Genomic DNA, 121896 nt, shown 5'->3' with positions numbered 1-121896 from the left:
CTCAGCCCTGATCTCCTCGGACATGCCTATCATTGTTCAGACAGTTTCCCGATAGTACAGGTTTACCAGAATTGTCCTTTAGGAAATATAAGAACTTATGCACAACTACTCCCTTGTGCAGAAGCCACTATCAGTCCCCACCACCTTCTAGGTTATATGGCTCATTGTTCCTCTACCACTGTTGTGCAGGCCAAATAATTCAATGCCATCAAAATTGCAAACAAGTCTGAAGACCCCTTTTATACAGTCACATATTTTACATTCCATATACAGATATGACTATAAACATACACAAGTGCATTCACTTCACCTAGAGGAGCCTGTGTTTGCCCCAGTGGGCTTAAAACAACTTGGACAGGACCTCCACGTGCTGCCAGGTTTAAGGCTTCAATCCACCCCTGGCTCACAGAAACCAAAGCAAAGTAAGTCTCAACTCCGAAGTCCATTTTTTTCTTGGCTTGGCTTAGCCATGTGGCGACACCTGTGCCTCACCTTCCCCTGGGTGCTTGGAGGGGGAAATCTCAAGCTGAACATCATGCAGATGGACAGTCAACGTACTAGGGTCCTTGCCCACCCCTTTGCTGAGGTCCCCCTGTGTTCCCCCCTGCTCGGGGTGGTGCCTCTGCAAATGCTTGACCACTTGGAACTTCTGCTTGGCCTTGTAGCTGCAGTAGCGGCAGAAGAAGGGGTGCTCGTTGGTGTGCGTGAGATAATGATGTCGCAAGCCAGCCGCCCACCGGAAGCCCCGGAAGCACACATTGCAGACGTAGGGCTTCTCCTCGCTGTGCTTCTTCAGATGGGTCTTGAGGAGGAAGCGAGTCTTAAAGGCTTTCCCACACTGCTCGCAGATGAAAGAGCGAGCCTCACGATGGCGGGTCTCCTTGTGGATGCGCAGGGCGTCGGCACGGTTGGTGCAGTAGTTGCACTCGTCACACTGGTGCGGCTTGACCCCTGTGTGGAGAGCAATATGCTAGAAATGGAGCTGAGGTGGATATCACCGCATCAGCAAACCCAGCCTCCCCTTCCCCCGCTAAGCTATTCTCCACTCCCAGAGGCCTCAGTGTTGCTGCTGCATGTTCTGCGGGATGTTTTAAGGTGGCACGTGCCCTGGGAAAAAGAATGTGCCTGTTCTACCGATCTCTGCCCTGTCCTGCAACCTCATACATTAGCCTTGGGCCACAGGCAGCTAATGAAACGCATCCAGCAGCCCAAACCCACCTGCAAGAACCATCTCCAACAAAGGAAGTAAACGGTCAGTCCCACGGGCACTATTACCCAGAAACGTGGGAAGTGCAACACCTTTCCCCTCACCGTAATAAAAGCGCTGTTCAGATGACACTGGCCCAACTATCACTCCCCGGCATAGGCAAGTAGCTGGTGCAGGCTAAAACTGTTAGTCCCCTTAGAATGTCAGGTGTCCGACATGCACTTCAAAATTGCTTTCTACAAACACTGCTAAAAGTTCCACTCAGCTTTTCACTCTTTCCACTTCTTTGCCTCTGTGCAGAGCCTTTGAAAGGTCATGAAGGACCTTGTGTGAGCAGCAGACATAGCCCAGCAAGGGTTTATCCCACAAGAGGGGCAGAGGCTGCATTTTTTGACCCCAGGTGCCCAGGCCTCCACATGCTGGTGAAGCACCGACTACCTGTATGCTTTGTCATGTGGTACTTCAGCTGATTCACCCATTTGCACTTGTAGCCACAGTCTGGGCAAAGGTACTTCCTCTCCTCCTTGTGGATACGCATGTGATACTGAGCAGAGAGAAGAGGAAAGAACAGCCAGGATCACACATGAGACACTAACCTCACAAGTGGTTTTATCTATTTTCATTTATCATAAATCTGATAGAAACCTTAGGGACTGAGCACGCTAGACAGTTAAACATGAGCCCATTCATCCCATTGACCAGCAATCACAGTCTAGCACCCGACAGGGATGACAATCCTCTTGCATGAGGACTGAGAAAGCAACTACACACAGATGCAGCATTTGGAAGTCACGGTAGCAAGCCCAGACTTACATACAGCACCTGGGGTACCCCTTAGGTCTGCTGGGTCAGGGCTTGTGTATCTTATCCATAATGTTTGTTCATGGGCACAGAGTGACACAGCAATTGCTCCAGAGCCCACCTTTTAAAATGCATTCAGGAGAGGGTGAGATTTGCTGGTGTGAAAAGTTGAGCTCTACGATTTCAAGAGAGCAAGAAATCAGAATCGCAGGATGGGATTGGTCAGGCCGAGAAAGAGATAGTAACAGGATTTTCAAAATGGTCTGTCACTGCAGGGGATTGTACGACATTATGTTCTGAAACTCTCTGCCTCCTCGAGAATCAATCTGACCCTAAAGGTAGCCAGAACCAGAGCAAATGATTTGGAGGTTTAAGCTAGAGCAAAACGGAAAGCAAATCTTTTAACCAAGTATTAAACCACAGCGGCTATCCAAGTATGTACTTAGCAATTGCATGCCGGGTTGGGGACGGGGGGGATGACAACAGGCCATATTAACCTTCACCCAGAGCTTTCAAATCGCAGAAACATGATCTGACAGTAGACAAAGTGGCATGGATGCAATAATGGAGGAATCGATTTCAGATCATAGGAGAACGGTCAGGTCAAAGGAGCAGGGGGTGGATGCTGCATCATAAACAATGTTCAAATTAAGACAGGACACCATATGGCAAAAAGGCAAATTAACCAGGCAGTTGGACATAATGGGAAATGATTCCTTAAACTGGGTTAAGACACCAGTTCTCCAGGTGTCTTATAGTTCTCCAGGCTATAGAAACTCAGTGTTCTCTTCTGGCCTAAAAGGCATTTGCTCCTTTGGACACTGCAACTGACAGCCCAACCTGATGCCCTCCAGATGTTTTGGACTTCAACTTCCGTCAGTTCCAGCAACCATGGCCCTTGGTCAGGAATGCTCGGAGTTGTAGTCCAAACCACCTAGAGGGCGCCAGGCCCTTTGTGGGGCCAATGCAACTTCCATTTCCAGGGATAACTTCTGGTATCTCCCCTAGCAGTGTTCTACCACCAACCCACCAACAAGCTGCAGAAAATTCTCACCTTGAGGCGGGAAGGATCAGCACAGGCATACTGGCACTGGTGGCACTTGTAAGGCTTCTCCCCAGTATGGATGCGGATGTGCCACGTGATCTTCTGCTTATTCTTGGTGGTGTACTTGCAGTCGGAGCACTTGTAGATGCGAGTGCCACCGTGGCCCTTCATGTGGTGGTCGAAGACCAGCTGGTGATGGCAGCCGAAGTCACAGAAAGAGCATCTGAGGGGCTGTTCCTCCGCCACGGAGGGCTCGTGGACCTCTATGTAGTGGCTCACCAGCTGCTGCCGCTCCTTAGCCGCAAAGCTGCAGATGTGGCAGCGATGGCTGAAGTGCAGCTTCTTATGCTCCTCCAGTTCCTCACGGGTCGCCAGAGTTTCCTTGCAGGTTGTGCACTCCAGCTGGGGATGCTGCTTCTGGGCATGGCACTTGAGGGTGGCCTCACTGTGGCAGACGAAGGCACAGCGAGGGCAACCGTAGGAGACCTTCTCTTCATGCTGCCGCAGTGCATGCTGCTTGAGGGCCGTTTCCGAACTGAAGCGGGCTTTGCAGTGCGAGCAAGCAAAATTCAGCTCTCCTTGGTGGCAGCTGTTGACGTGGCGGGTGATGTCATTCTGAATGTAGCCGCTGTAGTCGCAGAGCGGGCAGAAGTGGGTGGGTTTCTTCTCGTGGACCCGCAAGCGGTGAATGCGCAGCTTGGAGTTGGTGCCAAAGGTCTGGCCACAGGTTGGGCAGGCAATGCGCCCCACGCCTGTGTGCAAGGACTGGTGGGCATCCAGCCGGTAGCGCCGGGTGGTGCTGAACTCGCAGTAAGGGCACTTGTGCGGCTTCACGCCTTCGTGCTTGATGCGGACGTGCTGGCGCAGGCAGCGCACCTGCTTGCAGGTGAAGTCGCACTGGCGGCACGCCAGCTGGGGCCGGGCGCTGTAGTACTTCCGGTGGAGCTTGCGGTGGAGGCGGAGGGCTGCAGCAGCTTTGGAGGTGAAGGAGCAGAGCGTGCAGCGGAATTCGCCCAGCTTCAGGCAGCCCCGCTTCTTGTGGGTCTTCAGGGCGCGCTCCTGGTGGCACGTGAAAGGGCAGGCAGGGCAGGAGAAGGGCCGCCTCTTGCGCAGGGGTACGGGACAGGGAGACGTCGCCCTCGCCAGCTCATCAGGCTGGCCCATCTCCTCGTGGCTGGTTCGTCCATCCCCTTGCTCCTCTCCTTCCCCTGGGGCCACGGTGTTGCTGGACCCCTGAGGCAGCCCAGTGGGAGGAGCTTCTACGTGCCCCTCCGACTGGTGGATCTTGAGGGCCCTCTTCGAGCGGAAGGGCTTCGAGCACACAGGACACCAGAACTGCTCCAAGCCACGGCAGCCGTCCTCCACATGGGAGCGGATAGTGGACATGCGTGAGCAGGCAAAGGAGCAGGATTTACAGCGGAACTTGCCCTGCTCCAGATAGTATCGCTCTGAGTGGCAGCTGGCAGGACCTACCACTGCTTCTGGCAACTGTTCTTCTGCTAGAGTTTCAGGGACATCTTGAGATGGCTTATCATGTAGATGGACTGCCAAGGACTGTGTCAGTTCTACTCCCCAAGAAGAATCTTGCAGCATGCTCACCTCTGCCTCGTCTAAGGCTCCATTTTTCTCTGCCTCTGCCATTTCCAAGCTCATGCCACTGGGCTGCACAGCAGCAGCCTGGTCTACGCAGGCTGCTTTTCCACCGTTCCTCTTCATGAGGACCGGGCATTTCTTCAGGAGATGGGTATTTAGCCCTCTCTGCTGCTTGAAGATGGCCCCACACTCCTTGCACACCAAGGGGCATTTCTTGCTCTGGCAGCCAGCTTTGCAGTGCACCAACATGGACTTCTCCTTCCTAGTGATGTAGGAGCATTTCTCACACTTGAAGATCCGGCTCTGGGACTGAACCACCAACATCTGCACCCTCCCTTCCAGGACCAGAGTTTCCGCTTGCTCCTTGTCCTGCCTCCTTAGAGCTTTAAGCACCGATTCTGACTGGGAACCCTCTTCAGAGGGGAGAAGTGCATCTTCTGGGGCAAGGCAAGCCTCATGGCTTGTATCAGGTTGGAAGGAGCCTGACTTTAACACATCTGACCAAGCGTCCTGTACACTCGGCTCTCTGCACCCCTCTCCTTGCTCTGGGCTGGGTGGTGCCTGCAAAAGCTCCAACTCCTGCCCATCAGCCTTCCTATCCCCCACATCCTGCACAACATCTTTTTTACTATTCTCACCAGAACCAGAATCAATGTCTTTCTCCAGCTCCAATGCTCCATCCCCAGAGACCTCTGCCTCCTCCTCCTCAAAGTCGGGGATATCTTCGAGGGCAGGCTCACTGTCTTCCAGGACGATGGAATCCCTGGAGCCTAATGCTTCATAGGCCAGTTCCACTCCCCTGCAGTTCAGAGCTTCCCCATTCTCTGGCAGAGCGGCAGGCATCTCCTCAGCCAGCTGCTCCAGAGCTGGGTCCGAGTCACACAGGGGCTCCAAGAGCAGGGTGCAACTCTGAACCGGCTTGCTGGCACTGCCTGGCTCCACCAAGATCTCTGAAGATGCTTTCATAGAGAGATCCTCTGAAGGGGCCGCATCTGCCTTGCAGTGGCCCTGTCCTCCCACATCTTCTTCCCCCACCCTCTCAGTGTGGCCTTCATGCCCAAAGAGAGGCATGATGAGTGACTCCTGGTGGCAACTCTCCCCTTGGGCCTCTGAAAGAAGGGGCTTGGCTCTGTCATGCCATGGCTCTCTCCCTGGCAAGGGGGGGCCAGACTCAGCATGCAGGGCCATGGCAAGGTTATAGCTGAGCAGCACCTCAGTGGAGCTGACCTCCAGCTCCCTGGTGGCGTAGTTCTCCTGCCAGCCCTTGTCCCCGGGCACATAGCCATGGACCTTGCGCTTGTGGAAGAAGAGGCTGGTGTTGCTGAAGGTGCGGTAAGGGCACAGGGCACAACGGAACTCCCTCTGCTTGGTGTGCTTGCAGTTCTCATGGTTCAGCAGGGCTTGTTTGTATTTGGTCTGGTAGCTGCAATACTGGCACTGGAAGATGGGCGTCTGGTAGTCCTGGGAATGCTTGGCCTGCATGTGCTTCTGCAGTTCGTACTTGCGTTTGCAAGCAAAGCCACACACCTCACAGATCAAGGACTTGCCCTGGTGGCGCAGCTTGTGGCTGCTCAGTTGGTCGGCCCGGTGGCAGCGGTAGGGGCACTGGCTGCAATGGTACCTGGTACAAGAACAAAAGTGGGTCAGAACACAGGTTGGGAAAGAACATCAGCACAGGACTGCTTTGCACAGCTCTTTTGGCAAACGGAGCACCTCTTTGTAATTGCCACCACCCAATGGCCCTGTGAAGCCAATTATCAAATCCCATTTTGCAAACTGGAGAAAGGAGGCAGAGAGGAAATGCTTACTCAGGACCACCCAAAAAGGTTACCTCTCAGTTGGGATCTGAATCAGGGACTCCCCAGGTCCAAACCCCGTGGCTCTCACAGCAGCTTGTGGGCTCTAGCAGAGCTCGGTTCGCTGTCCAGGGATGGGCACCCATGCCCTGAGCTTGGAAGTAAAGGTTTAGAGAAATCATCCTTTTATCCGCTAAGCAATGGAAGTGGTTTCTCCATTAGCTCTACTCTTGAAACGTTGCAATGCAGGAGTGTGATGTGATTGGTGTGTGTGATGGGGGGGGCATATGGGAAGACTGTTCACCCCCCCCCTTAAAAAAAACCCAAAACCACGTGATGTGCACTCTGATACAGGAGATGGGAAGTGCAAAATATTCAAAGAAAACTGATTTTAAAGAAAAAGGAGGAATTTTGAGATGATGGGGAATTTATATGAGAACATATAGCTTGGCACTCTTATTTCTGAAGTGCTACATTTGGGGGTGGGGAGAGGGAATGGACAACCACTTAGACTATTTCCATGTCCCTGGAAATTTAACATCACATAAGCCCTAAGCAGGTCAACCACATCTAAAAGTCATATTGCCCTGACTATCCTTTTTTGGGATCATTTTTACTCTTGCCTCCTAGTGGACTCTAATGCCACCAACTGGAAAATGCCTGATGCATCTTCCTAAATTGGGTCCACCGTCAGTCCCAGATATTTTGGGTATAATCCATGTTGCCACAGCATGTAGAATTTGCTTCAGATTGTCCCTAATCCTGCTTGTATTTAACCTGGGCAGATGCCTTAGCTACTGGCCCCTAATGCTAATTAACACTTTCAGATTGCCAGCTTCAGTTAGCACATGGCAAAACAAAGCAGATCACTGCCTCATATCATTCACCAGATTAGGATCCCATCTTGCAGTATTATTTATGAGTTAATGGACTGCGATGACTTGTGGTAGATTTGGTCACACAATTCATGTGGAAATCAGTGCCTTGGTAACTTTTGAAACCTGGGTTGAGCCAGTCTCACCATGTATCTGTTGAGTGCTAGGGAAGTGTCTAGCACGCGTTATCCACCCCTGACATAATGAGTCAACTCAACTAGTTCTCTCGCCCAAACCTTGAATCTGCCATTATATGGGTAGACCTGGTTTCAATTGATAGCCATGCCCATGGACCACACAGCTTAACCTGTGCATAGGGATTGCTTGGTGAAACAGCCAGGCTGTCCTAGTCTGTTCTGGCTGGATTTGACTGAGGAAATCAGCCTAGGAAAGGGGGGGGGGATGTGTCTCTGTACCTGAGATCTCCCGTGTGCTTCCGCATGTGAACGTTCAGGTAGTGCTTCCACTTTGTCACATAGCCACAATCCGTGCACATGTAGTTCTTGTCGTCAGAGTGGGTCAACATATGTTTGGAAAGATAGCTCACGTCTCGACAAGTGAAGTCGCACATCTGGCATTTGTGAGGCTTCTCTCCTAAAGTCACAGAGCAAACTGGAAGCTGTGGATCGATGGCCCCGACCGTCATGCCCCTTGAGGTAGGTGGACTACATTTAAAGTGCAGCCCTAGTTTGCCCCACCCCCAAACAAAATGAGTGGCAGTGTTTCTCCACATGACATTCTACTGCACTGTACAATACTCTGCCACTGTGTATGAATGATGGCCAGGCTTGAACAATTATATCCACCATCTACCAAGTGGGACACTGCCCTCTCACAAGTGTGATGGGTGGGTAGCCAGCCTTCCTTCCAACTCTGAAGCTGCAGAGATGGGTAAGGATTGTCCTGACAGTTGTGCAGAGATCCCCTCACCTTCCTTTCTCCAAAGCTGGAAGAAAGGCTGGGCACTGTTTGGCAGCAGCATGGCCAAGGCATCAGGTATGCCTTCAGCATGCAGGACCAAACTGGAATACCCCACCCCACCCGCTGCCAGCCTTTCATGCTTTGGCCCAAGCCGGCGTGCTCCCTCCTCCCTGAAGGAAAGGCCAGTTTTCAAAATCTGACACCTTTGCCTAAATTTTACTGAAGCTCCTCCATTCCTTCCCAGTGCAAATTCTAGGTCTTTTGTCAAAGGCTGAGATGGTACAGTAAAAATGTCATGATACCTTGTTGGGCGGGGGCACAACATGCATACAGAGACTAAGAGGCTTCAGAAGGCCAGGACTTAGCATTAGGAGAACAAATCCTGACTTCTGAACTCTCAAACTACTTCTAGCTTTTAAGCCTCACTCTCTCACAAAGCCCTGATTAGCCAGGAAGGTGGAAGAAGTCCTATACCCCATTTCTCTCCTCTAAACGTATAGAAAGACGAATGTATAGAGAAGAGCAGTATACAAAGTGACTGACTGACCAACCCTGTAATGGGAAAGGGCACACCTAGGCCGAAGGAACTCTTCAAGTTCCAACCTGGTCACATGTATGACAAACCAAAGGTTGTGGGCTGGCAAGTGCAATTCTCTGCTCAGGACTACAGATCTGCCTTTCAGAGCACTATGGGAGAGCATGAAACAAAGGCACAAAGCACACCAGAGTACACTTGCAAGAGCTTCTCTAGAAATCACCAGGTTGGGAAGAACACTTGCCTGTGTGGAGCAGCATGTGGCGGATGAGGACCCTCTTATGCGCAGTGGCAAAGTTGCACTCTGTGCACTTGTGTATCTTCTCGCTGGCATGCATCTTGCCGACGTGGTCATGGAATTCCACTGAGTTAAACGTGGCGAAGGGGCAGAAGCTGCATTGGAGCTGTTCGCTTCCCGGGTGGCCCTGCTTCTTATGCTTACGGAAGATATGCTTGTTGGAACAGATGAAGTCACACTGCTGGCAGTGGAAGGCATAGTGCGTTTTGCGATGTGCCTCCATGTCCTCGGTGGTGGGGAAGAGCAGGGAGCAGGCATAGTACTTGCACTCCACAGCTTTAATGCCATGCACCTCCCTGACATGCCGCAGGAACTCCTTGCGGTCCTCAGTGCAGTAGCTGCAGCCCGCCTGGAAGCAGCTCAGTTGTTTGGGCTCCTCCTTGTGGCTCTTCAGATGCTCCTTGAGGGCATGGCTGAGCTTAAATGTCTCCTTGCACACCGGGCAGGAGTAGACGTCTGAATAGAAGTTGGAGATGTTCTCGTGCATGCTGGCCATGTGCCTGTTGAGGGCATTCTTCTCAACAGAGCTGTAGTGGCAGAGCGGACAGCGATGGGCCTTCTCCCCAGTCTCGCGCATCATGTGGATCTTCAGCTTGCTCTTGCTGGTGAAGAATTTCTGACAGTTTGGGCACTGCAGCCTGGGGTCTGGGAAGTGTAGGTGAAGGTGTTCCACCAGGTGAGTCCGCTTCTTGAAGCAACGCTTGCACTCTGGACACATGTGGGTCTTGAACAGGTATCTGGAGTCCTCAGTCACATTTCCTGCAACGAGAAAAACAAACCCGTGGTTCAGTGTAGAGGAATGAACACAGGAGACCCTTAGAAATGCTCCACAAGTCTAGTTTGCCTGTGTCCCATCTCCAGGAACAATTAGTGCTCTTTCCATGGTTTCTCCATAGTGATCCACCCCATGTTAAAGAGTTCTAGGAGCCCAGGAGCAATCTGAGAACCTGTCAGCACTGAAAGGAGAATAGCCATCGTATACAGCATTCTATCCCACTCCAGAGAAAGGAAAGCAAGGGAGGGCATCACTAGATGGTTTCCAAGCAGTGGTGGGACCTATTGTGTGAAATCAAGACAACAGTCAGACTGGTTCAGACATCTCTTCTTCAACTTCAGGGCACAATGCAAAATCCCTGTGTACACCTGGCTGCTTGGCAGAGCACTTTTCAAAGAAAAGTCAGAATCTGTATGCTCCCAAGTGAATTCAAGTCTCTACCTTTGAGCAGCTGGGTCTTCGTTGTTTTGGAAGATGCTTCCTTGCCAAAGCAGTCCTCTTCCTCCTCCACCTCGTCCAAAAATTGGTCCCCTCCATTGGCAGGGCTGTCATCTTTGGCCAACGTTCCTAGGTCTTCAGCGGGCACAGCATTGCCACCAACATGCGCTCTCAGGTCAGGCTCCATTTCAGTCACCTCCCAACCACTCTGACTTTTGAGAGAATTCTCTGCCTTGCTCAGCACTTCTGCCCCACCTTGGAACAAAAATGAAACATAAACCAGTAGCTTAGTTTGTTTAGAGAACAGACTTAAGATGGGCCAGTGCAAACATGCAAATAATTGCATATTGAGACTAAGGGTGCTTCCAGACAAGGCTTTTATTGTGCAGTCGCCCAGACTTATTAACAGTAATTTACAGGGAATCCAGATGACAGTGTCTTCTATTTGTAATGCTCGCATGTTTTCCCACCACTTCTTCCATCTTTTTTTCTTACCACAGAAACTCTGTTAAGAAGGAAAAGATGGAATAGTTCCACAGTGTCTGTTGATTGGGAGCACTAGGAGCTGTCCATCTGGAAGCACTCTAAGAGTGACTCGTTAATAAGACAAAGAGAATTAGAATAGGAACCAAAGCAGAGGGTTAAAGCTGGACCAAGTGAAAATCGGACCCTTGTGTTTCACAGGGAGAGGGATTCAATATTATGACAAGTGTGCAGAGCCATTTCTCGGCGGGGGGGGGGGATCAGCCCCCACCGGCCCCTCTGCAGGCCGGATGATGTCAGCGGGCACAGCCACACCCACTGACATCATTGCCCACCCCCTGGCCCATTTCGCCTCTATCCATGCTGGGAGAAGCTTGGAGTTCCGTGCCTCTCTCAGTGTGGAGAAAGAGACGCCTTCCAGCCATTGCACCTCCCAGCATCGTCAGAGTCCCTAGCTTTGCACAGTGCGTGCCATCCCCATGGACATGCGTTGTGCCCATGGGGATGACATGTGCTTCACAAAGGGACTTGGCTGGCACTGGGAAGAATTGCTACTCCTCCCAGCACTGCCCGCACCCCTGCTATTATCTCCGATAATAGGGATTTCTCCAGGGGTGGGGCTTCAAGGCCAAGCCCCACTCCCTGGAGTAATCCAAGGAGGCTCTGCAGGCTGGATGTGGAGCCTCCACAGCCTGGGTTAGGCCTGTGGGCGAGAGATTCCACATTCCTGCATTAGGAGGAGTGGCTCAAAGAAGGGGAGGGTGCTCTTACACACAGCATTGCCCTGGCATGGCTCATGATCTGTTTCACATCTCATTCCCCAGCACTGTTTTCCATTCACAGTGTTCTGCCACTTTTCTGGGTTATAATTTGTCTCATTCACAAGAGCTTATATTCCACCCATCCTGCTGGCCATATACAGTGTCACTCACACAGTTATGACTTTCTCTTCTGTAGCTACTATCTTCAGTGAAGATGTAGCTGCCTGAAAATATTTATTTTAAAATACTTTTTGGCTCTTTTTAAGGATACAACCCTTTGAAAGTGGGTTAAAACCTTCACATATTAAAAACCCAAAACATAATTAAGGCCACCGGGATCCCAAATTTGGGGGCAATAGGTGACTGGCATCACTCCGCTATATTCCTTTCCGCCCTTCCCAGTCTCTCCCGCAGTCACAAGGCATCTTCCCTCTAGTACCTGTGTTCAGAAGGAGATGATCAGTCAGTCCCTTTCCCATTATGGCAGCGAAGCTGTGCTCGGTGCTTTCAGCAACTGCTCCTGCCTGCAGCACCGCCTCCCGCTGCTGCGTGGCCTCCTGCAGGTGGCTGCGCCTGTGCTGCCCAAACTGCTTGGTGTTGGCGCTGATGAAGTCACAATGGCTACAGTGGAACGGGAAGTGGCTTCTGTGGTGAAGCTCCATGTCCTCCTGGCTTTGGAACAAGATTGGGCAGCCACGGTAGGTACAGGCCACCGAAGCCACCTGGTGGACACGCCGCAAGTGGCCCCGGAGCTGCTTGCGATCCCCTGTACTGAAGTGACAACCCTCCTCAGGGCAGATTTGAGGACCCTGGGGTTTGTGGTGATCCTTAAAATGCTCCTTCAGTTCAGTGGGCAGCGCAAACTTCACCTGGCAAATGGGGCACAGGAGGGGCTCGGTGCAGAATTCAGGCACCTGCTTGCTTCCATCCAGCATGTTCTGTGCTGATGCCTGGTGGACATTTGGTTGCTCTTCAGGGACAGCCAGGTCTTGGCTAGTAAGGCCTAGTGATAATTCTTGGAGCTGAGGGAGGCTTGTGAATTGTCCTCTGGAAATCTCCATGCACTGGTGCTCAGAAAGCAGGCTGGGATCAGAGAAGCTCTGCCCACATCGTTCACAGATATATAGTTCCACAACTTTGACCAAGACCTCTGCAAGAGCAAGGATGACAGAGTTTTTTTTTTCTTTTAAAGCTACTACAAAATCCATAACCCCATCCCCCACAGAGGACCTCATTTCTCCAGATCGCTGGTTCAAACCGAGTCCAGGTAATTTAGAAATTACTAAAAAGCTTGTCAGCTTGTAGACAAGGATTCCCCAAAGTTCTCACACCATCCATATGTAACAGTAACCATAGACAGGCCCCTATGAGAATTGTACCAGTAAACTATACTTGAGTCCCTATCATCTTCCTAACACAAGGGTATCTAACTCAAATGGGTTGGAGAGACAAACTCCCCACGCAGCAGATGCCCAGAACCACACCCAAAAATGGTCACAGAAAAATTTGAAGGTGGGCAGTGGTAGGACCAGCGGTTAATTTCTAAAAATGCCCCTTGCTATCCAGTCCCAGTGTGATTATCATTCTACATCTTGCCTCCCAAATTCCTTCACCAACCCATTGCTATCAGTCACCACCTTGTAGCCTCCAGCTCTGAAATATCTATGTCCCTTCCCAAATGCTACCACCTAAACAGCCCTTCTAAAGGCCACCCCACTCTCAGCCTACCCGTCTTGGCTGCAACCTGCAAATCCTACACTCTGGCTCTGCTCCAGTCCACTACACCACAGTATCACCTCTGATACTGGCACTCCAGTATAAGAGGAAGTATGCCTATGTACACCAGTTCCTGGTGAACATGGGCGGGAGGGTGCTGTTGCACTCATGTCCTGCTTGTGGGTTTCTTGTGGGCAGCTGGTTGGCCACTGTGTGAACAGAATGCTGGACAAGATGGGCCCTTGGTCTGATCCAGCAGGGCTCTTATGTTCTTAAATGATCAAATGTTCAAACAACCTCTGGCTCATATCTATCTATCTATCTATCATCAATCATTGTGGCACAACTAATAGATCCACGTTGAGCCTCATGTCTATATGAAGCCCTACTATCTCCCGTTAGGTACGATGAAAAGAAAACCCATCAGATGTGTCCATCTTGCCACTTTCCTGTCTCAATTGCCTACACTGCTTCAAGCAGCTCTTGCCACAGTCATAGCTATCTTGGCCACTTGCTGGACAACTGATAATCATGGGGCCCCAACACCTGCCCCTGCAAGTTCAGCATGCAGTCTCCATGCCCTCCACTCAAAAAGCAGAAGCAGAGGTTGCCCAACATCCATGTTCCCAGCTAACTGATGAACAAGCCACAGGAGCAGAAAGTCCAGGCTGCTCTTCAGGAAATGTTTCTGCCTTCTGTGCCCCACCCAAAGACCTTAAGGCTGCCCTTGGCTGTTCCTGATTTAGAATACAAATGTTACAGGGCACAACACACTCACAGTTTTTAAGAGACAATAACCACAATGTGGGTAGTTCTTATATGAATACAATTACATGTCAGAGCACAACATACCTGTAGTGTTGCCAGGATTGCTGAGGGACATGGTGCTAGCCATGGCTTCTACAAATATTTCAACACCAGCTGTTTCTGTTCCTACCACAGAAGCCTCTGTTAAGAGCAAGCTCTGTCCCACTGCTAAGTTCTCAGTGGGGATGCCGTGGTTGTCCTCAATGCCTGCAACCGCTGGGCCAGGGAGCAACAGCTCCTGGCAAAGAGCGTTCATCTTGTCTTCTCCAGCAGGCTCTGTTACAACTGCTCCTCTGCTCATTGCCTTTCACTCCTCAGTGTGGCCTTGCTCCATGACATGAAGTGGGTACAGCTCCTGTTAAAAACACACCCAGAAATTAGTACCATTGCCTTCTGAAGGTAAGCAAGCAAGGATTAAACCACTTCTTCTTCTGAAGAAATGAGTAAGGGGTGGTTTGGAAATAGCTAATATTCACTGTTTAATAACAACAACAATTAGAGTTGGTAGCCATGCCTGCTCAGCAGAAAGCTCAACAGGATGTTTGGCACAGGATGGGAAACTTCAAAGCCTTCCATATTTTGTCCTCTGAAGAAGATAAACACAGAGGAAATATGAATGTTTTGCAACCATAACTGTGGTTTTTATACTTAGAACATAAGAAGAGCCATGCTGGATCAGACCATTCAGTCCAGCATTCTGTTCACACAACGGCCAACCAGCTGTTGACAGGGAACCCACAAGCAGGGCACGAGCACCACAGCACCCTCCCACCCATGTTCCCCAGCAACTGGTGTACATAGGCTCACTGCCTCCGGTACTGGAGGTAGCACATGGCCATCAGGACTAGTAGCCATTGATGGGTCTTTCTTCCAGGAATTTGTCCAACCTCCTTTTAAAGCCATACAAATTGGTGGCCATCACTACATCCTGTGGTAGCGAACTCCATAGTTTAACTATGCACTGTGTGAAGAAGTACTTCCTTTGATCTGTCCTGAATCTCCCACCAATCAGCTTCATAGTATGACCCCGGCTTCTAGTATTTTGAGAGGGGGAGAAAAATGTCTCCCTATCCACATTCTCCACACCATGCATAATTTTGTACACCTCTATCATGTCTCCCCTTACCCTCCTTTTTTCCAAGTTAAACAATCCCAGCTGTTGTAACTTCTCATAGGGGAGATGCTCCAGCCCCTTGATCATTTTCGTTGCCCCTTTCTGGACTTTTTCCAGTTCTACAATATCCTTTTGTAGGTGTTGTGATGAGAACTGTACACACTATTCCAAGTGTGGCTGCACCATAGATTTGTATGATATTGGGTTGACATCTTCATTTTATTCTGGGTTGTAATCTTCATTGAGCTGTCCACTACAACCCCAAGATCTCTTTCCTGGTTGGTCACATAAACTCTGGACTAGGCTAAAGCTGAACTTAAGCCTACAAATCTTTCCACTGGAATATGTTAAGACTGAATAAATAGGACCTTTGAAAGGGTTAGAGTAGAAGAAACATGGATTAGCAAGGATGGAAGATTTTAGAGAAGATTAGGTTATGATCACATTCACCAAGTTGGTGAGAAAACGGAAGGGTTAAAACCTCCCTTTTAAAAATACTTTCACATTAGGGATGGGATATACTAGCATGTTAGTAGAGACTCTGGGTGGATACAGACAACCATATAACACACATGATAAAATGTGTGATAAAATCCGCTCTATCACACTGCAGGACGATTGAGGAAATCAAGCTAATTTGACCAAAGAAAGCTCCCCCTGGAGTAATCTGGTCATTTGTATGGGCTAAATGTTAAGCAAGAATCTAAGTGTGATGAGATGTTATCCAGTAAAGTAGGAGGCCCAATGTGTCACATGTGGGCACCTCCAACGGCACCTGCAAAGGGGTCCCCAACATGGTGCCCACAGGCACCAGAATTTTTAAAAACATTTTTTCTGCGGTTTTTTAATATACATACATGGATTTGAATGAAATCCATACAGCTTTCTAGCAATTATTCATAGGCTTCAACAAAAGTGGACCAAATATCCAAATAAGTAACCATTTGAAGGTGGTGTCTATATACCACCCATTCAAATATTGAAAATGTTGTAAGGACCTCAAGCCATTGCATTACAGGAGGTGAGTATTCATCCTTCCAATGTTGTAATATCAGTCTTTTAGCTGTCAAAGGGGAACAGGGAATTCATTTACACTGACCATTTGCTAATTTCCATGAAGGAGGTAAATAATTTAAAAGACTGTGTACATCAGTGAATATTAAAGACTGTTCCAGTATAAAATTTATCTGTGTAATAACCTCCCCCATAAAAGAAGCAATTACTGGACGCTGCCAAAACATATGTCTAAAAGAAGCATTAGTTGTATTGCACCACGAGCAATTAGCTGAATTAGACAAGCCCTTATTAAAGAGATGTTGCAGTGTATAACACATACAAAACAAATGTTTTAACTGGACCCATAGATGCGACAGGTAGATGCCAAAGTGGTGATCCAATGATTAGGCATTTTGTGGTGGTGCCCTCAGCAATTTCTCAAATTCCCAAATGTGCCCATGGGTCCAAAAAGGTTGGGGACCCATGCAGTAAAGATAAAGGCTTGCTGTGTAGAATGTGCTCAATAATACCAGAATAGCCAAGAGACAATTAGATACACTAAAAGTTAGATTAGAAATAGGAATAACGAATTCCTGATAAGAGCTAGCAAGTACATCTGGAAAAAAAGTGTGAAGTTATCCGCTTGCAGAAAATAAAGATGATTGTGAATTGGTACTTAAGCTTTGGGGGCTTAAAGCAAATACATGGGTTAAAACATGTGAATTCCTGCAAAATAAGAACTGAAGACACTTCGTTAGATCCAGTTTATTAGATTATAGATTATGTTATTATTACTATTACTAGTTTGTTAGTTTATTAAAACATTGTGGGAATTGCCCCACCATTACATTCTTTGGTGATTTATTGGGATACTTATATAACACTCCTATGAACATTTACACAGATGTTCGACTGTATTCAATGAGCCTTATTCACAGGTTAAGTGTGCACAGGATCACAGCCTTAGAGAATTTCCCAGCCATTGGACTATTTCTACTGACCACAGTGCACAGCCTACTGGTCTCCTATCAGCTCAACTAGAAGAATCTCCATTGCTGCAAACAGGTTCTGCATCTCAAAGCCAATAGGCAGAGAGTTCAGATCTAGTTACATAACAGATGTTGACATTATATATCATGTAGACTTTTCTCTGTGCTAGAGATTATATACAGAATCCTAAGCTGCTCTTTTTTCACTTTGGCAGACAGTATACCAATACCTTCTTCTAACTGTATATATACACATCACAATCCTATTGAAACCTAGTAATTTAATCAGCTGAGATAACACTTTCCAGAATTATTTCTTTCTCTAAAGCTTGGCATCAAAAGGCCTTGGTAATGGTGTCATATACAGTTGAACTGTCACTGTCCAATATCCATCCCAGATAAGCCTGGCTCATAGGTTGTCAGTTGTACTGTGGATGAAAAACTAATTTCCAGTACCAGAATCACAGAGGGATGCGTACATTTCATAGATCTGAATTAGCTGCCTATAAGAACACCTGCACAACTGCCTATGGGCACACAGTAAAACCTAACAGATGTTATGTAATAATGTTGGTGTACATCCAGGCCACATTAACATGAGTAACTGCAGGCTAGGTATGCAAGTTCCATGTACCTTTGGTGATGCATCATCACATCTACTATCAATATATTTCCAAGAAAAAGGAAGGGAACTGCCCATTTACAATTGGGGGGGGGGGGTTCCAGCAAAGGCATTGCTCTGCCTGTTTATGGGGTTCAGAAGTCTTCCATCCAGAACTCTCCTGTGTTTTCCTACTGCTTCTTCTGTCTTTTTTCTTACAGCAGAAAATCCATTAAGGAGAAAAAGATGGAATAGCTGCACAATACTTTCTAATTGGTAGCGTTTGGAGCCCTCCGTCTGGAACCACCCTTACAGTTTCTGCCAAGAGAATATTTTGTTGCATCTCCCACCACCACCCCAATAAAATTCCACCTCCTGGACACAGGATTCCTTCATAGAGCCTCTCTTGCGTGCTTTTGAAAAGCAGCCACCAAGCGATCCTAAATAGCTGGGGCTAGTTCTCTGCAGAATCTAGCTACCTGAGTAGGTGACAACGTGGTTTAAAAGGCCTAGGTTGAACTTACACACCCTCCTTTCTCTCCTCCTCCTGGTGGGTTTCTTTTGCAACCTTCCAGGCTCCGAGTGCCAGGCGTGAGCCATCGTCACTGGCTGCTGAAAGGCAACAGAAGGGAAACGAGAACCACCAAATTAAAAAAGGAAGACCGAACACAACCTTCTGAGCCAGAATGCCCAGGAACCAACTCCCATGCTGCTGGCGGGGCTCAGCTTGGTCCAGGGGCCCTTGCTGTTGGGGCCAAGGCCCCAGGCCCTCACCTCAAAGCTCCCCTTAAGGCACAAGACCCTTAAGACCGGAAGAGGCCCCTGAGAGCAACGTAGCCCCTCTCCTTCCCCCTGCCCCTGCAAAAGCCCCCCTGTCACCTTCCTCCTGGAAGCTCCACCCAGGTCCCTCCCCACCGGCGGGCACCTCTCGCCCTTTCCTCTCCGGCCCCCACCACCCCCTCCGTCCAGGGAGGAGCCCCGCGGCCCCTCCCCAGAGAAAGCGCTCTTGTTTTCTCCTCTTCCCCTCCCCCACTTACATCCGCTCACTCCCCGCTCTGTCTGCACATCCTCTCTGCGCAGCTCTCCTCCTCCCCGCGCCGGCAGGGAAGAACGCTAGGCTGCCCCCCGCTCCCGCTTTCCCTCTCGGCCCTTCTCTCCCTTCCTCTTTGTGCCGCCCAGCCCGCTCTCTCCCCGAGCAGCTCTATGGTAGACGCAGACTGACGGCGTTTGCGGTCCGGGACCATAGAGGGAAGTAGCTAGAGCGTCTTCCCGTCACTCGCCGCCAGGGGTCTTACGGCCCAGTCGGGGAGGATGAAGCGCTGGTCTTCTCCTCACGAGTAGGAAGAACCCAAAGGTTCAAACTCTGGGGGCCGATGGTTGGGTTGGTGTTATAGCAGAGCCGGGATGTAGATGCACGTCAGGCTCCCTCAGGGACCATAGAGCGCAGGAGGAAGACGCAAGTCGTCATGGCACGTAACAGGCGTGGGAGAGCCCAACCTCCGTCTCTGGCGCTAAGAGCGATAATAGAGGTAGAAAACTTGGAGCCGCACGTCATCACAGCCCTTGTCGTCATTTCCGGGCTAACATTGAGCCTGCTTTCTCCTAGATTCCATCTACTTGGTATATAGGCCCTATATTACAGTATTGTGTTGTGTTGTATTGTATTATTATAGGTTCTCCAAGGCACAGAGCGGCGCCGCTCTGCGCCGGTAGAGGATGACGGCCAATGGCGCCTTTCAACCTTTACCTCAGGTTTAGCCTTATGGGTCGCTGTACACTTTTCCTATCTCTATGAGAAGGATAGAGCAGTTGAGAAATTTGTTCCGGTCAGGTGACTAACCACTGAGAGAAATAAGGGTAGAGAGACGCTGCCTGGAGGTGAGGGCGATCGACGTACGGCTTGGAAAGCGTGGCGCTTAGAGCATTTGTCTGCATGTGTTCCCTTAAAAGGGGAAGGCGGGACAGGGCGGTTATATTATGGTGGCGCTCGTATGCTCCAGGACGGCCTTTCCCAACTTGGTGCCCTCCAGATGTGTTGGACTACAATCCCCGTCACCCCCAGCCAGTGTGGTAGTCAGGCGTGTTGGCCGAGGATGATGGGAAGTGTAGTCCAACACATCTGGAGGGCATCAGGTTGGGAGAGGCTGCTCTGGGGCAGGGGGCAACATGTGGTCCTCCGTAATCATTGGCACCATTGGCTGTGCTTACTTGTATCCAGCAACACCTGGAGGACCACAAGTTGCCCGTGCTTGCTGAAGGAGGATAGGCAGGTCCTGGTGGACTTCCTTTCAAACTGGGAAACTAAGGAGGTTTCCTCCTTCCCCCATCCCTTTTAAGGGGTGGAGAAAAGTTTTAGAAATCTGTAGGAGCCTGGTCTTCATAGGCAAATATTTCCTGACTAGTGATCCATATTTGGCCTGTGCATGATTCTCCATCATACTCCCCCCCCCCCCCAAAATGCACTGAAGCTGTTCAGGGATCATCCTTTCAGAAATTGCGCTCCGATTCACAAATATGATTGAAAATGAACATCAGGAGCGATAGCAATTACAGGGAGAAGGAACCATATGGACAGATGTAAACAGCCTGGGACAGCAGCCAGTCACTTTAGGTTTGGACTTTGTGAAGTCCAAACCTAAAATTGAAGTCCAAACTTTCAAAATCTGCCTCAGATTAAAGTGCTGGTCAACCCCGCCCAAGGTGTGGCAATACAAATCTGTGTTGCTGCTGTAGCAAAGCTGTTTAAAGAACAAAACTTTTAGCAGAGAGGTCAGTTAGCCTTTGGAGCTTGCTTCCACTCCCGGCAGCGCCCTTCTGGAAGGTAACATAAACATTAGAAATTCAAAGTGAATGTATCCTGCAAAACATAGTTGTACTACTATTTGACATTTCTGTCATGCCAACGTATTTGGTGGATGTCAAATCTTAGAACTGCCATAGTCTTAGGGATGGTGTATATGTATATTTGGAAACATGACAATATAATAATTTTAGAATAGGAAAAAACTTCCTGCTCTCTCTCAAAAAAGTAGTAGATGAATAGAATGTGAGAGTGAGAGAGAGGGCTTATGCATGTTCACTCAGATGAAAATTCCAATTTGTTTAATGGAGCTTGCACCTAAATAAATTTGCATACATTTGCAACATCAGGATTTTTGTTGTTGTTTCTTTAAATATATAAATGGGATTTAGGGAAAACTGGAGAGAGGCAATTTGCCAGTATTTCATATTTAGATACAGTGAGGCTTATCTTACTTAGCTCACTGTTGGAAGAAGGCTTTCAGATGGTGATAAGCATTTACTGGATACTACAGGGTAGTGGAATAGTCCTGCACAGTAGCCATTATAAGTAGATTTTGTATGCTGTGTTCAAAGCAAGTTGGAAAATCTCCCATTTTCTTTACACAAACAAGGTAAGAGAGTCTCACTTTGTAATCCTCCACATTACTACAGAAATGGAAAGTCAAGCAAAGGGTAGGAATATATCCTGCATACATATCCATAGTTACTTGTACTTTAGCTTTCCAGTGGGAAGGGCTATATATTTATTCTATTTTGCTTAAATTGGTGAGTGTAGGAGGGGCTAATGGGAAGTTGATTAATATACCACCTCCTCTTGATTAAGCAATCATGCAACCAAGACATTTGCAAAGTTTATTAGAGACAGTTTGTAGTTCATTTGTCTGCTTCCTCTGTTGCTGCTCAGGTTTTGCTATGGTATTCAGGAGAAATGCCACTGGGAGCAATTATTTAACACTGGAGTTCTTGCCTCACGCCACCCACAACTATGCCCTTCTCTGACTTTGTCTTGGCCCTCAAAGACAATCCATATTTTGGGGCAGGCTTTGGCCTGGTAGGTATAGGCACGGCTCTGGCCCTGGCCCGTAAGGGGGCCCAGTTTGGCATGGTGGCTTTCAGGCGGCACTGCATGATCACTCTGGAGGTGCCAAGTAAGGACAAAAGCTACCACTGGCTGCTGAGCTGGATCTCCCATCATGCAAAGCACACCCAGCACCTAAGCGTGGAGACGTCTTACCTGCAACATGAGAGTGGCCGCGTCAGTACCAAGTTTGATTTTATCCCCAGCCCTGGGAACCACTTCATTTGGTAAGAGAGGCCATGAAATGTCTTTGGGAAGGGTATTGAGGTGGGAGAAGGAATACAATGCACAGGGACTTTTGTACCAGCTCAGAAATGCTTCTACCGGCCAAAGAAGCAAGACCAACAGAATAGAGACAATGGCTATTTAAAGGCCTATATGAAATGTTTTGTTTTGTACATTGTGTTAGGAGCTCTGTTAAGCTGAAAGGGCGATGTATACTCCTTTTGGGGTACAATCCTATGCATGTTTAGACAGAGAAAAGGCCTACAACTCTTAGCATGCCCCAGCCAGCATGGCTGGCTGGGGCATGCTGGGAGTTGTAGGCCTTTTCTCTGTCTAAACATGCATAGGATTGTGCCCTTAATTAATAAATGATTATGTAAATGTTTTTAAAAAACTTTTCATTATCATGTTAAAATATAACGGGCTGTAGAAAGGTAATTTACAATAGCTACAGTTACAACATATGCAAAGACTGAGTATGGTTACAACAGTAAAACATATGCAGGAGAAATGGCAAATCTGCTTATGAACGTGCATCCAGAATGAATTGCATATTATACAAAAGAACATGTATTGGCCAAGAATATGTATTGGCCATGCTGGCTGGGTGTGATGGGAGTTGCATTCGAATACATCTGGAGGGCACTGGGTTGGGGGAAGGCTGTTATAACTAAATAAATAGAAATTCAGTGCAGGATTTGGTTTAGGTGGCCAGTATTGTGGATTGTATCCAGTGACTGCATGAGCGGGAGGCAGTTTGTACAACCACTTTTTCTTTTCCTCTCCTCCCCCTGCAGCCTCCTTTGCCCCCTGGCAAGTCTCTCCAGAGGATTGGGTAGACCTCTTGAAAAGCGTGGGCTGTGTCATATAAGGATCTGGTGGGGGTGGAGGGTGGAATCACCCAAAATCAGCCAGGGGAACCTTGCACAAGCAGAGTTTCTTAAGCTTGTATACTAGGGGGTGGAGTGGGGGGTAGAGATGAAAGAGCCCTGCTTGAGTTACTATCTGTGACTTGATTGTGTCTAGCCACTATGGAGTGTGAATAAATCCTAGGGCCAGCCTTTGCTTGTCTGCAGATTCCTGTCCATGCACTGGCATGGAGGAGGTTTCTACAAGAGATGTAAGCCTTGAGAAGCTAGCCCAGGTGGCTTAGTAAAGTTCAGGTGGTTGGCCTGTTGCTGAAAGGGGTTTTAGTAGGTTTGGCACTATTTATTTCTTTTATTGTTGTGCTTTTCATTGAGCTTTTAATCTATTTGTTTTTAGGATGGTTTTAATTGTGTTTTTCTTTTAATCTTGGTTTTATTGTTGTTAGCCACCTTGAGTGCCATTTTTTGCTGGAAAGGTGAGATAGAAATCACATAAATAAATTGCATCTGAGCTTGTCCAGTTGCCTCCCCCCCTTCCTGCTCAGTTCCTCCCTGTTCTGCTTCCCAGGTATCAAAGGAAGTGGATCCGCATAGAACGGAACCGGGAGAAACAAATGATTGACCTGCACACAGGCACTCCCTGGGAATCCGTCACCTTCACAGCCATCGGCAGCAAGCGAGATATTTTCTTCAACATCCTGCAGGAAGGTACAATAGCACCTACTGGTTGTAGTATCGCTCAGGGTGAAATCAAAAACCCAGAAGCCTTGGGCACTTGTGTCCAAATGGTCAGACCCTCTTCAGTACCATTCTTCTGCTTTTTGTAGTTTCTTAATGGACAGATTTTCCCTCTTTCGCTGATTCTCCTTTCCATCTGTGTCCCAATATGCAGAGTAACTTGTTTTTCACCACCTTGCTCCTTTCTCTCCAGCCAGGGAATTGGCTCTGAGGCAGCAAGAAGGAAAGACAGTCATGTACACAGCCATGGGTGCTGAATGGCGGCCGTTTGGTTTCCCACGACGCCGGCGCCCACTCACATCCGTGGTGCTTGAGAAAGGAGTGTCGGAGAGGATTGTGCAGGATGTGAAAGAGTTCATCGGTAACCCCAAGTGGTACATTGACCGAGGTGAGTGCATTTTTCAGGAGGTGATGGTCAGATGCCCTTCCGCCTCAAGCCTTCCTTTCTGGACCAAGGGCATATGTAGTACCAAGTCTGGAGCCAGCATATCGCAGTCATCAGCACAGAAACACTGCTCTTGCTTTTCAGTCCCAATGCCCAGTCCCATCTAAGGGCATCCCTGCATCTTTGTCAGTGACTTATTCCTGATTTGGCTCCCAATAACCCCCATGATGCTCTTTAGTTCTTACCTGTGCTTTGTGGCAGTGCCGACCCTGGTCAAATCTCATTGCTGGCTCTGTGTAGCCCCTCCAGTCCCAATCACTGGGAATTATCCCATATCTGACCTCTTTTAGTTTCCCACCATAGAGGGTGCCCTGGCTTGCCTCTTCACAACCAATTACTGGTAGATGTCAGCATTCACTAAATGTCTTGTGTTTATTTACCGCAACATTCTATAGCATCTCTTTGCCGAGCTATTTAAAATTGTATTCTTATCCATTAAAGATGTCCCTAAGCCTTAAAACCTTTAGAAGAGGATGGCAGGGAAGGGGATGCTATTCCATTAAGATTCTGTGCCCTTGTCCATTTCTTCCATGACATCTGGAACTGGCCATTATGAGAGACTGGGCTCTGGCCTACAACTCCCATCAGTCCCAGACAGCATGGTCAATGAGCAGTGCAGATGGGAGTTGTAGTCCAAGACACCTGGAGGGCACCAGATTGGGGAAAGCGGTACTAAAGGAATTCATATCTGGTTCTAGGATGCAATGATGGTAGCTCAGATACTATAGGAAGCTGGGGCAGGCTGAATGCGCTGCTTCTAATTAGTCCCTTTGTCCATAGGCATCCCCTATCGGAGAGGATACCTCCTCTATGGGCCCCCAGGCTGTGGCAAGAGCAGTTTCATGTGAGTAACTTCAACTTCTCCCAAGAAATCTCTTCCCAAAACACCCTCCCATACCCGAGTTTGCATTTACAGGTGCTTGGGATGTGTAGGGATGGGGCATGGGATATCATTCAGTTTGCATTTCGATAAGAACTTCCCAAATTCACACTTCCTGAATCAATATGTGAGCCAGAACACAGTTATCTTTCGGTATTCGCAGTGTTCAAAAACTGAAATTGACAGATTCCTCCTTTGGTACTAGTGTGTAACTGGGAGAATAGCAGCCTTTTGCTGAGGTGTATGCATTTTGATAGGCTTAAAAGCAGTGCATTTTTCGCTTCCATCAGGGAGCAAAATACTGAGGGCTAGCTGATCCAGAATCCCCGCTCCCCATCCATGCTCATTATGGCTGAATTGTTCATGCGTCTCAGACAGCTGAATGCATTCTCACCCAAGGTGCCTTTCCTTTGATACAGAGTCATGTAGAAATGTAGAGCTGGAAACAGAATGAAAGAGCATTTGGTTTAATCTATTGCACTGAGGTAGAAGTTGCAACATTTAAATACTCCTAATGGAGTACCCTGTATAATCAAGACTGCCTTGTCCCTGACGTTGGTGATAGAAGCTAGCAATCGATAGCATGTCAGAGAGAATGTAATGCAGAGTTCAGTCATATCAAGAAAGCACAAACTGCAAATAATGGCCTTTTAGAACAATGGGATGGATTTCTTTAATACTGGGGACAAAAGAATAATTATAGGAATATAAGTAAAGACGTTTTTGAGGTAGTATAAAATTGAACAATGGCTGAATAAAAATACAGTGACATTGTACAATGTATGCTTCAGAATGAACAGAGGATTATACTTAATTTGAATTCGTTGGTATTTCATTTTGCCCTTCTGGAAAAATGAATGATTTTTGTTATGTTTGGGTTTTTTGATAAATTTTTTTGTAAATAAAGAAATAAATGAAAAGAAGGCACACATAATGGAGGTTACAGGGAAAGAGTTGGGGGGTGTTAACCCTCTTGGAACCACTAGGCCATATGACCCTAAATAAAGTGAATAGTTAGCTCTGAAAACTCTTGCAACAATAAAGTCTTTAAAGTATAACAGGACTTTGCTTTTTAGGCTCTGAGTGACACTAACTTGCTATCCCAAACCACCTTGCCCAGTAATGGTTGAGGGCTAAGCTCGATGTGATGGTGGCAGTTCCACGCATTTAAACACAGAACTGCCCCGTTCACATGGATCCAGGGTGCGGGTCTTGTCTTAACATTAAAAGGGGAATGCAGGTGATGGGTGCTGAACTGTCCTCGCAGTCCCTCTACCCAAGTTCTTTTCATCCAGCTGAGATCACTTCTTGTATCTGAATCCAGCTGAGGAGGAAAGGACGAGAAGCTGCATGCAGAGGTGAGCTTCAGGTGGGGGGAGGGTTCTGTACTCTTCCCCTCACATTGGTTTCGCTATTAAAATCAGATGCACGTCCCCCTTTTCCTACCCAGCTGGGATAGTTGCATGGAACTTCCACCATCACATCTAATTTGGAACTCTTTCTCCTGTGGCTGCCACCCTCCCCACAGCCCTCTCTCTTTCCCCTTCCCTAACTTGTCAACTCTCATTCTTTCTGCCATTGCCTTCTGTCCCTTTCGTGTGCTTCTTGCTTGATCCTTTGTCTTTCCCGGCTTGGCATCAAAACTGAAGTGACAGCACACTGTGTTCCTCTCAGCAGTGTCCATGAGGGTGCTGAGGGACTAGAAGCTGAATGTGGATGTGTTTCGTGGGCCTCCCTCCCTGGGCAGCCTGGGTAGTTCCATGTTATCCAGAACCGGAAGAACACCCCCTCCTGCTCAGCCTGGCTCTCTTCACACAAGGGATTTCCCTCCTGGTGGAAACATGGTTCTCTTGTCTATCACAGCACAGCTCTGGCTGGGGAATTGCAATACAGCATCTGTCTCCTGAGCCTGAGTGACCGCAGCCTCTCAGACGATCGCCTCAACCACCTGCTGAGCGTAGCACCTCAACAGAGCATCATCCTACTGGAAGATGTGGATGCCGCCTTTGTCAGTCGGGACCTTGCTGCTGAAAGTGAGTGAGAGGCGAATGGCGCCTTCCTGCTCTGCAGTTCCAGGCTGCCCTTTTCTGCCACCTCAATGTGAGCCTGGCCTTAAGTCTTCATCAAACCCAGCACTCTGTGGAGAGATGCAGACAAGGATGCAGACAAGCTGGAGAGGGTTCAGAGGAGGGCAACGAAGATGATCAGGGGACTGGAAACAAAGCCCTATGAGGAGAGACTGAAAGAACTGAGCATGTTTGGCCTTGAGAAGAGAAGACCAAGGGGAGATATGATAGAGCTCTTCAAGTACTTGAAAGGTTGTCACAGAGAGGAAGGCCAGGATCTCTTCTTGATCATCCCAGAGTGCAGGACACGGAATCATGGGCTCAAGTGACATGAAGCCAGATTCCGGCTGAATATCAGGAAAAACTTCCTGACTGTTAGAGCAATATGACCATGGAACCAATTACCTAGGGAGGTAGTGGGCTCTCCCACACTGGAGGCATTCAAGATGAGGCTGGACAGCCATCTGTCGGGGATGCTCTGACTTGGATTCCTGCATTGAGCAGGGGGTTGGACTCGACAGTCTTGTAGGCCCCTTCCAACCATACTATCCTATGATTCTATGATTCTGTATCCATAGGAGATGCTGCTCCAGAGCAACATTTTTCCTAGCTCAGAGGTGGGCCTGAAGCTTAATTTCATGTGGCCTAATTTCCAAAGCCCTCTGTGAGTGTTCAGATCTCTGGCAAGAGTGAACTATCCCAGGGAGGGAGAGAAGGGGGTGGCAGAAAGAAAGGGGGGTAGAAAAGGGGGTGACATGTGGCCCCCCAAGAGAATACCCCCAAGAGAATGTAGTCCTTGGAAGAAGAAAAACCTACCCAACCCTCCTCTAGCTAGACACTCCCTCTCAGTGTAAGGGGATGGTAACACTGGAACTTGAATAGGAGTTTCCAAACAGAGAAAGTACCTCTGCTCGGGCCATGATGATTGGCCAATCACAGGTTAAAATACTGGGCTGTGGCACCTGTTCCAAACCCATACATTAGTAGAAATGTGAATGAAACCAGGAGGAGCTTTTGGATCAGCTTCTTCCTTTTGCATAATGGAAGAGATGTCCCAGCTGAAATCCTGGAGCACTTTTTTCTTCTAGTGTGTGTTTGAGGAGCATAGGTGATATCTTTCTGCTTTACACTGATTTTCCTGCTTCTGCCACCAGGGGGCATAATCTTCTGTGACCATTCATGATCCACATTCTGTCTTTTACCCATTTTGACAGCATTGTGTCTGGGCAGTTTCCTGCAGGACATTGTACATCAGGCAGAGAGCATAAAGCGGATGCTAATACTAGGACTTGAGCTAGCTGCAGTTGGATCCTACCCCTCTTCCCCGGAAGGCTCTAAACCTAGCTAGGGTTTGGGCAGTCAGCACGTCTGTACTTAACACTGTTAGTTCTCTACTTGCCTACTCCTGAGCTGTCTCTGCCTTGCTGTGTTTCCCTTCAGACCCCAATGCATACCAAGGCATGGGACGCTTGACCTTCAGTGGCCTTCTCAACGCACTAGATGGCGTTGCTTCCGCTGAAGCCAGGATAGTATTTATGACCACCAACCATGTGGACAGGTAAGAACGGTAGCACAGAAAATGAGGCAGGCAGTGTTTGTTGTCTTTTCAAAGCAAAACATTGCTTACAGCTAATTGTATGGCCCAACTAAGATGGTTGCTGTTATGCTGGAATGGGGTAGCTGGTTGGGATTCTGTGCTCCTCCAGCAGCTAAATCAAAATAACAGAAGAAGAGAAGAAGAGGAGGAGGAGGAGACAAAGAGGAAGAGGAGGAGAAGGAGAAGAAAAAGGAGAAAAGGGGCAACAGAGCAACAACTGTCAATTCCATAGGATTCCTTCAGCACCTTCCCAACACACTGTCACTCCCAATGAAGCTTCACATTAGCTGTGCATTGAAGGCATTCGTAAATGAGCAGTGACAACAATAGTGCCAAGAGGACATTGCTCAACCCATTCCCACACACTCTCCCACAAACAGTGCACAAAGTTCATAGTGCCTCCTCTAGCAAAACGTAACACCGTAACGCAGTGGTTAGGAGAAGCCGTGAGCTCCAGGGCTCTCTGGAGACAAGTGTCTGATGCCCTTGACAGCCCAAAGGCAGTTGGCAGCAGGACAGTCGTTTTGCCAGGGAAACAGGCAGGGCCATGCAGAGAATGAAAGGGTACTATTCCAGTTGCAAGTCAGCCTGCTCCATAGCCCAATGGCTGGGAAGAAGCCTGTATGGAGAACCCATAGGTGACAGGGCCCCTCAATATAAAGGATACAGTTACCTCTGTGGGACCAAGGATTTCACACATGGAATGCTAAGAAAGCTGCATTCAGCATGTCTGTATTGGTGTTCGTCTGGGGGGGAACAAGCTTTTTGAGAGAAGGAAGGGAGCCACTCAGACAAAGATGAGTGGAAGCTACAAAAGCAAGTTCACAGAAGGCAACCCTATGAGCTTCCTGATCGCTCAGTGCAAAAGGACGCTGCAATGAGAAGCCAAAGAGAGCATTTGAGTCCCCCATGGCAAGTAAATGTGCAGTCCTTACAAGGCAAAGCCTATCTTTTGGGGTCCAGCTGGTACCAATATGAAATATAAAAGGCAGCAGGAATAGAACCCACACCTCCTGCTCCATAAGGCTCTAACTATCACATAGCCACAGGAGCAGACTGAAGAGAAGGTAATGATGGGGCTAATGAAGAGAAGGTAATAATGTGTCAGGGGGTGGTTAACTTGTCAAGGAAGCAGCACAGGTGTGTGGAGAAGGAGGAGCAACATGGGTGAGTGGAGCATGGTATGCGTGCAGTTATTTCCAAGCCTACTTTAGGTCCTACATTCCTTAGAGCAGGGGTGGGCAAATTGTGGTCTTCCAGATGTTTTAGACGACAACTCCCATAATCCCTCACCATTGACTTTGCTGGCTAGGGCTATTAGAAGCTGCAGGACAAAATATCTGGAGGGTTCAAGTTGCTCTCCCTAGCCTTAGAAATATTTCTGCCTCACTGTGTGTTTACCTTTTGATTTGGGTTGGTGTTGTATGGCTGCAGTTAAACAAATAGCGGTTCCATTTTAATTCACTCTGGTTCATTCTACTTAGTTTGTAATATTACATTGTTACCCACTTTGAACCTCCAAGTTAAGGGGAAAGATGTAAGCTCAAATATACGAAAGGGGAGAGAAGATTTCCTAGCCCTGTTCCTCCTTGGGGTTTTTGGGAGAGCAGTATGGTGTGATAGGTGCCCTGTGCACAGAGGGGAACTACATTTGCCAGCTGAGCATTTACCCGGTGACCTCATTTGTCTTCCTCTCATTCCCTGCAGGCTGGATCCAGCCCTGGTTCGCCCTGGTCGGGTAGATCTGAAGCAGTATGTGGGACACTGCTCACAGTGGCAGCTTGGACGCATGTTCCAGAGGTTCTATCCAGACCAGCCAGCAGCGGTGGCTGAGCAGTTTGCTAAACAAGCCCTGTCTGTCTCTGATCAGATCAGTGCTGCACAAGTGCAAGGCCATTTCATGCTGTTCAAGGCAGATCCAGACGGGGCCATTAAGAATGTGCAGACCCTAGGATCCTGACACTGAAACAAGCACTGGGAAAACTTTACCTGTGGAGTTCTTGGGAGAGGGGTGTGGGGGAATTGTGGCGTGGGCTATTCACAGGGGTCATGCTAACTGTGAGGATGCTGCTATCTATATATCTACCTCAGTGAGGTTGGTTTTTTGTAAAATAAAAACAAGTAAACCAAAGTGACTCCTCCCACACACCTCTTAAAGAGAAGGAAGGACATGAAGTTCAGACTGAGGGGCTTCTCCCCGACTGGCTATTCAGAGCAGCCGATTTTGTGGGTGTGTGCAGCTCCACAGGTGGACCTGTGTCACAGTAGCCCCTATTGCAGGGAACCTCAGGCCCAGGGGCCAAATCTGGCCCTCCCGGGGTCCCAATCCAGCCTTCTGCCATGCCCCCTCCCCTTTCCCCTATCCACCAATTGTTTGGTGGTTTCTTGGCTGTTGTGCACTTTCCTCCCCATTCTAAAAGGTTGAAATGCCTCTCCTAGGGCTGAGTTACTGGCAGTAAGTGCTTTAAACTACAGTATGCTGGTATTTTTGGCTGCGCTCCTTTTGCCTTTGGTGCCACCCACCCGCAAGACCTTCTCTGAAATTGAATTTGGTCCTCGGGCTGAAAAAGGTTTCCCACCCCTGAGCTATTGTAACACAGACACATCTGGAAAGGTGCACAGTCCCCCCAAATGGGCTGCCCTGGGTCATATCATCCCATTTCAAAGCAAGCCAATGCATGCAAGGCAGCTTTGTGAGGTCTGTCTCTTGTTATAAACTCCTAGATACCCTTGGGCATGACCAATGGCAGATTTCACACCAAAGGAAAATCCTTGTTCTGTTGCTGCTACAACCAGCCAATGTCAGAGAATGGGGGTGCGGTTACAGTGGTATGAATAGCTAAACGTGTAACAGAGAAGTAGATGCTTGATGGTTACTGCAAGGAGATGGACTGATTTAATGATGCCCCCTATCAGATGGAGTCTACCTGCCAGTCTTAGAAGGTGAGGTTTTTATATCCGGGAAGCCTGTCCCTGTTGAATGTCTTTCTCTCACTCAGTTGTTGGGAACCCTGCCAGAGAGAAATGTATGGACACACTCAGAAAACAGTGGATTGCTTTGCTCTGGCTTATTCACACAATGCTGGAGCTGGTGATTAGTTTTGAGTTCCTTATTTGTATAAAAGTTCAAAATAGAACCCAGTTAATAAATGTGATAAGGATCTAAAATGTATATGGTGCTGCACCCCAAAATAAGCTTTAGTCTATCCCATATCCTATATCTCCATGACTGGGGGACTGTCCTCTTCAAGGTAAACGATTTTCTTGGATCAATCCTGTTTTTGTGCAATGTTCATTAATGCGTGATTGCTCCAATGACAATTACAAATAAGGAACTGGAAGTATGAACCCAACAAGAAGCTTTGCACCACCGCAGCACCCACACATTCAGGAATGTCCTCTACAAGATGGCATTGAACTATGTACAGTCCAGTGCTTCGTTTGGTTGCAAGACACTGTCAAGCATGATGAAACAATGACAACAATACCCAAAGGATGGAGAAAAGAATACAGAACGGAAGATGTGCACCCCACAATAAGCTTGGGCCACTCCAGATCACACACCCAGACATCTAGCAGGATGTCCTCTACCAGAAGGCATTGAATCGCATCTTGCCCAGAGTTTTGTTTGGGTGCAAAACGCTGTCATGGGTGCATGCTCAAGCCAATAATAATAGCCAAAATATGTAGAAAAGAATAAGGGACTGGGTGTGTGCAGTCCACAATAAGCTTTGGGCTGCCCCATGTCATACACTCATACATCCCGGAAAGTGTTCCCAATGACATGGCATTGAATTGTGTCTCACCCAAAGCTTTCTTGGGACAAAAGATATTGTCAAGCATGTGCAATTATGCACACATGGACCTTCCCATGTTCACCAGCGCTTTGAGATCATGGGATGGTTAACTGTTCAGGAATAATTTAGGAAGGCAATTAAACCAAAGGATTTGCTAGCTCTTTAGGCTCTTGGATGTTAGAACCAGGAATGCACCTCCTTTTGTGCCTTGCACTGGACAGTGTTAGTTGGTAATTGTCTTTTCCTTAGAAGACAATTGCTTTAGTATGTTTTCATAACTTCATTCTCCTGATCTGGGCTAGGCATGGGGAACTTGACAGTAAAGCCCAACCAAAGGGGAGAAGCTAAACTCCTATGTTGGTGAATTGTTGCCCATGAGCAATGATTTTCATGAAGTTGAACAACCTGTTGTGATGGGTGAAGAAGGGTGATTCTATTGCTAGGAAGTCATAAGTCTTAGAAGGCCTAGGTGACTTCCATGTGACCTGAGACAGGTCGTTGAACCTCTTTAGACTCCATTTCCCCCCTAACCTTGTATGTGAAAATGCCTTGGCCTGATATGTGTGCCAAGATTCAACTTAATGTAGGTTGTACAAATAAAGCATCACAATTGCAGGGTATAGAACTGCCCCCACTTTTGCATCCAGATGTACAAGTGACCCCTTTCCAGACCTTTCTGGTAATGAAGGTGTCTTGGGACGATATATGCTCCAAAGAGTGGTTTGATAAGTGATGTGGGAATACCTTAAACATTTGGGGGTATAGGTCATGCCCTCATATTTTTGTGAAAAATTCAGAAATACTTCTATATCCAGATATTAATCATGATGTAATCATGATTTATTGAGCTGGGTTTCCATGACACATTTTCTGCAAGAGGGTAAAGAGGGACTTTGATTTCTGAAGGATATGTTTTGTTAACATACATTCTAAGGCACAGACTCTGACTTCATAGAATCATAGAATGGTAGGGTTGGAAGGGTCCTATAAGACCATCGAGTCCAACCCCCTGCTCAGTGCAGGAATCCAGGTCAGAGCATCCCTGACAGATGGCTGTCCAGCCTCATCTTGAATGCCTCCAGTGTGGGAGAGCCCACCACCTCCTGAGGGAATTGGTTCCATTGTCATATTGCTCTAACAGGAAGTTTTCCCTGATGTTCAGCCGGAAACTGGCTTTCTGCAACTTGAGCCCATCATTCCATGTCCTGCACTCTGGGATGATCGAGAAGAGATCCTGGCCTTCCTCTCTGTGACAACCTTCCAAGTACTTGAAGTGCGTTATCTTCAAATGTTCATCTTCATGAGAGCATGCAGGGTGATATTCCTGTTCAGTCTGTAGTGTTTGATCTAGGATAGCTCACTCACATGTCACCACTTGATGCTGAAGACATCAAGCAATGAGCAAGGGAGTAAGAGTGTGTGTGTGAGAGTGAGTGAGAGAGAAAGAATGCTCAAGAGCAAACTAGCACAGCTAGCTAACTCTGGCAGCTGAATCAACAGAGCATTCTCTGTGAAGGAGACCATTAACCACCTTAAATAGCACTGCTGGTTAACATTGTGTAGATGCAATAGTGGCAGCGAAGTAAGATTCCTTTGCTGCCATTGCTGCCGTAAATTCGTAAATGGTCTCTCATCTCCCTTCACAATGAGTTTTCTGCCATCTGCATTCTAGGCATCAACCCCACCTTTTCATTGTATTTCCAGCATCTCAGAATACCAGGGAGCCAACGTGGCTCTATATTTTGGCCAAGGATATTTGGCAGCAATTGTTACGTCCTAGGGCTGAGCCCTGCTTCAAATTATGTCTCAAAATATAGGCCTATAGAGCTTCATAGCTGAGTGGGGATTTGAATCTGGGTCTTCCTGGTCCTAGTCTGACAGTCTGCACTGTGAGGCTACACTGCACTGGCTGTGAGTTCACTTTGACCTCCATGTTGGAAGCAGAGTACAAGAGTGATGAATACGCTGGTACTCATCTTTCTTCCCAGGAATAGGAAAACGTCTCTATTATATGTGAACAACCTCCCACAACCTGGTGCCCTCCAGATTTGTTGGACTTGAAACTCCCATAAACCCCAGCTAAGCAGGACCATGCTTGACTGGGGATGGTGAGAATTGTTCTACAAGAAACAAATAGCACCTCCGGTTAAGTGCATCACTCCTAATCCATTGCCATTAGGAGTGATGTGCTGGTGATTCCACCCAAGGTATGGCACAGCTGTGCCAATGAAGGACAGTTATGCTGTTAGATACTCCGTTCTCCATTTGCAGCATCCAAGGGGCCTTTCTAACCCAGAGGAACCATCAAAAGACTGGTAGAAATCTGGGCTCAGCAGCTATTTCCTAGCAAGGTTCTGCTTATGACAAGGTTTTCCTTGTCATAAACAGCGCCTGCAGCTACAGCCTATATATTTGCTGCCGCAATGGATGGGGTTTTATGCTACATATCTACATCCCCACATACATTCACATGAGTACTGTGTTTATCTGCCATAAATGCTCTTGGTTTTTTATTTAGGCAGTTTTAAAAACATTTGCCACTACATGAGCAAGACACAAGCCTAGCCTTAGCTCTCTGTCATGCCATTGCAAATTGCTGCCAGCCTTCACTAATTGGTATAAGAGCACTCTGCTTGTTCGCACTGGCCACACTCCGTCTTTCTCTCAGAGGCAGGCGCTTGAACATCACATCGTAAGTGACCAGGTAGCCATCGTTATACATGTAAATCTTGTGATCGTTGGGGTTGTAGCTCACGCTTTGTGGTGTATCTGCAAGTTTATCCATGAAGATGTCCGTAGTGCCTTCTCTGCCCGTATTGGTGTCATATGTGTAGAATATCTTCTCTTTGTGTGCACTCACGCGCTTGAGGGCGTATAACACCCCACAGATCATGAAGGTGTTGGTTGCATTAGGCTTGTGGAGTGAGGTCTGCCATTTCTGGGTTATGTTCAGGTTATTAGGATCTAGCTTCCCAATGATTATTTTCCCCTTGCTACTTTCTGTGGAATAAATGACCCACAGACCCTTCTCATCCCCAGCGAAATCAAAGTCCTGCCAATTCACGCCACTATAGGAGAACCAGTTGTTGAAAGCAGCGCCATCCACTGTTACGCGCTGGAGCTTATGGGTTGCAACTTCCAGCTTGCACAGGTTCCTGGTGTTGTAGCAGTTGTAATAGAAGCTGCCATTGTATAAGATTGGCCCACTTCCCTGGCCACTGTTGATGTAGTTCCAGGTGAGCCCAATATATTGGGAAAGGCTTTTCTCTACTTGGTTTTTGTACAATAGTAGGTCAGAATGTGTGTTGTAGAGGCGGTAGGTCTCCATTAAACGTTCATCGGTGTTGAGTGGAGCAACCCAGTACATGTCTGGATTCTGGTTCCCAACAGCAAAGTCCTTCCCCCAAGCTCCATATCTGTAGCTGAAACCTCGCCAGTTGAGCTTCACTATAAATGGCTTGCTAATATTAACGAATACTTTGTTTTTGCATTTACCTGTCATGGAATAAAAAAAGGGAAATTACTCTTCTGCTGCCATTGATGGCTTCTCTTGATGAGATTTTGTTTTGTGTATTTGTTTGTTTCATGTAGCTATGCTAGGCATTCTGCTACTTTTAGAAGCCCTGCCAGATAAGTAAAGATTGACCCCATTTCTTTTAGGAAAGGGTTCAGATCCGCAAACGTATGGATGGACCAACCTGGACTCCAATATCCCTGCCATGTTTTTTCCTGTATAATGTTTCAAATTACTCCTCTGTCTGTACTATCATTGACCTGCTATTCATCAGATGTTTCCCTTCCAAAGGTCTACCATTATTCAGGGCCAATGTCAAGGGTAGGCATGGTCGGGCACCTGCCAAGGGCCCACATTCCAGCAGGGACCCACTGACAAGAGCCCCCTGGACTTGCTCCTCCTCTTCACCACTGCAACCTGCTTGTCCACCCACCTCTCTGTCTGACTCAGATAGTGGTGGTGGTGGTGGTGGTGGTGAGGAGGAGGAGCAGTAGATGCCACTGCCTACTTGCTCCCTGGATCGCTGCCTGTCAAGCAAGGAAGTGGTAGCAATGATGAGAAAGAAGATAAGGAGCAAGAGCAGCTGGTTACAATGATGGTGAGAAGGTCGCTGAGGGTGACTTGTTGAAGGGCGCTCAAAAACCTGCAGCCAGTACTGCTGTGATTACAAAATTCTTTCAGGACATATCGAAAAGCCAAAAGGGGAACAGATTCTCAGAGGTGCCAAAGTGTAATTTGTTTAATTTCATCTCAGCTTGTTTCAGTGATTAATTACCCTGCTGTATTGCAGGTGGAAGGGGCGAGTGTCAAATGGTGGGGGCAGAGAGCTTTTCAAGTCTGCTGAGCTGTGTTGGGTCAACAGCTCAGAGGATGAGGTGTAAGAGAACCACTCCTCCTCCTTTTATACCAGCACTAGAACCTGTTTAACTGTATAATTGCTATCGTCTCCAGATTGCCCCTGAAGAAGGAGCCACAGTCTCCAAAATGCATTGGGCTTAAAAGAAACAAATTAAACTCTGGCACCCCTGAGAATTTGTTCTCTTTTTGCTTTTCATTCATCCCGGGTGTCTCCCTTCTGGTTTTTGTACTGATCACCATCGGTACAGACTGGGAACTGGTCCAGCGAGAAAGAGGTCAAGACTTAGGTGATCATAAAAACTCAATTGGGTCAGATGCCCTTATATTTATACACTGAGGATTACAGTAATATCTGCCACTGATGAGAAGAAACTGGGTTACGTTTGTGAGGTGCCTGGACATCAGTGGAATGGAACTTGCAGACAAATCTGGAGAGCCTCAGTTCCAGCCCACACGAGCAAGACCCCCGGGCTACTCACCATATTCAGGAGCCATGAGGCCAGCTGATGGCAGTCCAAAGTTGGGGTTGCCAGCAGCTTCTTCACAATCAGCCAGTTGTTTCCGGAGTATGGCTATTTCCCTATTTGTAGCCAACACACTGTTCGTGTCAAAGATTTCTAGCTGCCACACCGTACTGGAGATGTTGTTGACCTGAATGAAACATATGGGCAGGTGTCTGATAAAACAACCCCCGCCCCCAGCAGCTCTCTCTATAGAGTCTATAGATATTGTTGTAAGATTGAGCTTGGGCAAAAGAGGCTGATTAACGGAGCCAGGGTTACTCCTTCAGGTTCCCTGGCAAAGCTGCCAAGTCTCTTTCCTTAGGGAGATTGGCTGATTGCTCTCCGTAGCTGGATCTTCCTCAAGTCTTCTGAATAGCTAGGAAATACCTGGAGGAGGGCATGCCTCACTCACCCCACCCCCGCACTGAAGGATGCTTTAGGGTGCTTCCAGGTGGGGGGCTCCTAGTGCTATTAATTAGAAGGCATTGTGCAGCTATTTTGACTTTTTCTCCTCAATTGATTTTCTGTGATAAGGAAAAGGATGGAAGAAGTGGTGAGAAAATACAGGAGGTTACAAACAGAAAATGTTGTCATCTAGACCCCGGGGAAAATCCTATAAATGAGGCAGGATGATGGTGCAATAAAAGCCTTGTCTGGAAGCACCCTTGATTTAGAGGGCTGTATGTCAAAGCAGACAATAGAGATGGCAGTTTTCAAGTGGGACATAGAGGAAGGAACACAGAGAGCCAAGCTTGGGGCTCTGTAAGTATCTGAATTGATATTTGTAAATAAAGTCAAATATCACAAAATGCTCCTGCGATCTCCTTCCAAAGAAAATCAGACATGGGGTAAATGCTACACCACTGAGAAACAGGGCGAGCATAACAATATACTAGTAAATTCTGTTTGGATTCCTTAGACTTAGACAGACATTCCTGGCTACTCCTAGAAACCATACCAGGCCTTATTCAAGCAAGTGACGGGGCAACACATTTGCTTGCTCTGTGCTAGAGTGCTTGCCTTCTACTATGGGATGAACAGTATGTCTTGAATTTTGTTAAGAGTACAAATCTGCCATTTTCACTTTGCTAATGACAGGTGCTTCCAGACAAGGCTTTTATCATGCCATCACCCTGCCTGATTCATGGAATTTTTCAGGGGGTCCAGATAACATAGTCTTCCACTCATAACCCTCCTGTTTTCTCACCAGTACTTTCATCTTTTTTCTTACCACAGAAAATGCGTTAAGGAGAAAAAATGGCATAGCTGCATGATGCTATCTAATTGGTAACAGTTAAGAGTCCTCCATCTAGTAGCATTGCCATACTGTAGCAGCGGAATGGTACAGCACTATGCGGTGGGTCCCAGGTTCTAGGCCCGGTGTAAGCTCTTTTGCTGCCTGAAGAAGAACCCACACTGCGCAACTCTCCCTGTCACTCCCCAGCCTGGGGAGCCCACCATCTTCCCTTTGCTGCCACACGGGGCTCTCGGGAGATCTTGGTGGCTCCCGGCTCTTGCAAGATCTCAGCACATTGCGGAGACATCTCAAGGTGTCAGCCATGTGCCAAGATCTCACGAGAGCCCCAGAGCCCTGCAACAACAGAGGGTTGGCGGCTGCTCCAAACGGCCCCGCTGGCTACTTTCTTGCTGTGGCAAATGCTACAGCAGGAAACTGGCTGGTGGGGCTCTCTAGAGCACCCAAGGGAGGTGGCGGTGGGGTCTCTGGGGTGGGAGTGGGGGAGCAGTGCAATTTGTTGCTCTTCTAGCTCCACAGCCTCATGTGGTCACCTCACCCTGCTTCACGGGTGGGCTGGCCCTGCCAGGTTCAATCCCCAGGATCTCTCCTTAAAGGAACTCTTATCACATGGCTTGAAAATGCCTCCACCTGTGATCCTGGAAAAGTGCTGCCGATCAGCACTAATAATACCCTAAGAATGTTGATATCCCTGTCAGCAAGTCAGTCAGCGAGTCCCAAGTTAAACTACAGGATTCGCTACCGCAGGACATAGTGATGGCCACCAATTTGGATGGTTTTAAAAGGGGGTTAATCAACTTCCTGGAGTAGAAGGCTATCAAGGGCTACCAGTCCTGATGGCTATATGCTACCTCCAGTATCAGAGGCAGAATGCCCATGTATACCAGTTACTGGGGAACATGGGTGGCGGGGTGCTGTTGTACTGATGTCCTGCTTGTGGGTTTCCCACAGGCAGCTGGTTGGCCACTGTGTGAACAGAATACTGGACTAGATGGGCTCTTGGTCTGATCCAGCAGGGCTCTTCTTACGCTCTAAAATCAACAATAACCTATGGAAATTATTCCTAAAGCCTCACATAGTTGAAATACATTTCATCCAGCATTGCAACTAACCCTAGCTGGCTTATAACATGTGCAGACAAGGATGTAAATCAGGGCAGTGGTCTCGGTACTTCAAGCAGGGGAGGGCAACTTCGGGGGGTCCAGGGGGTCTTTCTGCCCTCTGGACCCCCATGGGCTGCACTCCTGCCACTGCCAAAATTAAGTGGCCAATCACTGTGGAGCTTTAGAAAGGCCACATTTAGCTTGAAAAGTTGGCCGCGGAAGTTTGGTGGCAAGCCAGCAATCTCTTATGCTGCCATGCCCCTGAATCTGGTGGCTCAGTGGGGGCCATACAAGAGGATGGGGCCTGCATACGAGCTGTGTGTTGCCCACCCCTGAGGTAAAGGAATTCAGCTGGTGGGGCTGGGGAAGCCCTGTGTTCCTGGAGAACTGCTGCCAGTCGGACAAGAAGACAACGGTACCTGGCTAGATGGGCTAATGTTGTAACTGCCCTGTTTGAGCCCTTAACAGCTTATATCCTAAAGGTAAGCATTAAGTTTGGAGGGTATATGTTAAAATTTATCCTCTCCATGCTATATCTCCCCAATTCCACACAGGTATATAGCATTAAAGTGCTCAGATTTGGGTGGGATGGGGCAGCTAAGTTTAATCCTGAGCCCTTTCACACTATATATTACAGTGAGGGGCGGGGGATTTCCCTGTGAACCCCAAACAACACTACATGTTTCCTGTCCAAGGCTGGTTGGAATCTTAGACAGCATCCCTCCTCTTAGGAGATGTGGATTCAGGCAGTGGGGTGGTGAATCTCCTCTGGGTTTCAGTCAGAACTCCAAAAGAATTATTCAAGGTGTGGAGTTCTGACTGATTCTGACTGAAGCCCGGAGCGGATTTTCTGGCCCACTGACATTGGAGCCACCAGCCTCCACTTCATTCCAGGTTTCAGTCAGGACTCTAAAGAAACTATCCAAGGTGCAGGAGTTCTGACTGATTTTGAGTGAAACCCAGAGAGGTTTCACTGCCCCACTGACATTGGAGCCACCAGCCTCCACTGGATTCAGGGCAAGATTTTGTTGCTGATCCCACGTGTGGACCAAAATGCTGCCAATATTCATACTGCCATCCTGAACATTTTGCACCTACCTTGATGAGTAAATTTTCAATCTCCATATCAGTTCCATTTAGGAGACTCCTCAGATCGTCTGCCATTTTCTTCATATCTTCAATTGTTTGTGAAACTGTTATTAAGTCTTTTTCATCTTTGATGCCATCTATCTCCATCTGAATTACAGTCTGAGTCAGATTTTCCAAAGTTTTATTATATATTTCCACACGACGATGGATTTGTATGAGCTAGAAAAATGTAAGACACACTTCCAGTATAGACACTTAAGCAGGATAGTGAAAACACTTTTCCACATCCCGTAACCATATTGTTTCAATGATTTCTTTCCATAACCAACATTGCTCCCACATGTGCTAGCTTCCTATGTACAGGAGATGCACATACACACACGTGCATGCACACATATATAGAGGAGCATTGAATTATATGAGCCCCTGTCTGCAACCCGAAGTGGTACAGTTTAGGCACAAGTTTACCATTTCAGTGAAAACTAGGCTACTGCATCTGGTCACATAATTTAAAAGCAAAAAGGGAATGTTATTTGATTAAAGAAATAAGCAGGGGGAGCCCACAATTTTCTGATAATGTTACCATACGTTACCAGTTCAAAAGGAACATCACCGACTGTATTATGTGAAACGGCATACTGCGTATTACGGGGTGTGATGCTTTAGGGTCCATTTGCAAGAGTGTGCACTGCAGTTACACACTCCCCTCCCCAATGCAGAGAATTAGCTTCAGTAATAAAGGGAGAGACTGTTACCCCAAGAACAGCAACTCTAATATAGGTGTGTATGCACATACTAATAACATTTTAAGAAGGCATCCCCACATTCTCCACTAATAGCCAAAAAAAGAGTATTCCATTTTAGGAACCACAGGGAAGGATACTTTTCTGTCCCTACACTTCCCACCCACCCCAGCAGTGAAACTATATGTTATCCCAACATCTCCTTTAGTAACTACGTGAGTGTGTATCACACACACACACACACACACTTAAATAAACAATGAGCAATTTTGGTAACAGAAAACTACATATACAATTAAAACAAAACAAAAAAGTCCAACATTTTGAGAAAGAACCCAGGACTTGCCATTTAATCTCTTAGAGCACAATCCTATCGATTGTGCCCTCAATGATCGGAAGCCCCCGAACTCAGAGGCATCCAATCATCCAATGCAGGGCGGGAGAAGCGGAAGAAGCGATCTTCTCCTCCATGTCCTCCCACCCTGCATTTTTTGCTAAATGGGCTTTTTTGTCCATCTAGCTGGGGTGCTTTAGAGGGGGAGAGGCCTCAGGACAGCTCGTATCCTGGCTTCTCCGGTCTCCTCCCCTCCCTGCCCACCAGAACACCCCCTTTTCCCTCTCCAAAGTCGCTTTTCTGACCTCGGAGAGCAGCCAGCACAGTTCTTTCTGTGCCAGCTGTGAGGGGTCAAGGGAGGGTGGTCGGATCTCCAACTCCCCCTCCCAAAGTCAGAGTACTGTCTCTGACCTCAGAGGGGGGATCCTCAGTATCCTATGGCCACTCAGACAATATCTAGGGGCCATAGGATTGCTCCCTTAAATGATTGTGTAAGGCATTATACCCAGCATCATTGATGTGAAGCAGGGAAAAAAGCCAGTATGCTATAAACTATGAATCCCGAGAAGTAATTATTTGGAAGTCTTAACATGCCTTGAGTATTGTGGCCACTTACAAATAGCCCCCAAAGAGGCATTTATGTGTATAGATGCAAATTTAGAAAATAACTGCTACAATTTAAATAGAAATATAGTCCACATCTAGGGATGGCAGAGAATTCCGCCACAGACTCCAATGAGGTCAGATTCTAAAGAATCCCCCCTCCCCCCGAGTCCGTGGCAGAATGGAACACTTACCTCCGCCTCCCCGCAGAATCCTCTTTGTCCGGACTCTGGCTCCAGATTCCCAGCGATACGGCTGCCATGCCATATTGCTGGCTGAAGGGGACTGACTGTGGACGCAAATGGCGTCCAGGTCGCCATTTGCGGCCGTAAAGGCCTTAGTTTAGGGTAAATGCAGCCATTTACGGCTACATTTACCTTAATCTACAGCCTTTATGGCCGCAAATGGCATCCTGGGCGCCATTTGGGTCCGCAGTCAGTCAAGTCCCCTTCAGCCAGCAATATGGCATGGCAGCTGTATCGCTGGCGCTTCGGAGCTGGCTGGCGGCTCTGCGGAATCGCCGTGGAACGGAGCTGGCCGAAGAGGATTCTGGGGGGAGGAACGGATCGCCTACCCCCTGTGGGCAGGTTCCCCGCAGGATGGAATCCGCCCATCCGTATCCATGTCATCATAATGTGGAAGACTTGGGGTGCTTTCAGATGGAGGACTCCTAGTGCTACCAATCAAAGGGCATTGTGCACCTATTCTGTCTTTGTCTCCTTATCAGATTTTGTGCAATAAGACAAAAGATGGAAGAAGTGGTCGGAAAGCCCTGAACAGCTTGGAGCCTGGTTACCTGATGAATTGTTCCTCCCATATATACCTGCCTGGACCCTAAGATCATCTTCAAGGGCCCTCCTCCGAGTGCCTCCCACCAAGTGAGTTGAGGCAGGGAGCTATTAAAGAGAGGGCCATTTCAACTGAGGCACCCCGGTTGTAGAAAGTCTTCTCCAGAGACGCTCACCAGCCTGCGTTGTTGTGTTTTTGGTGCCCCTGTTCTTTCTTATGGTTCTTTATCTTTAAACAAGACTTGGACTGGGCAGCCCTTCAATTATAAGGCTGTCTTCTTTGAAATAGGAGATAGGGTCACCCTAGCTTGACAGAACTGTGATAATAAGTTGCCCACCACCACCCTATATAGTGTTGCTGAAATAGGCAGAACTAGGCAGTATTTAGAATATCAAGGCAATAAGAAAGACTTTAGCCTGGTTTCTATAAGCTTCTCTACAGTACCCTAAAATCTCACATTTAAAACAGGGCTTTCTGCTTCTGTTTTAAATGCAGGATCGTGACAGACTCCCTTTACATGCGCTTCCTCCCCCGGTTCCCTCATCTGACCCTTTGATATGTTTCATTATACAGCCACTACATGGCACTGTGGTCTAGCTCTTCTTATTGCAGGTTTTCTTCTTTTCATAAGGCAACTCAAGCAGAACTCAAATGCTGTAATTGGATAGCTCGCTATCTCCAATCTTTTAAAAAATGGAATAAAGGTCATTTAGCGTGGGAGACGCCCTGGAGGTTGATGATGTCATCTAAAGCAGGGGTCCCCAACCCCCAGGCCGCGGACCGGTACCGATCCGTGGCCTGTTAGGAACTGGGCTGCGGTAGGGGTGTGGGAACCCCCCCTTACCTTGGGTCTGCGGGGGGGGGGGTGATCCGTCCCTCCCCCCCCCCCGCTCTGGAATCCTCGCCGGCCCTGGCCAGCTCCGCTCCGCAGTGAGTCCGCGGAGCTGCCGGATGGCTCTGGTCCTGTTCTTTGCAGTAATAGCCAAATAACAGAGATGTAAATGGCGTTCGCTATGTGGACGCCATTTGTGTCCCAGCGGCCGGAAGTCCTCCCCCGGCCAGAGCCGGCCAGCAGCTCTGCAGCGAGTCCAGGGCCGGCGAGGATTGGCAGGGGAGGGACAGATCACCCCCCCCCACGGCCCCAAGGTAAGGGGGGTTCCCACACCCCTACTGCGGCCCGGTCCCATCCCCCCTCTGGTCCGTGGAAAAATTGTCTTCCACAGACTAATCCCTGGTCCCAAAAAGGTTGGGGACTGCTGATCTAAAGGATCTGCAAATTTCCATGAGTAGCCAATCTCAACAGCAGGATAAAGCTCCATGTAAAGAAGCCCTGTATGTCTAGGAGCGGGCCCCTTACCGTCTCTATTTCTTCATCAACAAGCGTGGACAGGTTATTGTAGATGTTTTCCAGGAAATCAATTATATGCCCTGGGAAAGTAGTGTCAGGAAGCTCTATACTGCAGATACACTCGTTACTCTCCCCTCCTTGCCTTGGTACTGGCACATCATGGAAGATGATCCGATCTGCTGCAACCTGGGAGGATGGATACAGAAATGCAAATGAAAATCAGAACTGGGACATTTCAGTTGAGCGTCCTTTCTCACATGCTCAGAACTGACATATAAACTTTAAGGTCAGGATGGTTTCCTGAGAATGGTGGCCAGCCACCCTGACCTCCTTTAAGACAGGTCCCCCCCCCCCATTTAGCACAGGATTAAGTCCTCTACTTCAACTGATCCAAGTTGCTTCTGATAAGGTACCTATTTTAGATCTGGATGCTGTGAATGATAAGAGACCACTGTGTGTGAGAGCAGTCTTCTCTAGCAGCTACTCACTTTTACTTCTGGAATATGTAATTCATGAGGACCTATGTTTACCAGACTTAAAACTCCTATATTGGTCATTCCAGAGAAATCTGAGGACTCTCATTCTGTGAGGGGAGTTAGAGATCTCTAACAGGTGGGTTGTCTGTCTTCTTATTAAAAAATACCATATTAACTTCTATACTGATTTATCCTCTCCCTCTCCCCTTAAAAAAAAAAAAGCCAGTTTTTGAAGCTCAAAATCTGCTGGGGCTGCAGGGCGGGGGGGGGGGGGGAGGAAATGACTAAGTGATCTCATCACTTCCCAACCATCAGTGCTGTGCAGAGCAGATTTGGCTGCAAACAGGAAGTACAGGTTTTCCTGAACTCACCTGAGGAAGAAGATTGCATGTCATTGTCAAGTAGTGCATCTAGTGCTGGTCTTTGGGGCCAAAGTCCAGGGCCCAGTAGCCCTCAAATGACCACCCAGAGAGTGGCAGATGATGAGGGCAATAGAAGCAAACTCTATTTTTTACCTGGAGTCATGATGGTGATACGATTTAAGTGAGTTTGAAATTCAAAACTGCACATGTTCAGAATACAACAACAATAATATCAGGGTTGGCAAACAGTTGTGTTGTTGCTGTTGTTCAGGAATGTAGAAGCAGCATGGAACAGCGGTGGGCAGGGGGAGAGAAGAGAAATGTGCGCTTCACAACGGAAGTAATACACATGCCCACCCAAGCCCCCGACCCATAAGATCATTAAGTCCACAGTCTAATGTGACCTAGCGGCGCCACTGTGTGCATCTGATCGAAGAAAACAGAAGGAGGCAAGCATCCAAATTCTTTGTGATGGCCTCTGTGATGGTCTGATCAAAGTGTGCTTCCACAGCAGGCTCACTGCTACAGTTATATACACCTGGACAAAGAGGCCGGTTTGAGGGGAGGTATAGTTTGTTTGTTTGTTTATTTCTATATTGCCCAAAGCCGAAGCTGTCTGGGCGGTTCACAAAAATTAAAGCCAAAAAGTGCGGGATAAAACAATATAAAATATAAAAGCATTAAAACCACAATATAACGATACAACTAGAATAAAACCTGAATAAAATCTAGCAGCAATGCAGAGATTTAAAATACAGATTTAAAATGCCAAAGCTATAAGACTAAGAAACCAAAAGGCTAAAATGCCTGGGAGAATGAAAAGGCCTTCACCTGGCGTCAGAAGGGGTAGTAGTTAGGAAGAAACAAAATGAAATGCTGCTAGAGGTCCAAGGCACAAAAAAGCAAAGGCGGGCAGGCAACAAAAACAAAGGAAGGAGGATCCAGGTTGGATATTTAGCAGGGCAAAGTGAAAGGCATGATTGGAGCAAAGGCGAACACAGAGCAAGGTTCATAAAAGTAAAACACTGCATTACTCTTTGTACTGACTATGGCCCTGATCCAGCTATGAGTGTGGAAAGCAGGGCATACCTCAGCCACACGTGCCTATTCACCAGTCAAAAATCTCAAAATGGTCAGTTCTGACAGCACCAATCACCTTTGGGGTGGTAGAAGACAGAGGAGGCTGGAATCAGTGCCCTCTGTTCTCAGGTGAATGACTGGCAGTGTCAAAGCCGGCAGCACTGTCCTTCTTGATGGGATCTGGAATCCCACCCAGCTTCTATGAGGGGGACTACATGTGCAACCCCAGTAGCTGGATGTGGCTGGAAATCACACATGTAACACCAGATGGTGCAAGCAGTTCCCAATCCAAGTGGAAGCCTGTCTCTTCACACACGTTGCCCTAGCTAGATCAGGAAATGAATTCCCTGTGCACATCCACATTTACACGAAAGACCAGTGGTGAGACCCCTACTTGCTTCCCAGTTAGCATAGCCATATTCTTTTGAATAGAAAAAAAAATGCTATGCCTTTCATGCCTACATAGGAGACAGAAACAGACAGGTGAAACTTTTCCTAGATTGGAGTAGTGCAAAGTACAAAAGGGGAAAGCTTCCCTGATTGCTTTCTGTCTATAAAGCAGCTGTTATGGCATGACGGCTCTGAGTGCTTCCAGACAGGCAGCTCTGAGTGCTACCAATAAATGCAGCTATTCCATCTTTCTCTCCTTAATGGGGCTGTGGGTGAGGGTTACTAATGGAACTTGAGTCAACATCATCTGGACATGCCATCACATTCCGTGAAGGAGGCAGCTTCATCTGGAAACACCATCTGTCTATTAAAAAGGTGGTGACCCCATAGTTCAGGTGCAGTCCTATGCATGTTTAGACAGGGAAAAAAAGTCCTACAATTCCCAACCTTCCCCAGCCAGCTGGTTGGGGAATGCTGGGAGTTGTAGGTCTTTTTCCTGTCTAAACATGCATAAGATTGTGGCCTAATCACTAAAAGGCATTTCTTGAGCTGGAGAGTGGGATGTCTAGGGATGCAGGTCCTTCTTGTGTGAAGGTGACTCTTTAGGTACTGAACTGATCAGCTACTGAACTAATGTCCAACAAATCTCTTCTGAGGAGCAAAAGTTCCTTTTGACTTTCTAGCTTTTGGTCCTCCTACATCTACGCCCTGGAGCTCTTTAATTCTCTGTATACTTGTGCTAACTAAACCAAGTTCCCTCATCACTTTACTCCCCTGCCCTCCCCACTTGACTCTCTTTACTGCAAAGTTCCTGAGCACATCCCCTTAAATCACTCCTGTTTTTTAAATTTGCATTTTCCTATTTAGAAACATGAACACTGGACATTGTATGCTGGAATATTTCCCTGTTGTCGCCCAGAGCAGGGCGGGTGACAAGTGGCCTGTAGCGGTGGCAAAAATGGCAGGGAAATAAGGCATGCGGGGATGCCCTGCAGACTTGCCATGACTTACTTAGTCCTACAAGTCTTTCTGTGACCATGCACTCTTTATACCACGGCATGGGGAGATGTTTCTCAAGCAGGAATTCTTGCATCTTGTTTGCTGTGTCAAGGTCAAAAGGGGAATCATTCAACTTTCCATACATCTTCGGTTCCAGTCAAGGCTCATTTCACTTCTGCCAGCAGGTCAACATTCCCTCTCTGAGCAAAATACTCACCAAAGAAGTCACAGTGAGGTACAGGTGCAGCCAAGACATGGTAATTGTTTCTGGGAGTTTGGTAGGGAGATTCTGAACCCTCTTTATAACAGGGAAGGGACTGGGGGAAGGAGCAGAATGACCCAGAGTGGAATTTCCCAAGGGATAGGATTGGACTGGATGTTACGAACTTTCCAAAATTAGTTTTGTCTGCACGCTTATATGCCCACCTGAGGAGGCATTTATGTTGGATCAGATAACATACAATGGCGTGTGAGTGGGCTATAAGAAGTCTTCTTGTGCTTTGTGCCTCCTCTGCCTCTGGTTAAGACCATATTTTGAATTGATTACCCAAGGGGAGGTGGAGAACAAACAGGATTATTTTTAAGTATCAAGTTTTGCATTCAAGTTTGCCCTGATCCTGTCCTTGCTTTCCGGCTTTGAAGTGCATACTATGGACCAGAGAAGAAAAATATATGTACATCACATCAGAAATATCCCCCAAATACTCCATAAAGTGATGCTTGGGGGGATATTGCTTGGCTCCATGTATTCTCCAGCATAGAATTCCACTGGGGCTGGTTTGGGACACCATGCTGTTTCATATATACATTAAACTGCTGAGTGGGGTTGGGAGGGCATTACCATCAGTATACTGATGACAAGCTGCTCTGTTTCTCCTTTTCATCTTCATCAGGTGAGAATGTGGATATGAGGCTGTGACAGCAGATTGGATGAGGGCTAATAAAGTGAAGCTCAGTTCAGACAAGACTGAGATGCTGTTAGTGGGTGCCTCTTCTGGCCAGTTGGAGGGTGTACACCCTGTTCTGGTTGGGGTTGCACTCCCCCTGAAGGAGCAGGTTCATACCTTGAGGGTTCTTCTCGAGTCCATATAGTCACTTGAGGCTCAAGTGACTATGGAGTTCCTTCAACTAGCTTCAGCTGGTGCCCCAGCTATGCTCCTATCTGGACAGGGATAATCTGACTTTAGTTGTCTATGCTCTGGTAACCTCCAGGTTAGATTACTGGAATACACTCTGTGTGAGGCTGTCCTTGAAGTTGATTTGGAAGCTGCAGCTTGGGCAAAATACGGCAGTCAGAATTTTAGAAGAGACCAGAAGATCTGAGCATATAACACCGATTCTGGCCTGTTTGCATTGGCTGCCTGTATGTTTCCAAGCCCAATTCAATGTGCTCATTTTGAGCTATAAAGCAATATCTGATGGAGTGCCTCCCCTAGTGTGAACCTATCCATACACTATGATCAACATCTGAGGCCCTCCTCCAAGTCCTCCTCTGAGGGATGTTCAGAGGATGGCAAAAAGGGAGAGGGCCTTCTCAGTGGCAGCTCCTCAGTTGTGGAACGCTTTCTTCACTGAGGTCCGCCTGATGCCAGCATTACTATCTTTGAGGGGCTAGGTTAAGATTTTCCTCCACTCCCAGGAATTTGATGGTATATGATTGGGCTTTTAATATCAGTTGTTTTATCGGGTCCTGGTTGTTGTTGTTCAGTTGTTAAGTCGTGTCCGACTCTTCGTGACCCCATGGACCATAGCACGCCAGGCCTTCTTGTCCTCCGCTCTCTCCCGGAGTGTGCTCAAGTTCATATTCATTGCATCGGTGATGCTATCTACCCATCTCATCCTCTGCCGTCCCCTTCTCCTTTTGCCTTCAATCTTTCCCAGCATCAGAGTCTTTTCCAGGGAGTTTTCTCTTCGCATTAGGTGGCCAAAATATTGGAGCTTCAGCTTCAATATCTGTCCTTCCAATGAGCACTCAGGGTTGATTTCCTTTAGGATTGACTGATTTGACCTCCTTGCAGTCCAGGGGACTCGTAAGAGTCTTCTCCAGCACCACAGTTCGAACACATCAATTCTTTGGCGCTCAGCCTTCCTTATAGTCCAGCTCTCACAGCCATACGTTGCTACTGGGAAAAACATAGCTTCGATTAGACGGACTTTTGTCGGCAAGGTGATGTCTCTGCTTCTTACTATGCTGTATAGGTTTGCCATAGCTTTCCTCCCAAGGAGCAAGCGTCTTTTAATTTCATGGCTACAGTCACCGTCTGCGGTGATCTTGGAGCCCAAGAAAGTAAAATCTGTCACTGTTTCCATTTCTACCCCTTCTATATGCCAGGAAGTGATGGGGCCAGATGCCATGATCTTCGTTTTTGTAATGTTGAGTTTCAAACCAGCTTTTGCACTCTCCACTTTCACGCTCAACAAGAGGCTCTTGAGATCCTCTTCGCTTTCTGCCATTAGGGTGGTATCGTCTGCGTATCTGAGGTCGTTGATAATTCTCCCAGCAATCTTAATTCCAACCTGTGATTCATCCAACCTGGCGTTTCTCATGATGTACTCTGCATATAAGTTAAATAAGCAGGGCGACAATATACAGCCTTGTCGTACTCCTTTCCCAATTTGGAACCAATCGGTTGTTCCATGTCTGGTTCTCACTGTTGCTTCTTGACCCTTGTACAAGTTTCTTAGGAGACAGGTAAGGTGGTCTGGTACTCCCATCTCTTTAAGAATTTGCCACAGTTTGTTGTGACCCATACAATCAAAGGCTTTACATAGTCAATGAAGCAGAAATAGACTTTTTCTGGAATTCTCTTGCTTTCTCCATGATCCAGCGAATGTTGACGATTTGATCTCTAGTTCCTCTGCCTCTTCGAAACCCAGCTTGTACTTCCAGTAGTTATCGGTTCACATACTGTGAAGCCTAGCTTGTAGGATTTTGAGCATCACCTTGCTGGCATGTGAAATGAGCACAATTGTACAGTAGTTTGAACACTCTTTGGCGTTGCCCTTCTTTGGAATTGGAATGTAAACTGACCTTTTCCAGTCTTGTGGCACTGTTGAGTGTTCCAGATTGGTATTTTATTGTTAATTGTTTTTAGCTGTTTTAAATTATTTTTAAATGTGTTGACGTTAAAGATTTTATATTATGTTTTTATGATGTATTTTGGGTTTAATTTTTGTGATCCTCCCACAGAACGTTGGCTGCAGTATAGAAATGAAATAAATGAAATGAAATGTGGTCCACATACTCATGTCTAGAACCACTATTTGGTACAATGGGCACTATCCAACTGTGTCATTCAGCTTGCACAAATGATGTTGCACCAGCAGAAACTAGATTCCAAACTATGCACAAGAGGAGAATCCAAGTAAAGTTACATTTGCACAATCACAGTTGCGCAAGCGGTGTCATGCAAGTGCATTGCACAACTGCTTGTGCAATGGAAAGATGTAGTAGAGCTAGCGCCCTTTGAGATTGTGAAATAATGCCGACACTGCCTTATTACACAATATATAGTTCAGTTTTAAGTATCCAATATTATATCTGCTGGAATACTGTCATTGGTGAAGAAATATAAACACGTAATCCCCATCCAACCTTTGGCAGCCTCATCCTGGGTACTTTGCCCTGCCATCACCCCTTCCTGCAACAATTAGCCTTAAAAAAAACCTTACATCAGTGCCAATGGAAGCTTCATTTTCAAAACTTTACTGTCATGGGGTGGGGAGAATGGGTGTGGAGAGGGAAAGGGAGAGAGAGAGAGAGAGAGAGAGAGATTGGCCCGATTCACACATAATGAGAAGCCATCATAGCAGAATTTTCTCACAGGGCTTCTCATCATGGTGATGGCTGCCATTTTTAATATTCAGTGGCGGTGATAGGGGTGTGCTGTAGCTTCTCATTATGTGTGAACCCAGCAAGGGTGGGTTGTTGGATGGTTGACAAGCCACCTGCAACCCTAAAACAGCCCATGGGTTCTGGGAGGCTTGTCAACCTCGCTGGGTTCACTCGTAATGGCAAGCTATGGTGCTCCCCTGCCAAAGCTCAAATATTAAAAATGGCGGCCACTGCCACAACAAAAAAACCCACAGGGAAATTCACCCATGGTGGCTTCTCATTACACATGAACTAGGTCAGACAGTGGAATGGATGGATATGTGTTTGTTTGAATGAGAGAGTGGGTGTGTGTGTGGGCTGGTGGGCTGGCTCTGGCACTGCCCACTTTTGGCTCCAGCCCTGCTTACCTGTGGCATGAGGGTGCTGACAGATTTCCTCAGAGGAAATACAGCCCTGGGGGGTGGGGGAGTTCCTCACCCCTATATCAGGGAGAATATACTACATTTGTTAACCTTTAAGCCTAGAGTCCTAATCTAAGTGGGAAAGTTACCTCAATGGCGAGTTTTTAAAATCTTATGATTCTAAGTGCCACAGTAACTCAGTTCATACTTTTTAAAAATTGCTTTCTTTAAATCCCTTAAATGAAACACAGACTGCTTTCGGCTCCCACAAACATTTTTGTGTCATATTTCATCACCCACTTTGTTGTCTGTGTTTCATGAAAGAACTCCCCTTGTTGTGCTCCCTGTGCCAAGAGGTACCCATTGCAGAAAACACTGCTCCCCATGGAAGCACTGACAGTATGTACTAACCCAGCATGGCTACTCTTACCGGAACTGTTAACTAACTTCAAAAGGACTGAGAAGCTTTTCATCACGGCTTGGAGGCTACCTTGTGCTCTTATCTATTTGATGAAAGATTTTCATCAGGATTTTCTGTAAAACTTCACCAGGATGTTTTTTTTCTCTTTTCACCTGATTTTTGACTCAGAGCAAGTCCATTTAACTACCAATCATATTTTCCCTGGCTGTATTATTAAAAAAGAGAAGTAAGGGGAGAAAACTCCCACATTTGAAATGTTTGTGAAGTACACTCAAAACATGCTATAAAAATACATATTCATAGTAATAATTGCTGGTAATTAGGACTCGGTCTATGTGCTTACTAGTCTTGCTACTTGCCTAAAGGGAGCTGACCTGTTGTTGATGGTTCCTTCCCAGCCACAGAACCAGCAGAGGGAGCATATTTCTCTAATGGTGATGAGAAGACTCTTACGAGTCCCCTGGACTGCAAGGAGGTCAAATCAGTCCATCCTAAAGGAAATCAACCCTGAGTGCTCATTGGAAGGACAGATAATGAAGCTGAAGCTCCAATATTTTGGCCACCTAATGCGAAGAGAAAACTCCCTGGAAAAGACCCTGATGCTGGGAAAGACTGAAGGCAAAAGGAGAAGGGGACGGCAGAGGATGAGATGGCTAGATAGCATCACGGATGCAATGAATATGAACTTGAGCACGCTCCGTGAGAGAGCGCAGGACAGGAAGGCCTGGCGTGCTATGGTCCATGGGGTCACGAAGAGTCGGACACGACTGAACGACTGAACAACAACACCCAGTTGGGCAAGCATATTATGCCCATTTTAGAACAATTGTGCTAGTTACTGATACTTTTCCAGATTCAAAACAAAGTGCAGGTGATTATTTATAAAGCTCTAAAATATGGCTTGGGTTCTGGGTACCTAAAGGATCAGCTTTTCCTATGCCATCCCTAAAAAAGGTAAAGGTGTCCCCAGCCAGTCTTGTTGGACTCTTGGGTGTGGTGCTCATCTCCATTTCTAAGCCGAAGAGCCAGCGCTGTCCGAAGACGCTTCCGTGGTCATGTGGCCGGCATGACTGAACACCGAGGTGCACGGAACGCTGTTACCTTTCCCGCCAAAGCGGTACCTGTTTATCTACTAGCAATTTCTTGCTTTCGAACTGCTAGGTTGGCAGGAGCTGGGACTGAAGGCGGGAGCTCACTCCGTCACGCGGCACTGGGGTCTCGAACTGCTGTCCTGCCGACCTTCCTGTCTGCAGTTCAGCATCTTAACCACTAAGCCACCGCGGTCCTTATGCCATCCCTAAGAAGTGATTATAAAAACTATTTCAAGTATTAAGGCTTAGGCTTGTCCTCTTTCCCCTGTCTAGTGCGGGAAGGGGGCAGGGGCGGGGAGGAACAAGGAAGAATTCTTCCCACCCATCACCTATACCTTCTTGATCATCTGAGCTCCCATTTAGGGAATATTATAGGCCATCAAAAGTCTTCTGTCAGTTCTTAAGAGGCATTGCCTCAGGGCAATGCACACTGATAGCTCTAGCCACAGAACTCTTAGGGTGCTTCCAGAGGGAGGTCTCCTAGAGGGAACCATCAGAAGGCACTGTACATTTGTTCTGTCTTTTCTTCCTTAGCAGATTTTCTGTGGCAAGAAAAAAAAAATGGAAGAAGCTGTGAGAAAACACAGGATGGCCACATATTGAAGGCATGTCTGGATTCCCTATAGAATTCCATCAAGTGAGGCAGGGCGATTGCACACTAAAAGTCAAGGATCACAGAGTTAGAAGAGATACAGAGCAGTCATCTAGACCAACCCCAATCCCATGACATTATGCTGTTGTTGGAAAACCATAATCTACCGAATCCACAAGGTAAGGCAACAGACGGTAGAAAAGATCCTCCTAGCCATGTGGTGACTGTTTGAAACATTAGCTATGACTAATTTAAACCCCATTGACTACAATAAGACTAAAGCATGACCAACTTTGTCTGCAGCCAACCCTATATTAAATACTTTGTGGAATCACCATTTTAATTCTACTTACACCTGACTGAGAAAAAGCAATGTCTCAGCTTTACTAAAGGGCCCAAAGGCCGATCTACATTGTACCCGCCATTGCAATGAATTCGGTGTCCCGTCGGGTTAAACGCTCTCGCATTAAAACGTGATTATTCACACTCACCCATTTTCCCCATTGCAGTGCTTCATCAAATGCGCAAGCTCGGTTCACACTCGAGCGCTGTGCTGATTTCCTGCTGTTTTCCTGCGCGCACTTGTCTGATCTCGGATGCTAAGCGGGGTCGGCCCCAGTCAGTAGTTGGATGGGTGACCGCCTGGGAATCAGGCTTCCTGCACTGAGCAGGGGGTTGTTCTATCCCCTCAAATGAGACTAAGTTTTACCCCCTCCTATCCCCCGCTCCGGATGGTTGTTTTTTTTAAAATTAAGGTGTTATCCTCACAGAATCGGGGCTTCTCCGCTGTAGTAAAAATGTAACCTAAAAGCCATTGTATGTGTCTTAAGCAGCACGTAGTATTGTAAGAGCTGCGCATGCCTGGAATGAGCAGACAGTAACCCTAAGATAAGGTTGCCAAGCAAACTGCTAGCAACCAATCAAAGTGACATGCTGGCTAAGGAATGCAAGCTGAGGTGATAAAACTGTAGCGCGGGGGTTGCCCAGGGTTGACTCTGCTTTTGAGCGTGAGCTCCATTGTCGAACTGTTTGCAAACAATAAAATCGAGTTGGACCCAGCCTGCAGTTGACTCTCCTCTTTGGGGCAAATTGGACTACCCTCCAGGGGGCGAAACTAGCATTTTGTGCAACATCCGCAATGTTTTTTTTTAATTGAGGTATGATCTTCGAAGATTCGCAGTTGCATAGCTGGAAGAAGACATGGGGCCGTCAAGAGCTGTGATTGGACAGGAGGGAAATACAAATGCTGCATATGGACAGGCGGGGGAGGGGACTACGACTGGATACAGTAGCGAAGGCGGAAAATCAGAGCACATTAAGGGGAAATACCGGGATATTAGGGTATTGAAAGCGGGAGCACGGAAGTGGGAAATTCCGGTTCCAATTCAAGGTGGCTACTGAGTAGTGTGAAAGGCGGGCGGTGAAACCTCATTGGAAGTGAAAAAAAGGCGGTAAGTGTAGATCCAGCAGAAGTGTGGAAGCGATTTATGGTTTTTTTGCCCAGAAAACTGTGGAAGGATTCCACATCATGTAAAAGTAGTCTGTTCTTGTGTTATTTTACTTCATGTGTATATAGTTTGTAAGCCTTACCAATTTCATATTTTATATTGTTTTATGCTGCACTCTGTGGTTTTAATTTTTGTGAACTGCCCAGAGAGCTTCAGCTATTGGGTGGTATAGAAATTAAACAAACAAACAAACATATATATATATATAAACAAACAAATAAACATTTAGCTGTATTGTTCCCATCAGCATCCCATAAACATAAATATCACTGAAAAGGCCTGTTCCCAAACTGCTCCCCTTGAGCTTCTCTCCATCCTGTTTATGAAGAAATTCATGAATTTGGCTAAATTCTTGCCAAAAAAATGAACCAAACAAAATTCTCACCCATCTCTGCCTAGGAACACAAAGGACTGCAAACTGTGCACAGGCATGTAGGTTTGCCATCTTTTTCCTGTCCCTCTGTTACAAAAATTGTGTTCTTTTCCCTGGTAGACTTTCCAATTAGTTTACCAAGAATGAGAGGAGGCAGAGATCTGGTCTAACACGTTAACACATTTAAAGGCACAAACCAGCATCAATAGTATCATAACAAACAACACTGCATTGATTACAAGTTGTTTTAACTATGCAAAATCAGGGAGCCAGGAAGTCAACTATAACTAAGGATCACTTGTTCCTGAATAATTCTGTCCAATTATATTTTGTAGTTTGGCAATTTTATTTTTTATGGTTTTGTTTAAATTATGGAACTTTATTCTACACCCCTGCTTCACTAGGGTGCAGAAGCTACCTTGGCGTGCTAAAAGATAATTTAAAACAAACTGATACTGGGCCACTAACTGGCTGAGATCTTTAATTTCAGATTGCATGGCCTTTACCATTATGGTTGTGGCACTGATGGTCTCTTTTAAACGGCGAGTGAGGCCTAGGATGCTTTTTCTGCAATAATTTCTGGGTATAAACCCAGGGTAACCAATTCTGTAACTAGTTCACCCTCTACTTTGTTTGGTTTTGAATCTGTTTGTTTGGTTTAATTATTACAGTGGCATCACAGTTTTTACTTATTTGTTTTATAAGTTGCCCTATTTTTTTAGTGGTTTGTTACTTTAACGGTGGCCTTCAGGTGGGTCAGCTTCCGGTGTGATCCTCTCTGGTGCAGGTGATGCTTTTATGTGGGTGTGATGGATCTACTTTTTTTTTTTAGCGACTTTTATAGCCGTGTGAGTGGTGAGTAGAACCTGGAATGGACCCTTTTATTTTTCAGTAAGTGGTTCATCTTTTTAGGACTGGATCAGCACCTAATTACTAGGACTGAAATTATCTTGCATCTAAAGGCAAGGATTGGTATGGTGCTGCGAACCTGTGAAGACAAGACAAAACAGACTGCAAGGCAGTAACATATTTATGGATCTTTAAAGACCTTACTTTTAAGTTTATATTTACGCTATTAGCCATAGGTAACAACTGAGGTGGGCGCCCATATAAGATTTTAAACGGTGTCAATTTAATACTTTTCCTGGGGGTGCACTGTATTTGAGTTAAGGCGATTGGCAAGGCCTGTGGCCATTTTAATTTAGTCTCTGAGCAAATTTTAGTTTGCTTTGCCTTGTGTTTAAGAGTTCTCTCATTTTTAGCTGGAGAGTAGATTGGAACTAAGTCTGTACTCAAATATGGGATTAGAGGTCTTTTATAATGCATCTCCTCACTTTTTATTTGTGCGGCTTTTTTTGCAGCCTTATCTGCCAAAGCATTGCTTCTTATTTTTTTCGGGATTGGCACTCTTTTTATGCGCTTTTTCGAGAGTAACTACTGCACATCTTGTGTATCTACAAACACCTCAAGGTTTGGCTTTGGTAACAAGGAATCAGTGAGGTCAGGCCTGATCAGAGTCACCTGACTCAAAATTTTTAATCAGTCATGACAATTTAGATCTGGCTTAGGGAGCAAGGTGGCAGGATGAGGCCTGGGCTTGAAAGCAGGAAAATCTCATAGCGTGACTGGCGTGACGGATAAAAGCGCAGTTGCTGCCACAGCCCTTAAGCAAGCAGGCCATCTCTTTGCGGTTGGATCTAGAGTCTTCGAGTAGTATCCTACAGGTTTCTAGGAAGGACCTGTCCTTTGGGTCAAAACCCCTGATGCCACTCTTTTATTTTCAAGTACATAGAGCTGGTACGGTTTGTCGGGATCTGGTAAGGTCAGAGTGGGTGGTGACACCAAGGCTTGCTTCTGCTTAAGAAAAGCCTTTTCTATTTTATTTGTCCATTTTTAGTGGATGATATTTTTTTTGCCAAAGCTTTATACAGGGGCTTTGCTTTTTCCCTATAATCAGGTATCCACATTTTATAAAACCCAATGAGCCCAAGGAAGGCTTGCAACTCTCGAGGGTCTTTAGGCCTCTGTGTCTTCTGTATGACGTTTAACCGAGCAGTGCTCAGGTCTCTGGTTTCTTTTTGAATCAGGTAGCCCAAGAAGGTGACATGGGTCTGGCAAATCTGAGCCTTTTTTCTTGACACTTTATAGCCTTTTAAGTTTAATTCTTGCAAGAGGGAGATAGTAGCTTTAGCACATGAGTCCTCTGTCTGGGTGGCCAGAAGAAGGTCATTTGAATATTGAAGCAAGGACACCTACGGCTGGTCCTCTTTTTTTTTTTATGGCTACCATCGCCTCTCTCTTTTTTCCCTTTTGCTTTGGGCAGTTTTTTTGCCAATGTCTTTTTTCTTTCTTTTTTTTGTCTTTTCTGCTTTATAGCATTGAAATTTAACAGCATGACTGAAAAACATTTTTTTTATTGCAGGGCATGGTGGAGCAGATCTGGCAATCATACTGTTCTTCTGGCTAAACAGCCAGGGCCCATTAAGATCAAGGGAAGGGCATTTTTATATATGCAAAAAGTTTTAAGCCACCATTTTTGCATCGGCAACTTTATACTTTATGAATTTTGACAGAGTGACAAGCTTGCTTCTGAGCTTATAGAGTGTCTAGACAGTTTAGATTTTGAAAAAGAGCTGGAACACGTGGGGCAGGAACTTTTTCAGGCTTTAGAAGCACAGCTGGGCTTAGAGATGCCACAGGAGAAGGGGAGGGGGAATTTTTTTTTTTTTCACTTTTTAATACAATTTATTGGCCCCCTTTTTTTTTAAACGGAAACTAACTTTTGTAGTTTCTCTTTGAACTTTTTGAAGGCTGTTTCCTTTGTAGTCTGTGAATCTCTCAAAGCCTTGGAAATACAGCTTTTTATCTGAGTGTTGAAGTTACAAATCAAACTGTGCACTGAGCTGATCACAAACAAACACACAATCTACAACAACCGGAGCTTATGGCTATGACAAGCCTCACAGTACTGTTCATGGCAAATCTTTAATAGTCTAAAGTTCTAATCCATGTGCAGAGTGCCTCTCAAAAATCTAAACAATAATGGATCCAAACAAAAAAGCTTTGGGCAATAAAAATGGGATGTTAGCAAAGGCTGTCTGTCTTTTCCTTAGTTTAAGAGTGGAAGGTGTAACCTTACACCTCTTTTAGATTTTTCGACAGATAAGAGCAAGGTCTGCTCAGCTTTCCAGCTGTGATGCTTTAATTTGGGCAATTCTTTTGCAAATCTTACTGTTTCTATTAGGTCTTTATAGTCATCTTCTGGTGGGTCCGGGCAAACCTCCCTTAGCTTTGCTCTTAATAGACTGGCAGAGATAAGCTTACACAGACCTAGACATTGCTCTGTCTTTGTTTCTTTAATTTTGCCACAGTCTTTAAGACTTTGAACAAATCTCTTTCTTCAGAGTTTACAACTTTTTTGTTGTTGTTGTTGTAGCTGTTCTTGCTTCCTCTAACAAACTTGAATACACTGGAAGATGTTTCAACTTAGAAGGAGCTAGACCGAGCGAGACTTGGGGATGTAACAGATGGGTTTTCCGTGGGGAGGGGGCTTTTTTTTCTCTTCCCCCCAGCAACTTCTTCTTTTAACTTAACAGGCCGAATAGGGCAGGGGAAACCCAGGGAGCCTTGGGCAGGATCTCTTAATTTCTAAGCTTTTTTTGTGGGGCTTGAGTCAGGGAGAACAGGGGCTTTGGGCTTCATCACGGAGCATACTATCATGACTTTATAATATTGACTTTTATGTTTTCTTATTTAGTCAGGATTTTTTAATATTTACATTTGCCAAGCATTAATATAAGGCAGCTGATTCCCATGGTTATTAACAATCACTTTATTATATACCTTGGACCCAACATTTTTTTTAGCTTCTCCTAGTTGGCCAGCCAACACTAAATGTTACTCATTCTTTATTACAAAACTTTATGAGCTCATTTTTTGTCATTAAACAACTTAAAATTTTCAAGCATGCATCCTAGTGGGTCTTGGCTATTTTCTGTTACGAAAGTTTTGATCCTATCCTGTCGGCCAATTTTTTTTATTTTTTTCTTTCCCAACTGCTGCTTAAGCAAGGCTCAGTTAGACAAGATTGGGAGATTTGCACTCCCCAGACGGCCCAGACAGTACGATCCAACTTATCTCATAGCTCAGCCTCCAAACGACCCCAGAGTCAGACAGCGTTTCGTCCTGTCCTCCAAAGACCGCCACTCGCCTCGTCTCTTCAAGAGTCCTTTGCTAGCTGGGTTGCCAGGCAACAGCTGCCTCAAACCTCACTGTGAACCAAACAAGGTCCAGGGCGCCCTCCGCTTGGGTTGATCCAGCGTTTGCCTAGCTCTCAGGTCACACAGGGCGTCCTGCCGCGGTGGCCAAATTTGTTACAAAAATTGTGTTCTTTTCCCTGGTAGACTTTCCAATTAGTTTACCAAGAATGAGAGGAGGCAGAGATCTGGTCCAACACAATTTTATTCTGCAGAATAAGGCAACCCTTGGGGCTAATGCTCCAACAAAGGTTACAATCAAGTGATGTGATTCAAAAGTTTATATAGGCAAGACCTTTGGGGCTGTCTTACGCTTGCGCTGTACTAATCTCTTTGTCTAGCTGAGAGGGAAACAGAAGACAGGCAGCATCTTTGACATATCTAGGCATGCGCAGAGAGGTAGCCTTGTACTCTAGTAAACACATTCTTGGCATTCTTGAGTCTCTGATAAGGCGCTGTGTCTTTGTTTAGCATGGCAGTCTCACACTGAGGTAAAACAGACATAGCCTAGCTTATAAAATCATGGGATAACAGACATACTACAACTGAAATTTCTATAACACCTCCTTCTTTGCCTTTAACAGCAGCCTCTAATAAAGTTGGAGAAGCATTTTCTAGAAGGGAGCTAAAGAGATGAGGAAAGCTTCACCTGCATATTTTCTTTATTAAAGCCACCTTTAAAGGCAAAGAAACATGGTTACAACCAAAGTGTCCTGCAAACAAGGGAGCTTTGGAAGACAGAGGACAATGGGCCAAATTGCCATGGGGGCATAAGATTGCATGATCCAAACCTGAGGAAGCAGCTCCTGTGCCTTTAAGAGGGCCAAAGAAAGGAAAACTCTGACAAGTGTACTGTTTCCTATCTTTGATGGGATTATTTAGTAATGATGCCTCCAGTTAGAAAGGCAATTAGCAGAGAAAAAACTGAAAAGGCAAAACAGAAAGACAGGTTGCCACCTGTAACTGTAGTTCTTTGAGTGGTCATTCACACATATGGTCTCTGCGCCTGCGTGGAGCCTCTATTCAGGAAACTTCTATAGCTGAGGAGTTTGGGCAGGATCCTTCCCCCCACCATCTCAGTGCTCATGTCCCTAGCAGGTTCTCACCTATTCCCTCACTTCCTTGAGACCGACGTTGTGGCCTTGGAACCGAGAGAGAAACTATACCTTCAGTACCCAACACTGAACTCGAGTATGACACGGAAGAGGGGATGGTGTGTGGGCTGTGTGAATGCATAGATGACCATTCGAAGAACTACAGTTACAGGTAGTAACCTGTCTTTCTTCTATGTGGTGTCTATGCATCACACATATGGGCAAGTAGCAAGCTAAGTGACAACGGAGGTGGGTCGGCGTCCAATTACAAAACCAATGAGAGGACAGCACGACCAAAAGTACGGTCAGCTCTAGTCCGGGCATCCAGTCTATAGTGCTTCACAAAGGTGGATGGTGTCAACCAGGTCACAGCACAGCACACTTCAGGGATGGCAATCCCTCTGTTGAATGTGACCAATGTCGCGACTTCACAAGTGGAATGAGCTCGGACTGGGGCAGACAGTTCAAGTCCAGCCAGCTCATACTATAGTTCAATAGTCTTTACGACCTAGGATGCAGCCCCACAGCTTCCTTCTTGAAAAGCTGCAGTTTTGGAAAATCCTTTTAGTCTGTACTTTTTACTTAAAGCGGCTCCCAGGCGGTTCCACTGCAATGTGCCCCATCCCCCCGCATTAAATCCTGGGTGTGCCTCTGTGATATGGCTGTAACCTGGCAGTGACATGGTCAACGGGTGGGCCGTCCCTCCCCCCATTCACTCTTTTTCTCCATTGGCAGCAGGGTGCACAGTCTGCAGACTGTGTTTCCCATTCAGAATACCACAGTTGTGCCTTTTTGAGGAGTCAGGATAGCAAAGTAGTTGTTTCGCCAGTCAGAGTAACTAGCCTACCTTTCCCATTCATAAAAATACTACAGTAAGGATTCAGAATTGCGCAGTTGTTGCTTTCACCATTCAGGGTAACTAGCCCGCCTTTTCAATTCATAAAAGTGCTGCAGCACTGTTTCTAGCCTTCACAACTGCGCAGTAGTAGCTTTCGTGTTTCACAGTATGTAGCCTTATTTCAGAGCACAGTACCAGGGGGAGCCTGGACAGGGGTGGGAAACAAGCCTCTCTCATTTGCTGAGTGGCACCTCTCGCCAAGGGGGAGAGGCAGGTTATTGCGGGGGAGGTCACCCACTGAGCTTGCTTTAAGCACTTCCAATCAGCCTCCAGTCAGTTAAGTTCAAATATGATCCTGGTATGAGATTGAGCAACATCACACATGCCTGATGACATGCAGCTCTATCTCCCTGTGACATTTGAATCAGGAGAGGGAGTGCAAGTCCTGAATCAGTGCCTAGACTCAGTAATGGGCTGGATGAGGGCCAATAAACTGAATCCAGGTGTAGCAGCCATATCGGGGGTCAGACTAAGTAGCCTCATGCAGTCTCATGCTTCATGTTCTTGCTGAGCTCTTTCTCCCTTGAATATATTGTTGTAAGCTGACGAGACACAGGAATTCCTTATCTTGTCAAAGGTCATACAATTGTATATCTTGTTCTCTGCTGTTCTCTGCTGTTCTCTCCTTATCATGGCTACCCTATAACCCAGTTCTTGTATTATAAACAATGGTGCTAGGAGAAGAAATGTTGAGGACTGCAACCCCACATGGGAGGGGGAGGAGGAGCCGTTTCATATGTGTCACAATGTCTATAAAAACAATGTGCTGATGTATTTCGGGGCTTCTGGCTCTTTGGAAATGATTCCAGCCTTAAGCCCGTGCATTAAATAAAGAATCTCTTTTTCCTTCACTCTGTGGTCTCTCTGACTCTGGGTTCTGCAACATAAATGGTGCCGTGACTCGGATGTGGCAGGCTCTGAGACAGAGAGGTGGCAGTTGCCTGCTCTTAATCACCGCACCGGGAAGACGAGCTCGGCACATGCCTCCCTTTCTTGGCGCCACCGACCGTTTTGTCGAGTGAATGGGAGAAAGCCTGCACAGGGATCGCCCAAACGGCAGCGAGCAGCAAGAGAACCTTGGGAAGCGGAGGAAGGAACTTGAGCCCTGCCTGTATCGCAGCTGCAATTGAGTTGAAACCCACATTGGAAGCCTTCAGGAGAAAGGCAAGTATATGGGAAAAAGAGGGCCCCGCCTTTAGGGAGAAAGGCCACTGGGCAGAAAAAAAGAGGGCCCCGCCTTATGAAGAAGGTCAGTGTTGGTGGTATACGTATACAAAAAGAACCTACTCCTTGCGGGTAGAAGGGGGGCCTGATCACACCCCCGAGTGGGCGCCAGTACCCAGCACACCAGTACTCAGTAGGAAGCTGAGGAAGCTGGGGAAGCCGCTTTCCGCTCTGGTAAAAAGTGGAAAAAGTGGGTGGCAGGGATGTATGGATGCAGTGGAGAGATTGATGATTGTGTGAGAGGCTACTGCGGTTTCTGACGCATACCGTTGACCGTCCGGGTGCCCAGGCCAGTAGCAAAGTGCGTGGTGTGTAAAATCCTCTTGTGTCGGCCAGTGAGACCCCTTACTCACTGACCAATTCCCATTCCCTAATTGTGTCTGTCTTCAATTTAGGAGGGAAGCTATGGGTGGTGGGGGAAGCAAACCTTGCACCCCCTTGGGATGTATGCTAGCAAATTTTAAGAAAGGTTTTAGTGGAGATTATGGGGACCCCCCCATGAATCCTCAACGGTTTCAGACTTTGTGTGAAATAGAGTGGCCATCTTTTGGTGTAGGATGGCCTAGTAAAGGCTCTTTAGAGCCCAGCAAAATCAGCCGTGTATATGCCATTGTGGTTGGGAGACTTGGGCACCCCGACCAATTTCCCTGCATAAACTCGTGAGATTCCATAGTCCACGCTTCTCCTCCATGGCTAAAGAAACGCCTAGAATCCCAGGCAAAAGTTTTGGTGCTCAGAAAAGAAAAATTGGCCAAAAAAAAAAAATTACAACCGGTGTTAGAAGCCTCGTGTAAAGATCTGGCAGAGCTAACGGCGTTTCCACCTGCTTATGCCCTGCTTCCACCACGGGCCCATGTTACTGTAAGACCGCCCCGTTGAGATCCAGATCCTGTGGCTCCTGAGCCCCTGCCATCCCCCCTACAGAGGCATTGCCCCTCGCTTTGACTTAGAACTGTCGCCATCAGTTTCAAGCCCCACCGGCAGTAATTCGCCGATTTCAGCTACGGTCCTCAACTCCCAGATATTGTCTGCCGAGACTTTCATCTCTACGGGATCGGGAGGTTCCCCTCTTACACCTCAATCAGCATTAATAAAAGAAACTGAAGAATTGAAGTGTTGGGCAGAAGATTTAATAAAATCGGCAGTGACCCTTAAAAAGATGTGTTCTCACAAAAAAGGGGAGGCGAGCTCGTCTATTGCTCAAGACTTGCACCCCCTTGAGATGTATGTCAAACAAAGAAGGAAAAAGGTGTTTTGTTTTTTTTTTTTTTAAAGATTCAGAATAGAGAGAGAAAACAGCAAAAAGCTCAAGGTCGAGCTGAGAGAAAAAAAAGAACAAGACCTGAGGCTGTTAATTAGAAAAATGTTGCAGGACAGTCTGGCTTTTAACAAAGCGTGGAAGCGTGTAAGGCCGAAGAAGAAGCTGTTAGCCTAGCGCGCCGAGAGCGGGGGGGCAGGAAAATTGCCCACAACGTTCTGAGTTGTGCGACATCATCACCTCGCCTAATTGAGATGAAATCCCTAAGAAATGGAAACTGAAAATGAAGACCCAGAAGATGAAGGCAAAATAAAAAATAAAGGTGAAGAATCAGCCCCCAGAGCACAGGCTAGACCCCTCTTCGAGTGAAAAGTGTGCCATAAGACTGTCCCAAAGCAGAATGAAGTGGAAAAACCATGATGAAGATCTCTGTCAAGGTAGCCGTGTTTAGCTTTGAACTGTGTTAAAATTGCATAGAGCCTGTAGTTACTGACCATCGGCTATATGATTTCTGAAGAGTGTAACCATTAAGCTTTTGCCGTGGGATTCCCTGCAATGAAGAAATCTCACTGATTTAAGTGTCCAGTGTTACACTGCCTGAGTGTGTGCGCTGAAGAGACCGAGAAACCAGACAGCATGTTCCTGGCCAAGCCAAAATCACGCTACTACCATGCGCCTGAAAGCTGCAATAAACTGTGTAAGCTGGGAGACCCAACCTGATTGAGAAGAAAAGAAGATACTGGAGCAACTGTCTTAAAAAACAATGAGATCTGTGTAGCTGGCTGGCTGACGCTGTCAGTGATGTTACAACTTTAAATTAAGACTGTTTTCCTGTTTGAGACCCCAGCGAAGAAAGCTGACCCGAGTTATTTGTTGCCCGTGCCAAAGCAAGAATTTGGCTGCCCTGTACCTCATAGTGTCCTGTTTTGAGCTTGGGATTTACAAATACAAACAAACTGAGAAGCTTGCCTTTGAAGTCCTGCAAATCACCCCACCGCCTCCCCGAAGATTAATGGCTGCCTGAAAAATGCAAGTATAAGGCGATGCCCATCACCCCCCAACGTCCTGAGTTTCGGCACTCAGTGTTTCAGTGCTTTCATGTACCAGGTTAGAAGAGAGAAAAAAAAGAGTAAGTTTTTAAAATGTCTATGAAAACCTGACAGAAGTAAAATAAAATTTACAGAGGAGTTGCCCAGGTTAAAGCGTCACGGCTAGAGAGCTGAGCTGTGCCGCTCTGTTTAGACAGAGGCCTTGCTAAAAAGTTAAAGGCCCTTGTCTGTCAGAAGGGGTGTAGGGCCACACTTTCCCTTTTTAAACTGATGCAAAAGTGGAGAGCCTTTGCTGGAAACATCTCATCTTCATTGCCCAGAGCCTTCTCTGTTTGCCTCCATCATCATCTGCGCTTTTTAGAGACACTCTGCACATGGACTAACATTTTAAATTGTCAAAGACTTGCCATGGACAGTGCTGTGAAGCTTTTGATAAACTTGAACTCTCATCACTGTGGACCGTGTGTCTGTGTTTGTAGTCAGCTCAGTGTACAACAAGCTAAGTTTGATCTATGACTTTTAGATTTCCTTCTGCTAGAACTCACGCAGCATAGAGTTGCCGATGCAAAAATGGTGACCTAGAACTCTTTGCATGTGTGGGTATGCCCGTCCCTTCATTTTAATGGGCCCTGAGCATGCCAGAAGAGCAGTATAATTGCTGGATCTGCTCCGTCATGCCTTACCGTGCTAGAAGTGCTTTCCATTCATTGTGTTAAATTGCAGAAAAAAAGTTTGTTGTGTATATTTTATGATTTCTTAAATATCATAAAATATATGTGATATTTGCAGATTAGTGTTAGTTGCAACTCCAAATAATACTGAGTGTGGTTCCCAATGGATGACAAGAAGAAAAGACAAAAGGCAAGTCGAGAAAGAGAAGAAGAGCCTATCCCAAATGTGTGTCATTGAGACTAGTGTAAGGCAGAAAGGTTTAAGTAAGTGAGTTTAACTTGAAAAAGACAAATAAAGAGACAAGGCTGGTGCATGGAGCAAAAAGTTTTATGTAAAAAGTTTGAAACATGATCTGCAATACAGGCAGATCAGCAAAAAAAAGAGAAAAAATTTGTCTTCCCATACTAATGAATAAAAGTGTTATCAAGCACTTTGGGAAGCGAAGTTGTTTACAGGAAGCTGTGCCTGAGAACCAAACACTTCTAGCCTATGCTGAAAATGCTTGCTAGTGTTGTACTGCCTCATGGGTAACATGTATGGTATAAAACCCATTTAGCCCAATAGCTCGTGGTTCAGAGAAGCTGTGTGATCCAACCATTAAGTACGCCTGTGTGCTGTAAGTTACCCAATAAAGTCTCCTTATAAGTAAACCCCCCCGCTGGAATCCCAAAACACAAGTGGGGCTAGAGCGCCTCACCCAATATCATGTTCTTCTTCATGTTCTTGCTGAGCTCTTTCTCCCTTGAATATATTGTTGTAAGCTGACGAGACACAGGAATTCCTTGTCTTGTCAAAGGTCATACAATTGTATATCTTGTTCTCTGCTGTTCTCTGCTGTTCTCTCCTTATCATGGCTACCCTATAACCCAGTTCTTGTATTATAAACAATGGTGCTAGGAGAAGAAATGTTGAGGACTGCAACCCCACACGGGAGGGGGAGGAGGAGCCATTTCATATGTGTCACAATGTCTATAAAAACAATGTGCTGATGTATTTCGGGGCTTCTGGCTCTTTGGAAATGATTCCAGCCTTAAGCCCGTGCGTTAAATAAAGAATCTCTTTTTCCTTCACTCCGTGGTCTCTCTGACTCTGGGTTCTGCAACACAGGCAACATGGAAGCCCTCTGGGTGAGTGGTTCTTGAGGCTCATTGCCTGTTCTGGATGGGGTTGCATTCCCTTTGTAGTCTGGAGATAATCCTTGATCCATCGTTGTTGCTGGAGGCCCAAGTGGCCACAGAGGCTTGGAGAGCCTTTTACCAGCTTTAGCTGGTTCCCGAAGTACAGCCTCTCCTGGACAAGGATAGCTTGACCACAGTGGCATTAATAACCTCATGAGTGGATTACTGCAACGCACTCTATGTGGGGCTGCCTTTAAGGCTACTCTGTAAGTTGTAGCTAGTGCAGAATGCAGCAGCTCAGCTGTTGTCGGGAGCTGCCCCCTTTCAGCGTGCAACTCCCTTGCTGAGGGAACTGCACTGGCTGCCTATTTGTTACCGGGCCAGGCTTAAGGTATTAGTAGTAGTGTACAAAGCCTAAAACAACTTGGGACCATGATACCTGAGAGAGTGGCTTCTTCCTTACCAATCTGCCTGGTCACTGAGGTAATCAGAGGGCATGCTCCTGGTGGTTCCCACATGGACCCATGGCCCAGTTGGAGTCCACCATGAAAAGAGCCTTCAGTGTGGTGGCCCCTTCCTGTGGAACTCCCTGCCTTTGGAGGTCAGGCAGGTGCCAACATTGTATCCCTTCCAGTACCTCCTGGAGACATTGTTATTTCTAGAGGCCTTCCTTGAGTGACCAGCCGCGGGTTATTAAATTTGGCCTTTTCAGAACTTGTCTCTTCTAAAATATTCTGTTTTAACATGGTGTTTTATTCTTTTATCCTTGCTGTTCACCACTCCGAAACCTCTTGATGTGGAGTGGTATATAAATACTGTAAATAAAATAAATAAATCTGTATAGGAAGCAAGAGAAAATGAGCATGTGTTCGTGGCTAAGAGATGCACGCAGTCCTAATGAGAAACTGTAGCTGTCCCAAGCTCAGCCCTTCACAAAAAAACCCACCGGAGTTGCAGTGAACAATCTCACTCTCACACACTCTCTCTCTCTCTCTCTCTCACACACACACACACTGGCTCTCTACATAGTGTTCATCAGTCTTTAAGTTTTACAAAACACAGAAATGTGACTGTTTTTCTTTGAGTCCACAGAATAAAATCTGAGCGTAGAATAATCTGCTGTGTCCTGCCTATTGAACCCTGTGTTTGCAGCTATTTCTACACCAGCCTAAAATCCTGCATTTAAAATGGGGCTTTCTGCTTCCATTTTAAATGCAGGATCAGAACTGACTCCCTTTACACAGGCTTCCTTGCTGCCCTTCCGCCTCCCCCCTCCTTCTCCCCATATCTGAGTCTTCTATTATCTTTCATTGATCTCGCTCCTCTTCTTGCCGCTTTAAGGCTTTTCACAGAGGAAACTGAAGCGGAACACAATGGGGTAATTTGATAGCTCATTATCTGCAATCTATTTAAAAACGGAACAAAGGGCATTTAGTGCAGGAGGGCCAGGGCGTTATGTAAAGAGCCCGCAAACTTCCTTGAAGGAGAAATCTCAATCGCAGGATAAAAGCTGTGTGTGAAGGCCCCTTAGTGTTTCAGGGAGGGTTTAATTTGATCAGGGATGGTTTTAATCATTGTGTGATTATAAAAGATAAAGAACAGAAATTGATTAAGTTGCAAAGAAGAAAGAAGTTGGGCTGAACAGGAGGTAAGCATATTTTACTTGAGAAGTAAATCAGTAGATGGGAGTGATTTCCAAGTGGGAGTTAGGAGACCTCATTACTGAATCTTTATACTGTTATTTAAAATAATACATTGGATGGCTGGCACAGGAGAAGGGACCAGATGGAGCTGGATGGAGGAACCATTTCTTGGCAGCGATGCTAAGCTGTTCTAGTGCTCTGGATGCACTTTTACATCATTCTGACAATATGTATACTGAATTAATAGAACAAAACAAAATTTCCAAGCATGGGTGTGTAGTAAAAATGTAACCTAAAAGCCATTGTATGTGTCTTAAGCAGCACATAGTACTGTAAGAGCTGCGCATGCCTGGAATGAGCAGACAGTAACCCTAAGATAAGGTTGCTAAGCAAACCGCTGGCAACCAATCAAAAGTAACACGCTGGCTGAGGAATGCAAGCTAAGTGATAAAACTGTAGTGCGGAGGTTGCCCAGGGTCGACTCTGCTTTGAGCGTGAGCTCCTTTGTCGAACTGTTTGCAAACAATAAAATCGAGTTGGACCCAGCCTGAAGTTGACTCTCCTCTTTGGGGCAAATTGGACTAGCCTCCAGGGGGCGAAACTAGCATTTTGTGCAACAAACTGACGAGCAGCCAGGAGTCCCTTGGACCACCCTGGGGTCAAACGACAGAACCGGCAAAGGTGCCTGTGGGGCGCGCCGGACCGCCTTTGAGGTCTGCCACGGCACCAGAGAACGGGGGTCGGGACACCCAGGAGGTTAAAGGCGTAGACTCCATTGATTGAGTCAACCAGGCTGAACGGGTCTGAAGAGACGGCACTAGGGTGTTGGGCAGAGTAAGTACTTGATTTCCCTTCTGTCTTTCTGTTTGAGTTGCCTTCGGAGCGTCTGAGGTTTGTCAGACTCTGTGTAAACGTCTGAGGTTTGTCAGGCTCCGTGTCAGTGTCGGAGGTTTGTCAGGCTCCGTGTATGGTTTCAAACAGAGGTAGGCACAATGGGGGCGGGTAGCTCCCGTTTAGAAAGCTCTGCCACTCCCTTGGGATGCATGCTAAAGAACTTTAGCAAAGTCAAGCGTCTGAGGTTTGTCAGACTCCGTGTACTAAGATGTCGAAAGGCAAGCTGGTTACACTCTGTCAGTTGGAATGGCCAGCATTTGGAATTAGTTGGCCAGACATAGGATCCTTTGGTGTAAATCTTGTAAATGCTGTATATAAAAATGTGGTGAATAATGGGCAATGGGATCAATTCGCCTATATTGATAGTTGGTTAAATTGGTGCGGAAAGAATCCCCCTTAGTTACAGAAGTGTAAATGTGTAAATGTGTTACTGGCAAAGGACCACAGGGGCAAGAGACCCCGGGTGGTGTCTGAATCAAGTAGTAAGAGATAAATTTGCCTCAGGGAAGGTGAGGTTATCAGCATTTGGATGAGTGCCAACCAAAATCCACTGAAGGTGAGAAAAGGTTGAATATAAAGTTCAATATTGTAAAGTCATGATGGTATGCTCCGAGGTGAAGCCCAAAGCCCCTGTTCCCCCCGATTCAAGCCCCACGGAAGGAGCTTGAAGACTGGGAGACCCTGCCCAAGGTGCCCTGAGCTCCCCCCCCCCCCGTCTGATTCGGTCTGTTAGGTTGGGAGGAAAGGTTGTTGGGGGAGGGAGGGGGCCCGCCAGAGACAGTTTGTCTGCCACCGTATCCAAGTTTGTTAGAAGAAGCAAAAGCAGTTGAAAAAGTTGCAACTTCTGAAGAAAGAGATTTGTTTGATGACTTAAAGACTGTGGCAAAATCAAGAAACAAAGACAGAGCAAGTTCTTAAAATATCAGGGTCTGTGTGAGCTTATCTCTGTCAGCCTACTCAGAGCAGAGCCAAGGGGGACTTGCCTAACCCCCCTTCGCCGTGGCTGGTTTAGCCTTAGCAAGCAGAGAGGCTGGAAGGTGTCTGTGAGGACTGACAAAAGAGTGAGATTTGCAAAAAAACAAACAAACAAGAAAAGCATCACAGCTGGAAAGCTGAGCAGCACTGCTCTGTTCTTATCTGTGGAGGAATCTAGAAGAGGTGTAAGGTTACACCTTCCCCATTCGAACTGATGAAGAGACATAGAGCTTTTGTTAAAACGCATCCCTTCTTTATGGCCCAAAGCCTTCTTTGTTAGAGGCACTCTGCACATGGACTGGAACTTTGGCCAGTTAAAGACTTGCCGTAAAAAGTACTGTGAGGCTTGTCATAGCCTTAAACTCCCGTTGTTGTAGATTGTGTGTTTGTTTGTGATCAGCTCAGTGTACAGTTTGATTTGTGATTTCAACACTCAGATAAAAAGCTGCATTTGACTGAAAGAACTGGGTATATTTAGCCTTGAGAAGAGAAGACTGAGAGGAGATCTGATAGCACTCTTCAAGTACTTAAAAGGTTGTCCCAGAGAGGAAGGCCAGGATCTCTTCTCAATAATCCCAGAGTGCAGGACACGGAATAATGGGCTCAAGTGACAGGAAGCTGGATTCCAGCTGAACATCAGGAGAAACGTCCTAACTGTTAGAGCAATATGACAATGGAACCAATTACCTGGGGAGGTGGTGGGCTCTCCCACCCTGGAGGCATTCAAGACGAGGCTAGACAGCCATCTGTCAGGGATGCTCTGATTTAGATTCCTGCACTGGGCAAGGGGTTGGACTCGATAGCCTTGTAAGCCCCTTCCAACCCTACTATTCTATGATTCTATGATTTCCAAGGCTTTGATTTCATTTACCCTAATGAAGCATACAGATACAAATTGCTAGAGATTCATAGACTACAAAGGAAACAGCCTTCAAAAAGTTCAAAGAGAAACTACGAAAGTTAGTTTCCCTTTAAAAAGGGGGCAGCAAATTCTCTTAACTTAAGAGGTGAGAGAGAGAGAGTCCCCCACTCTCCCGTGATACTTCTAAGCCCAGCTGTGTTTCTGAAGCCTAAGAAAGTTCCTGCCCCATGTGTTCCAGCTCTTTCTCAAAATCTGAACTGTTCTGACGTTCCATTTGCTCAGAGGCAAACCTGACACTCTGCCAAAACTCATGCAGTGTGGAGTTGTCGATGCAAAAATGGTGGCTTGGAATTCTTTCCACATATGAGAACGCCCTTCCCTTGATTTTGATGGGCCCTGACCATGCAGTCAGAGGAGCAGTATAATGGTTAGATCTGCTCCACCATGCCCTACTATACAAAACAAATGTTTTCCAGTCATGGTGTTAGATTTTAATGATATGAAAAAGGTATAAAAGAAGGCAGAAGAAAGTAGCAGACAAAAAGGCTTAAAAAAAGAAAGAAAGCTTATCCCAAATGTGTGTCGTTGAAGATCTAAGCAAGCGAGTCTCTGTCGAAGCAATGGCAAACAGCCTAACTTGCAGAGAAAACAAAGAGTTAAAACTGGTGCATGGCACAGAGAATTTGAAACATGATTTGCAGAACAGGCAAGCCAAAAGATAAGTGTGCCTGTTACAAGAGGGAGGCTATAGTAGCCATAAAAAGGGGTGAAGCCCCCGTATGAAGCTTTAACAAAAATATTACCCACTAGAAGTGGACAATTAAAATAAAAAAGGCTTTTCTTAAATTGAAGCAAGCCTTAATATCACCGCCTGCTTTAGCCTTATCAGACCCCAGATCATGAAGTTTTTAGAGCTATGGTGCACATGAGAGCACATAAAAAAGTGCCATTCCTGGAAAAAGGAAAAGGCAATGCTGGCAGCCACCATGGGCGGAGATATAAACAGCAGCTTGAGAGCACAGAAGTGACCGGGGGGGGGGGGGGGCAGAAAAGGAAAGGGCCAACCGGGGCTCAATAAATGTGCGTATTACCGAGAGAAGAGACATTGGAAGAAAGATTGTCCAGAGCTGAAAAAAAAGAGAAAAGAGAAAAACCCTGAAGGCTGCCAAATGCTGGCAGGGTCCTCCAGTGGGGGGGAGTCTAGCTGAAGGGCCACCACCCTACGAACAAACGCTCGGGAGAATCCCAAGGTAAAAGTAAGGGTTGGTGGCGAGGACTGTAAAGCCCTAGTAGATACTGGAGCCACATTTTCTATGATCCCTGTGAAGCCCCCCAGCAAGAGAAAGTGGAAAGCATGTAACTATAGAAGAAATTAAAGGGAAAAACAAACAAACTAAATTGCCCCTGTGTAAGCCCCTCCTCACGAAGACTGGAAATAACATACTGGAACATGCCTTTGTAGTTTCATCTGCATACCTGGTTGCCCTCTTGGGGCGGGACTTGTTAACAAAACTGCAAGCTAAAATCTTCTTCCGTGATAATCAGATTGTAGTACAGCTGCCAGCAATGCAGGGCTCAAATTATCGAATGGCCCTTCAAGCAATCAAGATTGTGTCAGAGGCCAAAGGGACTGAGATTTTAGAGAATGTTAATCCATGTGTGTGGGCAGACAGAACCCCTGCCCGACCAAATGCATAACACAAATTAAAATCTTCTTTAAAAAGGGAGAGCCCTGTGTGCGTGAGGCAGTATCCTCTGAAAAAAGCCACCTGTGCAGGCTTGAAGCCGCTCATTGAGAAGTTCAAAAATTATGGTTAGCTAATAAAGGGATCATCCCCCTTTAGCACCCCAATTTTGAGTGCGCCCGAGGCAGATAGCACCTCCTTCAGGTTGGACCAAGACCTGAGAACAGTGGCTGACTGCCCTTTGTGCCTCAAAAATGATTCAAAGATGCTTGAGCCCCCAGCTCAAATGAGAAGTCGCCCATGCGCTTACTATCCTTTTCAGAGATTTCAAATTGACTTTTCAGAGTTGCCCCAGACTCATGGCTATCGGTACCTGCTAGTAATGATAAAAGCAATTGACTGCACCGCTCAGACAGTAGCCAAGATCCTGTTAAAAAGTAATCCCTAAGCTCTTGTTACCTAAAGAGAGTGAATCAAATCAGGGGCCCCATTTTGTTGGACAAGTGACGCAAGTAGTGGCCCAGGCATAACAAACTAACTAGAAGCTACACCCCCCTTGGAAACCTCAATCCACAAGTCAAGTTGAGAAGATGAACCGCACCTTAAAGACAATGCTCATTAAAATTTGTTTAAAGATTAAGTTGAAAGGCCACAGGCCTTGCCAATCACCTTGACTCGAGTATGGTGCGCCTCCAAGGGAAGTATTAAATTGACACCTTTTAAACGTTCCACAAGTGCCCACCTCGGATATTACCTATGGCTGATAGCTTAAATGTGAATTTAAAAGTAAAAGTTTTAAGATTCAAGGTTATGTTACTGCTTTGCAGTCTGTTTTGTTTTCACAGGTTTGCGACACCGCACCAATCCTGGCCTTTAGATGCTCCAGTGCATAATCTCAATCCCAGCGATTGGGTGCTAATCCAGTCCTAGAAAGATGAACCACCTACCAAGAAGCAGAAGGGTCTGTTTCAGATCCTACTTACCACTCCCATTGCTATGAAAGTCGCCAAAGAAAAGAAGTGGATTCATCACACTGAATAAAGGCATCACCTGCACCAGAGAGGGTCACACCGGAAGCTGACCCACCTGAAGGTCACCGTTGGAATAATGAACCCCTGAAAGGACTCAAGTAGCTCTACAGAAAGGGGGCGCTCTCGTTTCAAGGGTTCCTGATGAACGGAACAAAACTGAGTTCCAAAAGTTTAAAAAAAAAGTGTTTTTGTTGTCAACATTCCAGTAGCTAGAACAAGGGCGTCCCAGGCCTCACTTGCTGTTTAGAGAAAACCGTCAATGCCACAGCAATAATAGTTTGCGCCTTTAAGTGCGTAGTCCACCGCTGGACCAAAGAGAGTATAAATTTGAGAAAAGCCTTTTGAGGGGGGAATTGTAGTAAAAATGTAACCTAAAAGCCATTGTATGTGTCTTAAGCAGCACATAGTACTGTAAGAGCTGCGCATGCCTGGAATGAGCAGACAGTAACCCTAAGATAAGGTTGCTAAGCAAACCGCTGGCAACCAATCAAAAGTAACACACTGGCTGAGGAATGCAAGCTAAGTGATAAAACTTTAGCGCGGAGGTTGCCCAGGGTCGACTCTGCTTTGAGAGTGAGCTCCTTTGTCGAACTGTTTGCAAACAATAAAATCGAGTTGGACCCAGCCTGAAGTTGACTCTCCTCTTTGGGGCAAATTGGACTAGCCTCCAGGGGGCGAAACTAGCATTTTGTGCAACAGGTGCAATTTCTAAATCTTTATTTGCAAGGTGCTGCATTTATTTATTTTTTTCCAGAGCATTCATCAGTTCCCATCAAGTGTGGTGTGACTGGTGAGTTTGGTTGATTTGGCTCACCCAGACGTTGCTGTTCTGGCCTGTTTTGCACAATACAGACTAAGGCCCGGAATGGCTATTGAAACATAGGGGGTATTTCCACCAGCGATTTACTCTGAGCTGACTGCGTGTTGAGGCTGTTAGGGACACATGACGTGGCCATCCAGGAGCCACCTCGGAGCTCATTGTGGAAAAACTGGATTTCCTGAGGCTGCTTAAGGTCCGTTTCTTTTCCTCAAGTTGGGTTCCCTGGTAGAGTTGCTGTGTGCCCCAACCCCCACATTGACCTCAGGTATGCTAGCCCTGCCCAGGGGTGTGCCGTTCACCATGACCCCAAGGGGTCAAGGGGTGTTTCCCCAGTGTTTTCCCCACCTGCGTTTCCCTGACGTTTCCGCCATTTCCCCGCTGGCCACCAGAGTTCTTTTTTTTAAAGTACAGGATTAAACTGAAACAGTGCTTTAGCGCTACATTGCGAACCAGAAGTAAGCCACCAGCCACCAACTGTATTGATGCTGGACATTTAAAGTCGTTACTCTGTCAGGGGCTAAGGCTTACCCTACTAAAGGAGCCATGGGGTGAGGTGTGCATACTGAAGTTCCTGGCCAGATCACAGCTCTACAGTTAGAGGTAGTTACTGCTGAATCTTCAGCTGCGCATTTAGAAGGCATCACTATCAATCCACAGTGAAAAAAAAAGCCCCAGTTCTCCAGCAGCACCTCTACCCGCCCTCTCGCTATCTCATTACAACAGTACTGCACATTTCCCCCATCAATACACATACCCCCATCTCAACATTTCGCTATCATTGTGCGATAGCTCATTAGTTCAGGGGTTCCCCCTAACTCCCGTTGTGCTCACTGGGGCTTGTTCCTGAAACTGCACTATCGTGCATTTGTGCTATTGTGCAATAGCACATTTATTCGGGGGTTCCTGCTAATGCAGTAGTGGGGGTGGTTAGAGGAAAAGGGAAAAAATGGTGGAATCGGGCATAGGTTGGGGAAGTAGAACACTAAGACCCAGAGTACATCATGCATTCATCGGGTGAAAGGCAAACTACCTCCCCTAATAGCTGTGAAGCGCTATTTTGAAAGCTGTGTGGCTCTGATGTTTGGTTCAAGGCTTTTCGGGAGTAATTAATGCCAGTTTCAATTGCTTCAGGGGGCAGGAGAAAGGGGGGGAGAGCCGGGGGGGGGAAGCCTCTCTGATTCGTTGAGCAGCCCCTACCAGTCTGATGACGTTCGCTTCCAATCTCCCCCCACCCGGAAGTATGTTTCCGTCAGCAACTTATAATAGTACAGGGAACTCGTTTGTGGAGCCCTGTGCGGAGCCATGTCGATTCTATGAAAAATCCGGTATTCCTCTGTTTGCTTCACCCTTATGTTGTTGTGGAAACACAGCCATGTTTTCCATGGAGGTTTTAGAGCTTATTACATGTGTCCCATCTAGTCCGGTGTGACTGGTGAGTTTGGTTGATTTGGCTCACTTGGAAGTTGCTGTTCTGGTCCATTTTTCTTCAATACGGACTGTTGCCTGGAATGGGTATTGGAAGATTTTTTTGTGGATGTTTTGTGGCGTATTGCATCCCTGCCACGGAGTTATGTATGACTGGTGAGTTTGGTTGATTTTGCTCATTCGGAAATGCCCGTTCCAGGCCATTCCGTTCTGTTCCGGATGTGTTTTGGACATTATAGGGTTGATAATAATACAATACTGCAAGGGTTTTAGTCTTAAAATATTGTTCTCAAGTGTTTCTAATACATGCCACTATTTTTGGCATGCCTTTTTAATATAAAGAGACCGTTCCGGCCTGTTCTGTTCTGGCTTTTACCCCGTCCCTATTTAAAGTAAAAAAAAAAAAAAAGTCATGTGTGAGAGAGAGATAACCCACTAGGACTCTTCTAGATCTAAAAGGTAGGTAATGGTTCCCTCCTTCTTTGGGCCATTTTCCCTTTTCTTTTTGTCCATCTTACAATGCAAACCTATACCTATCTCCTCAGAAGTAAGCCCCATTGAGTTTGATGGGACTTACTCCCAGATAAGTGTGTATATGGTTGCAGCATTGATCTCCTTTCTGGCTCCCCCCCCCCACCCCAATTTCTTAGTTGTAGTTTCTCAGGCATTTTTCTCCTTTCCCCCCTTTTTTTCACTTTTGAGTGGCTGTGTGATTTCCCCACCTGTATCCCCTCCCCCTTTGCGTGTTTTGTGCCTCAGTTATCTCTGTCTGTGGTATGGGTTGCAGACTGTTGGAGATTCAAGGACTGCTTTACATCTTGTGACTCCTTTGGCTCCACCTCTCATGACCTCTGCCCTCCTCCCCACCAGTCAGACTGGCCACCAGCCTCCACTGCTTTTCTCTCTCTAAACATGCAGAGGATTGCACCTTAACTGAATTTGAAATGTAAATCTCTGCACATATGTGGAATCTTGTAAAAACACACACACATCACTAATAATAATAATAATAATAATGAATTATGATTATTACTCTTGCAGCTGTGCAGTGTGAATGGTATACCTGCCTTTTGAAGTAAAGCAGTACATTTTAAGATATAAAGAGGGCTATAAGACTATTACATCTAGTGTCCAAAATTGCTCACCAACGCCATTGTAAGCTGATGCCTGACTGTGTGCAAAGAGAAGTGCCCAGTCAATTACTGCACTTTGCCATTGTAGGCTGTGAGGCTCCCGGGAAGTGGGAGGGCAGGTGCACGGACTGCAGACACGTTCAATGGAGTGTCAGAGGCCTTCCTCACCTGTTGCTTCTTCCAAGCTGGCCCAGGCCCCTTATCTGAGACACAGGGGACAGAAGTGGTTTTTCAGGCAAAAAGGGATGTGAGCAGCAATGCTTGGAGGGCAAGGTAATATGTGGGTGCGTAGTGTGGCTTGGCTTGGCTTGCTTGAGTATGTCTGGATCTCCTTGGCTCTGAAAGCATCTTTCTGGACTGCACCTGCTGGTCGCATGATCTACGAGGCCAGGCTATGATGGGTGCATAGTCCTCCTTGACAGTAGGGGTTAGCATTTGCTAGAGAAAGGTGAACAGATGTGAAGATGGCCTTGAGGGGCTGCACCTGGTGTCGGACCACAGAAAGAGAGTGGGGATGCTGCTGGTGTACCGCCCACCCTGCTACCCAGCAGCTCCCTGACTGAGCTGGCAGAGGTGGTCTCAAATGTGGTGTTGGAGGAACCCAGGACAGTAGTTCTGGGTGACTTCACCTTCCACACTGAGGCTGTCTCTGGAGCTTCAGCTTGGGACTTCATAGCCTCCATGACAACCATGGGGCTGTGTCGGCCCAACACATGAAGCAGGGCATACCCTTGATTTGGTTTTTGCTTCAGGCTGTGAGATGAGTAATCTGAAAATTTCAGGGGGGTGGGGAACGGGACCAAGTAACCCCATTGTCATGGTCAGATCATTTCCTGGTGAGATTGAACTCACGGTGTTCCTTCCCTCCTGCAGGGGTGGGGGACCCATTCCGATGGTCCGCTCGAGGAGAGGAGACTGATGAAATCCAATGGATTTCTGAATGCTCTTGAGAATTTTCCAGTGGAGAGAGCTGGTGATCCAGCTGAGGCCCTAGGATATCTGAGAGAGCGCCTAATCCCTTACCAACCTGCCCAGTCACTGAAGTCATTGGAGGGCATACTCCTGGTGGTTCCACATGGACCTATGGCCCGGTTGGAGTCCACCAGGAGAACAGCCTTCAGTGTGGTGGCCTCCTTTCTTTGGAACTTCCTGACCCTGGAGGTCAGCTGGCACCAACACTGTGTTGTTTCTGGCGCCTCCTGAAAACAGTTCCACGAGGCATTCCTTAATTGACAAGCCATGATTTGTATTGGCATTCTGTTTGTTTGTTTTTAAGCATAATTTTAATATAGTGTTTTAATATTTTTATTCTTTTACTGTTTCATCTTTTGTGTTCACTGCTCCAAAACCTGCTTTAGATATGGGGCGGTATACAAATACTGTAAATAAATAAAATAAGAAGCATAAGGACCACTTCTTCTTTTGTGTTCAAAAGCCACAAAGTGTTTTGTAGCATCTTGAAGGCTCACAAATTTATTATAGCATAATAAGTTTTTTGTCATTTTCACCTCTAATGCCAAAATAACTTGATTGGCTTTTAGTATTATGCACCGTGATTGGGGCAGAGGAGGCAGGGGCTCATTTGCTGTTCTGCCTCAGGCAGCAAAATGTCTTGGGATGGCCCTCTCTCCCATCAGCCCTAGCCAACATAGCCAATGGTGAGGGACCATGGAAGCTATAGGCCAAAACATCTGGAGGGCCACAAGTTAGTTAGTTAGTTAGTTAGTTTATTTAAAATGTTTCTTGGCCGCCTTTCAAGCGGTAAAAGCAGCAATTACAATGGCAATAACAGCAACAACAGCAATCATATCAAGAGAAGACCCCCCCAAAAAATGTTTTCAAGGCCTTCTTAAAACCCTGCAATGACAGAGCATGGCGGACCTCCGATGGCAACTTGTTCCAAAGGTGTGGGGCCACTGCAGAGAAGGCCCTCTCATGTGTGGTCACCCACCTAACTGCTCTCATAGGTGGACAAATGAGAAAGGCCTCTCTTTCTGATCTTAAAGTGCGGGTAGGCTGATATAGGTGAAGGCGGTCCTTCAAGAAACATGGTCCCAAACTGTTTAAGACTTTAAAGGTCAAAACCAGCACTTTGAATTGGGCTTGGAAATACAGTAATAACCAGTGCAGCTGGTGCAGTACAGGCATTATGTGATTGGATTGCCTCACCACCACAAATACTTGGGTGGCCACATTCTGCACCAGCTGAAATTTCTGAACTGTCTTCAAAGGCAGCGCCACGTACAGTGCATTACAGTAGTCCAGCCTGGGTGCCATTAGTGCATGGATAACTGAGGCAAAGTCTGTCCTCTCCAGATAGTGCAGCAGCTGGCGTACCAGCTTAAGCTAGTAGAATGCACTCCTGGAAATTGCAGCCACCTAGGCTTACCCAATTCTCCCAGAGTCCAGGAGGACTCCCAGACTGCACACTTTGTCTTTTAGGGGGAGTGCAACGCCATCTGAGACCCGTTGTAAACTTCCATCTGAAGTAGGTGGTTCCCAAACCATAGTACCTCCTTCTTGTCTGATTAAGTTTCAGCTTGTCTACCCTCCTCCATCCCAAAACAGCCTCCAGACACTGGTTCAAGAATTCCACAGCTTCCCTAGGATGTGCAGATGGAAATGAGGGGTACAGCGAAGTATCATTTGCATACTGATGACATTTCATCCCAAACCTCCTGATGGCTTCCCCCAGTGGTTTCCTGTAGATGTTTAGAAGCATGGGGGACAAGATAGAACCTTGGGGCACCCCACAGGCTAACGGCCATGAGGTGGAAAAGAAGTCCCTCAGCACCAACTTCTGAGACCGCTTGTCCAGGAAGGACCAGAACCACTTCAAAACGGTGCCTCCCAAGCCCAATCTGGATAAACGATCCAGAAGGATACCATGATCGATGGTATCAAAAGCCACTGGGAGGTCCAGAAGAACCAACAGGGTTGCACTCCCCCCATCCATTCTCCAGCATAAATTATCAACCAGGGCGACCAAGGCTGTTTCCATCCCATAACCAAGCCTGAAACCTGATTGGAATGGACTTAGATAATCAGTTTCATCCAAAATGGCTTGGAATTGTGAGGCCACCACAAGCTCCAGCACCTTGCCCAAGAATGGCAATTTGACATAGGGTGGTAGTTATCCAAAACCATCAGATCTAAATTTAGTTTCTTCAACAAGGGCCTCACCACTGCTTCTTTCAAAGCTGTGGGGACTTCACCGTCCCTCAAGGAGGCATTTACCATCTCAGAAGTCCAGATATCCAGCCCAGCTCTGGCAGATTTCACAAGCGAAGATGGGCAAGGATCTAAAGGGGAAAAAGTAGGCCTCAGTCCTCCAAGCAGTTTGTCCACATCCTCAAGTTGCACAAGCTGAAAGGTATCCATAACATGACTACATGGTGCACCAGCCCTGTCCATATCAGACTCTTATCAAAATGATGGCATCCAAGTTGGCATGAATATGAGCAATTCTATTTGCAAAGTGTCTGGTAAACTGTTCACAGCAGGCCTTTGAGGGTTCGAGTTGTTGTGTTCCAAGGCCTACACCCAACAAGCCTTTAACCGCACGGAAGAGCGCCGCTGGATGACACTGAGAGACGCAATGGTAGTGGGAGAAGTAGGATTTCTTCGCCGCCATCACCGCCACAGAATAAGATCGCAAATGGATTCTTACCTGTGTTCAATCATATTCATTCTGAGTCTTCTGCTGTTTGTGCTCTAATCATCGTCACAGTCATTTCATTGCCCTCAGCTCCTCAGAATATCAAGGAGCTGACATGGTTCTGTGACTAGATCAAGGATGTTTGGGAGCGATCATATTGATCAAAGTTGCCCACCGCTGCCCTAAAGGAAGCACAGCAGGAGAGGGAGCATGCAGAAGACAGTTCAGAAAGCTGATGCCAGAGCTAGATAAATTGCACCAGTTCATTCAGCTCTATTTGGCCAAGTGCCATAGAACAAGCTGCCTTATGGCAGGTCAGACCACTTGTTCATCTAGCCCGTTCTTGTATGCTTTAACTGGCAACAGCAGCAGCTCTCTGGGATCCCAGCCAGAGGTCTTTCTCATCATCTGCTACCTGTCCCTTTTCAGTGGAGATGCTAGGGTTTGAACCTGGGACCTTCTGCATGCAGAGCATGTCTTCTGCCACTGAGCTACAGTTCCTCCCATGCCATAGGCTTGGATCTGGTACTGAGAGGAGCATTAAGGCAGACTGTGCACCCTTTCAAATGACATTCCGTGAACAGGAGCCAACTGCTGCAAACTGAAGACAAGGCTAAATTGAGCGTCGTCAGCCATCTGCTCCAGAGCTGGCGTGTCCCTACCTTGGGCTGACTGTCATTGTGCATCAACAGCAGTCAAAGACAGTGTGTTAGACTAAGAGGGCTGCGATTAACCTCCCAATGGTTTGCTTTTGTTTCGCAAAATACAGCTGGGGTATGTTTGTGCTAGTTTAGTCAGAGAAACAGGATGCAAGCACCTGCGTTTCTCCCCTCTCCCCAGCAGAGTGATTTAGGTTGGGGAGATGGCACAGACAATGAATGGAATGCCCTCGCCTCCCCGGTGCCTCCCCGGTGCCTCCCCAGACAGATGTAGCCCTCTCCCTGCTGCAGCGCTATTTTAAATTTAAAAATTGGGAGACCAGCCGCAAATCTCTTGGCCTAAATCAGAGGTCCCCAAACTTTTTGGGTCCTTGGGCGCATTTGAAATTTTGAGAGTGTGTCATGGGTGCTCTTCCAAAACGGCTGCCATGGGGGCGCCTTGCCCATTAATAAAACGGCTGCCATCGTGGGCATGACTGGTCACAGAACACTCACTTCACAAAAGCCACACTGGTGAGACTAAAAGAAAAGGACCTTGCCCAAGAACCTAAGTAAAAAGCAGAGGTGTGTCTGAACTCCAAAACAGAAAAATACTCTTCTGAGCCCAAGTAAAGATGGTGCTGGAGGGCAGCCCTTCGCTTTGCACTATGCCAGCCTCCCAGTTAAAAAAATAATAATCATCCTACAGCCAGTACAGTCAATGTCAGAAATGCTGGGAGTTGTAATCCAAAACATCTGGAGGATGCCGGTTTGGGGAAGACTGTTCTAGACCTCTGTAAATCTACTTTTTCAGTCCTTAGAGAAGTCCCATAGATAGATATTGAGAGCATTGCCAAGTCACATTAAGCCGTGGTGGCTTATAAGCTACGTACAGTCGCTTATTTTTCCAGTACCCGACTGTGCCCTGACAGATGATCAGACAAATATGCTACACAGTGTAGTTGGGTTTTTCCCCCCTCACCCCTCCCTCTCAGTCCTCCAGCCCACATCGCAGGGGACCTGGGGGCAGACCTGTCTCGTCTGCCATGAAGTCCCCATTCCCAGCTCCAATCACAATTGTGAGAGTGATCTTTAGGGTTAAATGGACAAACCTGTTTTTTATGGGAAAGGGGGCTGCCGGGGGGGGGGAGTAGTGGGCCATGTGGGCCCCCCCCAAGAGCTCACCCCGGCTTGGAATGAATGGGAAACATGCAGGGAAGTGGGTAACTGTAACCCTTTCCTCCCCACTTTTGAAAACACCCACATCTCTGTTTCCCATTTGCACATAAGAGGGCTGGAGAAATTTTTAAAAACCAAAAATCGGGTGGGGGGCCAAATCCAAGCCTCCCCAAGGACTGTGTTGCCCCAACAGTCCTTTGGGGGGCATGGATTCCCCTCCCAATTTTCTGCACGGGGCACCTTTAAATCCCCATGCAAACCAGTGAAGGTCACCTCTATTCGCTTGCAGTGAGATTTAAGCATCCTGTGCGCAAAAGACAAACTTCTTTTTTATGGCAAGGAGGGGGGCCCGGGGGGGAGGGGGGGTTCTGTAGGTGACCCCCTGAGGAGCCTCCCACCCTGACACAAATAGGAAACATGCTGAGAAGTGGGTGTTTTGAAAGGGGGTGGGGGGAAGGAAAGGGTTACAGTTACCCACTTCCCTGAATGTTTCCCATTTGTGCCAGGGTGGGTCCCCCATATGGCCCACTACTCCCCTCTGGCAGCACCCCCTTCCCATAAAAAACAGGTTTGTCCAGTTTTTGCTGCTTTTACCAAGCGGCTTGCTGGCCAATGCCCTTTACCCACAATGGGCTGACAGACGACATGCCAACCCATCTTGGGTAAAATAACCCTTACTGCAGACCGTGAGTTCTCAGGGTGGCTTATTTGGGGGAAATAAGCCATCGTGGGTGGGAAAAAGAGCTCACAGATGACACGCCAACCCACAGTGGCATACTCATAAAAATAAACCATCATGAATTAGTGTGTTGTCTGAAGCCAGTCATTCTCAGCTTCTGGTTTAATAGCTATTTATACAAACTAGGTACAGTATTCAATCAGTATCTTACCCTTGCTGTATACAAGTATACAGTCCCTATATTTCCTTATTAATTTATATCCAGGTCACCATTGCCTCTTGCACTATGCCCGGGCAGATGTTTCCTGAACAGGGCATATGCATTTGGATCCCCATAGTCTGATAAAAGTAAAAAGATGATTCACCACCTCATCCTCTACAATCTAGCCTGCTTCTTCATGCCCCGTTAACTGCGCAGCAGTGAAGAGGGAGGAGCAGGGAGGGGCGAAAAGGCGTCACACAGTGACACCATCACTAACACCGCACGCCGCACGCCCACCACAAACTGCAATGTCACTCTGAGGAAGGGATAGACAGTGCACCCCCACCACGGTAAACCTGCAGCAGCTGAATACATCACAGCAAAAGGTCTCTGAGGAAATCTGGATTTTCTCCTTTAAAACCACGTGTGGCTGCGAAGCAGTGACTGCGTCCTGTGTCCAAAAGGTCTTCCCTTCAAAGCTGCACCAGAGTAAATGGCTCATGTAGATGGGGCCCCAGTTAGAGCCCCCTCCACTTCAGCCAGAAGCTGAATCCTTTCTTTGAACTGGATACTCACAAAGGAGAGCCACAAAGAGCAGTTGCAGCCGAAGAGACTTCTTCCTCACTGGAGAATTTGCACTGTGGCCTTCATCTTCACCAGAGTATGTGGAAGTTGCACTATGGTCTGTGTATGCTTTATACGGGGAAGTTGATGAGAGGAGGAACAGTGCGGTCCAGCTTGGAATTTCATCAGGGTTGAATTGGACAAACTGTGATTATCTTTCATCTTGCTTGCATATGTACCTTTCATCTTCTTTGCACAGGAATATGCCCTCCTCCATGAGGATTGATCAGATAAAGAATGAAAGCTTATGGCTCTGTGTGGGCTATAGTTGGCCACTTCATAGGCTAACTCCTGACCTCTTAAGATGATGTGGGGGAGGAAATTCAAAGGCCAACTGTGACCATATTTTTAAACAGGCATCCTTGCCTTAGGTTAAGAAGCAGGTTTATTTTGGTGATCTCTGTCTTGATGGTAAATAACTTATATCAGAGATAGGCAACTTGGTAGCCTCAAGATGTTTGGGACTACAACTCCAAGAAGCCCCAGCCAGGATGGCCAATCGTGGATTCTGGGAATTGTAGTCCAAAACTGGAGGGAATCAGGCTGCCTACCCCTGTTATATTAGATATATTATAAGATTCAAGCAGGATGCATTGGGGCATTTTTTGCAAAACTAGCGCAGGACCAATTCTTTCTCCTGGGCAGCATCCCTTGAGACTCATTCTCCTCTATCCAGTATCAGCCTGGACCCAGAAAAATCTCACATGCCACATGTAACAAATAAAAGTGGAGTGAACAATCACAGCTTCAGCATCATTGGAAACAACCAACACCGTGAAGGAGAAGAAGGAATATGGTTAGACAACAGAGGAAACTGTGAAAGTCCCCCCCCCATTTTTGTTTGTTTTTTTCTAATACTTTTTATTCTACTTTTATCTTTATAAATGAACCAAAGAACACCAACAACCTAATCATCTTCTACAGTTCCAAACATTACGGTATTCTTAAGAGGACCCCTCCATAATGAAATAAGGAAAAAAGAGAGAGAGAAAGAAAGGAGATAATATAAAAAGGAGAGAGAAGAGCAAAGGGGAAGGAAACAAAAACAAAAAAAGAAAAAGAAAAAACACAAAAAGAGAGGAAAACAAAGCAAAATATAAACAGAAGTTTACATAACAAATTTAAATTTAACTACATTACACATAAATTTCAAATATCACTCTACTTAAAGATTATACCAGTCTTACACGTCAATATAGCATAAATTATCAATTTCAATAATGCATCTTCAGGCTTATAACAAAGAAGCAAGCTTTCATGTAGTCTTAAAGATGTAACTGGGCTCTTTCATCAGTTTCTTAATAATGTTGAACACAGGTACTTTCATGTAATCATTCAGTTCATAAAGAAATAAAGATGGCCATGCTGTTCCATGAGGGGGAAAAGATCTAAAATTCACAGTTGGGCAATACCTTTATTAGAACCAACCAAAATTCCACAAAAATGTGCAAGCTTTTGAGTTCTCCAGAACTCTTCAGCAGGCTAGATGGTAAAAAATAAGTAGGGGGTAGGGGAAGAAAAAGAAAAGTAAAAAAAATTGGCCAGATGTGATAGCCATGGGCTTTTCTACGTGGGGCTGTCAAAGTACTGCATCTACTTTCAGTTTCATTGCAGAATTGAGATCTGAGCACTATGCAAGATATTCTTTCCTGCTACATAACTTCTAGGTAGCACTGTGGTATAGTGGAATAATGCAAATACACAAGTAGAAACAGTGTTTTCTTTTTGCCATCAGAAATAATACCCCATTTTCCCTGCTCTAAAAATAAACTTGGCAAAAGTGCTATTTGCAGAGAAGTGAAACTGGAGGGTCATGTCACTGTCTAAAGAACCTGTAAACTGTGAGGAGGGAATGATGATCGCACAGTAAATGCCTCATGTAGAAAAGCTCCATGAGGCCTGCAGTTTAGATGACTGATATCCAGTTTGTTCATCTGCATGGGCCAAAATAGTTCTGCAAGTATCAACACTCAAAGGATTACCAGAAGCCAGGGAACCTGTAGGAAGAATGGGAGCTCAAATTCCCATCTCTTTATTCCAATAAAAAGAAAAGATCCAGGATATACCATTTTAGAAATGAATGATTATGTAGCAAACAATGAATTTTACTGCAGCCAAGTCCTATTGTTTTCAACAACTAAAACAGGTGTCCTGGATTTGGCTGCCTGTATGATATTAGGAACACTAGAGGAACAAAACAGGATTAAGGGTGAAATCCTATACCTACTTCACTTAGGAGTAAGCTCCACTGAACTCAGTGGGACTTACTTTTGACAAGGCATGCATAGGATTGCACTGTAAATCACTTTAGGGAGCAATCCTATGTGGATTGGTGATCGCTTCTGACCCCGGGGGCAATCTCCTATCCAGTGCAGGGTGGGAGGAGTGGTGAGGAGCGGATCTCCTCCTCGCTCCCCCCATCCTGCTTTCACAGCTAGACAGCCGATTTAAGCTGTCTAGGTGCAGGACCTTGGAGCGTGGGAAGCGCTGGCCAGATGACACATAGGATGTGTTGTACCGGCACTTCCGACCTCCCCGCCCCGCCCCGCCCCTGGGAACACCCAGTTGTCACCACTCCGTGCTGCTGTTACGAATGTGGAGTGCGGGGCCAATCTGTTCTGCCAAGAGGTGGCACGGGAGGGGGTGGGGGTCGGTTCCCGGGAACTGACCTATCCTATGGCCATCTAGCAGCTGACTAGCGGCCATTGGATTGCGCCCTTAGAAGACTACATAAAAGAGGAAGGAAAGAAAATGTATATGGGCCTGGCCTGTATGGGTGCTTCCTACATTCCTGATGGGATACTGGGTATGGGAGACACAGAGGACTGAGCATCAGTTATATTGTATTGGGTGACCTTCAGGTCTATTCTGTTTCTCTCCTACAGTCTCTCTCTCTCCCTCTCTCTCTCTCTTCCTCTCTCAGTAGGTTATAGCAGTTTGTTCCCTCCTGTTTGCAAGGAGTGCATACAAGGGGTACATAATTCAAGCAATAACTGAGGTTTAGAGGACAAAAGAGGCCAAAGAAATTAATCTGGTCTCAGTTCTATACAGTTCTTCAATCACAGAGTTCTACAAAAGAGTTAGGATGAGCTTCACTGCAGACTGCTCTTTGCAGAGCCACAATCTAGGCCTGGGGTTTCTAACAGAGTGCCTATGGCTGCCAGTGTGCCCACAGACACCTCCCACCAGGCTCCATGCCCCTCCTGATTTTTATGTTATTTATTTCTGAAGTTTTTAAAATTAGATTTTTTTTCAATTCTTCCAGGCTTTTGTCTATATTTTAATCTTTCTGAATACTTGTTCTTTAGTTACTCTCTAGACTGCTGTTTTAGTGGGGGGATTATTTGTTATTTAAGTGTTATTACTGTTGTTCGGTCTCTTTTATTGTTTTAAGTATTGTAAGCTACCCTGAGATATTTACACCATATTTACAGTGTTTCTTTCCTCAGGCATTTTTCCCCTTTTCTGTTAACTCATTCAGATTGAAGGAAAACACAACAGTTAAACTTTTACCTTGGTTTTATCTCAGTTTCTTCACAGACCTCAATCACTATAATTTTAAAAAGTGGCCAGAGCACCAAATTTCCATGCCATCCAGAGATATGGTAATGAGATTTCACCAAATTTCAGCATGGCGCTTCCCAGTTCATGTGTTAATCACATGAAGGGGGCTCTATGTGATTTGAAATTATTTATTTATTTATTATATTTCTATAGCATCCAATAGCTGGAGCTCGTTAATTATAAATAATACACTCTCCGGTCAGATTTTATACATATTTCCATGGTTCAGTAATTCATAATATTATTCCTATCAATTGATAATTATTTGGATTGTCTTATAATAGGGATTTGTAATTTTCTTTGGCCCTGAGGGCCATACGTAGTGCTGGGTCAGAGGCTATGTGCGCACACGCACATATGGGATGGGGTCACTGGGTGAAGAGGAGATTAAGGACTTATAAGGACCCCTGCCTTATAATGTTACATAGCTGTTTCTCCTTGCATGTTCCCTATAAATCATAAGGTTGCACTTTGCCCTGTACTTTATTATTCCAAAACCTAACAAAAACTGAACATTTTCAATAGAACTCCTTTCTACCCTATTTGCTTGTTTGTTTAATATCTCCTCTTTCCACCAAAAATGGCACTCAATATGTCTAACAATAATAAAATCATTTGTGTTTATAGCACAAGCACATGTCACAAGACAGAGTATAATGCTGCAGTTATGACTTGGTAACATGTGAAAACCAAAACCACTAAAAAAAAGAGATAACATTAATTTGGGGGGAAAGTGGAATCTTGTAGGAGAACTAACGTCAAGGTTGTGGGGAGTTGTGTGCTGTGTGAGTGACCTAGATGTTACAGAATAAAATTCTAGTGTAAATTCTTGATTTTTAGAATGTTGAAGTGACCGAGGTAGTTGACATGTTGGTTACTCTCTCCCAGTGACCAGGTGCTCCTAGGGAAGGCTTTTCTTATGGAATTGTACCACTTCATTCATGAAATTTTATGTGGTATCTACATGATCTCATTTTGAACTTGTAGCCTCCTGCATTTTCTGACAGCCTTTTCCATCTTTTTTTGTACCAGAAAGAATCTGCTAAAGAAGAAAAGATGGAATAACTGCACAATGTCTTTTGATCATTAGGATTAGGAACCCTCCGCCTGTTATAGAAATTTCAGTTGTAGTATGTCTGTTATCCCATGATTTTATAAGCTAGGTTATGTCTATTTTACCTCAGTGTGAGACTGCCATGCTAAACAAAGACACAGCGCCTTATCAGAGACTCAGGAATGCCAAGAATGTGTTTACTAGAGTACAAGGCTACCTCTCTGCGCATGCCTAGATATGTCAAAGGTGCTGCCTGTCTTCTGTTTCCCTCTCAGCTAGACAAAGAGATTAGTACAGCGCAAGCGTAAGACAGCCCCAAAGGTCTTGCCTATATAAACTTTTGAATCACATCACTTGATTGTAACCTTTGTTGGAGCGTTAGCCCCAAGGGTTGCCTTATTCTGCAGAATAAAATTGTGTTGGACCAGATCTCTGCCTCCTCTTGTTCTTGGTAAACAAATTGGAAAGTCTACCAGGGAAAAGAACACAATTTTTGTAACAAATTTGGCGACTATGTCCCCGGGACGCCCTGTGTGACCTGGGAGCTAGGCAAACGCTGGATCAACCCAAGCGGAGGGCGCCCTGGACCTTGTATGGTTCACCGTGAGGTTTGAGGCAGCTGTTGCCTGGCAACCCAGCTAGCAAAGGACTCCTGAAGAGATGAGGCGAGTGGCGGTCTTTGGGGGACAGGACGAAACGCTGTCTGACTCTGGGGTCGTTTGGAGGCTGAGCTACGAGGTAAGTTGGATCGCACTGTCTGGGCTGTCTGGGGAGTGCAAATCTCCCAATCTTGTCTAACTGAGCCTTGCTCAAGTAGCAGCAGTTGGGAAAGAAAAAATAAAAAAAATTGGCCGACAGGATAGGATCGAAACTTTCGTAGGAGAAAATAGCCAAGACCTACTGGGATGCATGCGTAAGAATTTTAAGTTGTTTAAGTTAGATTTTGGTGTCAAGATGACAAAAGATGAGCTCATAAAGTTTTGTAATGGGGAATGGGTGACATTTAGTGTTGGCTGGCCAACTGGGGAAAGCTGAAAAAATGTTGGGTCCAAGGTATATAATAAAATGATTGTTGATAACCATGGGGATCAGCTGCCTTATTTTGATGCTTGGCAAATGTGGATATTGAAAAATCCTGACTAAATAAGAAAACATAAAGGTCAATATTGTAAAGTCATGATAGTATGCTCCGAGATGAAGCCCAAAGCCCCTGTTCTCCCTGACTCAAGCCCCACGGAAAGAGCTTGGAGATTAAGAGATCCTGCCCAAGGCTCCCTGGGTTTCCCCTGCCCTATTCGGCCTGTTAGGTTGGGAGGAGAGGTTGCTGGGGGGAGGAGGGAGAGAAGCCCCCCCCCACGGAGAACCCATCTGTTACATCCCCAAGTCTCGCTTGGTCTAGCTCCTTCTAAGTTGAAACATCTTCCAGTGTATTCAAGTTTGTTAGAGGAAGCAAGAACAGCTACAACAACAACAAAAAAGTTGTAAACTCTGAAGAAAGAGATTTGTTTGAAGTCTTAAAGACTGTGGCAAAATTAAAGAAACAAAGACAGAGCAATGTCTGGGTCTGTGTAAGCTTATCTCTGCCAGTCTATTGAGAGCAAAGCTAAGGGGGGGTTGCCCGGCCCCGCCAGAAGATGTCTGTAAGGACCTAATAGAAACAGTAAGATTTGCAAAAGAATTGCCCAAGTTAAAGCATCACAGCTGGAAAGCTGAGCAGTCCTTGCTCTTATCTGTTGAAAAATCTAAAAGAGGTGTAAGGTTACACCTTCCACTCTTAAACTAAGGAAAAGACAGACAGCCTTTGCTAACATCCCATTTTTATTGCCCAAAGCTTTTTTGTTTGGATCCATTATTGTTTAGATTTTTGAGAGGCACTCTGCACATGGATTAGAACTTTAGACTGTTAGAGACTTGCCATGAACAGTACTGTGAGGCTTGTCATAGCCATAAGCTCCGGTTGTTGTAGATTGTGTGTTTGTTTGTGATCAGCTCAGTGCACAGTTTGATTTGTAACTTCAACACTCAGATAAAAAGCTGTATTTCCAAGGCTTTGAGAGATTCACAGACTACAAAGGAAACAGCCTTCAAAAAGTTCAAAGAGAAACTACAAAAGTTAGTTTCCATTTAGAAAAAAAAGGGGGCCAATAAATTGTCTTAAAAAGTGAGAGAGGAAAATTCCCTCCCTTCTCCTGTGGCATCTCTAAGCCCAGCTGTGCTTCTAAAGCCTAAGAAAGTTCCTGCCCCACGTGTTCCAGCTCTTTCTCAAAATCTGAACTGTCTGGACACTCTATATGCTCAGAGGCAAGCTTGTCACTCTGTCAAAATTCATAAAGTATAAAGTTGCCGATGCAAAAATGGTGGCTTAAAACTTTTTGCATATATAAAAATGCCCTTCCCTTGATCTTAATGGGCCCTGGCTGTGCAGCCAGAAGAACAGTATGATTGCCAGATCTGCTCCACCATGCCCTGCAATGAAAAAAATGTTTTTCAGTCATGCTGTTAGATTTCAATGCTGTAAAGCAAAAAAGGCAGGGAAAAAAAAGAGAAAGGACATTGGCAAAAAGACGGCCCAAAGTGAAAGGGGAAGAAGAGGGGGGCGATGGTGGCCATAAAAGGAAAGAGGACCAGCCGTGGGTGTCCTTGCTTCAATATTCAAATGACCTTCTTCTGGCCACCCAGACAGAGGACTCATGTGCTAAAGCTACTATCTCCCTCTTGCAAGAATTAAACTTGAAAGGCTATAAAGTGTCAAGAGAAAAGGCTCAGATTTGCCAGACCCATGTCACCTTCTTGGGCTACCTGATTCGAAAGGGAACCAGAGACCTGAGCACTGCTCGGTTGGACGTCATACAGAAGACACAGAGGCCTAAAGACCCTCAAGAGTTGCGAGCTTTCCTTGAGCTCACCGGGTTTTGTAGAATGTGGATACCTGATTATGGGGGGAAGGCGAAGCCCCTGTATAAAGCTTTGACAAAAGAAAATATCATCCACTAAAAATGGACAAATAAAATGGAAAAGGCTTTTCTTAAGCTGAAGCAAGCCTTGGTGTCACCACCTGCTCTGGCCTTACCAGATCCCGACAAACCGTACCAGCTTTATGTACATGAAAATAAAGGAGTGGCATCGGGAGTTTTAACCCAAAAGACAGGTCCTTCCTGGAGACCTGTAGGATACTACTCGAAGACTCTAGATCCAACTGCAAAGAGATGGCCTGCTTGCTTAAGGGCCGTGGCAGCAACTGCGCTTTTATCCGTCATGCCAGTCATGCTATGAGATCTCCCTGCTTTCAAGCCCAGGCCTCATCCTGCCACCTTGCTCCCTGAGCCAGATCTAAATTGTCATGAGTGTTTAAAAATTTTGAGTCAGGTGACTCTGATCAGGCCTGACCTCACTGATTCCTTGTTACCAAAGCCAAACCTTGAGGTGTTTGTAGATACACAAGATGTGCAGTAGTTACTCTCAAAAAGGCGCATGGAAAGAGTGCCAATCCCAAAGAAAGAAGAGGCAGTGCTTTGGCAGACAAGGCTGCAAAAGAAGCTGCACAAATGAGGAGTGAGGAGGTGCATTATGAAAGAGCCCTAATCCCATATTTGAGTACAGACTTGGTTCCAATCTACTCTCCAGCTGAGAATGAGAGAACTCTTAAACACAAGGCAAAGCAAACTAAAATTTGCTCAGAGACTAAATTAAAATGGCCACAGGCCTTGCCAGTCGCCTTAACTTGAATACAGTGCACCCCCAGGGGAAGTATTAAATTGACACCGTTTAAAATGTTGTATGGGCGCCCACCTCAGATGTTACCTATGGCTGATAGCTTAAATATAAACTTAGAAGTAAGGGCTTTAAAGATCCATGAATTAGGGGTGGACGAAAGTCACTTACCTTTTCTCGCAGCTTGTTCGCGGTGGGGGGGAGCGCTTCGCTGCTCCCCCCGCGAAGTTCAGGCTGGGGGGGGAGGCTTCCTGCCTCGCCCGGCTGAAATTCAGGCCGGGGGGGAGGCTTCCCACCTCGCCCGGCCGAAATTCAGGCCGGGGAGGAGGCTTCCCGCCTCGCCCGGCCGCGAACACGAAAGTAAAAAAAAAACAAAAAAAACATCCCCTGATAGGCTACGTGATGATTCACGTAGCCTATCACGGCTAGATCTGGAAAGTCAGCCGTGATAGGCTACGTGAATCGTCACGTAGCCTATCACGGGTGACTTAAAAAAAAAAAAAAAGCGCGTATGCGAATGGCGGCCCCCATAGGGAGCCGCCATTCGCGTTCCTTATTTAGTTGCTGTAGTCTACGTAAATGTTTACGTAGACTACGGCGAAAATAAGGGCAACGCAAATAGCGTTGCCCTTATTTTCGCCGTAGTCTACGTAAACATTTACGTAGACTACAGCGACCAAATAAGGAACGGGAATGGCGGCTCCCTATGGGGGCCGCCATTATCCGTACACACTTTTTTTTTTTTAAGTCACCCGTGATAGGCTACGTGACGATTCACGTAGCCTATCACGGCTGACTTTGCAAATCTAGCCGTGATAGGCTACGTGAATCGTCACGTAGCCTATCAGGGGACTTTTTTTTTTTTTCTTTGATTGCAATGGCGGGGGCGGCAGCCGGTCGAAAGACCGGCTGCCGCTCCCGCCCCGCTCGAACACCGGACGAACCGCCAGCCGGACCCGCCGCCGGGAGGGACATTCAGGGAAGGTAAGTCCCGTCCCGGGGGGGGGGGCGGGGGGGCGGAGGATTTCTCCCCGAAACTTGTTCGGGGGGCCGAACACGTTGGCGCTTGGCCCCCCAAAGTTTCGGGGAGAAATTCTCCGCCATCCCTACCATGAATATGTTACTGCCTTGCAGTCTGTTTTGTCTTGTCTTCACAGGTTCGCAGCACCATACCAATCCTTGCCTTTAGATGCTCCAGTGCATAATTTCAGTCCTTGTGATTAGGTGCTGATCCAATCCTGGAAAGATGAACCACTTACTGAGAAATGAAAGGGTCCATTCCAGGTTCTACTCACCACTCACACGACTATAAAAAGTCACTAGAAGAAAGAAGTGGATCCATCACACCCACATAAAAGCATCACCTGCACCAGAGAGGGTCACACCGGAAGCTGACCCACCTGAAGGCCACCGTTAAAGTAGCAAACCACTAGGAAAATAGGGCAACTTATAAAACAAATGAGTAAAAACTGTGATGACACTGTAATAATTGGAAAACAACTGTCAGATTCAGAACCAAACAGGGTAGGGGGTGAACTAGTTACAGGATTGCTTACCCTGGGTTTATACCCAGAAATTATTGCAGAAAAAGCATCCTAGGCCTCACTTGCCATTTAAAAGAGACCATCAGTGCCACAGCCATAATGGTAAGGGCCATGCAATCTGAAATTGAAGATCTCAGCCAGCTAGTGGCCCAGTATCAGTTTGTTTTAGATTATCTCTTAGCACGCCAAGGTGGCTTCTGAACCCTAGTGAAGCAAGGGTGTAGAGTAAAGTTCCATAATTTAAACAAAACCATAGAAAATGAAATTGCCAAACTACAAGATATGATTGGACAGAATTATTCAGGAGCAAGTGATCCTTGGTTATAGTTGACTTCCTGGCTCCCTGATTTTGCATGGTTAAAACAACTAGTAATCAATGCAGTTTTGTTTGTTATGATACTATTGATGGTTTGTGCCTTTAAGTGTGTAGTCCACTGCTGGACCAAAGGGAGGTATGAGATTTAAGAAAAGCCTTTTGAGGGGGGAGTGTTATAGAAATTTCAGTTGTAGTATGTCTGTTATCCCATGATTTTATAAGCTAGGTTATATCTATTTTACCTCAGTGTGAGACTGCCATGCTAAACAAAGACACAGCACCTTATCAGAGACTCAAGAATGCCAAGAATGTGTTTACTAGAGTACAAGGCTACCTCTCTGCGCATGCCTAGATATGTCAAAGGTGCTGCCTGTCTTCTGTTTCCCTCTCAGCTAGACAAAGAGATTAGTACAGCGCAACTGTAAGACAGCCCCAAAGGTCTTGCCTATATAAACTTTTGAATCACATCACTTGATTGTAACCTTTGTTGGAGCGTTAGCCCCAAGGGTTGCCTTATTCTGCAGAATAAAATCGTGTTGGACCAGATCTCTGCCTCCTCTCGTTCTTGGTAAACAAATTGGAAAGTCTACCAGGGAAAAGAACACAATTTTTGTAACACACCTGGAAGCACACAAGGATGAAGGAAGCCCTTTGATGGCCAGCATCCTCTTTCTGGCTGCCTAGTTGTGTGTAGTGCTTTCAACGATGTCATGAGATTGTCTGACCACCACCATCAGGGTGGCTTAAAATTAAAAATACAAGTAAAACATTTAAACAATGAACATAGTAAACAATAATACCAAATCAAGAACAGCGAGGAGGAGGAGGAGGAGGAGTGGGAGATCTATAATATATTACACTAAAAGCCGATAAGACTAAAAGGTTATAAAGCCTGGGAAAATAAAAGGGTTCTTGCCTGGGGCCAAAAAGCCCAAAGCCTCAATCGGCTCAAGTTACAGGAAGCCAGATTCTGGATAAACATCAGGAAAAACTTCCTGACAGTTAGAGCAATATGACAATGGAACTAATTACCTAGGAAGGCGGTGGGCTCTCCCACACTGGAGGCATTCAAGATGAGGCTGGACAGGGATGCTCTGACTTGGATTCCTGCATTGAGCAGGGGGTTGGACTCGATGGTCTTATAGGCCCCTTCCAACCCCACTATTCTATGATTTCATAGAATCATAGAATAGCAGTAGGGTTGGAAGGGGCCTACAAGGCCATCGAGTCCAACCCCCTGCTCAGTGCAGGAATCCAAGTCAGAGCATCCCTGACAGATGGCTGTCCAGCCTCATCTTGAATGCCTCCAGTGTGGGAGAGCCCACCACCTCCCTAGGTCATTGGTTCCATTGTCGTATTGCTCTAACAGCCAGGATGTTTTTCTTGATGTTCAGCCGGAATCTGGCTTCCTGTAACTTGAGCCCATTATTCCGTGTCCTGCAGTCTGGCATGATCGAGAAGAGATCCTGGCCTTCCTCTCTGTGACAACCTTTCAAGTACTTGAAGAGCTCTATTATATCTCCCCTCAGTCTTCTCTTCTCAAGGCTAAACATGCCCAGTTCTTTCAGTCTCTCTTCATAGGGTTTTGTTTCTAGTCCCCTGATCATCTTTGTTGCCCTACTCTGAACCCTCTCCAGTTTGTCTGCATCCTTTTTAAAATGTGGTGCCCAGAACTGGACACAGTACTCCAGATGAGGCCTAACCAGTGCTGAGTACAGGGGAACTAGTACTTACCAGGATTTGGAAGTGATGCTTCTATTAATGCAGCCCAAAATAGCATTTGCCTTTTTTGTCGCCACATCACATTGTTGGCTCATATTCAACTTGTGATCGACAACAATTCCAAGATCTTTCTCGCTTGTAGTATTGTTGAGCCACGTATCCCCCATCTTGTAACTGTGCATTTGGTTTCTTTTTCCTAGGTGCAGAACTTGGCATTTATCCCTATGAAATGTCATTTTGTTGTTTTCTGCCCAGCGCTCCAGTCTATCCAGATCACTTTGAAATTTGTTTCTGTCTTCCAAAGTATTAGCTATCCCGCCCAATTTTGTGTCATCTGCAAATTTGATCAGCATTCCCTGCACCTCCTCCTCCAAGTCATTAATACAAATGTTGAAGAGCACTGGGCCCAGGACTGAGCCCTGTGGTACCCTGCTCGTTACCTCTCCCCAGCTTGAGAAGGTCCCATTGATAAGCCCTCTTTGAGCCCGATTCTGCAGCCAACTGTGGATCAACCGGATCATTGTTTCATCTAGCCCACTTTGAGCTAGTTTGCTCATCAGGATATCATGGGGCACCTTGTCGAAAGCTTTGCTGAAGTCGAGGTATATGATGTCTACAGCATTCCCACGGTGTACAAGGGAGGTTATTTGATCAAAAAATGAGATCAGATTTGTCTGGCAGGACTTGTTTTTGACAAATCCATGTTGGCTTCGAGTAATCATGGCATTGTTTTCAAGGTGCTTCCAGATGGATTGCTGTATCATCTGCTCCAGAATTTTCCCAGGGAAATTATTCATAGAATCATCATAGATTTGATGATTCTATGAATGCCAGATGTCTCTCTCTAAGGAGAGAGAGGTACTAAAAGAGAGGGGCACAGGGAGGAAGGCCTCAGAAGCTCATCTCAGTATTCAGGCAGGTTGGTGTGGGAGTAGGCAGCCTCCAGATAAGCAGGTCCTGAGATGTATAGGGCTTTAGGGTCCAGCCTATGGTCCCTGCAAGGACATGCCAGGGGCCAAGGGATTTTGTGTATTGTCCTCTCCCTTTTCTCTACCAGTAACTCAAAATTCCCCCGACTCCTTTGTGCTTCTTTATCCAACCCATACTGTGCCAGGCTTCTTCCCCTACACCAGCCCATCCGTCCCCCTTGTGGATTTTCAAACTATCCCTGCAGGGAGGAGGGTGCCATGCCAGATGGGGAATGCAGTGGTCGCCAGAGCTCTGTGCTCTTCCCCTTCCATCCCTGGCCTGACTCGTTCACTAAAGGGAATGGGAAAGATAGGAAAAGGGCAGCTTGTCTCTGGAAGAGGCTTCCAGGATGGAGTCTAAAGCCCTGGACCCAAGTCACTCTCCTGCAGCATGAGAGCGCTCTGAGGCTGTGAGCAAGCGAGGGCCTTTCAGGGGTTTGGAGCTGGTGCCATTTCAGCTGGGGGGGGCTAACATTCATGCACGGTGCATAGTGGAGCACCGTGTGGGCTGGGGATATAGGCAGTCCTGAAACATGACCCACATAGTCATGGGAATAATTGCTCCTCCTCTCTGCCCCATTTCAATATCTCCCCTACGTATGGCAGAGCCTTCATGACACACATTTTGTATGCGCGACCATGGTCCCTGGCATGGCAGTTTGCAGGGTTTTTTCAGTAATGAGCTGCGCACTGCTTGAAAGCAGCCCTGTGAAGTGTGACCTCTGCTACTGCACTTGACGTGCGTACCACTCAGTGAAACAATAGCGTCACAGGCTCCTCCTAGGAAGGCCTCGTGATGCCTTTTGCTCTCCCTCTACCACCCCAGCAACGCGTTTGAAGCATTTTGTGTGGGGTGGCTGCGTTAAGCATAGGAAAGGACAGGCGCTATCCCACATATCCATGACTGCTGATGCAACCCACTTTGTCCCCGTGTCCCTGCTTCCCTTTTCCAGTTTCCCGCAGAGGGACTTTGACTAGAGCAGGAGATGCTTGGGACACAGCCTGCTTGGATTCCCCATCCTGCTGACTTCCATGGGACTAGGGAAGCAGGCACAATCGGGAATGAGGAGTAGGGAGCGGACCTGCTGTTTCTCTGCAGCAAGCCCCTGCTAAGGTTGTCCGCATTCAGCTAAGCGTGCCGGATCAGGGGCAGTTCCAACATCTGCGGTAGGGCTAAGTGGGAAGTTGCTCCCATTTCTCCAAGGAAGAGAGTGTCTCTCAGCTGTGTCCCAGTGCACCGCCTTTCAGCCTCTTTCCAGTTCAGCCAGTGGGGTGCAGATGGGGCACGTGTGTGTGTGTGTGTGTGTGTGTGTGAGTGAGAGAGAGAGAGAGAGAGAGAGAGAGAGAGAGAGAGAGAAACATATTTGACTTCCCCTGTTTGGCTGCCTGTTTCTCCATCCCTCGTCTTCCAGCACGATTGTGTGCTCTGAGTAGGGATCTTCCGCCTGTGCTTCCTATAGGTTCAACTGATGGTGCTGCTCCCCAGCCCCCTGATCTATCTAGGAAGCAAGAGAAAGTGAGCGTGTGTTTGTGGCTAAGAGACGCATGCAGCCCTCACGGGAACTGTAGCGGTCCCAGTCTCTGCCCTTTGCCATAAAGCCACCTGTGTTGCAGTACACAATCTCTCTGTCTCTCTCTCTCTCTCTCTCTCTCTCACACACACACACTCACAGGCTCTCTACTTTCAGCCGAAATGGGTACTTTCAGGAAGTGTTCTTCAGTCTTAAGATTTGCAAAACACAGAAGTGTGACCACTTCTCTTTCAGTGCCCAGAATGCTATCTGCGTGTGCAATAATCTGCTGTGCCCTGCCTGTTGAACCCTGTGCTTGAAGCTGTTGGGACAGAGGCAGGGGCAGAAGGGCCATGTGACATTCTCTGGGTGGTGAGTGTGACTTGCCTCCAGATATGGAACGGGACCCATGACACAGCCGCAACATCCCCGTCCACGTAACGTCCTTCCTGGATCCTGGGACAGCAGCAGCATCTGCACACCGGCATCCTCATCGTGCTGGGAATGCCCAAGCGAAGGCAGCTCCTGCTTCCGAGTGTAAAATCTAAGAACCGCAAGCCTAGAAGTGCCACGGAGCAATGCTTTGGCATGCTCGGTGGTCCCGAAATGCTGTGCCTCACGTGCTGCTCCCGTCTGGGACTCACGTAGTTTCCTTTAATTTGGCCCCACCCAGGATTAGCCCATCTGCTGAGTTTAGGAGCCGGGATGAAACGCCTAAGAACGTGCTTGCAGCAGAACCCTAGGAACTCAGGTAGAGCAGAGTGATAAAAAGAAAGAGTCCAAAGGCTCTGTACAGATGTGCTTTGAAGGCCATATTGGTACTTTAAATAGTTGGGGTGCTTCCCCTGATTTTAAATGTATAGGTATTCAAGGCACAGGCGAAATACGTAAGTGCGGTGCCTTTCCTCCTCTTTGTACATTAAGCGGTGTCACTGGTCCGTATTCCAGGGCCTGTTCTGCCTTGATTACACCCCCAAATGCAACCAGCTCCACAGTGTGCCCAATATTATCCTGCTTTGGTCCAGAAGATTGCAGTGCCAGCATGGGAGGTGCGTGTGCAGGCAAGAGCAGTGCCCAGAGGTGGGGCTCTGCTGTGCGACCTTGAACCAGCGGTGACAGGTGTCATTCTCACACTCCCACTTCTTGCTGTTAAAGCTGAAGAGGCCATGGCAGAATGGACCAAGCTCTGGTGCGGGCACATTGTCAGGCAGAGCATATGTCTGTGTGGACATGCACAAAGAAGGTTGGGACCTTTACCAGCAACCATGGCTTATGTCCCAGCTCATCCTCTTTCAAGGGGCGTGAGCGTGAGCTTATGCCCTCTTTTTATAGTGGGTAGGAAAACACTCCTCAAAAGAAGTATTGTCTAGAAACTTAGGAACCATTAAGGGGAGTCCAGGAAACTGACAGGATGTTTTTAAAGGTTCAAGCCATAATGGCAGCTGTTATTGATCAGGGATGGTTTTAATCACTGTGTGACTATAAAAGATAAAGAACAGAAATAGATTAATTTGCAAAGAAGAAAGAAGTTGGGCTGAGCAGAAGGTAAGCATATTTTACTTGAGAAGTAAATCAGAAGTTGGGAATGATTTCCAAGTGAGAGTTAGGAGTCGTCTCTGCTGAATCTTTATATTGTTATTTAAAATAATACATTGGATGTATGGTATAGGAGAATAGAGCAGATGGAGATGGATGGGGGAACCATTTCTAGGCAGAGGTGCTAAGCTCTTTTGGTGCTCTGGATGCACTTTTACATCATTCTGACAAAATGTATACCGAATGACTAGAACAAAACAAAATTTCCAAGGTGCCATTTCTAAATCTTTACTTACAAGGTGCTGCATATATTTTATTTTTCAGAACATTCATCAGTTGGAGGGGAAAACAGCAACCATCTTCTTTTTGTATTTACTGATAACAATCTTTCCCAAGTTTAATTACCACCAGCAAAGTCAGCATGGCTTTCACTGCTCATGGTGCCCTCCCTTAGCGGCAGCAATCTGTTCTTCCTCATGATTGCCCTTGATATCTCCCTTGCCTGTCAGATTCTGCTGCTGGTCACTAGCTGGATTAAGATCTTCCTTGCTAAGAGCAGCCTGTGCTTGCTTGATTACCAGACCTTGTCCTCCCTCACTGTTAATATCCAGATGTTGCTCATCCCCAACAGCCTGTCCTGCCCTGCTTGCTGGGCGATTTTTGAATATAAGATTGTAATAAACCAGATAGCCATCATTGTACATGTAGAGTTTCTGGTCATTGGGATTGTAATTCAAACTCTGCACAGTTGGAAGAGGTTTCTCCATAAGGATCTTGTTTTCCTGGCCTGTGCTCCTGGCTTGTGCTGGTGTCTTGTGCTCCTGGACCATATTGGTGTCAAATACATCAAATACCTCTTCATGGGTTGCATTCACTCTTCTGGTGGCATACAACACTCCACAAATCATGAAACTATTGGTGACATCAACCTTCTTCTGTGAGGTGGTCCAAGCTGTGGCTATGTGCAAGGTGTCGGGGTTTACTTTCCTAATGACCATACTCCCATTGGCCTTTGTAGTTCCATGAACCATCCACAGGCCCTTTTCATCCCCTGCCATGTCCATGTCCTGAAAAGTGACACCCTTATAGGAGAAGATATTATTGAAGGAAGCAGGATCATCATCTTCTAACTCTGTGCGCAGGAGACGCATACTACGTGGGTCTGTTTTGCACAGGGCCCTGCTATCATAGCAGTTGTAATAGAAGGAGCCATTGAAGAAGATCACTCCACCTCCTTGCCCACAGTTTTCACATTGGTCTTTAGCACCTTTAAGGCTAAATTCCATAACCGGATAATAAAGCATCAGTTTTCTATATGAAGAATAAAGGCGGAAGGTCTCCCATATACGATTACCTTTGTTGGCTGGAAAAACCCAATAGTGGCTTTTTGATTTGGTCCCCAAGGCGGAATCTTTCCCCCAGGATCCTGCCTTGAAATTTGAACCTTTCCAGTTGAGCTTCACCAGAACTGGTCCACTGACTCCTAGTAGTCCACCATGGTCACATTTACCTGCAGAGGAATAAGAAATTTATTCATTCAACTTATAGGTTGTGCGGATAACGGCTCTATCTTCCTATCTGTCTATTGACTGTCTTCTGCTTCCCCACAAACTCAAGGGGGCTGAAGAGGAAGAATTACAGCAGTCATCCTGCAATGGCTGTTTGAAAAGTTCCTGGGCTTTCTATGGTAACGTCAGTCTGTCCCGGGCCCATCACACTAATCCTGAAAGCCCCTTTAGAGAGTTGCAGAGTTATCCCATTTCTTTCAGACGGGGATTCATTCCCACCAGGATATGATTGGGCAAGTTGTCCTGTACCCCGAAGCCCCCCTTTCCAGCCCATTCACTTCTTCTTGGTCCGCGCACGGCTTCCCAAAGTGTAAGCTCCAGTGCAAGCTCCAGTGCAAGCTCCCCTCCTATAGCCACAGCAGGGAAGACTGCACAGAGTTGCGTTGAGCTTTGCTCTGTGTGTTGTGGTGCATTTGTTGCACACGAGTATTGTTGCTGCACATTCCGTGGCAATCCACAAAAGAGATGCTTTGCGGACAAACGCCTTTTGCACTGGCCCCTGACAGGGTGGACAAGGAATTTGGGCCCCTTGGGGGAAACGCTGGGCCTTGGGGGAGAAACAATCCATGGACCCCTAGCTCCAAGTCGCTCTCTTCGTGTGCCAAACCACTGGGTAGGGAGGAAAGGGGAGGCCCCGGGTGGTTCCTGCATGCCAGAACAGCTGTGAGACCAGGCGAGGCAGACAGAAATGGCGCCTCACTTCTCTGCTGAGGCACGGCAACCTTTCCATAGCCAGGGAAGGGAAGGCAAAGCCCACATGCCTTCCTGTGTGGCTGACCAGGCACCATCCAGCCCCCGGCCCCACCCCAATAAATAACCCCTCCGGGCCAAAGCCTGCGCCCCCTCCCATTTGCTTTGCTTCTTCCCTCCTCTGCTTTAATAGAGGTGTGTAGAAGGTGTGGGGTGAGGCCTGGGGCCCTTGGGAGAGATTGGCTTTGAGAATCTTCCCTGCCTCCACTGCCCTCCAAAATACATTTTTCCATGAAAGTAAATGAAACCCTTTCCCACTTTTGATAGCAGGTGAAATTGATAGGTACCGTATATATTTTACCCCTTAGGAACTGCCCATTGTGCTATGAGGTCTTGCAGAGCAATCGCAGTACGGAAACAAAGTGGTTGGAGTCAATTCTTTGGATTGTGTGAATGAGCCCTTATTTTGCACAATGAAATCAAGAAAAATGTATGCATGTACTCACAGCACCTGAGTGAGGTAGGTTAGACTGAGGGATTGTGACTGACTCCGAGTTGTCATTCAGTGAGTGTCATGGCAGAGTTTGGGTTTGAACTCTAGCAGTTCTAACGCTACAGAACATTGGCTGTCCACCGTCAGTCATGAAAGCCATGCAAATGCTACAAAGGAGGAAGAATATATGGACAATCTGCCTAGTTCTTGAAACACTAGAGGCCTTGAATGTGCATTAGATCTTGTTGAGAAGTGCCTCCTTAGGATGGGGGCCTCTACCTTAGGGCAATCCCGCCCCTATCCCCAAATGTGGTGAATCATCCCTCACCACTGGGCAATCCCTACCTTCACTTCTGCTACCACCAGTAATCTACACCCCTCTATTTAAAATACACCTTTTCTTCTTAGGTAGCTGGTCTTTAGGCATGAGACAAAACAGATGAGAAGTACCAGGGAAGTTAAGATATATAAGATTTTATTAGAAAGGAATAAACAAGAAAAGTTGTTATTTTGGAATGTTTTTCCTACTTTTAGGCAGAGTTTCTGTACAGTTACTTTTACCGAGAAACTGGTATTAGAAGCCCCAGTTCCTACCTCTAACCAATGAGACAATTCCCCTATCAAGCTCCATCCCAGTTAACTCACAGGCTCGACAATGAGGGCTTGAAAGGCAGACTTCTTCCTGGTTGGGCTTGACTTCCATCTGACACCTTCAAGGCTGTTCAGTCTTCAGACCACTACCACCTGCTGGTAGTCAGGGTTCAGCTCTTTCCTCCAAAGCCTGCTTCAGGAGTCTTCCTCTGCCCTCTTGTAGACCCTCAGCTTCTGCCTCATGTGTTCCCAGCTTGGCCTCCCGGCAGGGGCATTATTTCACAGAGGCCCACCTGGGCACAGGACCCAGATCTTTCAAGCTAGGCCCCGGATTTTTTGAGCTGTCCTAATTGCCATTTTTTAAAACATTTTCCCATTGACTTGCATTGGAAAACAAAAATGGCCATAACGTTTTTAGTTTGTATGATAAATACATGACATTTGGAGGCTTGGTGGCCCCCATGGACCTAATTGAATCTGCCAAATTTCAGGCATTTAGGTCCAGTGGCTTTTGTTCTAGTCACAGGTAAAATGTGCTATTTTCAAGAAAATGTGTCAAAGCAAAGAGCTATAATTTCTTTGTTCTTCCACATAAGTGTATGGAATTTGGAAATCTGTCAGCCCCTGTGGAGCTTATGGAACCTGCCAAATTTCAGGCAGTTATGTCCAGTGACTTTTGTGCTAGTCACAGGTAAAGTTTGCTATTTTCAAGAGAATGTGTCAAAGCAGAGATATATTTTTGTTGTGCTTCCACATATGTGCATGGAATCTGGGGACCTGGAATCCCCCATAGAGATGACTGAGCCTGCCAAAGTTCAGACAGTTAGGTGTAGTGGCTTTTGTGCTAGCCACAGGTTAAATTTGCTTTTTCCAAGAAAATCTGTCAAAGTAAAGAGCTATAATTTTTTTGTGCTTCCACATAAATTCATGGAATTTGGGGACCTAGCAGGCCCTATGGAGCTGACTGAACCAACCAAATTTCAGACAATTAGGTCCAGTGGCTTTTGTGCCAGCCATGCATAAATTTTCCTTTCCTCAAAGTCTAAAACAAAAAGTAAAAACTGTCAAGTCACCCAGGGGATTAGAGATCCTAATCAGAAGATGTTTAAGGTGACCATTAGGAGGTCACTATCCCCAATCTCTGGTGTAGGGTTTTTTTGAGGTGCAAAAAGCCTCTCTCCCCTTACTTTCCTTTTCTGCTCTTACATGCCCACTGTTGTGAGCTTGCCTGCAATGGAATTTTGAAGAGGGAGAAGGAAGGGAAGGATGAGCTCCGTGTGAAATACTGGTATTTCACACAGCATCTGATTTTACTGCCCCAAACTGGAACCTTGGGCTTCTGCAGAAGTTTAGTAGCTTCAGTACAGCAAAGGGTCCAATCAGTCTCCACAAACTTCTTTCTCTCCCTCCACTTTAATTCCTCCTAAATAGCTGTAGGACTCAAATAATCCCAAAGGGAGGGTTAGGACTATGTGGCATCATGATCAAGAAACTGCTGGGGCTTTTAAATAGGTTCTATAGTTTTGAAAAAGCCCTCAGCCACTTCACCTCATAAAGTTGATTTAAGTACATGCAATCCTTATAAACCCTCCACAGCCTCCTAAATTCCTCTGAAGTACTACCTTTCTGAAAGGAGGCACTTGGCTTAGGGAATTCTCTCTACCCCCCACCCCCATGCACATTTCCAATCACCATTCTTCTTTCCTTCTTTTCTCCCCTCCCCTCCCCTCCCCTCCCCTGTTCTTTCTTTCTTTCTTTCTTTCTTTCTTTCTTTCTCTTTCTTTCTTTCTTTCTTTCTTTCTCTTCTTTATTCCACCCAGAGCATATCTTGGGGAATTCTTAAAGATAATTCTCTTTGGTGGGCAAGAGAAGTTCTGAACTGTATTTGACTTTATACAAACAGACAAGACGGTTGTTTTTTCTCCTTCTCCTCACTCCAGTCTTTGAGAAGAGTGGGTTCACATGGTTGCAGAGAAACAAATCTGGGGCTGTTTCATTTGTCAATTGCCATTATCCAGCAATAGGAAGGGCTGTAGCTCAGTGGTAGAGCACATGCTTGGCATGCAGAAGGTCTCAGGTTCAATCCCTGGCATCTCCAGGTAGGCCTAGGAAAGAATCCCGCCTGAAATCCTGGAGATCCACTGCTGCCAGTCAGTGTCAACAGTACCGGCCTTGATGGACCCGGGGCCTGACTCAGCATAAGGCAGCTTCCTATGTTCCTATGTACAGAAAGCTTTAATAAAAAAAATGAGTTTTGGGTTTGTTTTTTAAGTGGAGGGGAGATAAATGCTGCTCGTTTATATAAGCCTATGTATGCCTACTCAGAAGCTCCATTATGTTCAATGAGGTTTACTCTCAGGAAAGTGTGCATAGGATTCCAACACAAGTTACTTTTGCAGGGAGATTTGCACCTTGATGTTCTGCATGTTTACTCAGAAATAAATCCTGAGCTGTGAGCATGGTACTGCAGGCTTAATACAGTGCCTACCCAATTCTGTCTAATGAATTGACTACCCTTTCAGCTCAGTCCTATGCATGTTTTGTCATTTGTGGGTTTGTGGGTTTGGGGTTTTTTTTTTGCATGAATTCTAGCTTCGGAGGTGAGGGAAAGGCACTTAGTGCATGCTCAGAGTTTCTCTATAACTTAGCCCTAGTTTTGAAAATAGACTCATTGGCTGAATCCTGGTGAAGTCTTGGCACAAATGAAGCTATGGGGAGGAAGATACAATGGGAGCTTGTGCATAACAAGGAGGAGGTAGATAGGAGTTGCACAAAACAAGACATCTGTTTTGATGAAGAGTTGCTGGAAGATGGTAGGATGAGGAAGGATGGTCGCATGGAGAGGAATAGAATTGGTAGGGGGAGAATGTAAGTGCTCAGTGGTGAAAGGAAAGCATTCTGCACCTGCTCAGAGGCACTCTCTATTTAAGAACATAAGAAGAGCCGTGCTGCATCAGACCAAGGTCCATCTAGTCCAGCATTCTGTTCACACAGTGGCCAACCAGATGCCCATTGGAAACCCACAAGCAGGACATGAGTGCAATAGCACCTTCCCATCCATGTTCCCCTGCTGCTAACACTGGTGAAATGTAAATAAATTCTAGTAATTCTAAATTTGCATGCATGTATATCCTTCAGAAACTTTGCAGGTTTCTTGCCTGGGGGACACCTCTAATGACCTGTGCATTTCCATACAAATTTACCCAAAAACTATTGGGGAAGGAGTGAATGGAAGGGAAAGCAAATCACTCCGTCTGCCAAACTGGAGAACTCCCCTTCCACATGAACTGCTACACCCATCCTTCTGAAACTTTGCTGGTTTCTTACTTAGGGACAACTGTAGGCTGTCTGCAATTTTCAGAACAATGGTCCACAAGGAACATAGGGAGATAAGTATGTCTTCTTTTGGAGACCTCAAAATGTCAAGATCACCCTTGCACAAAAACCCTTGTGGCTAGCATTCTGAAATTTGGCAGACATGATCTCCTCTGATGGGGTAATGAATCCTGAAATTTTTATCCAATTCTTCCAAGGAATTAAAACATTATTGGTAGTTCCCTTTAAAAGAAAATCAAAATATAAACCCTGCACCTATTTTTCTGACATTGGGCAGGTGTAATCCTCTTCTAAGGGGCTACTATGCCTGAAATTATCCATTTCTAACCAAAAGAAAAAGGTTACAGTTTTTTTTTCTAATTTCCCATGGTAGTCAACAGGAAGCATAAAGACTCATTTTTCCAGACCTTGACTCAGGTTTGGTGCTGAGCTGAAGTGGTCTGACTACAAATTGGCCTGAGCAGAAGCGGGATGTTTTCCAAAATGCTGAATCGGGGTCTGAGTTGAAGTGGGGTGGGGGGTCAGTGCACACTTCTTATGTATGAATGTATGTATGTAATCTATACACACACGCAAGCACACTGAATGCATGCATGCACATACCACACACACACACACACACACACACATATATATTAGACGTACACTTAGACTCGTATATGTGTGTGTGTGTGTGTGCGCGCGTGCGCGCGTGCGTGCGCAAATTTGTGTTATGGGCCTGTGCCCCATATCTTTTAAGACCCTAGCAACGCCCCTGCCTCCTGGTTTTGTAGCTGCTCGTCTTCCTGGCTGATGTCTTCTTCAGGCTCCCCAGCCTCTCACAAAGACACCCCCTGAGGTGTCTTTGTGAGGCTCTTCCTCAGGCAAACTCTTCTGTCAGGCTCCACCCATGAGACTCTCCTGTCAGACTCCCCACAGATGCCTCCCCACAGCTCCATCTAGTCAATGCTGCAGCCAATCAGCTTTGGTGCGGCCAACATTCCATCACCCCACCTCTATGTAGACCTAGGACCAATGGGCATTCTTAGAATTAGGGCTGTGCAGGGACCCCCCGATCCGACTCGGAAGCCGCTTCGTGGCTTCTGAGGCGGGCCTGATTAGGGGGGCCCCGACCCCACCCAAACCTGGATGGCCGAATCCCGCTTCGGTCCCCTCTGATGCCCATGCACAAACCCCCAGCAACAGTGGTGGCGGGGGCGATGGGAAACTCAGGTAAGGAGCTGGAGGAGCCAGTGCTGCTGGACTGGGGTTGCTGAAGCTCCAAAGTGCACTAAAGCACTTTGGAGAGCCCCCTACCCACTCTGGGTCACTTTGTGCCCCCTCCACTTCACTTCTGAAGGGGCCCAAAGAGGCCTGAGGCAGCCCACTTCAACTCAGGCTTTGGGCCTCGGCCTGAAGTGGTGTACAGCCCTACTTAGAAAGTTTGGTTATTCTCCAATTGTTGTTGTTGTTGTTATTGTTCAGTCGTTCAGTCGTGTCCGACTCTTCGTGACCCCATGGACCATAGCACGCCAGGCCTTCCTGTCCTGTGCTCTCTCCCGGAGCGTGCTCAAGTTCATATTCATTGCATCCATGATGCTATCTAGCCATCTCATCCTCTGCCGTCCCCTTCTCCTTTTGCCTTCAGTCTTTCCCAGCATCAGGGTCTTTTCCAGGGAGTTTTCTCTTCGCATTAGGTGGCCAAAATATTGGAGCTTCAGCTTCATTATCTGTCCTTCCAATGAGCACTCAGGGTTGATTTCCTTTAGGATTGACTGATTTGACCTCCTTGCAGTCCAGGGGACTCGTAAGAGTCTTCTCCAGCACCACAGTTCGAAAGCATCAATTCTTCGGCGCTCAGCCTTCCTTATAGTCCAGCTCTCACAGCCATACGTTGCTACTGGGAAAAACATAGCTTCGATTAGACGGACCTTTGTCGGCAAGGTGATGTCTCTGCTTCTTACTATGCTGTCTAGGTTGGCCATAGCTTTCCTCCCCAGGAGCAAGCATCTTTTAATTTCATGGCTACAGTCACCGTCTGCGGTGATCTTGGAGCCCAAGAAAGTAAAATCTGTCACTGCTTCCATTTCTTCCCCTTCTATATGCCAGGAAGTGATGGGGCCAGATGCCATGATCTTCGTTTTTTTAATGTTGAGTTTCAAACCAGCTTTTGCACTCTCCTCTTTCACCCTCAACAAGAGGCTCTTGAGATCCTCTTCGCTTTCTGCCATTAGGGTGGTATCGTCTGCATATCGGAGGTTGTTGATAATTCTCCCAGCAATCTTAATTCCGACCTCTGATTCATCCAACCCGGCATTTCTCATGATGTACTCTGCATATAAGTTAAATAAGCAGGGTGACAATATGCAGCCTTGTCGTACTCCTTTCCCAATTTTGAACCAATCGGTTGTTCCATGTCTGGTTCTGACTGTTGCTTCTTGACCCTCGTACAGGTTTCTCAGGAGACAGGTAAGGTGGTCTGGTACTCCCATCACTTTAAGAATTTGCCACAGTTTGTTGTGATCCACACAATCAAAGGCTTTAGCGTAGTCAATGAAGCAGAAATAGACGTTTTTCTGGAATTCTCTTGCTTTCTCCATGATGCAGCGAATGTTGGCGATTTGATCTCTAGTTCCTCTGCCTCTTCGAAACCCAGCTTGTACTTCCGGTAGTTCTCGGTTCGCATACTGCTGAAGCCTAGCTTGTAGGATTTTGAGCATCACCTTGCTGGCATGTGAAATGAGCGCAATTGTGCGGTAGTTTGAACACTCTTTGGCGTTGCCCTTCTTTGGAACTGGAATGTAAACTGACCTTTTCCAGTCTTGTGGCCACTGTTGAGTGTTCCTTTGTTGACATATTGAATGCAGCACTTTAACAGCATCATCTTTTAGGATTTTAAATAGCTCGGCTGGAATACTGTCATCTCCGCTGGCTTTGTTGTTACTAATGCTTCCTAAGGCCCACTTGACTTCACTCTCTAGGATGTCCGGCTCAAGTTCAGTGACCGCACTATCATGGCTATCAGGGACATTCAGATCTTTCCTGTATAGTTCTTCTGTGTATTCTTGCCACCTCTTCTTAATCTCATCTGCTTCTGTTAGGTCCCTGCCTTCTTTGTCCTTTATCATGCCCGTCTTTGCACAAAACGTTCCCTTGAGATCTCCAATTTTCTTGAAGAGATCTCTAGTCTTTCCCATTCTGTTGTTTTCCTCGATTTCTTTGCATTGTTCATTTAAGAAGGCCTTCTTGTCTCTCCTTGCTATTCTCTGGAACTCTGCGTTCAGTTGGGTATATCTTGCCCTTTCTCCCTTGCTTTTCGCTTCCCTTCTTTCCTCAGCTACTTGTAAAGCCTCATCAGACAGCCACTTTGCTTTCTTGCATGTCTTTTTCTTTGGGATGGATTTCGTTGCTGCCTCCTGAACAATGTTACGGACCTCCGTCCATAGTTCCTCAGGCACTCTGTCTATCAGGTCTAATCCCTGAAATCTATTCCTCACCTCCACTGTATATTCATCAGGGATATGATTTAGGTCATACCTGAACGGTTTAGTGGTTTTCCCGATGTTCTTCAATTTAAGCTGAAATTTTGCAAGAAGCAGCTCATGATCTGAGCCACACTCAGCTCCAGGTCTTGTTTTTACTGACTGTATGGAGCTTCTCCATCTTTGGCTGCAAAGGACATAATCAATCTGATTTCGATATTGACCATCTGGTGACGTCCATGTGTAGAGTCGCCTCTTGTGCTGTTGGAAAAGAGTGTTTGCTATGATCAGCATGTTCTCTTGGCAAAACTCTATTAGCTTTTGTCCTGCTTCATTTTGTACACCAAGGCCATGCCTGCCTGTTATCCCGGTGATTTCTTGATTTCCTACTTTAGCATTCCAATCCCCTATGATGAAGAGGACATCTTTTTTTGGTGTTAGTTCTAGAAGGTGTTGTAGGTCTTCATAGAACCGATCAACCTCAGCTTCTTCGGCCTCAGTGGTTGGGGCATAGACTTGAATTACTGTGATGTTGAATGGTTTGCCTTGGATTCGTACTGAGATCATTCTATCATTTTTAAGATTGTACCCCAGCACTGCTTTTCCCACCCTTTTGTTGACTATGAGTGCTACTCCATTTCTTCTAAGGGATTCTTGCCCACAATAGTAGATATGATAGTCACCTGAATTAAATTCGCCCATGCCTGTCCATTTTAGTTCGCTGATTCCCAAGATGTCGATGTTCAATCTTGCCATCTCATGTTTGACCACCTCCAGCTTACCTTGATTCATTGATCTGACATTCCAGGTTCCTAAACAATATTGTTCTTTACAGCATCGGATTTTCTTTTCACCACCAGACACATCCACAGCTGAGTGTCCTTTCGGGTTTGGCCCAGCCGCTTCACTCTTTCTGGCGCTACTTGGAAATACCCTCTGCTCTTCCCCAGTAGCATATTGGACACCTTCCGACCTGAGGGGCTCATCTTCCGGCGTCATCTCTTTTAGCCTTGTGATACGTTCCATGGGGTTTTCTTGGCAAGAATACTGGAGTGGGTTGCCATTTCCTTCTCCAGTGGACCACATTTTGTCAGAACTCTCTGCCATGACCTGTCCGTCTTGGGTGGCCCTGCACGGCATAGCTTATGGCTTCACTGAGTTACGCAAGCCCCTTCGCCACAACAAGGCAGTGATCCATGAAGGGGTATTCTCCAATTAGATGGTCCCAATTTTAATCCTACCTGCCCATATATATGGACAGAAATCTGGCCTCATTTTCACCTCTTAGTGCTAGTAGTAGCTACCAGTTTGCCAGCATACCATTTTTACAGTGTAACTTTTCTCAGGCAAAAGCATTTTCTTTTACTGTTAACCCATTCAGAGCCTCAGTTACTGAAGCAAAACATAACAGTTAAACTTATCTTGGTTGGATCAGGATCACTGATTTGAAACTTTATGGAAAGCAGTGTATACATCTGATTAATCATAGAATCATAGAACAGTAGGGTTGGAAGGGGCCTACAAGGCCATCGAGACCAGCCCCCTGCTCAGTGCAGGAACCTAAGTCAAAGCATCCCTGACAGATGGCTGTCCAGCTTCATCTTGAAGGCCTCCAATGTGAGAGAGCCCACTACCTCCCTAGCTAATGGGTTCCATTGTCGTATTGCTCTGACAGCAGGGATGGTGGAGAATTCCGCCACGGACTCCAATGAGGCTGGATTCTTTAGAATCCACCCCCCCCCCCGAGTCTGCAGCGGAACAGACTACTTGCTTCCGCCACCCTGTGAAGTTCGGCCGGCCAGGTCCGAGTCCGTCCTCTTGAGTCCGCAGCCGTCTGCTGCCAGGTTGCGGATGCAAATGCTCTGCCCTTTGCCATGATAGGCTACATAAATATTTATGCGGAGCGGAGCCGGCCAGTGAGGATTCCGGAGGGAGGGACGGATCGCCTCCCCCCCCCCCCGCAGATCCTGCAGCGGACCGGTGAGTGGGGTTCATACACCCCTATCTGACAGTCAGGATGCTTTTCCTGATGTTCAGCCAGAATCTGGCTTCCTGTAAGCTGAGCTCATTATTCCGTGTCCTGCACTCTGGAGTGATTGAGAAGAGATCCTAGCCTTTCTCTCTGGGACAACCTTTCAGGTACTTGAAGAACGCTATCCTATCTCCCCTCAGTCTTCTCTTCTCAAGGCTAAACATGCCCACTTCTCTCAGTCTCTCCTCATAGGGCTTTTAATAAATTTATTTATTTCATTTTATACCTCCTAATAGCCAAAGCTGTCTGGGTGATTCATAACAATTAAAACTACAGAAGGCATAATACAATATAAAATGTAAAAGCTTAAATCTACAATATAAAAGTACAAACCACAATAAAACCTAGCAGCAACGCAGAGATTTAAAATACAGTAACACATTTTTAAAAAGAGCTAAAAACTAAATTGACTGGGAAAATATAAGTTCTTCACCCGGCACCAAAAGGAGCACAACATAGGTACTAGGCGAGCCTCTCTGGGAAGCTCATTCCACAACCAGAATGCCACAGCAGAAAAGTCCCGCTTCTTGGTAGCCACCCACCTCACTTCCTTTGTCAGGGGCTCCTAGAGAAGGACCGCTGAAGCTGATCTTTGGGTCTGGGCAGGTACATATGGGAGGAGATAACCTCCTTCAGGAAACCTGGTCTCAAGCCACTTAGGTGTAGTATTAACGTTCAAATACTAGCACTTTGAATCGGGCCTGGAAATGGACTGGCAGCCAGTGCAGATGAAAGGGTACTGGCATAATATGATCATGTTGGCCAGTCCCTGTTTATAGTCTTGCAGCCCTGTTTTAGATGAGCTGAAGTTTCTGGACCTTTTTCAACAGCAGCCCCACATATAATGCATTGCAGTAATCCAAACGAGAGGTTGTCAGAGCCTGAATAACTGTAGCCAGGCTATAAATGAATTGTGTTGGGGGAAGAGGGCATGTGAGATTACCTTTCCCCAGCACAATCCCGCTCCTGCTGTCTGCAGGGCTGTCGGAAACACAACTGAGCTGGGGGAAGAGTCATCCTCTTCCCCAGCACAATTGGGCCACCTTGGTGCAGGAGGGCTGATGAGGAGCACCTTGGGCATGTGCAGCTGGCTGCCCAGGCGGCCCCCTAAGGCAGGGGGTGGCCCTTTCTCCTTGCAATGTTCCCTATAAATCATAAGGCTGCACTTTGCCCTGTACTTTGTTACTCCAAAACCTCACAAAAACAGGCCATCTGTCAATAGATCTTTTGTTTTCCAGTCTACCCCCATCCATTTATTTGTTAAATTGATATCCCATTTTTCACCAAAAATGGCATTCAGTGCACTGAACAATAACAAAATTGAGTTTAAAATGAAAACGTAATTAAAACATAACATAAACACAAATACATTAAATCTCAGTCTCTCAAGATCTTCTAAATCAACATAATTTATGAACTTCAATATAAATACAAGTTTCCCAGGCCCTAAGCATCCATTTTTTTGTTGACAGCACATCTTTGTGTTTCTGTTTATCACTGATTGCAGTTATGTGGCTGTTAGCAAATGAATGACAGTTTCCCAATCTTTGCAAGGTACCTCATAGAATCATAGAATTGGAAGGGGTCTACAAGACCATCGAGTCCAACCCCCTGCTCAATGCAGGAAGCCTGATTCCCAGGCGGTCTCCCATCTAAGTACCAACCAGGACTCACCTTGCTTTGCTTCCGAGATCAGACGAGATCAGGCACATCCAGCCCTTTGCTCATTCTCCACATATCCAAAAAACCCAATTAGGTTGAAATCCTATGGTCCCTGAGAGGGAGTTCCCGGCACCATGGAGTTTGATTGGATCTCCCCCTCTGAGGGTGGAGAGAGAGGTCTGTTTTCAGAGGGGGAGATCGGACCTTGGATGCCCCCTCCCAGCTCCCGCAGAAATGTCTACAGACTTGCATCCCCAATGTTGAAGCTCCAACATCAGGAGAGGTACAAGAGGGGAAGATGGGGGTGTGGCATGGGTACACTGGGGGAGGCTTTGGATCCACAGGATCCAAAACCCTCTCATTGTACAGATACACCTTAATACATGGGTGTGAAATTGACACCAGCCCTGAAGCAGATGTAAATAATTTCCCTCCCATTGGTTGCAATGGGAAGGAAGTGGTTCAAAACAAATATTTTCTACAAAAAACCCAACCTGGAACAGAAGGGAGGGAAACACTGCCTCACTTCTGCCTTGCTGGGATGAGTGTAGCAGGGCTCTGGATGTGGCAATTCATCTGTCATCTGTCCATCTCTGTAGGTATACAGAGCCCATCATAACTCCTGTCTGTCCTGTCCTAGCTCAGTATGGTGCTGTCAAGGGAGATTGGTTTGCTGTGGTTGCACTGTCTGGAAAGGCTGGATCATGTCTTACACAGCAAGGTCACATCTGGTGATGAAAGGCCAAGTTGGCAATGCCAGTCAGGACCCTGGACAGGTCACTGGCTCAAAGTCACCCACAAAGAGCCACTGACGTGTACTAGGTGGGATTCAAATATTCAACACAAGGCTACAGGTTGTCATGTCATGCAAACCTGGGCACCGTGGGTTAAACAAGCCTTGCATGACCATGGTCTGTTGTTGGGCTATGTCAGGGTTGTCTAACCCACAGACCATGCATTTGCACAACACAACAAGTCACAGTTGGAGTTGAATATTCAAAATGGCCACCTGAACGTGCTGGCACTCGCTGCAATCCACAGTGAGCTGTTCAAGCATGAGAACCAACCCCAAATCTCAGCAACATGCAGAGGTCTCCTGAAGCCTGGCAGGTCTAGACCTGCTAACTCTACCCTTCTGAGGGGCTGCAATAAAGGGGCATTCTACAATTCTGTGGTGAGGACTGCATTGGAGGAGTGCCTTCTGAGCCTAAGAACTCTTATAAGGCCATGTCTTCTTACCTGGATGGTCCTGGAGAAGAAGGGTTATTTCAGGGGTTGGGAGCCTCAGGCCCAGGGAACAAATCTGGCCCGCCACAACTCCCCCAAATCAGTTCCCCCCTCCACTGGCCTCACCCCCTTTCCCCCCAACCACTGACCATTTGGTTGTTTCCTGGCTTTTGTGCAGCTTTTTGCCCATTCCGAAAGGTTGAAATGTCTCTCCTGAGGATTGGTTACTGGCAGGAAGAGCTTCAGGCTACAGTATGCTGGCATCCCACACATCCATACCTCCAGGATATGTCATCTGTACCTGGCTATATGTTTTGTTCTGGTTAGAAGCCCATGGGGCTCAGTTAAAGGCAGACCAGAAGCTGCAGCACCCAGGACAGCTCCAAGTGAGCAACTTGCTCTGGCAAGGGCTGAGACCACACTGAAGTCTTTTATGCTACTGTCCCCAGGCTCCGCCCTCCCTACAAAATGGGAGCCTTAAAGGCAGAGGCCCCCAGCCTAGAGCCTAGCACTCTTCCAGTCTCTCCATTAGCTCATGCTTAGCATGCTACTGTCGTTGGCACATCAGTGTCATGGAATGTGGGACTCTTAGAAAAAGACGTGCTAGCTCAATGCTGGAGCTAGGCTTGGGAGTCTCAGGCTTGGGGGGTCTCAGGTTCTGCATAGCATTGGTAGAGGTGCCACCAGCATGTGCCCATTTATCAGAGTATAGATAACTGTAGCTTGGCTATCTCTGTCCAGATAGGATAGTAGTTGGCATATCAGCCTAAGCTGAGAAAAGGTGCTCCCTGCCACTGAGGCCATCTGTGCCTTCAATGACAGTTCTGGATCTAAGAGCACCCCCAAACTACAAACCCAATCCTTTAGGGGGAGTGCAACTCCCTCTAGAAGAGGTTGAATATCGCTCATCCAGGCAGAAGAACCATCCATTAACAGAATCTCTGTCTTCTCTGGACTGAGTCTCAGTTTATTGGCCCTCATCCAGTCCCTTACTGCACCCAGGCACTGATTCAGAACAGCCACTGCCTCATCTGGATTTGATGAAAAGGAGAGCTAGAGCTGAGTGTCATCTGCATATTGGTGACACCTCAGTCTATAACTCAGGATAACGTCCTCCAGTGGTTTCTTGTAGATGCTAAACAGCATGGGGGATAAAACAGAGCACTGTGGCAGCCCACAGCATAACTGCCAAGGGACAGAGCAATAATATCCCAGCATCACCTTCTGGAATCAACCATCCAAGTAGGAGCAGAACCACTGCAGTGCAGTACCTCCAACTCCCAGCTCAGATAGCCTATCCAGAAGGATAGCATGGTTGATGGTATCAAAAGCCATTGAGAGGTCCAAGAGAATCAACAGGGTCACACTCCCCCTGTCCCTTTTGACAAAGGTCAACTTACAGGGCAACCAAGGCAGTTTCCATTCCAAAACCAGGCCTGAAGCCCATTTGAAATGGAACTAGATAATAAGGTTCATTCAAGAGTGCCTGGAGTTGGCTGGCAACCACCCTCTCAGGCTCCTTGCCCAGGAAGGGGATGTTAGCCACTGGCCTATAGTTGCTATCTTCTGGGTCCATTTTAGGCTATTTCAGGAGTGGCCTAATAACTGCCTCCTTTATTTATTTATTTGTTTGTTTGTTTGATTTATTTATTTATTTATTAGCCACCCATCTGGCTGGCTACCTGGCCACTCTAGGCAGTATACAATACTTTAAAGTGGCTGGTACCACTCCCTCTCTCAAGGAGGACTTGACAACCTCCTGGACCCAGCCAGACATCTCCTCCCTATTAGATGTAATAAGCCATGAAAGGCAAGGGTCAAGCACACACATGGTCGACTGGACTTGGACAAGCACCTTGTCCACATCCTCAGGCTCAACAACTGAAACTCATCCAGTAAAATTAGACCAGTTGGTGCTCTGGATAATTCTGCAGATGGAATTCCATTAACTGTGATGTCCATGTCATGGTGAATGTGAGCAACTTTATCTTCAGAATGTCTTGCAAACTCATCACAGTGTGCTCTCCAGGGTTCCACCATCTCTGTTCCTGGCCCAGATTGCAGAAGGCCATGAAGCATTCAGAAAAGCTCCACTGGACAACACTGAGAAGATACAATGCTGGTAGAAAGAACTCCCTCTTTGCCACCTTCACCATCACAGAGTAGGCTCAGTAATGAGCTGTAACCTGTGCTTGGCCAGACTCAGCATGGATTTTCCTCCACCTGCATTCTAGTTGTCTTCCCTCTTGCCTGATTGCTCAGGTGTATACCAAAGAATTGCCTATCCTTTGTTCAGAGGGAGAGGGTGCATGGGCATGATTGTGTCAACTGCCTGAGTCATCTCTGCATTCCACAGAGTGACCAGGGCTTTGAAGGGAGCACCAGCCATGCCAGCAGGAAAATCCCCCAGAGCCTTCTGGAATATATTGGAATCCATTACCTCTGAGGGTGGACCAATTTAAAAGGTCCCCAACCCTTGCAGAGTTGCAAGTTAATAGGTCCCCAACCCTTGGGGGACCTGAGAGTCTAAATATGTAAAGCGGGCTGCTGTATCTCTGGATCCAGAAAAGTGGAGGGTTTCCTCTTTATTAGTTTACTTGCTGTCTTGATGCCGATACTAGGAGGGAATCATTCTATCTTTCTGTGAAGAAATGCCATGTATATAACTGTTGTTGTGCTGTAATGTTACCTTGTGTTGCCTCTGTGAGACTATAATGTAGCCTTCCCCAACCTGGTGCCCCCCAGAAGTGTTGGACTTCAACATCCATCAGCCCCAGCCAACATAGCCAATGGTCAGGAATTCTGGGAGTTGAAGTCCAAAACATCTGGAGGGCTCCAGGTTGGGGAAGGCCGCTACAATATATCTGTGTAGGCCTGAGACTTAGCATCGTTAGTATGTCAAAGACCTGTGTTAGTAGTAGCTGCTTAGTGACAGTTCTGAGTAGGATGGCGGGGCAAGAAACCATTGCTTTTAATATTTATAGATGCATCCTGGATCAGATAAATTCAAGTCTGCTTGGCTGAGTGGTATAGGTAGGTGGAAAAGAGCAGCTGGGAAATGACAGTTGACAGTTAGGGATTCATTTAGACAGTTGGTAGTCAGTCGGTGGTCAGTCAGTGAGAGAGGAAATCTGTTGGTTAGCATGAGTTGTGTGATAGAAGAACTAGGAGAAAGTTGAGGAAAAAGTAAATAGCTAAGGCCTGAATAAGCTAAGCTAAGGTGCAGCGGCTAGAATGTTGGACTGGGAGTCAGGAGATCTGGGTTCTAGTCCCCACTTGGCCATGAAAGCTCACTGGGTGACTTTGGGCTAGTCACTGACTCTCAGCCCAACCTACCTCACAGGGCTGTTGTTGTGAGGATAAAATGGAGAGGAGGAAGATTATGTATGCTGCCTTGGGTTCTTTGAGGGGAAAAAGGCAAGGTAGTAATGTAATAAATAAACTCCTTTGTGTGATAACCATACAGGATTGATGAAGATTTAGAGTAGGGAGCACGTGGCTATGTTATGCCAGGAGGCTGCCCTAAGATCTTACCAGAAGAAGGTTAGACAAACAGGTAGGGATGTCCATCATGGGAAAATCTGGCTCTTTTAGGGCCTGACAGATTCCTGTGATACCCCTGCTTGGCCTGCCTTTGCAAGCCAAGCTGGTGGGTTGTTCCCAAAATCCAGGAACTTATCCCCTTTTGCGGACCTACGGTGTCCGTAAATTGCCACTGTAGTTTGTGTAAATTACAGAGGTAATTGGCAGAACACCGGAGTTCCATAAAAGGGGGAAAAGTTGCTGCCGCTCTCCTTGCTAGTGTCAGCATTGGCAAGGAGAGTGCGAGGGGTGTGCGCTTGGCGGGGAGGGAGGACACCCTCCCTTCCTGCTGCTGGCATCCGATGCTGACACTGGCAAGGGGAGAGAAGGGGTGTGCGTGGCATGGCAAAGGCAGGGAGGGAGGGAGTCTTCCCTCCCCACTGCCTGTCTCTGCGTGTATCCCTTGCTCTCTCCTTGCCAGTGTTGGCATCAGCAGGAAGAGTGGGATGGGTGTGCACAGTGGTGGTGGCAGAAAATCTGCCAGCTGGCCCGACTTGCTGTGGACCAAGTCGGGCCATCTGGTAGATGTCGGACCAGAATCCCGGTGGTTAAGCTGGCGAGAGCTTGCCGAGCTCATCCCCCCAAATGGATTCCTCTGACATTCCTACAAGCAGGCATTAAAAACCGCATAAACTGCCCAAACAGCCAGTAATACAACTGGAAAGAGGTTTGGTGTCAGAGGAAGACTGTACCCAAGAAATGGACCTGGTTGTGAGTATATCTGGCTGGTGTGGAGGTTTAGGGAATTTGGCCTGAGGTAAAAAAGAAAAGAAAAAGAAGAAGTCATTGAGAGGCTTGAATCAGCAAAAGCATCTCTTGCATCCATAAGTATTGTCAGTAAACAGTCTTTTGAAAACTCCAAAATAAATATTCCCCAATGTACAAAATATCCCTTTAGTAAACCAATTGTTTAATAGTTCATCTTGTCTCTGGTGTTGGTACCCATCTCACACCTAAGCCTCTTATACTAAGCTACTAGGAGTTTTGAAAATATTCTAAAAGAATATGTATACATTAGTTCCTTAAGCCTTAAAACATAAGCATTTGCTAAGAAAAATAAGAAATCCCATAGCTGGGATTGCCCAGTGAAGGAGCAGTTTCTCCACAGGTGGTGGCTAGTGGTGGGATCCAGTAGTTTCACCATACCTTCATTAACTAGAGTTGCTTTTGGTCAAGACAGTAAAAAGTGGTTTACCTCTTGATAGGTAAAGGTATCCCTGTGGGCTGTCTACTGAACCACTCTCTGGTCTTGACACTGGCTAGGAGAGGAGGACACTCTACGAGCCAGTTCACATGATACGACAGCCCATAGTTAAATAACCTGTGGGTTGTCGTGCACAAGCAGGTGAGAGTGGGCACACTGCCTGCAGCACACCCACCACTTCCGCTTGTACTCAGCAACCCACAATCCACTCCTTTGTAGGTTGCTGAGTGTGATGTGTGAACCCAGACTGCTGGGTTGTTTAGGGGTTAAACAACCCAGCAATTAGCCCATCACAAACCACGGGTAAACCACTGGGTTGTTTAGCACCTTAGTAACCCAGCGGTCTGGGTTTGCACCTCATACTCAGCAACCTATGAAGTAACTGATCATGAGTGGCTGAGTAAAAGCAGAAGTGATGCGCACACTGCAGGCAGCATGTCTGCTCTCTCCCCCTCCTCCCCAACAGCCCATAGGATGTTTAAGCCATGGGCTGTTGTGTAGTGTGAACCAGGTCTATGGAGCACCACTTGACATCCCTGCTTCTCTTGCTTCCACTTGCTGTTGGGCTACTGTAGCAACACTTTAAAAGGGCTGTGGGGTAACCAGAGGTTATGCTGCTGGCATGTGACTTGCCTGGGCTGGCCCTACTATTAAGTGCAATGAGGCAACTGCTTCAGGCAACTGATTTCAAGTGGCATGAAAGGACAACAAATTGTTAGTGCTTTTTATTATTATTGTATTTTTACTGCCAGGGAAGGGAAGAGGTACTTCTGAGACTTTCTGCCTTAGGTACCAAAGTAATTGGCCTTGGACACTATGCAACTAGATTTTGGACAGTAGTTGCTTTTGTATCCTGGGTATGGACTTTTGGGGTGGTGTGAGGGCCAGGGGTTTTGGTCTAGTTCCTAGGTGTCTTGATGGATGGATTGGTTTTCCCTTTCCTAATACTGTTTGAGAGGGAAACTTGCCAATGCTCCTGCTGCTGTCCAAACCACTATTTCTATTTTTTCCAAACGCCCCAGAACGATGCAGTGTGATGTGTGAACCCAGACTGTTTAGGAGCTAAACAACCCAGCGATTCACCCAACAACAAACCATGGGTTAACCACTGAGTTGTTTAGCCCCTAAACAAGCCAGCAGTCCAGGCTCACACATCACACTGCACCACCTATGAAGAATATGATTGCGGAGTGAA

The 121896-nt window shown here is 46.6% G+C and overlaps 4 protein-coding genes across 9 annotated transcripts; 1 reads left to right on the top strand and 3 right to left on the bottom strand.

The window, feature by feature from the left end:
- Nucleotides 1-210: 210 nt before the first annotated feature.
- On the bottom strand, nt 211-18928 carry ZNF142 (zinc finger protein 142). 3 transcript variants are annotated; one of them, XM_084805954.1, is made up of 10 exons: nt 18789-18928; nt 18280-18360; nt 14097-14406; nt 11968-12678; nt 10288-10539; nt 9018-9830; nt 7734-7911; nt 3063-6267; nt 1646-1751; nt 211-951 (listed from the first exon to the last, which is right to left on the bottom strand). In XM_084805954.1, exons 3-10 carry the CDS (start codon nt 14350-14352, stop codon nt 464-466), a joined length of 6009 nt encoding a protein of 2002 aa, XP_084662080.1. In that variant the 5' UTR covers nt 14353-14406; nt 18280-18360; nt 18789-18928; the 3' UTR covers nt 211-463. The 3 variants fall into 3 exon arrangements, with proteins under 3 accessions (XP_084662080.1, XP_084662091.1, XP_084662072.1); XM_084805965.1 differs by having other exon boundaries at nt 18276-18360; nt 18789-18924; XM_084805946.1 differs by having other exon boundaries at nt 18280-18363; nt 18789-18908.
- A 52-nt stretch (nt 18929-18980) lies between these two features.
- On the top strand, nt 18981-31721 carry BCS1L (BCS1 ubiquinol-cytochrome c reductase complex chaperone). 3 transcript variants are annotated; one of them, XM_084806015.1, is made up of 8 exons: nt 18981-19371; nt 21458-21858; nt 23291-23430; nt 23654-23848; nt 24686-24749; nt 26649-26818; nt 28292-28409; nt 30156-31721. In XM_084806015.1, exons 2-8 carry the CDS (start codon nt 21539-21541, stop codon nt 30406-30408), a joined length of 1260 nt encoding a protein of 419 aa, XP_084662141.1. In that variant the 5' UTR covers nt 18981-19371; nt 21458-21538; the 3' UTR covers nt 30409-31721. The 3 variants fall into 3 exon arrangements, with proteins under 3 accessions (XP_084662141.1, XP_084662124.1, XP_084662131.1); XM_084805998.1 differs by lacking the exon at nt 18981-19371 and adding an exon at nt 19585-19629; XM_084806005.1 differs by lacking the exon at nt 18981-19371 and adding an exon at nt 19585-19644.
- Nucleotides 31722-33062: 1341 nt separating this feature from the next.
- On the bottom strand, nt 33063-74969 carry LOC146358229 (olfactomedin-4-like). Of its 2 annotated transcripts, none has more exons than XM_084805977.1 (5): nt 74524-74969; nt 44394-44570; nt 40577-40786; nt 37097-37268; nt 33063-35740 (listed from the first exon to the last, which is right to left on the bottom strand). In XM_084805977.1, exons 1-5 carry the CDS (start codon nt 74530-74532, stop codon nt 34824-34826), a joined length of 1485 nt encoding a protein of 494 aa, XP_084662103.1. In that variant the 5' UTR covers nt 74533-74969; the 3' UTR covers nt 33063-34823. The 2 variants fall into 2 exon arrangements, with proteins under 2 accessions (XP_084662103.1, XP_084662112.1); XM_084805986.1 differs by lacking the exon at nt 74524-74969 and adding an exon at nt 54523-54899.
- Nucleotides 74970-101283: 26314 nt separating this feature from the next.
- On the bottom strand, nt 101284-102378 carry LOC146358228 (olfactomedin-like; the record flags this gene model as incomplete). Its single annotated transcript, XM_084860093.1, has 1 exon — nt 101284-102378. A coding segment is annotated over one exon (1095 nt), but the record flags the coding sequence as incomplete, so codon positions are not given.
- Between the last annotated feature and the right edge of the window lie 19518 nt (nt 102379-121896).

This window comes from Heloderma suspectum, chromosome 1, assembly GCF_057233095.1.
Source record: "Heloderma suspectum isolate Gila_16-S chromosome 1, 16-S_ref, whole genome shotgun sequence".
In the NCBI taxonomy this organism is placed as follows: Eukaryota; Metazoa; Chordata; class Lepidosauria; order Squamata; family Helodermatidae; genus Heloderma; species Heloderma suspectum.
Note: the sequence above shows the minus strand (reverse complement) of the source record. Positions and strands in the feature narration are given on the sequence as shown.

Excerpts from the sequence above, each read along its gene's own strand:
- BCS1L (XM_084806015.1), top strand. The coding sequence starts at position 21,539 with ATGCCCTTCTCTGACTTTGTCTTGGCCCTCAAAGACAATCCATATTTT. Across the intron at positions 23,431-23,653 it reads CTTCAACATCCTGCAGGAAG|CCAGGGAATTGGCTCTGAGG; the intron begins GTACAATAGCAC and ends CTTTCTCTCCAG. Across the intron at positions 28,410-30,155 it reads ACCACCAACCATGTGGACAG|GCTGGATCCAGCCCTGGTTC; the intron begins GTAAGAACGGTA and ends CATTCCCTGCAG.
- LOC146358229 (XM_084805977.1), bottom strand. Across the intron at positions 37,269-40,576 it reads TTGAAAATTTACTCATCAAG|GTCAACAACATCTCCAGTAC; the intron begins GTAGGTGCAAAA and ends TGTTTCATTCAG. Across the intron at positions 35,741-37,096 it reads CCTCATGGCTCCTGAATATG|GTAAATGCAAAAACAAAGTA; the intron begins GTGAGTAGCCCG and ends ATTCCATGACAG.
- ZNF142 (XM_084805954.1), bottom strand. The coding sequence starts at position 14,352 with ATGAGCAGAGGAGCAGTTGTAACAGAGCCTGCTGGAGAAGACAAGATG. Across the intron at positions 10,540-11,967 it reads TCATCTCCTTCTGAACACAG|GTGGGGCAGAAGTGCTGAGC; the intron begins GTACTAGAGGGA and ends TTTTGTTCCAAG. Across the intron at positions 6,268-7,733 it reads AAGCACACGGGAGATCTCAG|GTACCATTGCAGCCAGTGCC; the intron begins GTACAGAGACAC and ends TTCTTGTACCAG.